The sequence below is a fragment of the Orbicella franksi genome, chromosome 6 (genome assembly GCF_964199315.1).
Source record: "Orbicella franksi chromosome 6, jaOrbFran1.1, whole genome shotgun sequence".
Classification (NCBI taxonomy): Eukaryota; Metazoa; Cnidaria; class Anthozoa; order Scleractinia; family Merulinidae; genus Orbicella; species Orbicella franksi.
The window spans coordinates 33,667,247-33,809,793 of NC_138150.1; positions in this window are offsets into that span (position 1 = coordinate 33,667,247).

Here is a 142,547-nt window from a genome sequence, read left to right on the forward strand (position 1 = left end):
TTAAGACTGAAAGAGTAAACGAAACTGCCGTAGGCTTATCGTAATTTTAAGAAAGTATGGCTAAATTTGCCGAAACTTGGAGGATAGCTTCCAGTCTCGAGGATTCTAAACTATCTCCTGATGAACTCAGTTCTTAGTGAAATGGACACAGGTAAAAGGAGGGCACGCTCGGTGTCGAGCTTCTAGAACCGAAATATAGCCCCACTTCATTTTCGGAGTAAACGAGTAGCCGAGACCGCCTTACGCGCATCGTGATTTTGAGCAACTTTGGCTCGATCTGCCAGAATTTGGGAAATATTTTCCAGTCCCAAGGACTCTAAACTAACTCCTGATGGCCTAAGATGTCAGTGAAATGGACACAGGTAAAATTAGCGCACGCCCGGTCTCGAGCTTCTAGGTCGAAATATAGCCCCCTTTAATTTTAAGACTGAAAGAGTAGCCGAGACCGCCTTACGCGGATCGTGATTTTGGGCCACTTTTTCTGGATTTCCCGGAAGTTGGCGAATAATTTAAAGTCCCGGGGACGCTAAAGTAACTCCCGATGACCTTGGTTTGCAGTTTAATGAACACAGCAAAACATTCTGAACGCTCACCTTCGAGCTTCAGGGCCGAAATATAGCCCTACTTAAATTTAAGACTGAAAGAGTAGCCGAGAGCCCGTTACGCGCATCGTAATTTTCATCACCTTCGGCGCTATTTCCTGGAGCTTGGAGAATATTTTCCAGCCCCGGGGCCTCTAAACTGACTCCTGATGGCCTTGGTTTGCAGTGAAATGGACACAGCAAAACTTTTTGAACGCTCACTTTCGAGCTTGTGGGCCTAAATATAGCCACACTTCACTTTAAGACTGAAACAGTAGCCGAGACCGCGTTACGCGCATCGTGATTTTGATCAACTTCTACTCGCTTTCCTCGAACTTGGGGAATATTTTCCAGTCCCGGGGACTCTAAACTAACTCCTGAAGGCCATGGTTTGCTGTGAAATTCACACAGCACAAGTTTTTGAAGGCACACTTTCGAGCTTCTAGGCCGAAATATAGTCCCACATCACTAACGACTTAAAGAGTAGCCGAGACCGGCGTTCGCGCATCGTGATTTTGACCAACTTCGGGTCGATATTCCGGAACTTGAGGGATATTTTCCAGTCCCAGGGAGTCTAAACTAACTCTTGATGGCCTTGGTTTGCAGTGAAATAGAGACAGCAAAACTTTTTGAACGCTCACCTTCAAGCTTCTGGGCCGAAATATAGCCCACTTTACTTTAATACTGAAAAAGTAGCCGAGACCGTCTTACGCGCATCGTCATTTTGACAACCTTCGGGTGGATTTCCCGGAACTTGGGGGATATTTTCCAGTCCCTTGGACGCTAAACTAGGTGCCGATGGCCTTGTTTTGCAGTGAAATGGACAAAGCAAAGCTTTTTGAACGCTCACTTTCGAGCTTGTGGGCCGAAATATAGCCATACTTCACTTTAAGACTGAAACAGTAGCCGAGACCACGCTTCGCGCATCGTGATTTTGATCAACTTCGGCTCGATTTCCCGGAACTTGCGAAATATTTTCCAGTCACGGGGACTCTAAACTAACTCGTGCTGGTCTTGGTTTGCAGTGAAACGGAAACAGAAAAAGTTTTTGAACGCATACTTTCGAGCTTCTGGACCGAAATAGAACCCTACTTCACTTGAAGACTGAAAGAGTAGCCGAGACCGCCTTACGTGCATCGTGATTTTGAGCAACTTCGGCTCGATTTGCCGGAACTAAGGGGATATATTCCAGTTCTGAAGACTCTAAACTAATTCCTGATGGCCTTAGTTTCCAGTAAAATGGACCCAGCAAAACTTTTTGAACGCTCAATTTCGAGCTTCTGGGCCAAAATATAGCCCCCCATTACTTTAACACTGAAAGACTAGCGGACACCGCCTTACGCGCAACGTGATTTTGAGAAACTTCGGGTTGATTTCCCGGAACTTGGGGGATATTTTCCAGTCCCGGGGACTCTCAACTAACTCCTGCTTGTCTTGGTTTGCAGTGAAATGGCCACAGCGAAAGTTTTTGAACGCTCGCTCTCGAGCTTCTGAGCCGAAATAGAGCCCCATTTTACTTTAAGACTGAAAGAGTAGGCGAGACCGTCTTGAGCGAATCCTGATTTTGACCAATTTCGCGTTTATTTCCCGAAACTTGGGGGATATATTCCAGTCAAAGGGACTCTAAAGTAACTCCTGATGGCCTTGGTTTTCAGTGAAATGGACAGACCACAACTTTGGAGCTCCTGGGCAGAAATATAGCCCGACTTTACTTTAATACTGAAAGAGTAGATGAGAGCGCCTTACGCGCATCGTAATTTTGACGAACTTCAAATGGATTTCCCGGAACTTGGGGGATATTTTGCAGTCCCTTAGACGCTAAACTAAGTCCTGATGGCCTTGTTTTGAAGTAAAATGGACACAACAAAACTTTTTGAACGCTCACTTTCTAGCTTGTGGACCGAAATATAGCCACACTTCACTTTAGGACTGACACAGTAGCCGAGACCACGTTACGCGCATCATGAATTTGATCAACTTCGGCTCGATTTCCCGGGACTTGGGGGATATTCTCCAGTCCCGGGGACTCTAAACTAACTTCTGATGGCCTTGGTTTGCACTGAAAGTGACAGAGCAAAACTTTTGAAACACTCACTTTCGAGCTTCTGGGCCGAAATATTGCCCCACTTCACTTTAAGACTGAAAGAGTAGCCGAGACCACCTTACGCACATCGTGATTTTGACCAACTTCGGCTCGATTTACCGGAACTTGGGGGATATTTTCCAGTCACGAGGACTCTTAAGTAAGCCCTGATGGCCTTGGTTTGCATTGAAATGGATACAGCAAATCCTTTTGAACGCTCACTTTTGAGCTTCTGGGCCGAAATAGAGCCCCACTTCACTTTAGGACTGAAAGAGTAGCCGAGACCGTCTTACAAGCATCGTGATTTTGACCAACGTCTTCTCGATTTTCCGGAACTTGGGAAATACATTCCACTCCCGGGGACTCTAAACTAACTCCTGATAGCCTTGGTTTGCAGTGAAATGGACACAGTAATATTTTTTGAGCTTTGAGCTTGTGGGCCGCAATAGAGCCCCACTTCACTTTAAGACTGAAGGAGTAGCAGACACCGCCTTAAGCGCACCGTGATTTTGACAAACTTCGGCTCGATTTGCCGCAACTTGGGGGATATTTTCCACTCCCGGGGACTCTAAACTAACTGCTGATTGTCTTGGTTTTCAGTGAAATGGACACAGCGAAACTTTTTGAACGCTCACTCTCGAGCTTCTGGACCGAAATATAGCCCCACTTTACTTTAAGACTTAAAGAGTAGCCGAGACCGTCTTGGGCAAATCGTGATTTTGACCAACTTCGGGTCGGTTTCCCGGAACTTGGGACATATATTCCATTTCCGCGAGCTGTAAACTAACTCCTGATTGCCTTGGTTTTCAGTGAAATGGACAAAGGAAAGGTTTTTGAACACTCTCTTTGTAGCTTCTGGGCCGAAATAGAATCCCACTTCACTTTCACACTGAAATAGTAGCCAAGACCGCCTCACGCTTATCGTGAGTTAGACCAAGTTCAGCTCGATTTCACGCAACTTTTGGGATATTTTCCAGTCCGGGGGACTCTAAACTAACTCCGGGTGGCCTTGGTTTGCACTGAAATGCGCACAGCATAACTTTTTGAACGTCCACTTTGGAGCTTGTGGACCGAAATATAGCCCCACTTCACTTTAAGACTGAAACAGTAGCCGAGACCACATTTCGCGTATGGTGATTTTGATCAACTTCGGCTCGCTTTCCCGGAACTTGGAGAATATTTTCCAGTTCCGGGGACCCTAAACTAGCTTTTGATAGCTTTGATTTGCAGGGAAATGCACACAGCAAAATTTTTTGAACGTCCACTTTCGAGCTTCTGGAGAGGAATATAGCCCGACTTTACTTTAAGACTGAAAGAGTAGCCGAAGCCGCCTTAGGTATATCGTAATTTTGACGAACTTCCAATGGATTTCCCGGAACTTGGGGTATATTTTCCAGTCCCTTGGACGCTAATCTAAGTCCTGATGGCCTTATTTTGAAGTGAAATGGACACAGCAAAACTTTTTGAACGCTCGTTTTCTAGCTTGTGGGCCGAAATATAGGCACACGCCTTTAAGACTGAAACTGTAGCCGAGACCACGTTACGCGCATCATGAATTTGATCAACTTCGGCTCCAATTCCCGGGACGTGGGGGATATTTTCCAGTCCCGGGGACTCTAAACTGAGTCCTGATGGCCTTGGTTTGCATTGAAATGGACACAGCAAAATTTTTTGAACGCTCACTTTCGAGCTTCTGGACAGAAATATAGCCTTACTTCACTTAAGACTGAAAGGGTAGCCGAGACCGCTTTGGGAGCATCGTGATTTTGACCAACTTCAGCTCGATTTACCGGAACTTGGGCAATATTTTCCAGTCCCAGGGACGCTAAACTAACTCGTGATGGCCTTGTTTTGCAGTGAAATGAACACAGCAAAACTTTTTGAACGCTCACTTTCGGGCTTCTTGCCCGAAATATAGCCCCACTTCACTTTAAGACAGAAAGAGTAGTCGAGACCACTTTAGGGGCATCGTGATTTTGACCAACCTCGGCTCAATTTCCCGGACCTTGGGGCATATTTTCTTGTCCCGGGGACGCTAAACTAACTCCTGAATGCCTTGGTTTGCAGTGAAATGAACACAGCAAAACTTTTTGAACGCTCACTTTCGGGCTTCTGGCCCGAAATATAGCCCCACTTCACTTTAAGACTGAAAGAGTAGCCGAGACTACCTTACGCGAATCGTTATTTTGACCAACTTCGGCTCAATTTTCCGGAAGTTGGGGGATATTTTCCAGTCCCAGGGACTCTAAACTAGCTCCTGATGGCTTTGGTTTCCAGTGAAATGAAGACAGCAAAACTTTTTGAACGCTCACGTTCAAGCTGCTGGGCAGGAATAAAGCCTCACTTCACTTTAAGACTGAAACAGTAACCGAGACCGCCTAACGCGCACCGTGATTTTCACGAACTTCGGCTAAATTTCCCTGAACTTGGGGGATATTTTCCAGTCCCGAAGACTCTTAAGTAGCCCCTGATGGCCTTCGTTTGCATTGAAATGGATACAGCAAAACTTTTTGAAGCTCACTTTTGAGCTTCTGGGCGGAAATATAGCCCCACTTCACTTTAAGACTGAAAGACTAGCCAAGACCGTCTTGCGCGCATCGTGATTTTGACCAACGTCTTCTCCATTTTCCGGAACTTGGGAAATATATTGCAGTCCCGGGGACTCTAAACTAACTCCTGATGACCTTTGTTTGCAGTGAAATGAATACAGCAAAATTTTTTGCAGCGCTCACTTTGGAGCTTCTGCCCCGAAATAGAGCCCCACTTCACTTTAAGACTGAAAGAGTAGCCGAGGCCGCCTTAGGCGCATCGTGATTTTGGCCAACTTCGGCTTCAGTTGCCAGAACTTAAAAGATATTTTCCAGTCCCGGGCACTCTAAACTAACTCATGATGGCCTTGGTTTTCAGTGAAATTCAGAGAGGAAAACTTTTTGAACGCTCACTTTCGAGCTTCTGGATCGAAATATAGCCCTACTTCACTTTAAGACTGAAAGAGTAGCTTAGACTGCCGTACGCGAATCGTTATTTTGACCAACTTCGCCTCGATTTCGCGGAACTTGGGGGATATTTTCCAGTTCCGGGCACTGTAAACTACTTCCTGAGGGCCTTGCTTTGCAGTGAAATGGGCACATTAAGACTGAAAGAGTAGCTGACACCGTCTTACGCGCATCGTGATTTTGACAAACTTTGGCTCGATTTCCCGGGAAATGGGGAATATTTTCCGGTACCGGGGACTCTAAAGTAACTCCTGATTGCCTTGGTTTGCATTGAAATAAAGAGAGCAAAACTTTTTCAACGCTCCCCTTGGGGCTTCTGAGCCGAAATATAGCCCCACTTCAGTTTAAGACTGAAAGAGTAGCCGACACCATCTTACGCGCATCGTGATTTTGACCAACTTCGGCTCGATTTCCCAAAACTTCGGGTATATATTCAAGTCCCAAGGACTCTAAAGTAACCCTTAATGCCCTTGGTCTGCAGTGAAAGGGGCACAGCAATTTTTTTTAACGCTTACTTTCGAAATTCTAAGCCGAAATATAGCCCCACTTCACTTTAAGACGGAAATAGTAGCCGAGACCGCCTTAGACGCATCGTGAATTTGACACTCTTCGGCTTGAGTTCCCAGAACTTAAAAGATATTTTCCAGTCCCGGGGACTCTAAACTAACTCATGATGGCCTTGGTTTTCAGTGAAATTCAGAGAGGAAAACTTTTTGAACCCTCACTTTCGAGCTTGTGGACCGAAATATAGCCCTACTTTACTTTAAGACTGAAAGAGTAGCCGAGACCACCTTACGCGAATCGTTATTTTGACCAACTTTGTCTCGATTTCGCGGAACTTGAGGGATATTTTCCAGTTCCGGGCACTGTAAACTACTTCCTGAGGGCCTTGCTCTGCAGTGAAATGGGCACAGCATAACTTTTTGAACGCTCACTTTCGAGCTTCTGGGCCGAAATATACAGGCACGTCACTTTAAGACTCAAAGAGTAGCCGAGACTGCTTTACGCGGATCGTGATTTTGACAAACTTCGGCTGGATTTCCCGCAACTTGGGGGATATTTTGATGTCCCGGAGACTGTAAACTATCTCCTGATGTGGCTTGGTTCGCGGTGAAATGGACACAGCAAAACTTTTTGAACTTTCACTTTCGAGCTTCTGGGCCGAAATACAACCGTATTTCACTTTAAGACTGAAATAGTAGCCGAGACCGCCTTACGAGCATCGTGATTTTGGCCAAGTTCAGCTCGATTTCCCGGAACTTGGGGGATATTTTCCAGTCCGGGGGACTTTAAACTAACTCCTGATGGCCTTGGTTTGCAGTTAAATGCAGAAAGCGTAACTTTTTAAAGGGTCACTTTCTAGCTTCTGGGCCGAAATATAGCCCCACTTTACTTTAAGACTGAAAGAGTAGCCGAGACCGTCTTACGCGCATCATGATTTTGACCAACTTCCGTTCGATTTCCCGGAACTTCGGGGAGATATTCCAGTCCCGGCGACTCTAAACTAACCGCTCATGGCCTTGCTTTGCAGTTAAATGCAGAAAGCGTAACTTTTTAAAGGGTCACTTTCGAGCTTCTGGGCCAAAATATAGCCCCACTTTACTTTAAGACTGAAAGAGTAGCCGAGACCGTCTTACGCGCATCGTGATTTTGACCAACTTCCGTTCGATTTCCCGGAACTTCGGGGATATATTCCAGTCCCGGGGACTCTAAACTAACTGCCGATGGCCTTGGTTTGCAGTGAAATGGACACAGCACATTTTTTTGAACGCTCACTTTCGAGCTTCTTGGCCGAAATATAGCCCTACTTCACTTTAAGACTGAAAGAGTAGCCGGGACCGCCATACGCGCATCGTAATTTTGACCAACTTCGGCTCGATTTCCCGGAAGTTGGCGAATATTTTCAATTCCCGGGGAAGCTAAACTAACTTCCGATATCCTTAGTTTGCAGTTAAATGGACACAGCAAAGCTTTTTGAATGCTCACTTTGGAGCTTATGGGTCGAAAAATAGCCCCACTTAACTTTAAGATTGAAAGAGTAGCCGAGACCGCCTTACGCGCATCGTGATTTTGGGATACCTCGGCTGGATTTCCCGCAAATAGGGGGATATTTTCCAGTCCCGGGGACTCTAAACTAACTCCTGATGGTCTTGGTTTCCAGTGAAATGGACGCAGGAACACTTTTTGAACGCGCACTTTCGAGCTTGCTGGCCGAAATATAGCCCTACTTCTTTTTAAGACTGAAAGAGTAGGCAGGAGCGCCTTACGCGCATTGTGTTTTTGAGGATCTTCGGCTCGATCTGGCGAAACTTGGGAGATATTTTCCAGTCTCAGATGTGAGTGAAATAGAGACAAAAATTTTTGAACCCTTACTTTCGAGCTTCTGGAGTTAAATCTAAGCCACTTTACCTTAAGACTGAAAGAGTAGCCGAGACCCCCTTAAGCGCATCGTGATTTTGACTAACTTCGGGTGGATTTCCCGTAACTTGGGGGATATCTCCAGTCCCTTGGACGCTAAACTAAGTCGTGATGGCCTTGTTTTGCAGTGAAATGGACACAGCAAAACTTTTTAAACACTCAGTTTCGAGCTTCTGGGCCGAAATATTGCCCCACTTCACTTTAAGACTGAAAGAGTAGCCGAGACCGCCGTACGCGCGTCGTGATTTTGACCAACTTCGGTTAAATTTCCCGGAACTTGGGGGATATTTTCCAGTCCCGGGGACTCTAAACGGACCCCCGACGTCCTTGGTCTGCAGTAAAATGGACACAGCAAAACATTTTGAACGGTCACTTTTGAGCTTGTGGGCCGAAATATAGCTCCACTTCACTTTCAGAGTGAAAGAGTAGCCGAGACCGCCTTACGCCCATCCTAATTTTGACCAACTTCGGCTCGATTTCTCGGAACTTGGGGGATATTTTCCAGTCCTGCGGACTCTAAAGTAACTCCTGATGGCCTTGCTCTGGAGTAAAATGGACACAGCACAACTTTTTGAACGCTCACTTTCGAGCTTCTGGGCGGAAATATTGCCCCAGTTCACTTTAAGAATGAAAGAGTAACCGGGACCGCCTTACGCGCATCGTGATTTTGACCAACTTTGGCTCGATTTCCCGGGAAATGGGGGATATTTTGCGGTACCGGGGACTCTAAACTAACTCCTGATTGCGTAGGCCGAAATGTAGCCCGAGTTCATTTTAGGACTGAAAGAGTAAACGAAACTGCCGTACCCTTACCGTAATTTTAAGAAAGTATGGCTCAATTTGCCGAAACTTGGAGGATAGCTTCCAGTCTCGAGGATTCTAAACTATCTCCTGATGGACTTAGTTCTTAGTGAAATGGACACAGGTAAAAGGAGAGCACGTTCGGTGTCGAGCTTGTAGAACCGAAATATAGCCCCACTTCATTTTCGGAGTAAACGAGTAGCCGACACTGCCTTACGCGCATCGTGATTTTGAGCATCTTTGGCTCGATTTGCCGGAATTCGGGGAATATTTTCCAGTCCCGAGGACTCTATGCTAACTCCTGATGAACTTAGTTTTCAGTGATATGTACACAGGCAAAAGGAGCGCACGCTCGGTGTTGAGCTTCTCAGCCGAAATATAGCCCCACTTCATTTTAAGACTGAAAGAGTAGCCGAGACCGCCTTACGCGCATCGTGATTTTGAGCAACTTTGGCTCGATCTGCCAGAATTTGGGAAATATTTTCCAGTCCCAAGGACTCTAAACTAACTCCTGATGGCCTAAGATGTCAGTGAAATGGACACAGGTAAAATTAGCGCACGCCCGGTCTCGAGCTTCTAGGTCGAAATATAGCCCCCCTTAATTTTAAGACTGAAAGAGTAGCCGAGACCGCCTTGCGCGCATCGTGATTTTGGGCCACTTTTGCTGGATTTCCCGGAAGTTGGCGAATAATTTAAAGTTGCGGGGACGCTAAAGTAACTCCCGATGACCTTGGTTTGCAGTTTAATGAACACAGCAAAACATTCTGAACGCTCACCTTCGAGCTTCAGGGCCGAAATATAGCCCTACTTAAATTTAAGACTGAAAGAATAGCCGAGAGCCCGTTACGAGCATCGTAATTTTCATCAACGTCGGTGCCATTTCCTGGAACTTGGAGAATATTTTCCAGTCCCGGGGACTCTATACTAACTCCTGATGGCCTTGGTTTGCAGTGAAATGGACAGAGCAAAACTTTTTGAACGCTCACGTTCGAGCTTGCGGGCCTAAATATAGCCACACTTCACTTTAAGACTGAAACAGTAGCCGAGACCGCGTTACGCGCATCGTGATTTTGATCAACTTCTGCTCGCTTTCCTGGAACTTGGGGAATATTTTCCAGTCCCGGGGAGTCTAAACTAACTCCTGATGGCCATGGTTTGCAGTGAAATTCACACAGGACAAGTTTTTGAAGGCACACTTTCGAGCTTCTAGGCCGAAATATAGTCCCACATCACTTACGACTTAAAGAGTAGCGGAGACCCGCGTGCGAGCATCGTGATTTTGACCAACTTCGGGTCGATTTTCCGGAATTTGGGAGATATTTTCCAGTCCCAGGGACTCTAAACTAACTCTTGATGGCCTTGGTTTATAGTGAAATGGAGAGAGCAAAACTGTTTGAACGTTCACCTTCAAGCTTCTGGGCCGAAATATAGCCCACCTTACTTTAAGACTGAAACAGTAGCCGTGACCACGTTTCGCGCATCGTGATTTTGATCAACTTCGGCTCGATATCCCGGAACTTGCGAAATATTTTCCAGTCCCGGGGACTCTAAACTAACTCGTGCTGTCTTGGTTTGCAGTGAAACGGAAACAGAAAAAGTGTTTGAACGCATACTTTCGAGCTTCTGGACCGAAATAGAACCCCACTTCACTTGAAGACTGAAAGAGTAGCCGAGACCGCCTTACGTGCATCGTGATTTTGAGCAACTTCGGCTCGATTTGGCGGAACTAAGGGGATATATTCCAGTTCTGAGGACTCTAAACTAATTCCTGATGGCCTTGGTTCGCAGTAAAATGGACCCAGCAAAACTTTTTGAACGCTCAATTTCGAGCTTCTGCGCCAAAATATAGCCCCCCATTACTTTAACACTGAAAGAGTAGCCGAGACCGCCTTACGCGCATCGTGATTTTGACAAACTTCGGGTTGATTTCCCGGAACTTGGAGGACATTTTCCAGTCCCGGGGACTCTCAACTAACTCCTGCTTGTCTTGGTTTGCAGTGAAATGGACACAGCGAAAGTTTTTGAACGCTCACTCTCGAGCTTGTGGGCCGAAATAGAGCCCCATTTTACTTTAAGACTGAAAGAGTAGGCGAGACCGTCTTGAGCGAATCCTGATTTTGACCAATTTCGCGTTTATTTCCCGAAACTTGGGGGATATATTCCAGTCAAAGGGACTCTAAAGTAACTCCTGATGGCCTTGGTTTTCAGTGAAATGGACAGAGCACAACTTTGGAGCTTCTGGGCAGAAATATAGCCCCACTTTACTTTAAGACTGAAAGAGTAGATGAGACCACCGTACGTTTTGCGCAAATCGTAATTTTGACCAACTTCGGGTCTGTTTCCCGGAACTTGGGGGATATATTCCATTTCTGCGGGCTCTAAACTAACTCCTGATGGCCTTGGTTTTCAGTGAAATGGAGAAAGCAAAGCTTTTTGAACACTCTCTATGTAGCTTCTGGGCCGAAATAGAATCCCACTTCACTTTCAGACTGAAATAGTAGCCGAGACCGCCTCAAGCGCATCGTGAGTTAGACCAAGTTCAGCTCGATTTCACGCAACTTTTGGGATTTTTTCCAGTCCGGGGGACTCTAAACTAACTCCGGATGGCGTTGGTTTGCATTGAAATGCGCACAGCATAACTTTTTGAACGCCTACTTTGAAGCATCTGGGCCGAAGTATAGCCCTACTTCACTTTAAGACTTAAAGAGTAACCAAGATCGCCTTACGGGCATCGTGATTTTGACCATTTTCGGATCGATTTCTCGGAACTTGGGGGATATTTTCCAGTCCCGGGGACTCTAAACTAACTCCTGATCGCCTTCCTTTGCATTGAAATGGACAGAGCAAAACTTTTTGAACGCTCACTTTCGAGCTTGTGGGCCGAAATATAGCCACACTTTACTTTAAGACTGAAACAGTAGCCGAGACCGCATTTCGCGCATCGTGATTTTGATCAACTTCGGCTCGCTTTCCCGGAACTTGGGGAATATTTTCCAGTCCCGGGAACCCTAAACTAACTTTGATTGCTTTGGTTTGCAGTGAAATGCACACAGCAAAACATTTTGAACGCTCACTTTCGAGCTTCTGGACAGAAATATAGCGCGACTTTACTTTAAGACTGAAAGAGTAGCCGAAACCGCCTTACGTATATGGTAATTTTGAGGAACTTCGAATGGATTTCCCGGAACTTGGGGTATATTTTCCAGTCCCTTGGACGCTAAACTAAGTCCTGATGGCCTTGTTTTGAAGTGAAATGGACACAGCAAAACTTTTTGAACGCTCACTTTCTAGCTTGTGGGCCGAAATATAGGCACACTTGACTTTAAGACTGAAACAGTAGCCGAGACCACGTTACGCGCATCATGAATTTGATCATCTTCGGCTCCAATGCCCGGGACTTGGGGGATATTTTCCAGTCCCGGAGACTCTAAACTAACTCCTGATGGCCTTGGGTTGCATTGAAATGGACACAGCACAATTTTTTGAACGCACACTTTCGAGATTCTGGGCCGAAATATAGCCCCACTTCACTTAACACTCAAAGAGTAGCCGAGACCGCCTTGCTCGCATCGTGAATTTGACAAACTCCGGGTCGATACTCCGGAACTTGAGGGATATTTTCCAGTCCCAGGAACTCTAAACTAACTCCTGATGGCCTTGGTTTGCAGTGAAATGGACAGAGCAAAACTTTTTGAACGCTCACCTTCGAGCTTCCTGGCCGAAATAAAGCCCCATTTTACTTTGACTTAAAGAGTAACCGAGACCACCTTACGCGCATTGTGATTTTGACAAACTTCGGGTGGATCTCCCGGAACTTGGGAAATATTTTCCAGTCCCGGGGACCCTAAACTAACTTTTGATAGCTTTGGTTTGCAGTGAAATGGACACAGCAAAACTTTTTGAACGCTCACTTTCGAGCTTCTGGACAGAAATATAGCCCCACTTCACTTTAAGACTGAAAAGGTAGCCGAGACCGCTTTGGGAGCATCGTGATTTTGACCAACTTCAGCTCGATTTACCGGAACTTGGGATATATTTTCCACTCCCAGGGACGCTAAACGAACTCGTGATGGCCTTGTTTTTCAGTCAAAGAACACAGCAAAACTTTTTGAATACTCACTTTTGGGCTTCTGGGCGGAAATTTAGCCCCACTTCACTTTAAGACTGAAACAGTAGCCGATACCGCATTTCGCGCATCGTGATTTTGATCAACTTCGGTTCGATTCCCCGGAACTTGGGCAATATTTTTCAGTCCCGGGGACTCTAAACTAACCCCTGATGGCCTTGGTTTGCAGTGAAATGGACACAGCAAAATTTTTTGCAGCGCTCACTTTGGAGCTTCTGCCCCGAAATAGAGCCCCACTTCACTTTAAGACTAAAAGAGTAGCCGAGGCCGCCTTAGGCGCATCGTGATTTTGGCCAACTTCGGCTTCAGTTGCCAGAACTTAAAAGATATTTTCCAGTCCCGGGCACTCTAAACTAACTCATAATGGCCTTGGTTTTCAGTGAAATTCAGAGAGGAAAACTTTTTGAACGCTCACTTTCGAGCTTCTGGATCGAAATATAGCCCTACTTCACTTTAAGACTGAAAGAGTAGCCGAGACCGCCTTACGCGAATCGTTATTTTGACCAACTTCGTCTCGATTTCGCGGAACTTGGGGGATATTTTCCAGTTCCGGGCACTGTAAACTACTTCCTGAGGGCCTCGCTTTGCAGTGAAATGGGCACAGCATAACTTTTTGAACGCTCACTTTCGAGCTTCTGGGCCGAAATATACAGCCACCCCACTTTAAGACTCAAATAGTAGCCGAGACAGCTTTACGCGCATCGCGATTTTGACAAACTTCGGCTCGATTTCCCGGAACTTGGTGGATATTTCGATGTCCCGGAGACTGTAAACTATCTCCTGATGTGGCTTGGTTCGCACTGAAATGGACACAGCAAAACTTTTTGAACTTTCACTTTCTAGCTTCTGGGCCGAAATATAGCCCGAGTTCACTTTAAAGAATGAAAGAATAGCCTAGACCGCCTTACGCGCATCGTGATTTTGACAAACTTTGGCTCGATTTCCCGGGAAATGGGGAATATTTTCCGGTACCGGGGACTCTAAACTAACTCCTGATTGCCTTAGTTTGCATTGAAATGGAGAGAGCAAAACTTTTTCAACGCTCCCCTTCGGGCTTCTGAGCCGAAATATAGCCCCACTTCAGTTTAAGACTTGAAGAGTAGCCGAGACCGTCTTACGCGCATCGTGATTTTGCCCAACTTCGGCTCGATTTCCCGAAATTTCGGGTATATATTCAAGTCCCAAGGACTCTAAACTAACCCTGATGGCCTTGGTCTGCAGTGAAATGGACGCAGCAATTTTTTTTTTTGAACGCTTACTTTCGAAATTCTGGGCCGAAATATAGCCCCACTTCACTTTAAGACTGAAATAGTAGCCGAGACCGCCTTAGACGCATCGTGATTTTGACCAACTTCGGCTTGAGTTGCCAGAACTTAAGGGATATTTTCCAGTCCCATGGACTCTAAACTAACTCATGATGGCCTTCCTTTTCAGTTAAATTGAGAGAGCAAAACTTTTTGAACGCTCACTTTCGAGCTTCTGGGCCGAAATATACAGCCACGTCACTTTAAGACTAAAAGAGTAGCCGAGACTGCTTTACGCGCATCGTGATTTTGACAAACTTCGGCTCGATTTCCCGGGACTTGGGGGATATTTTGATGTCCCGGACACTGTAAACAATCTGCTGATGTGGCTTGGTTTGCGGTGAAATGGACACAGCAAAACTTTTTGAACTTTCACTTTCTAGCTTCTGGGCCGAAATATAGCCCCAGTTCACTTTAAGAATGAAAGAGTAGCCGAGACCGCCTTACGCGCATCGTGATTTTGACAAAATTCGGCTCGATTTCCCCGAACTTGGGCGATATTCTCCAGTCCCGAGGAGTCTAAACTAACTCCTGATGGCCTTGGTTTGCAGTGAAATGAACACAGCATACCTTTTTGAACTTTCACTTTCTAGCTTCTCGGCCGAAATATAGCCCCAGTTCACTTTAAGAATGAAAGAGTAGCCGAGACCGCCTTACGCGCATCGTGATTTTGACAAAATTCGGCTCGATTTCCCCGAACTTGGGCGATATTTTCCAGTCCCGAGGAGTCTAAACTAACTTCTGATGGCCTTGGTTTGCAGTGAAATGAACACAGTAACACTTTTTGAAGGCTTATTTTCGAGCTTCTGGGATGAAATATAACCCAACTTCACTTTAAGACTGAAAGAGTAGGCGAGACCGCCTTAGGCGCATCGTGATTTTGAGCAACTTCCGCTCGATTTTCTAGAATTTTGGCGATATTTTCAAGTGCCGGGGACTCTAAACTAACTCCTGATGGCCTTGGTTTGCAGTCAAATGGACGCAGGGAAACTTTTTGAACGCTCAGTTTCGAGCTTCTGGGCCGAACTACAACCGTATTTCACTTTAAGACTGAAATAGTAGCCGAGACCGCCTTACGAGCATCGTGATTTTGACCAAGTTCAGCTCGATTTTCCGGAACTTGGGGGATATTTTCCAGTCCGGGGGACTTTAAACTAACTCCTGATGGCCTTGGTTTGCAGTTAAATGCAGAAAGCGTAACTTTTTAAAGGGTCACTTTCGAGCTTCTGGGCCGAAATATAGCCCCAGTTTACTTTAAGACTGAAAGAGTAGCCGAGACCGCCTTACGCGCATCGTGATTTTGACAAACTTCGGGTTGATTTCCCGGAACTTCGGGGATATATTCCAGTCCCAGGGACTCTCAACTAACTCCTGCTTGTCTTGGTTTGCAGTGAGATGGACACAGCGAAAGTTTTTGAACGCTCACTCTCGAGCTTGTGGGCCGAAATAGAGCCCCATTTTACTTTAAGACTGAAAGAGTAGGCGAGACCGTCTTGAGCGAATCCTGATTTTGACCAATTTCGCGTTTATTTCCCGAAACTTGCGGGATATATTCCAGTCAAAGGGACTCTAAAGTAACCCCTGATGGCCTTTGTTTTCAGTGAAATGGACAGAGCACAATTTTGGAGCTTCTGGGCAGAAATATAGCCCCACTTTACTTTAAGACTGAAAGAGTAGATGAGACCGCCTTACGCGCATCGGAATTTTGACGAACTTCGAATGGATTTCCCGGAACTTGGGGGATATTTTGCAGTCCCTTGGACGCTAAACTAAGTCCTGATGGCCTTGTTTTGAAGTAAAATGGACGCAACGAAACTTTTTGAACGCTCACTTTCTAGCTTGTGGGCCGAAATATAGCCACACTTCACTTTAGGACTGACACAGTAGCCGAGATCACGTTACGCGCATCATGAATTTGATCAACTTCGGCTCGATTTCCCGGGACTTGGGGGATATTCTCCAGTCCCAGGGACTCTAAACTAACTTCTGATGGCCTTGGTTTGCACTGAAAGTGACAGAGCAAAACTTTTTAAACACTCACTTTCGAGCTTCTGGGCCGAAATATTGCCCCACTTCACTTTAACACTGAAAGAGTAGCCGAGACCACCTTACGCACATCGTGAGTTTGACCAACTTCGGCTCGATTTACCGGAACTTGGGGGATATCTTCCAGTCCCGAGGACTCTTAAGTAACCCCTGATGGCCTTGGTTTGCATTGAAATGGATACAGCAAGACTTTTTGAACGCTCACTTTTGAGCTTCTGGGCCGAAATATAGCCCCACTTTACTTTAAGACTGAAAGAGTAGCCGAGAAGATCTTACGCGCATCGTGATTTTGACCAACGTCTTCTCGATTTTCCGGAACTTGGGAAATACATTCCACTCCCGGGGACTCTAAACTAACTCCTGATAGCGTTGGTTTGCAGTGAAATAGACACAGTAAATTTTTTCACCTTTGAGCTTGTGGGCCGAAATAGAGCCCCACTTCACTTTAAGACTGAAGGAGTAGCCGACACCGCCTTAAGCGCACCGTGATTTTGACCAACTTCGGCTCGATTTCCCCGAACTTGGGCGATATTTTCCAGTCCCGAGGAGGCTAAACTAACTCCTGATGGCCTTGGTTTGCAGTGAAATGAACACAGCAAAACTTTTTGAACTTTCACTTTCTAGCTTCTAGGCCGAAATATAGCACCAGTTCACTTTAAAAATGAAAGAGTAGCTGAGACCGCCATACGAGCATCGTGATTTTGACCAAGTTCAGCTCGATTTCCCGGAACTTGGGGGATATTTTCCAGTCCGGTGGACCTTGAGCTACCTCCTGATGGCCTTCGTTTGCAGTTAAATGCAGAAAGCGTAACTTTTTAAAGGGTCACTTTCGAGCTTCTGGGCCGAAATATAGCCCCACTTTACTTTAAGACTGACAGAGTAGCCGAGACCGTCTTACGCGCATCGTGATTTTGACCAACTTCCGTTTGATTTCCCGGAACTTCGAGGATATATTCCAGTCCCGGGGACTCTAAACTAACATCAGATGGCCTTGGTTTGCAGTGAAATGGACACAGCACATTTTTTGAACGCTCACTTTCGAGCTTCTCGGCCGAAATATAGCCCTACTTCACTTTAAGACTGAAAGAGTAGCCGAGACCGCCTTACGCGCATCGTAATTTTGACCAACTTCGGCTCGATTTTCCGGAAGTTGGCCAATATTTTCAATTCCCGGGGAAGCTAAACTACCTTCCGATGGCCTTAGTTTGCAGTTAAGTGGACACAGCAAAGCTTTTTGAACGCTCACTTTCGAGCTTATGGGTCGAAATATAGCCCCACTTAACTTTAAGACTCAAAGAGTAGCCGAGACCGCCTTACGTGCATCGTGATTTTGGGATACTTCGGGTCGATTTCCCGCAAATAGGGGGATATTTTCCAGTACCGTTGACTCTAAACTAACTCCTCATGGCCTTGGTTTCCAGTAAAATGGACGCAGGAACACTTTTTGAACGCACACTTTCGAGCTTGCTGGCCGAAATATAGCCCTACTTCTTTTTAAGACTGAAAGAGTAGGCGGGAGCGCCTTACGCGCATTGTGATTTTGAGGATCTTCGGCTCGATCTGGCGAAACTTGGGAGATATTTTCCAGTCCCAAAGTCTCTAAACTCACTCCTGATTGTCTAAGATGTGAGTGAAATAGAGACAAAAATTTTTGAACCCTTACTTTCGAGCTTCTGGAGTTAAATCTAAGCCCACTTTACCTTAAGACTGAAAGAGTAGCCGAGACCCCCTTAAGCGCATCGTGATTTTGACTAACTTCGGGTGGATTTCCCGTAACTTGGGGGATATTTCCAGTCCCTTGGACGCTAAACTAAGTCGTGATGGCCTTGTTTTGCAGTGAAATGGACACAGCAAAACTTTTTAAACACTCAGTTTCGAGCTTCTGGGCCGAAATATTGCCCCACTTCACTTCAAGACTGAAAGAGTAGCCGAGACCGCCGTACGCGCGTCGTGATTTTGACCAACTTCGGTTAAATTTCCCGGAACTTGGGGGATATTTTCCAGTCCCGGGGACTCTAAACTGACCCCCGACGTCCTTGGTCTGCAGTAAAATGGACACAGCAAAACTTTTTGAACGCTCACTTTAAGGGTGAAAGAGTAGCCGAGACCGCCTAACGTCCATCCTAATTTTGACCAACTTCGGCTCGATTTCCCGGAACTTGGGGGATATTTTCCAGTCCCACGGACTCTAAAGTAACTCCTGATGGCCTTGCTCTGGAGTGAAATTGACACCGCACAACTTTTTGAACGCTGACTTTCCAGCTTCTGGACGGAAATATATCCCCAGCTCACTTTAAGAATGAAAGAGTAACCGGGACCGCCTTACGCGAATCGTGATTTTGACCAACTTTGGCTCGACTTCCCGGGAAATGGGGGATATTTTCCGGTACCGGGGACTCTAAAGTAACTCCTGATTCCCTCGGTTTGCAGTGAAATGGACACAGGACAACTTTTTTGAACGCTCACGTTTGAGCTTCTGGGCCGAAGCATAGCCCTACTTCACTTTAAGACTGAGACTAGCCGAGACCGCCTTACGCGCATCGTGATTTTCGGCTACTTCGGCTCGATTTCCCGGAACTTGGGAGATAATTCCCAGTCCCGGGCACTCTAAACTAATTCCTGATGGCCTTGGTTTTCAGTGAAATGGACACAGCCAAACTCTTTGAACGTTCACTTTCGAGCTTCTGGGCCGAAATATAGCCCCACTTCACTTTAAGACTCAAAGAGTAGCCGGGAGCGCCTTACGCGCATGGTAATTTTGTCGAGCTTTGGCTTGATTTCCTGGGACTTGGGGGATATTTTCCAGTCCCGGAAGCTCTAAACTAACTCCTGAATGCCTTGCTTTTTAGTGAAATGGACACAGGTAAAAGGGGCGCACGCTGGGTTTCAAGGTTGTAGGCCGAAATATAGCCCCACTTTATTTTAAGACTGAAAGTGTACACGAAACCGCCTTAAGCGCATCGAAATTTTTAGCCACTATAACTCGATCTGCCAAAACTTGGGGGATATTTTCCAGTCCCGGGGACTCTACCCTAACTTTTGATGGCCTTAGTTTTCAGTAAAATGTTCACAGGTAACAGGAGCGCACGCTCGGTGTCGAGCTTCTAGGACGAAATGTAGCCCCAGTTCATTTTAAGACTGAAAGAGTAAACGAAACTGCCGTAGGCTTATCGTAATTTTAAGAAAGTAAGGCTCAATTCGCCGAAACTTGGATGATAGCTTCGAGTCTCGAGGATTCTAAACTATCTCCTGATGGACTTAGTTCTTAAGAGCAGCTTCGCCTAAATATCAACTAGACTTGGAAATAGCGAAAAAATCGAATTTCTTCAAACTCGCCCAGAATGAAGCCCTACGGGCACTAGTTACAAAAATATCGTTTTAAGTTCGATAAATCAAAAATTATTTTTTTCCGCAATTTTTTCGTTTCGATGCCCCAAATCGGCCAAAATCCATCGAAAATGAGCCGCATATTCAGAGGCTCGTAAACTCAAAACTAAAAATCTTCATTACAAACTGATTGCACGTCGTATTTGTACTTCCCTTTTTGTCTATTTAGAGCTAAATAGATCGTTATTTGATTAGAACTTAAATATTTGACGAATTTTCTAAATTAACGACCCAAGACAGCTTTACAAGAGGTCTACATTTAGCCTATTTTCAAATGCTAAAAAGGCGTTCTGGTACACGGCTTTTCCCAAAACGACTAGTTTGGTGTGAAAGAGCATTCTTTCTTCTTCAAATCAGTGAAATAAAATTTTTGGGTAAATAAAATCGCGAGCGCTGAGATAGCGAACAAAATGCAGCACTTCTTCCTGAAAACGTGACCTTTGACCCGAGCGTAACGAAACCGATTACTGCAAGAAAACCCGGAAGAAAAGCAAACGCTTCGTTATTTTGAAACAATTTCTAGTGATATCTCTCCGAAACCATGATTGCAAGAAACTACTTCCAGATATGAAATCTTACAGGGTCAAAAAAGGAGCTAAAGGGCGCATTTTGACACAATAACTTTGTTTGCTGAGAATTGAAGTCAATGACCGTTAACGAATTCCAGTGAAATTTGCAAACTTGAAGTATGTTAGCCGATACTTACCTGAATATTTATATTCATAGAAGAGTCGTCTTCTTGGATTAACCTTCAAAAGAAGCAGGATCCAGATTTGAAAACCTCTAAAAGAGGAAATGTTTAATGTTCCGTGACCTGCCCGCTGCTATAAATTAGCGCAAATGTCATGCACATGCCGACCGCATGTTTGTCGTAAAACCAACTGAACTCCACTGACAGTTTCCATGGGCAACCCCAAAATAAACAATCCCCAAAAATGTAAAGTGAAATTGGCTGTGTTCGTGAACAGTTAGAAGCTAGAGGCAAGTTCCATTACCTTTAAAAAGAGCTTGAATTTATTTGTTTGCGTCGACTTTGTCAACTACTCTCACGTTCGAATGCCGCGAATCGGTCACGCCAAAACAGTGCAGACCGTGCAGACTGCAGAAAACACCGCGGTCAAACGTCGGGCACGCGCAAATTGGTACATTTTTTGGCAGCCGCGCGCCAATTTCCCGCGCAAAAATTTAAAGGAAAACATGGGAAACAACCGGTGTCACGCAAAATTTAGGAAAAAAATTGAAAAGTCCATAGAAATCTGTAAAAGGAAAAGAAAGCAGGTAAAAGGAAAACTTAAGACTTTTCAGACACAAAGTTTATTAAGTTACCGGTATTCTGTTGATTTACCATTTTGTTTTGAGCTTTACCAAAAAAGTTTATAAGTCTTAAAACCCGTGCCATGCTACGAGCCGACGGCGTAGTATATTTTAATTTGTTTTCATTAATCACACGATTCGTGACGCCGGAAACGGACGACAAACGATGTGTAAAAGAAGGAAAAATGGGAGAAGAAAAAGAAAATTGCAGTGATTCGGCTTCGCTCAGACGAGCTGGAAAAATTTTGGCAAGGACTGAGGGATTCCATCCGGATCCTTGATTTGTCTGAAGCACAGGAACGAGATGAATCGAAACGACAAACGATGTTCATGTCCATCGTCATGGGGGCAAAGCTAGCCAAAATACCGATCCCAAACCGACTGTACCTGGCCTTTGACCAGGCGGGAAAATCTTTTCTAAACTACAAACCTGGAAAAAACTGGTGCACTAAATGCAAAGTCGAGGCGGACAAAAAATTCAAGGAGCACGGAAAATACATACCACGGAAAAGAAAGACCTGCAACAAGCAGAAGGTAGAACAATTTTTAACTCTCAAGTCATTTCTGTTAGCTCTCGTTGTACCGGCTAAAACATAAACAAATATATAAATAACGAGGAAAATGTCATTTATAGGATACCGATGACCCACGAAAAGAACAGTGTCATGAAAATATTTTGGCCGCCTTTTAGTTGCTCCATTGCTCGCACATGCGCAGACGTTTGACCGCTGTGTTACTGCAGACACTTGTTTGGGATTTTCATTGTGACTCCTTTTTTTGGGTCTAGTTACAAAATAGTGTTAAATATATCTGAAAGTCTGTCATTTATCCATAGGCTGCACAAGGGCAGAATTGACTTTTGATTCAATAGACAAACGCGTACAAGACTTTGTATGGGAAACTTACTCAGTCTGCACGGTCTGCAGTGTTTTGGCGTGACCGATACTACGTAGTATTCGAACGTGACAGTAACTACTGAGTGAACAAAGTAGAATCAAGCACTTTTAAAAGGTAATGGAACTTGACTCTAACTTCTAACTGTTCATCAAGACAGCCAATTTCACTTTACATTTTTGGGGATTGTTTATTTTGGGGTTGCCCATGGAAACTGTCAGTGGAGTTCAGTTGGTTTTACGACAAACATGCGGTCGGCATGTGCATGACATTTGCGCTAATTTATAGCAGCGGGCAGGTCACGGAACATTAAACATTTCCTCTTTTAGAGGTTTTCAAATCTGGATCCTGCTTCTTTTGAAGGTTAATCCAAGAAGACGACTCTTCTATGAATATAAATATTCAGGTAAGTATCGGCTAACATACTTCAAGTTTGCAAATTTCACTGGAATTCGTTAACGGTCATTGACTTCAATTCTCAGCAAACAAAGTTATTGTGTCAAAATGCGCCCTTTAGCTCCTTTTTTGACCCTGTAAGATTTCATATCTGGAAGTAGTTTCTTGCAATCATGGTTTCGGAGAGATATCACTAGAAATTGTTTCAAAATAACGAAGCGTTTGCTTTTCTTCCGGGTTTTCTTGCAGTAATCGGTTTCGTTACGCTCGGGTCAAAGGTCACGTTTTCAGGAAGAAGTGCTGCATTTTGTTCGCTATCTCAGCGCTCGCGATTTTATTTACCCAAAAATTTTATTTCACTGATTTGAAGAAGAAAGAATGCTCTTTCACACCAAACTAGTCGTTTTGGGAAAAGCCGTGTACCAGAACGCCTTTTTAGCATTTGAAAATAGGCTAAATGTAGACCTCTTGTAAAGCTGTCTTGGGTCGTTAATTTAGAAAATTCGTCAAATATTTAAGTTCTAATCAAATAACGATCTATTTAGCTCTAAATAGACAAAAAGGGAAGTACAAATACGACGTGCAATCAGTTTGTAATGAAGATTTTTAGTTTTGAGTTTACGAGCCTCTGAATATGCGGCTCATTTTCGATGGATTTTGGCCGATTTGGGGCATCGAAACGAAAAAATTGCGGAAAAAAATAATTTTTGATTTATCGAACTTAAAACGATATTTTTGTAACTAGTGCCCGTAGGGCTTCATTCTGGGCGAGTTTGAAGAAATTCGATTTTTTCGCTATTTCCAAGTCTAGTTGATATTTAGGCAAAGCTGCTCTTAAGGAAATGGACACAGGTAAAAGGAGAGCACGCTCGGTGTCGAGCTTGTAGAACCGAAATATAGCCCCACTTCATTTTCGGAGTAAACGAGTAGCCCAGACCACCTTACGCGCATCGTGATTTTGAGCATCTTTGGCTCGATTTGCCGGAATTCGGGGAATATTTTCCAGTCCCGAGGACTCTATGCTAACTCCTGATGAACTTAGTTTTCAGTGATATGTACACAGGCAAAAGGAGCGCACGCTCGGTGTTGAGCTTGTCGGCCGAAATATAGCCCCACTTCATTTTAAGACTGAAAGAGTAGCCAAGACCGCCTTACGCGCATCGTAATTTTGAGCAACTTTGGCTCGATCTGCCAGAATTTGGGAAATATTTTCCAGTCCCAAGGACTCTAAACTAACTCCTGATGGCCTAAGATGTCAGTGAAATGGACACAGGTAAAATTAGCGCACGCCCGGTCTCGAGCTTCTAGGTCGAAATATAGCCCCCCTTAATTTTAAGACTGAAAGAGTAGCCGAGACCGCCTTACGCGCATCGTGATTTTGGGCCACTTTTGCTGGATTTCCCGGAAGTTGCCCAATAATTTAAAGTCCCGGGGACGCTAAAGTAACTCCCGATGACCTTGGTTTGCAGTTTAATGAACACAGCAAAACATTCTGAACGCTAACCTTCGAGCTTCAGGGCCGAAATATAGCCCTACTTAAATTTAAGACTGAAAGAATAGCCGAGAGCCCGTTACGCGCATCGTAATTTTCATCAACTTCGGCGCCATTTCCTGGAACTTGGAGAATATTTTCCTGTCCCGGGGACTCTATACTAACTCCTGATGGCCTTGGTTTGCAGTGAAATGGACAGAGCAAAACTTTTTGAACGCTCACGTTCGAGCTTGCGGGCCTAAATATAGCCACACTTCACTTTAAGACTGAAACAGTAGCCGAGACCGCGTTACGCGCATCGTGATTTTGATCAACTTCTGCTCGCTTTCCTGGAACTTGGGGAATATTTTCCAGTCCCGGGGACTCTAAACTAACTGCTGATGGCCATGGTTTGCAGTGAAATTCACACAGCACAAGTTTTTGAAGGCACACTTTCGAGCTTCTAGGCCGAAATATAGTCCCACATCACTTACGACTTAAAGAGTAGCCGAGACCCGCGTGCGCGCATCGTGATTTTGACCAACTTCGGGTCGATATTCCGGAACTTGGGAGATATTTTCCAGTCCCAGGGACTCTAAACTAACTCTTGATGGCCTTGGTTTGCAGTGAAATGGAGACAGCAAAACTTTTTGAACGCTCACCTTCAAGCTTCTGGGCCGAAATATAGCCCACTTTACTTTAATACTGAAAAAGTAGCCGAGAGCGCCTTACGCGCATGGTGATTTTGACAAACTTCGGGTGGATTTCCCGGAACTTGGGGGATATTTTCCAGTCGCTTGGACGCTAAACTAGGTGCCGATGGCCTTGTTTTGCAGTGAAATGGACACAGCAAAGCTTTTTGAACGCTCACGTTCGAGCTTGTGGGCCGAAATATAGCCATACTTCACTTTAAGACTGAAAAAGTAGCCGAGACCACGTTTCGCGCATCGTGATTTTGATCAACTTCGGCTCCATTTCCCGGAACTTGCGAAATATTTTCCAGTCCCGGGGACTCTAAACTCACTCGTGCTGGTCTTGGTTTGCAGTGAAACGGAAACAGAAAAAGTTTTTGAACGCATACTTTCGAGCTTCTGGACCGAAATAGAACCCCACTTCACTTGAAGACTGAAAGAGTAGCCGAGACCGCCTTACGTGCATCGTGATTTTGAGCAACTTCGGCTGGATTTCCCGGAACTAAGGGGATATATTCCAGTTCTGAGGACTCTAAACTAATTCCTGGTGCCCTTGGTTTGCAGTAAAATGGACCCAGCAAAACTTTTTGAATGCTCAATTTCGAGCCTCTCGGCCGAAATATAGCCCCAGTTCACTTTAAGAATGAAAGAGTAGCCGAGACCGCCTTACGCGCATCGTGATTTTGACAAAATTCGGCTCGATTTCCCCGAACTTGGGCGATATTTTCAAGTCCCGGGGACTCTAAACTAACTCCTGATGGCTTTGGTTTGCAGTGAAATGGACGCAGGAAAACTTTTTGAACGCTCAGTTTCGAGCTTCTGGGCCGAAATACAACCGTATTTCACTTTAAGACTGAAATAGTAGCCGAGACCGCCTTACGAGCATCGTAATTTTGACCAAGTTCAGCTCGATTTCCCGGAACTTGGGGATATTTTCCAGTCCGGGGGACTTTAAACTAACTCCTGAGGGCCTTGGTTTGCAGTTAAATGCAGAAAGCGTAACTTTTTAAAGGGTCACTTTCGAGCTTCTGGGCCGAAATATAGCCCCACTTTACTTTAAGACTGAAAGAGTAGCCGAGACCGTCTTACGCGCATCGTGATTTTGACCAACTTCCGTTCGATTTCCGGGAACTTCGGGGATATATTCCAGTCCCGGGGACTCTAAAGTAACTGCTCATGGCCTTGGTTTGCAGTGAAATGGACACAGCACATTTTTTTGAACGCTCACTTTCGAGCTTCTCGGCCGAAATATAGCCCTACTTCACTTTAAGACTGAAAGAGTAGCCGAGACCGGCTTACGCGCATCGTAATTTTGACCAAATTCGGCTTGATTTCCCGGAAGTTGGCGAATATTTTCAATTCCCGGGGAAGCTAAACTAACTTCCGATGGCCTTAGTTTGCAGTTAAATGGACACAGCAAAGCTTTTTGAATGCTCACTTTGGAGCTTATGGGTCGAAATATAGCCCCACTTAACTTTAAGATTGAAAGAGTAGCCGAGACCGCCTTACGCGCATCGTGATTTTGGGATACTTCGGCTGGATTTCCCGCAAATAGGGGGATATTTTCCAGTCCCGGGGACTCTAAACTAACTCCTGATGGTCTTGGTTTCCAGTGAAATGGACGCAGGAACACTTTTTGAACGCGCACTTTCGAGCTTGCTGGCCGAAATATAGCCCTACTTCTTTTTAAGACTGAAAGAGTAGGCGGGAGCGCCTTACGCGCTTTGTGTTTTTGAGGATCTTCGGCTCGATCTGGCGAAACTTGGGAGATATTTTCCAGTCCCAAAGTCTCTAAACTCACTCCTGATTGTCTAAGATGTGAGTGAAATACAGACAAAAATTTTTGAACCCTTACTTTCGAGCTTCTGGAGTTAAATCTAAGCCCACTTTACCTTAAAACTGAAAGAGTAGCCGAGACCCCCTTAAGCGCATCGTGATTTTGACTAACTTCGGGTGGATTTCCCGTAACTTGGGGGATATTTCCAGTCCCTTGGACGCTAAACTAAGTCGTGATGGCCTTGTTTTGCAGTGAAATGGACACAGCAAAACTTTTTAAACACTCAGTTTCGAGCTTCTGGGCCGAAATATTGCCCCACTTCACTTTAAGACTGAAAGAGTAGCCGAGACCGCCGTACGCGCGTCGTGATTTTGACCAACTTCGGTTAAATTTCCCGAAACTTGGGGGATATTTTCCAGTCCCAGGGACTCTAAACGGACCCCCGACGTCCTTGGTCTGCAGTAAAATGGACACAGCAAAACTTTTTGAACGCTCACTTTTGAGCTTCTGGGCCGAAATATAGCTCCACTTCACTTTAAGAGTGAAAGAGTAGCCGAGACCGCCTTACGCCCATCCTAATTTTGACTAACTTCGGCTCGATTTCTCGGAACTTGAGGGATATTTTCCAGTCCTGCGGACTCTAAAGTAACTCCTGATGGCCTTGCTCTGGAGTGAAATGGACACAGCACAACTTTTTGAACGCTCACTTTCGAGCTTCTGGGCGGAAATATTGCCCCAGTTCACTTTAAGAATGAAAGAGTAACCGGGACCGCCTTACGCGCATCGTGATTTTGACCAACTTCGGCTCGATTTCCCGGGAAATGGGAGATATTTTCCGGTAGCGGGGACTCTAAAGTAACTCCTGATTGCGTAGGCCGAAATGTAGCCCGAGTTCATTTTAGGACTGAAAGAGTAAACGAAACTGCCGTACCCTTACCGTAATTTTAAGAAAGTATGGCTCAATTTGCCGAAACTTGGAGGATAGTTTCCAGTCTCGAGGATTCTAAACTATCTCCTGATGGACTTAGTTCTTAGTGAAATGGACACAGGTAAAAGGAGAGCACGCTCGGTGTCGAGCTTGTAGAACCGAAATATAGCCCCACTTCATTTTCGGAGTAAACGAGTAGCCGAGACCGCCTTACGCGCATCGTGATTTTGAGCAACTTTGGCTCGATCTGCCAGAATTTGGGAAATATTTTCCCGTCCCAAGGACTCTAAACTAACTCCTGATGGCCTAAGATGTCAGTGAAATGGACACAGGTAAAATTAGCGCGCGCCCGGTCTCGAGCTTCTAGGTCGAAATATAGCCCCCCTTAATTTTAAGACTGAAAGAGTAGCCGAGACCGCCTTACGCGCATCGTGATTTTGGGCCACTTTTGCTGGATTTCCCGGAAGTTGCCCAATAATTTAAAGTCCCGGGGACGCTAAAGTAACTCCCGATTACCTTGGTTTGCAGTTTAATGAACACAGCAAAACATTCTGAACGCTCACCTTCGAGCTTCAGGGCCGAAATATAGCCCTACTTAAATTTAAGACTGAAAGAATAGCCGAGAGCCCGTTACGCGCATCGTAATTTTCATCAACTTCGGTGCCATTTCCTTGAACTTGGAGAATATTTTCCATTCCCGGGGACTCTATACTAACTCCTGATGGCCTTGGTTTGCAGTGAAATGGACAGAGCAAAACTTTTTGAACGCTCACGTTCGAGCTTGCGGGCCTAAATATAGCCACACTTCACTTTAAGACTGAAACAGTAGCCGAGACCGCGTTACGCGCATCGTGATTTTGATCAACTTCTGCTCGCTTTCCTGGAACTTGGGGAATATTTTCCAGTCCCGGGGACTCTAAACTAACTGCTGATGGCCATGGTTTGCAGTGAAATTCACACAGCACAAGTTTTTGAAGGCACACTTTCGAGCTTCTAGGCCGAAATATAGTCCCACATCACTTACGACTTAAAGAGTAGCCGAGACCCGCGTGCGAGCATCGTGATTTTGACCAACTTCGGGTCGATATTCCGGAACTTGGGAGATATTTTCCAGTCCCAGGGACTCTAAACTAACTCTTGATGGCCTTGGTTTGCAGTGAAATGGAGACAGCAAAACTCTTTGAACGCTCACCTTCAAGCTTCTGGGCCGAAATATAGCCATACTTCACTTTAAGACTGAAACAGTAGCCGAGACCACGTTTCGCGCATCGTGATTTTGATCAACTTCGGCTCGATTTCCCGGAACTTACGAAATATTTTCCAGTCCCGGGGACGCTAAACTAACTCGTGCTGGTCTTGGTTTGCAGTGAAACGGAAACAGAAAAAGTTTTTGAACGCATACTTTCGAGCTTCTGGACCGAAATAGAACCCCACTTCACTTGAAGACTTAAAGAGTAGCCGAGACCGCCTTACGTGCATCGTGATTTTGAGCAACTTCGGCTCGATTTGCCGGAACTAAGGGGATATATTCCAGTTCTGAGGACTCTAAGCTAATTCCTGATGGCCTTGGTTCGCAGTAAAATGGACCCAGCAAAACTTTTTGAACGCTCAATTTCGAACTTCTGCGCCAAAATATAGCCCGCCATTACTTTAACACTGAAAGAGTAGCCGAGACCGCCTTACGCATATCGTGATTTTGACAAACTTCGGGTTGATTTCCCGGAACTTGGGGGATATTTTCCAGTCTTGGGGACTCTCAACTAACTCCTGCTTGTCTTGGTTTGCAGTGAAATGGACACAGCGAAAGTTTTTGAACGCTCACTCTCGAGCTTGTGGGCCGAAATAGAGCCCCATTTTACTTTAAGACTGAAAGAGTAGGCGAGACCGTCTTGAGCGAATCCTGATTTTGGCCAATTTCGCGTTTATTTCCCGAAACTTGGGGGATATATTCCAGTCAAAGGGACTCTAAAGTAACTGCTGATGGCCTTGGTTTTCAGTGAAATGGACAGAGCACAACTTTGGAGCTTCTGGGCAGAAATATAGCCCCACTTTACTTTAAGACTGAAAGAGTAGATGAGACCGCCGTACGTTTTGCGCAAATCGTAATTTTGACCAACTTCGGGTCTGTTTCCCGGAACTTGGGGGATATATTCCATTTCCGCGGGCTCTAAACTAACTCCTGATGGCCTTGGTTTTCAGTGAAATGGAGAAAGCAAAGCTTTTTGAACACTCTCTATGTAGCTTCTGGGCCGAAATAGAATCCCACTTCACTTTCAGACTGAAATAGTAGCCGAGACCGCCTCAAGCGCATCGTGAGTTAGACCAAGTTCAGCTCGATTTCACGCAACTTTTGGGATATTTTCCAGTCCCGGGGACTCTAAACTAACTCCGGATAGCCTTGGTTTGCACTGAAATGCGCACAGCATAACTTTTTGAACGCCCACTTTGAAGCATCTGGGCCGAAATATAGCCCTACTTCACTTTAAGACTTAAAGAGTAACCAAGATCGCCTTACGGGCATCGTGATTTTGACCATTTTCGGATCGATTTCTCGGAACTTGGGGGATATTTTCCAGTCCCGGGGACTGTAAACTAACTCCTGATCGCCTTGCTTTGCATTGAAATGGACAGAGCAAAACTTTTTGAACGCTCACTTTCGAGCTTGTGGGCCGAAATATAGCCACACTTTACTTTAAGACTGAAACAGTAGCCGAGACCGCATTTCGCGCATCGTGATTTTGATCAACTTCGGCTCGCTTTCCCGGAACTTGGGGAATATTTTCCAGTCTTGGGAACCCTAAACTAACTTTGATAGCTTTGGTTTGCAGTGAAATGCACACAGCAAAACATTTTGAACGCTCACTTTCGAGCTTCTGGACAGAAATATAGCCCGACTTTACTTTAAGACTGAAAGAGTAGCCGAAACCGCCTTACTATATGGTAATTTTGAGGAACTTCGAATGGATTTACCGGAACTTGGGGGATATTTTCCAGTCCCTTGGACGCTAAACTAAGTCCTGATGGCCTTGTTTTGAAGTGAAATGGACACAGCAAAACTTTTTGAACGCTCACTTTTTAGCTTCTGGGCCGAAATATAGGCACACTTGACTTTAAGACTGAAACAGTAGCCGAGACCACGTTACGCGCATCATGAATTTGATCATCTTCGGCTCCAATGCCCGGGACTTGGGGGATATTTTCCAGGCCCGGGGACTCTAAACTAACTCCTCATGGCCTTGGTTTGCATTGAAATGGACACAGCACAATTTTTTGAACGCACACTTTCGAGATTCTGGGCCGAAATATAGCCCCACTTCACTTAACACTCAAAGAGTAGCCGAGACCGCCTTGCTCGCATCGTGAATTTGACAAACTCCGGGTCGATACTCCGGAACTTGAGGGATATTTTCCAGTCCCAGGAACTCTAAACTAACTCCTGGTGGCCTTGGTTTGCAGTGAAATGGACAGAGCAAAACTTTTTGAACGCTCACCTTCGATCTTCCTGGCCGAAATAAAGCCCCATTTTACTTTAAGACTTAAAGAGGAACCGAGACCACCTTACGCGCATTGTGATTTTGACAAACTTCGGGTGGATCTCCATGAACTTGGGAAATATTTTCCAGTCCCGGGGACCCTAAACTAACTTTTGATAGCTTTGGTTTGCAGTGAAATGGACACAGCAAAACTTTTTGAACGCTCACTTTCGAGCTTCTGGACAGAAATATAGCCCCACTTCACTTTAAGACTGAAAGGGTAGCCGAGACCGCTTTGGGAGCATCGTGATTTTGACCAACTTCAGCTCGAATTACCGGAACTTGGGGAATATTTTCCAGTCCCAGGGACGCTAAACGAACTCGTGATCGCCTTGTTTTTCAGTCAAAGAACACAGCAAAACTTTTTGAATGCTCACTTTCGGGCTTCTGGCCGGAAATATAGCCCCACTTCACTTTAAGACTGAAACAGTAGCCGATACTGCATTTCGCGCATCGTGATTTTGATCAACTTCGGTTCGATTCCCCGGAGCTTGGGCAATATTTTTCAGTCCCGGGGACTCTAAACTAACCCCTGATGGCCTTGGTTTGCAGTGAAATTGACACAGCAAAACTTTTTGAACGCTCACTTTCGGGCTTCTGGCCCGAAATATAGCCCCACTTCACTTTAAGACAGAAAGAGTAGCCGAGACCACTTTAGGGGCATCGTGATTTTGACCAACCTCGGCTCAATTTCCCGGACCTTGGGGCATATTTTCTTGTCCCGGGGACGCTAAACTAACTCCTGATGGCCTTGGTTTGCAGTGAAATGAACACAGCAAAACTTTTTGAACGCTCACTTTCGGGCTTCTGGCCCGAAATATAGCCCCACTTCACTTTAAGACTGAAAGAGTAGCCGAGACTACCTTACGAGACTACCTACCGTTCCGGGAGATCCACCCGAAGTTTGTCAAAATCATAATGCGTGTAAGGTGGTCTCGGTTATTTTTTAAGTCTTAAAGTAAAGTGGGGCTTTATTTCGGCCAGGAAGCTCGAAGGTGAGCGTTCAAAAAGTTTTGCTCTTTCCATTTCACTGCAAACCAAGGCCATCAGGAGTTAGTTTAGAGTTCCTGGGACTGGAAAATATCCCCCAAGTTCCGGAATATCGACCTGAAGTTTGTAGAACTCACGATGCGAGCAAGGCGGTCTCGGCTACTCTTTCAGTCTTAAGTGAAGTGGGGGTATATTTTGGCCCAGAACCTCCAAAGTGTGCGTTCAAAAAATTGTGCTGTGTCCATTTCAATGCAAACCAAGGCCATCAGGAGTTAGTTTAGAGTCCCCGGGACTGGAAAATATCTCCCAAGTCCCGGGAATTGGAGCCGAAGTTGATCAAATTCATGATGCGCGTAACGTGGTCTCGGCTACTGTTTTAGTCTTAAAGTCAAGTGTGCCTATATTTCGGCCCACGAGCTAGAAAGTTAGCCTTCAAAAAGTTTTGCTGTGTCCATTTCACTTCAAAACAAGGCCATCAGGACTTAGTTTAGCGTCCAAGGGACTGGAAAATATCCCCTAAGCTCCAGGAAGTCCATTCGAAGTCCGTCAAAATTACGTTATACGTAAGGCGGTTTCGGCTACTCTTTCAGTCTTAAAGTAAAGTGGGGCTATATTTCTGTTCAGAAGCTCGAAAGTGAGCGTTCAAAAAGGTTTGCTGTGTGCATTTCACTGCAAACCAAAGCTATCAAAGTTACTTTAGGGTCCCCGGGACTGGAAAATATTCCCCAAGTTCCGGGAAAGCGAGCCGAAGTTGATCAAAAACACGATGCGCGAAATGCGGTCTCGGCTACCGTTTCAGTCTTAAAGTAAAGTGTGGCTATATTTCGGCCCACAAGCTCGAAAGTGAGCGTTCAAAAAGTTTTGCTGTGTCCATTTCACTGCAAAACAAGTCAATCAGGACTTAGTTGAGCGTGCAAGGGACTGGAAAATGTTCCCCAAGTTCCGGGAGATCCACCCGAAGTTTTTCAAAATCACAATGCGCGTAAGGTGTCTCGGTTACTCTTTAAGTCTTAAAGTAAAGTGGGGCTTTATTTCGGCCAGGAAGCTCGAAGGTGAGCGTTCAAAAAGTTTTGCTCTGTCCATATCACTGCAAACCAAGGCCATCAGGAGTTAGTTTAGAGTTCCTGGGACTGGAAAACATCCCCCAATTTCCGGAATATCGACACGAAGTTTGTCAAACCCACGATGCGAGCAAGGCGGTCTCGGCTACTCTTTCAGTCTTAAGTGAAGTGGGGGTATATTTTGGCCCAGAATCTCCAAAGTGTGCGTTCAAAAAATTGTGCTGTGTCCATTTCAATGCAAACCAAGACCATCAGGAGTTAGTTTAGAGTCCCCGGGACTGGAAAATATCCCCCAAGTCCCGGGAATTGGAGCCGAAGTTGATCAAATTCATGATGCGCGTAACGTGGTCTCGGCTACTGTTTCAGTCTTAAAGTCAAGTGTGCCTATATTTCGGCCCACAAGCTAGAAAGTGAGCGTTCAAAAAGTTTTGCTGTGTCCATTTCACTTCAAAACAAGGCCATCAGGACTTAGTTTAGCGTCCAAGGGACTGGAAAATATTCCCCAAGTTCCGGGAAATCCATTCGAAGTTCGTGAAAATGACCATATACGTAAGGCGCTTTCGGCTACTCTTTCAGTCTTAAAGTAAAGTCGGGCTATATTTCTGTCCAGAAGCTCGAAAGTGAGCGTTCAAAAAGTTTTGCTGTGTCCATTTCAATGCAAAGCAAGGCGATCAGGAGTAAGTTTAGAGTCCCCGGGACTGGAAAATATCCCCCAAGTCCCGGGAATTGGAGCCGAAGTTGATCAAATTCATGATGCGGGTAACGTGGTCTCGGCTACTGTTTCAGTCTTAAAGTCAAGTGTGCCTATATTTCGGCCCACAAGCTAGAAAGTGAGCGTTCAAAAAGTTTTGCTCTGTCCATTTCAATGCAAAGCAAGGCGATCAGGAGTAAGTTTAGAGTCCCCGGGACTGGAAAATATCCCCCAAGTTCCGAGAAATCGATCTGAAAATGGTCAAAATCACGATGCGCGTAAGGCGATCTCGGCTACTCTTTCAGTCTTAAAGTGAAGTGGGGCTATATTTCGGCCCAGAAGCTCCAAAGTGGGCGTTCAAAAAGTTATGCTGTTCGCATTTCGGTGTAAACCAAGGCCATTTGGAGTTAGTTTAGAGTCCCCCGGGCTGGCAAATATCCAAAAGTTGCGTGAAATCGAGCTGAACTTGGTCTAACTCACGATGCGCGTGAGGCGGTCTCGGCTACTATTTCAGTCTGAAAGTGAAGTGGGATTCTATTTCGGTCCAGAAGCTACAAAGAGAGTGTTCAAAAAGCTTTCCTTTGTCCATTTCACTGAAAACCAAGGCCATCAGGAGTTAGTTTAGAGCCCGCGGAAGTGGAATATATCCCCCAAGTTCCGGGAAACCGACCCGAAGTTGGTCAAAATCACGATTTGCGCAAGACGGTCTCGGCTACTCTTTCAGTCTTAAAGTAAAGTGGGGCTATATTTCGGTGCAGAAGCTCGAGAGTAAGCGTTCAAAAAGTTTCGCTGTGTCCATTTCACTGAAAACCAAGACAATCAGGAGTTAGTGTAGAGTCCCCGGGACTGGAAAATATCCCCCAAGTTCCGGCTAATCGAGCCGAAGTTGGTCAAAATCACGGTGCGCTTAAGGCGGTGTCGGCTACTCCTTCAGTCTTAAGGTGAAGTGGGGCTCTATTTCGGCCCACAAGCTCAAAGCTCAAAAAAAATTACTGTGTCTATTTCACTGCAAACGAAGGCAATCAGCAGTTAGTTTAGAGTCCCCGGGAGTGGAATGTATTTCCCAAATTCCGGAAAACCGAGAAGACGTTGGTCAAAATCACGATGCGCGTAAGACCTTCTCCGATACTCTTTCAGTCTTAAAGTGAAGTGGGGCTATATTTCGGCCAAGAAGCTCAAAACTGAATGTTCAAAGATTTTGCTGTATCCATTTCAATGCAAACCAAGGCCATCAGGGGTTACTTAAGAGTCCTCGGGACTGGAAAATATCCCCCAAGTTCCGGTAAATCGAGCCGAAGTTGGTCAAAATCACGATGTGCGTAAGATGGTCTTGGCTACTCTTTCAGTCTTAAAGTGAAGTGGGGCAATATTTCGGCCAAGAAGCTCGAAAGTGAGTGTTTAAAAAGTTTTGCTCTGTCACTTTCAGTGCAAACCAAGGCCATCAGAAGTTAGTTTAGAGTCCCCGAGACTGAAGAATATCCCCCAAGTCACGGGAAATCGAGCCGAAGTTGATCAAATTCATGATGCACGTAACGTGGTCTCGGCTACTATGTCAGTCCTAAAGTGAAGTGTGCCTATATTTCGGCCCACAAGCTAGAAAGTGAGCGTTCAAAAAGTTTTGTTGTGTCCAATTTACTTCAAAACAAGGCCATCAGGACTTAGTTTAGCGTCCAAGGGACTGCAAAATATCCCCCAAGTTCCGGAAAATCCAGTTGAAGTTCGTCAAAATTACGATGCGCGTAAGGCGGTCTCGTCCACTCTTTCAGTCTTAAAGTAAAGTAGGGCTATATTTCTGCCCAGAAGCTCCAAAGTTGTGCTCTGTCCATTTCACTGAAAACCAAGGCCATCAGGAATTACTTTAGAGTCCCTTTGACTGGAATATATCCCCCAAGTTCCGGGAAATCCACCCGAAGTTTGTCAAAATCACGATGCGAGTAAGGCGGTCTCGGTTACTTTTTCAGTATTAAAGTAAAGTGGGCTATATTTCGGCCCAGAAGGTTGAAGGTGAGCGTTCAAAAAGTTTTGCTGTCTCCATTTCACTGCAAACCAAGGCCATCAAGAGTTAGTTTAGAGTCTCTGGGGCTGGAAAATATCCTCCATGTTCCGGAATATCGACCCGAAGTTGGTCAAAATCACGATGCGCGCACGCCGGTCTCGGCTACTCTTTAAGTCGTAAGTGATGTGGGACTATATTTCGGCCTAGAAGCTCGAAAGTGTGCCTTCAAAAACTTGTGCTGTGTGAATTTCACTACAAACCATGGAAATCAGGAGTTAGTTTAGAGTCCCCGGGACTGGAAAATATTCCCCAAGTTCCAGGAAAGCGAGCAGAAGTTGATCAAAATCACGATGCGCGTAACGCGGTCTCGGCTACTGTTTCAGTCTTAAAGTGAAGTGCGGTTATATTTAGGCCTACAAGCTCGAAAGTGAGCGTTCAACCAGTTTTGCTGTGTCCATTTCACTGCAAACCAGGCCATCAGGAGTTAGTTTAGAGTACCCGGGACTGGAAAATATTCTCCAAGTTCCGGAAATGGCGCCGAAGTTGATGAAAATTACGATGCGCCTAACGGGTTCTCGGCTATTCTTTCAGTCTTACATTTAAGTAGGGCTATTTTTCGGCCGTGAAGCTCGAAGGTGAGCGTTTAGAATGTTTTGCTGTGTTCATTAAACTGCAAACCAAGGTTATCGGGAGTTAGTTTACCGTCCCAGGGACTTTAAATTATTCGCCAACTTCCGGGAAATCGAGCAAAAGTGGCCCAAAATCACGATGCGCGTAAGGCGGTCTCGGCTACTCTTTCAGTCTTAAAATTAAGGGGGGCTATATTTCGACCTTGAAGCTCGAGACTGGGCGTGCGCTAATTTTACCTGTGTCCATTTCACTGACATCTTAGGCCATCAGGAGTTAGTTTAGAGTCCTTGAGACTGGAAAATATTTCCCAAATTCTGGCAGATCCAGCCAAAGTTGTTCAAAATCACGATGCGCGTAAGGCGGTCTCGGCTACTCTTTCAGTCTTAAAATGAAGTGGGGCTATATTTCGGCCGACAAGCTCAACACCGAGCGTGCGCTCCTTTTGCCTGTGTACATATCACTGAAAACTAAGTTCATCAGGAGTTAGCATAGAGTCCTCGGGACTGGAAAATTTTCCCGAATTCCGGCAAATCGAGCCAAAGATGCTCAAAATCACGATGCGCGTAAGGCGGTCTCGGCTACTCGTTTACTCCGAAAATGAAGTGGGGCTATATTTCGGTTCTACAAGCTCGACACAGAGCGTGGTCTCCTTTTACCTGTGTCCATTTCACTAAGAACTAAGTCCATCAGGAGACAGTTTAGAGTCGTCGAGGCTGGAAGCTAGCCTCCAAGTTTCGGCAAATTGAGCCATACTTTCTTAAAATTACCATAAGCGTACGGTAGTTTCGTTTACTCTTTCAGTGTTAAAATGAACTGGGGCTACATTTCGTCCTAGAAGCTCGACACCGACCGTGCGCTCCTGTTACCTGTCACCATTTGACTGAAATCTAAGGCCATCAAGAGTTAGGGTAGAGTCCCCGGGACTGGAAAATATCCCCCAAGTTTTGGCAGATCGAGCCATAGTGGCTAAAAATTTCGATGCGCTTAAGGCGGTTTCGTGTACACTTTCAGTCTTAAAATAAAGTGGGCATATATTTCGGCCTACAACCTGGAAACCTAGCGTGCGCCCCTTTTACCTGTGTCCATTTCACTAAAAACCAAGGCATTCAGGAGTTACTTTAGAGCTTCCGAGACTGGAAAATATCCCCCAAATCCCAGGAAATCAAGCCGAAGTTCCACAAAATTACCATGCGCGTAAGGCGGTCCCGGCTACTCTTTCAGTCTTAAAGTGAAGTGGGGCTATATTTCGGCCCAGAAGCTCCAAAGTGAACGTTCAAAGAGTTTGGCTGTGTCCATTTCACTGAAAACCAAGGCCATCAGGTATTAGTTTAGAGTGGCCGGGACTGGGACTTATCTCCCAAGTTCCGGGAAATCGAGCCGAAGTAGCCCAAAATCACGATGCGCGTAAGGCGGTCTCGGCTACTCTTTCAGTCTTAAAGTGAAGTAGGGCTATGCTTTGGCCCAGAAGCTCAAACGTGGGTGTTCAAAAAGTTGTGCTGTGTCCATTTCACTGCAAACCAAGGCAATCAGGAGTTAGTTTAGAGTCCCCGGTAGCGGAAAATATCCCCCATTTCCCGGGAAATCGAGCCAAAGTTGGTCAAAATCACGATACGCGTAAGGCGGTCCCGGTTATTCGTTCATTCTTAAAGTGACCTGGGTGCAATATTTCGGCCCAGAAGCTCAAAAGTGAGCGTTCAAAAAGTTTTGCTGTGTCCATTTTACTGCAGACCAAGGACGTCGCAGGTCAGTTTAGAGTCCCCGGGACTGGAAAATATCCCCCAAGTTCCGTGAAATTTAACGGAAGTTGGTCAAAATTACGATGGGCGCAAGGCGGTCTCGGCTACTCTTTCACTCTTAAAGTGAAGTGGAGCTATATTTCGGCCCAGAAGCTAAAAAATGAGCGTTCAAAAAGTTTGGTGTGTCCATTTTACCGCAGACCAAGGACGTCGGGGGTCAGTTTAGAGTCCCCGGGACTGGAAAATATCTCCCAAGTTCCGGGAAATTTAACCGAAGTTGGTCAAATTCACGACGCGGGTACGGCGGTCTCGGCTACTCTTTCAGTCTTAAAGTGAAGTGGGGCAATATTTCGGCCCAGAAGCTCGAAACTGAGTGTTTAAAAAGTTTTGCTGTGTCCATTTCACTGCAAAACAAGGCCATCACGACTTAGTTTAGCGTCCGAGGGACTGGAAATATCCCCCAAGTTACGGGAAATTCAGCCGAAGTTAGTCAAAATCACGATGCGCTTAAGGGGGTCTCGGCTACTCTTTCAGTTTTAAGGTAAAGTGGGCTTAGATTTAACTCCAGAAGCTCGAAAGTAAGGATTCAAAAAGTTTTGTCTCTATCTCACTCACATCTTAGACAATCAGGAGTGAGTTTAGAGACTTTGGGACTGGAAAATATCTCCCAAGTTTCGCCAGATCGAGCCGAAGATCCTCAAAATCACAATACGCGTAAGGCGCTCCCGCCTACTCTTTCAGTCTTAAAAAGAAGTAGGGCTATATTTCGGCCAGCAAGCTCGAAAGTGCGCGTTCAAAAAGTGTTCCTGTGTCCATTTCACTGGAAACCAAGGCCATCAGGAGTTAGTTTAGAGTCCCCGGGACTGGAAAATATCCCCCTATTTGCGGGAAATCCAGCCGAAGTATCCCAAAATCACGATGCGCGGTCTCGGCTACTCTTTCAGTCTTAAAGTTAAGTGGGGCTATATTTCGACCCATAAGCTCGAAAGTGAGCGTTCAAAAAGTTTTGCTGTGTCCATTTAACTGCAAACTAAGGCCATCGGAAGGTAGTTTAGCTTCCCCGGGAATTGAAAATATTCGCCAACTTCCGGAAAATCGAGCCGAAGTTGGTCAAAATTACGATGCTCGTAAGGCGCTCTCGGCTACTATTTCAGTCTTAAAGTGAAGTAGGGCTATATTTCGGCCGAGAAGCTCGAAAGTGAGCGTTCAAAAACATGTGCTGTTTCCATTTCACTGCAAACCAAAGCCATCAGCAGTTAGTTTAGAATCCCCGGGACTGGAATATATCCCCAAAGTTCCGGGAAATCGCACGGAAGTTGGTCAAAATCACGATGCGTGTAAGACGGTCTCGGCTACTCTGTCAGTCTTAAAGGAAAGTGGGGCTATATTTCGGCCCAGAAGCTCAAAAGTGAGCTTCGAAAAGTTTTCCTGTATCCATTTCAATGCAAACGAGGGCCATCAGGGGTTACTTAAGAGTCCTCCGGACTGGAAAATATCCCCCAAGTTCAGGGAAATTTAGCCGAAGTTGATAAAAATCAGGGTGCGCGTTAGGCGGTCTCGCTTACTGTTTCAGTCTTAAAGCGAAGTGAGGCTTTATTCCTGCCCAGGAGCTTGAAAGTGAGCGTTCAAAAAGTTTCCCTGTGTTTATTTCACTACAAACCAAAGCCATCAGGACCTACTTTAGAGTCCCCGGGACTGGAAAGTATCCCCGAACTTCCCGGAAATCGAGGCGAAGTTGGTCAAAATCACGATTTGCGTAAGGTAGTCTCGGCTACTCTTTCAGTCTTAAAGTGAAGTGGGGCTATATTTCAGGCCAGAAGCCCGAAAGTGAGCGTTCAAAAAGTTTTGCTGTGTTCATTTCACTGCAAACCAAGGCCATCAGGAGTTAGTTTAGCGTCCCCGGGACAATATAATACGCCCCAAGGTCCGGGAAATTGAGCCGGGGTTGCTCAAAATCACGATGCCGCAAAAGTGGTCTCGGCTACTCTTTCTGTCTTAAAGTGAAGTGGGGCTATATTTCGGGCCAGAAGCCCGAAAGTGAGCGTTCAAAAAGTTTTGCTGTGTCCATTTCACTGCAAACCAAAGCCATCAGGGGTTAGTTTAGAGTCCCCGGGACTGAAAAATATATCCCAAGTTCCGGAGAATCGAACCGAAGTTGATCAAAATCACGATGCGCGAAATGCGGTATCGGCTACTGTATCAGTCTTAAAGTGAAGTGGGGCTCTATTTCGGCCCAGAAGCCCGAAAGTGAGCGTTCAAAAAGTTTTGCTGTGTTCTTTGACTGAAAAACAAGGCCATCAAGAGTTAGTTTAGCGTTCCTGGGACTGGAAAATATTCCCCAAGTTCCGGTAACTCGAGCTGAAGTTGGTCAAAATCACGGTTCTCCCAAAGCGTTCTCGGCTACCCTTTCAGTCTTAAAGTGAAGTGGGGCTATATTTCTGTCCAGAAGCTCGAAAGTGAGCGTTCAAAAAGTTTTGCTGTGTGCATTTCACTGCAAACCAAAGCTATCAAAAGTTAGTTTAGGTTCCCCGGGACTGGAAAATATTCCCCAAGTTCCGGGAAAGGGAGCCGAAGTTGATCAAAAATCACGATGCGCGAAATGCGGTCTCGGCTACTGTTTCAGTCTTAAAGTCAAGTGTGGCTATATTTCGGCCCAGAAGCTGAAAAGTGAGCGTTCAAAAAGTTTTGCTCTGTCCATTTCAATGAAAAGCAAGGCGATCAGGAGTTAGTTTACAGTCCCCGGGACTGGAAAATATCCGCCAAGTTCCGAGAAATCGATCCGAAAATGATCAAAATCACGATGCGCGTAAGGCGATCTCGGCTACTCTTTCAGTCTTAAATTGAAGTGGGGCTATATTTCGGCCCAGGAGCTCCAAAGCGGGCGTTGAAAAAGTTATGCTGTGCGCATTTCAGTGCAAACCAAGGCCATCCGGAGTTAGTTTAGAGTCCCCCGGACTGGAAAATATCCCAAAAGTTGCGTGAAATCGAGCTGAACCTGGTCTAACTGACGATGCACGTGAGGCAGTCTCGGCTACTATTTCAGTCTGAAAGTAAAGTGGGATTCTATTTCGGCCCAGAAGCTACAAAGAGAGTGTTCAAAAAGCTTTCCTTTGTCCATTTCACTGAAAACCAAGGCCATCAGGAGTTAGCTTAGAGCCCGCGGAAATGGAGTATATCCCCCAAGTTCCGGGAAACCGACCCGAAGTTGGTCAAAATCACGATTTGCGCAAGACGGTCTCGGCTACTCTTTCGGTCTTAAGGTAAAGTGGGGCTATATTTCGGTCCAGAAGCTCGAGAGTGAGCGTTCAAAAAGTTTCGCTCTGTCCATTTCACTGAAGACCAAGACAATCAGGAGTTAGTTTAGAGTCCCCGAAACTAGAAAATATCCCCCAAGGTCCGGCAAATCGAGCCGAAGTTTGTCAAAATCACCGTGCGCTTACGGCGGTGTCGGCTACTGTGTCAGTCCTAAAGTGAAGTGTGGCTATATTTCGGCCCACAAGCTAGAAAGTGAGCGTTCAAAAAGTTTTCTTGTGTCCGTGTTACTTCAAAACAAGGCCATCAGGACTTAGTTTAGCGTCCAAGGGACTGTAAAATATCCCCCAAGTTCCGGGAAATCCATTCGAAGTTCGTCAAAATTACGATGCGCGTAAGGCGGTCTCATCTACTCTTTCAGTCTTAAACTAAAGTGGGGCTATATTTCTGCCCAGAAGCTCCAAAGTTGTGCTCTGTCGATTTCAGTGAAAACAAAGGCCATCAGCAGTTACTCTAGAGTCCCTTTGACTGGAATATATCCCCCAAGTTTCGGGAAATAAACGCGAAATTGGTCAAAATCACGATTCGCTCAAGACGGTCTCGCCTACTCTTTCAGTCTTAAAGTAAAATGGGGCTCTATTTCGGCCCTCAAGCTCGAGAGTGAGCGTTCAAAAACTTTCGCTGTGTCCATTTCACTGCGAACCAAGACAAGCAGGAGTTAGGTGAGAGTCCCCGGGACTGGAAAATATCCCCCGAATTCCGGGAAATCAACCCGAAGTTTGTCAAAATCACCATGCGCGTAAGGCGGTCTCGGCTACTCTTTCAGTGTTAAAGTAATGGGGGTCTATATTTTGGCCCAGAAGCTCGAAATTGGGCATTCAAAAAGTTTTGCTGGGTCCATTTTACTGCAAACCAAGGCCATCAGGAATTAGTTTAGAGTCCTCAGAACTGGAATACATCCCCTTAGTTCCGGCAAATCGAGACGAAGTTGCTCAAAATCACGATGCACGTAAGGCGGTCTCGGCTACTCTTTCAGTCTTCAAGTGAAGTGGGGTTCTATTTCGGTCCAGAAGCTCGAAAGTATGCGTCCAAAAACTTTTTCTGTTTCCGTTTCACTGCAAACCAAGACCAGCACGAGTTAGTTTAGAGTCCCCGTCACTGGAAAATATTTCGCAAGTTCCGGGAAATCGAGCCGAAGTTGATCAAAATCACGATGCGCGAAACGTGGTCTCGGCTACTGTTTCAGTCTTAAAGTGAAGTGGGGCTATATTTCTGTCCAGAAGCTCGAAAGTGAGCGTTCAAAAAGCTTTGCTGTGTCCATTTCACTGCAAAACAAGGCCAGCAGCACCTAGTTTAGCGTCCAAGCGACTGGAAAATATCCCCCAAGTTCCGGGAAATCCACCCGAAGTTTGTCAAAATCACGATTCGCGTAAGGTGGTCTCGGCTACTTTTTCAGTATTAAAGTAAAGTTGGCTATATTTCGGCCCAGAAGCTTGAAGGTGAGCGTTCAAAATGTTTTGGTGTCTTCATTTCACTGCAAACCCAGGCCATCAAGAGTTAGTTTAGAGTCCCTGGGACTGGAAAGTATCCCCCAAGTTCTGGAATATCGACCCGAAGTTGGTCAAAATCACGATGCGCGCACGCCGGTCTCGGCTACTCTTTAAGTCGTAAGTCATGTGGGACTATATTTCGGCCTACAAGCTCGAAAGTGTGCGTTCAAAAACTTGTGCTGTGTGAATTTCACTGCAAACCATGGCCATCGGGAGTTAGTTTAGAGTCCCCGGGACTGGAAAATATTCCCCAAGTTCGAGGAAAGCGAGTAGAAGTTGATCAAAATCACGATGCGCGTAACGCGGTCTCGGCTACTGTTTCAGTCTTTAATTTAAGTAGGGCTATATTTCGGCCCTGAAGCTCGAAGGTGAGCGTTCAGAATGTTTTGCTGTGTTCATTAAACTGCAAACCAAGGTCATCGGGAGTTAGTTTAGCGTCCCCGGGACTTTAAATTATTTGCCAACTTCCGGGAAATCGAGCAAAAGTGGCCCAAAATCACGATGCGCGTAAGGCGGTCTCGGCTACTCTTTCAGTCTTAAAATTAAGCGGGGCTATATTTCGACCTAGAAGCTCGAGACCGGGCGTGCGCTAATTTTACCTGTGTCCATTTCACGGACATCTTAGGCCATCAGGAGTTAGTTTAGAGTCCTTGGGACTGGAAAATATTTCCCAAAGTTCTGGCAGATAGAGCCAAAGTTGCTCAAAATCACGATGCGCGTAAGGCGGTCTCGGCTACTCTTTCAGTCTTAAAATGAAGTGGGGCTATATTTCGGCCGACAAGCTCAACACCGAGCGTGCGCTCCTTTTGCCTGTGTACATATCACTGAAAACTAAGTTCATCAGGAGTTAGCATAGAGTCCTCGGGACTGGAAAATATTCCCCGAATTCCGGTAAATCGAGCCAAAGATGCTCAAAATCACGATGCGCGTAAGGCGGTCTCGGCTACTCGTTTACTCCGAAAATGAAGTGGGGCTATATTTCGGTTCTACAAGCTCGACACCGAGCGTGCTCTCCTTTTACCTGTGTCCATTTCACTAAGAACTAAGTCCATCAGGAGATAGTTTAGAATCCTCGAGACTGGAAGCTATCATCCAAGTTTCGGCAAATTGAGCCATACTTTCTTAAAATTACGATAAGCCTACGGCAGTTTCGTTTACTCTTTCAGTGTTAAAATGAACTGGGGCTACATTTCGGCCTACAAGCTCGACACCGAGCGTGCGCTCCTGTTACCTGTGACCATTTTACTGAAATTTAAGGCCATCTAGAGTTAGGGTAGAGTTCCCCGGACTGGAAAATATCCCCCAAGTTTTGGCAGATCGAGCCATAGTGGCCAAAAATTTCGATGCGCTTAAGGCGGTTTCGTGTACACTTTCAGTCTTAAAATAAAGTGGGGCTATATTTCGGCCTACAACCTGAAAACCCAGCGTGCGCCCGTTTACCTGTGTCCATTTCACTAAAAACGAAGGCATTCAGGAGTTAGTTTAGAGCTTCCGGGACTGGAAAATATTCCCCAAGTCCCAGGAAATCAAACCGAAGTTCGACAAAATTACCATGCGCGTAAGGCGGTCCCGGCTACTCTTTCAGTCTTAAAGTGAAGTGAGGCTATATTTCGGCCCAGAAGCTCCAAAGTGAACGTTCAAAAAGTTTGGCTGTGTCCACTTCACTTAAAACCAAGGCCATCAGGAATTAGTTTAGAGTGGCCGGAACTGGGAATTATCTCCCAAGTTCCGGGAAATCGAGCCGAAGTAGCCCAAAATCACGATGCGCGTAAGACGGTCTCGACTAGTCTTACAGTCTTAAAGTGAACTGGGGCAATATATCCGCCCAGAAGCTCGAAACGGAGCGTTCAAAAAGTTGTGCTGTGTCCATTTCACTCCAGAACAAGGCCATCAGGAGTTACTTTAGAGTCCCCTGTAGCGGAAAATATCCCCTATTTCCCGGGAAGTCGAGCCAAAGTTGGTCAAAATCACGATGCGCGTAAGGCGGTCCCGGTTAATTTTTCATTCTTAAAGTGAACTGGGGCAATATTTCTGCCCAGAAGCTCGAAACTGAGCGTTCAAAAAGTGGTGCTGTGTCCATTTCACTCGAGAACAAGGCCATCAGGAGTTACTTTAGAGTCCGCGGGAGTGGAAAATATCGCCCAAGTTCCGGGAAATCGAGCCGAAGTTGGTCAAAATTGCGATGGGCGTAAGGCGGTCTCGACTACTCTTTTACTCTTAAAGTCAAGTGGAGCTATATTTCGGCCCAGAAGCTCAAAAGTGAGCGTTCAAAAAGTTTTGCTGTGTCCATTTTACAGCAGACCAAGGACGTCGGGGGTCAGTTTAGAGTCCCCGTGACTGGAAAATGTCCCCTAAGTTCCGGGAAACTTAACCGAAGTTGGTCAAAATCACGACGCGCGTACGGCGGTCTCGGCTACTCTTTCAGTCTTAAAGTTAAGTGGGGCTATATTTCGACCCATAAGCTCGAAAGTGAGCGTTCAAAAAGTGTTGCTGTGTCCATTTAACTGCAAACTAAGGCCATCGGAAGGTAGTTTAGCTTCCCCGGGAATTGAAAATATTCGCCAACTTCCGGAAAATCGAGCCGAAGTTGGTCAAAATTACGATGCTCGTAAGGCGGTCTCAGCTACTCTTTCATTTTTAAAGTGAACTGGTGCTATATTTCGGCCTAGAAGCTAGAAAGTGAAAGTTGAAAAAGTTTTGCTGTGTTCATTTCACTGCAAACCAAGGCCATCAGGAGTTAGTTTAGACTCCTCGGGACTGGAAAATATCGCCCAAGTTCGGGGAAATCGAGCCGAAGTTGGTCAAAATCACGATGCGTCTAAGGCGGTCTCGGCTACAATTTCAGTCTTAAGGTCTGAAGTGGGGCTATATTTCGGCTCAAAAGCCCGAAGGGGAGCGTTGAAAAAGTTTTGCTCTCTCCATTTCAATGCAAACCAAGGCAATCAGGAGTTACTTTAGAGTCCCCGGTACCGGAAAATATTCCCCATTTCCCGGCAAATCGAGCCGAAGTTGGTCAAAATCACGATGCGCGTAAAGCTCTCTCGGCTACTCTTTGAGTCTTAAAGTGACGTGGCTGTATATTTCGACCCAGAAGCTCGAAAGTGAGCGTTCAAAATGTTATGCTGTGCCCATTTCACTGCAAAGCAAGGCCCTCAGGAAGTAGTTTACAGTGCCCGGAACTGGAAAATATCCCCTAAGTTCCGCGAAATCGAGACGAAGTTGGTCAAAATAACGATTCGCGTAAGGCGGTCTCCGCTACTCTTTCAGTCTTAAAGTGAAGTAGGGCTATATTTCGGTCCAGAAGCTCGAAAGTGGGCGTTCAAAAAGTTTTCCTCTCTCAATTTCACTGGAAACTAAGGCCATCATGAGTTAGTTTAGAGTCCCCGGGACTGGAAAATATCTTTTAAGTTCTGGCAACTCAAGCCAAAGTTGACCAAAATCACGATGCGCCTAAGGCGGCCTCGGCTACTCTTTCAGTCTTAAAGTGAAGTGGGGCTCTATTTCGGACCAGAAGCTCCAAAGTGAGCGCTGCAAAAAAATTTGCTGTGTCCATTTCACTGCAAACCAAGGCCATCAGGAGTTAGTTTAGACTCACCGGGACTGCAATATATTTCCCAAGTTCCGGAAAATGGACAAGACGTTGGTCAAAATCACGATGCGCGTAAGACGGTCTTGGCTAGTCTTTCAGTCTTAAAGTGAAGTGGGGCTATATTTCGGCCCAGAAGCTCAAAAGTCAGCTTCGAAAAGTTTTGCTGTATCCATTTCAATGCAAACAAGGGCCATCAGGGGTTACTTAAGAGTCTTCGGGACTGGAAATATCCCCCAAGTTCAGGGAAATTTAGCCGAAGTTGGTCAAAATCACGGTTCGCGTTAGGCGGTCTCGGTTACTGTTTCAGTCTTAAAGTGAAGTGAGGCTTTATTCCTGCCCAGGAGCTTGAAAGTGAGCGTTCAAAAGGTTTCCCTGTGTTTATTTCACTGCAAACCAAAGCCATCAGGAGCTACTTTAGAGTCCCCGGGACTGGAAAATATCCCCGAACTTCCGGGAAATCGAGCCGAAGTTGGTCAAAATCACGATTTGCGTAAGGTAGTCTCGGCTACTCTTTCAGTCTTAAAGTGAAGTGGGGCTATATTTCGGGCCAGAAGCCCGAAAGTGAGCGTTCAAAAAGTTTTGCTGTGTTCATTTCACTGCAAACCAAGGCCACCAGGAGTTAGTTTAGCGTCCCCGGGACAAGAAAATATGTCCCAAGGTCCAGGAAATTGAGCCGAGGTTGCTCAAAATCACGATGCCCCTAAAGTGGTGTCGGCTACTCTTTCTGTCTTAAAGTGAAGTGGCGCTATATTTCGGGCCAGAAGCCCGAAAGTGAGCGTTCAAAAAGTTTTGCTGTGTCGATTTCACAGAAAACCAAGACAATCAGGAGTTAGTTTAGAGTCCCCGGGACTGGAAAATATCCCCCAAGTTCCGGCAAATAGAGCCGAAGTTGGTCAAAATGACGGTGCGCTTAAGGCGGTGTCGGCTACTCCTTCAGTCTTAAAGTGAAGTGGGGCTCTATTTCGGCCCACAAGCTCAAAGCTGAAAAAAAATTAGTGTGTCTATTTCACTGCAAACCAAGGCTATCAGGAGTTAGTTTACAGTCGCCGGGAGTGGAATGTATTTCCCAATTCCCGGAAAATCGAGAAGACGTTGGTCAAAATCACGATGCGGGTAAGGCACTCTCGGCTACTCTTTCAGTCTTAAAGTGAAGTGGGGCTATATTTCGGCCCAGAAGCTCAAAAGTGAGCGTTCAAATAGTTTTGCTGTATCCATTTCAATGCAAACCAAGGCCATCAGGGGAGACTTAAGAGTCCTCGGGACTGGAAAATATCCCCCAAGTTCCGGTAAATCGAGCCGAAGTTGGTCAAAATCACGATGTGCGTAAGGTGGTCTCGGCTACTCTTTCAGTCTTAAAGTGAAATGGGGCAATATTACGGCCAAGAAGCTCGAAAGTGAGTGTTTAAAAAGTTTTGCTCTGTCACTTTAAGTACAAACCAAGCCATCAGAAGTTAGTTTAGAGTCCCCGGGACTGGAGAATATCCCCCAAGCCCCGGGAAATCGAGCCGAAGTTGATCAAATTCATGATGCACGTAACGTGGTCTCGGCTACTGTGTCAGTCCTAAAGTGAAGTGTGGCTATATTTCGGCCCACAAGCTAGAAAGTGAGCGTTCAAAAAGTTATGCTGTGTCCATTTCAATGGAAACCAAGGCCATCAGGAGTTAGTTTAGAGTCCCCGGGACTGGAAAATATCCCCAAAGTGCCGGGAATTGGAGCCGAAGTTGATCAAATTCATGATGCGCGTAACGTGGTCTCGGCTACTGTTTGAGTCTTAAAGTCAAGTGTGGCTATATTTCGGCCCAAAAGCTAGAAAGTGAGCGTTCAAAAAGTTTTGCTGTGTCCATTTCACTTCAAAACAAGGGCATCAGGACTTAGTTTAGCGTCCAAGGGACTCGAAAATATACCCCAAGTTCCGGGAAATGCATTCGAAGTTCGCCAAAATTACGATATACGTAAGGTGGTTTCGGCTACTCTTTCAGTCTTAAAGTAAAGTCGGGCTATATTTCTGTCCAGAAGCTCGAAAGTGAGCGTTCAAAAAGTTTTGCTCTGTCCATTTCAATGCAAAGCAAGGCGATCAGGAGTTAGTTTAGAGTCCCCGGGACTGGAAAATATCCCCCAAGTTCCGAGAAATCGATCCGAAAATGATCAAAATCACGTTGCGCGTAAGGCGATCTCGGCTACTCTTTCAGTCTTAAAGTGAAGTGGGGCTATATTTCGGCCCAGAAGCTCCAAAGCGGGCGTTCAAAAAGTTATGCTGTGCGCATTTCAGTGCAAACCAAGGCCATCCGGAGTTAGTTTAGAGTCCCCCGGACTGGAAAATATCCCAAAAGTTGCGTGAAATCGAGCTGAACTTGGTCTAACTGACGATGCGCGTGAGGCGGTCTCGGCTACTATTTCAGTCTGAAAGTGAAGTGGGATTCTATTTCGGTCCAGAAGCTACAAAGAGAGTGTTCAAAAAGCTTTCCTTTGTCCATTTCACTGAAAACCAAGGCCATCAGGAGTTAGTTTAGAGCCCGCGGAAATGGAGTATATCCCCCAAGTTCCGGGAAACAGACCCGAAGTTGGTCAAAAGCACGATATGCGCAACACGATCTCGGCTACTCTTTCAGTTTTAAAGTAAAGTGGGGCTATATTTCGGTCCAGAAGCTCGAGAGTGAGCGTTCAAAACGTTTCGCTGTGTCGATTTCACTGAAAACCAAGACAATCAGGAGTTGGTTTAGAGTCCCCGGGACTTGAAAATATCCCCCAAGTTCCGGCAAATAGAGCCGAAGTTTGTCAAAATGACGGTGCGCTTAAGGCGGTGTCGGCTACTCCTTCAGTCTTAAAGTGAAGTGGGGCTCTATTTCGGCCCACAAGCTCAAAGCTGAAAAAAAATTAGTGTGTCTATTTCACTGCAAACCAAGGCTATCAGGAGTTAGTTTACAGTCGCCGGGAGTGGAATGTATTTCCCAATTCCCGGAAAATCGAGAAGACGTTGGTCAAAATCACGATGCGCGTAAGGCACTCTCGGCTACTCTTTCAGTCTTAAAGTGAAGTGGGGCTATATTTCGGCCCAGAAGCTCAAAAGTGAGCGTTCAAATAGTTTTGCTGTATCCATTTCAATGCAAACCAAGGCCATCAGGGGAGACTTAAGAGTCCTCGGGACTGGAAAATATCCCCCAAGTTCCGGTAAATCGAGCCGAAGTTGGTCAAAATCACTATGTGCGTAAGGTGGTCTCGGCTACTCTTTCAGTCTTAAAGTGAAGTGGGGCAATATTTCGGCCAATAAGCTCGAAAGTGAGTGTTTAAAAAGTTTTGCTCTGTCACTTTAAGTACAAACCAAGCCATCAGAAGTTAGTTTAGAGTCCCCGGGACTGGAGAATATCCCCCAAGTCCCGGGAAATCGAGCCGAAGTTGATCAAATTCATGATGCGCGTAACGTGGTCTCGGCTACTGTGTCAGTCCTAAAGTGAAGTGTGGCTATATTTCGGCCCACAAGCTAGAAAGTGAAAGTTCAAAAAGTTTCGTTGTGTCCATTTTACTTCAAAACAAGGCCATCAGGACTTAGTTTAGCGTCCAAGGGACTGCAAAATATCCCCCAAGTTCCGGGAAATCCATTCGAAGTTCGTCAAAATTACGATGCGCGTAAGGCGGTCTCATCTACTCTTTCAGTCTTAAACTAAAGTGGGGCTATATTTCTGCCCAGAAGCTCCAAAGTTGTGCTCTGCCATTTCACTGAAAACAAAGGCCATCAGGGGTTACTTTAGAGTCCCTTTGACTGGAATATATCCCCCAAGTTTCGGGAAATAAACGCGAAATTGGTCAAAATCACGATTCGCTCAAGACGGTCTCGCCTACTCTTTCAGTCTTAAAGTAAAATGGGGCTCTATTTCGGCCCAGAAGCTCGAGAGTGAGCGTTCAAAAACTTTCGCTGTGTCCATCTCACTGCAAACCAAGACAAGCAGGAGTTAGTTGAGAGTCCCCGGGACTGGAATATATCCCCAAAGTTTCGGGAAATCAACCCGAAGTTTGCCAAAATCACGATGCGCGTAAGGCGGTCTCGGCTACTCTTTTAGTCTTAAAGTAAACTGGGGCTATATTTCCGCCCAGAAGCTCGAAAGTGACCCTTTAAAAAGTTACAGTTTCTGCATTTAACTGCAAACCAAGGCCATCAGGAGTTAGTTTAAAGTCCCCCGGACTGGAAAATATCCCCTAACTTCCGGGAAATCGAGCTGAACTTGGTCAAAATCACGGTGCTCGTAAGGCGCTCTCGGCTACTCTTTCAGTCTTAAAGTGAAGTGGGGCTATATTTCGGCCCAGAAGCTCGAAAGTGAACCTTCAAAGAGTTTGGCTGTGTCCATTTCACTGAAAACCAAGGCCATCAGAAATTAGTTTAGAGTGCCCCGGCCTGGGAATTATCTCCCAAGTTCCGGGAAATCGAGCCGAAGTAGCCCAAAATCACGATGCGCGTAAAGCGGTCTCGGCTAGTCTTTCAGTCTTAAAGTGAAGTAGGGCTATGCTTCGGCCCAGAAGCTCAAACGTGAGCGTTCAAAAAGTTGTGCTGTGTCCATTTCACTGCAAACCAAGGCAATCAGGAGTTAGTTTAGAGTCCCCGATACCGGAAAATATCCCCCATTTCCCGGGAAATCGAGCCAAACTTGGTCAAAATCACGATGCGCGTAAGGCGGTCCCGGTTACTCTTTCATTCTTAAAGTGAACTGGGGCAATATTTCTGCCCAGAAGCTCGAAAGTGAGGGTTCAAAAACTTGTGCTGTGTCCATTTCTCTCCAGACTAAGGCCATCAGGAGTTACCTTTAGAGTCCGCGGGACTGGAAAATATCCTCCAAGTTCTGGGAAATCGAGCCGAAGTTGCTCAAAATTAGGATGGGCGTAAGGCGGTCTTGGCTACTCTTTCACTCTTAAAGTGAAGTGGAGCTATATTTCGGCCCAGAAGCTCAAAAGTGAGCGTTCAAAAAGTTTCGCTGTGTCCATTTTACTGCAGACCAAGGATGTCGGGTGTCAGTTTAGAGTCCCCGCGACTGGAAAATATCCCCCAAGTTCCGGGAAATTTAACCGAAGTTGGTCAAAATCACGACGCGCGTACGGCGGTCTCGGCTACTCTTTGAGTCTTAAAGTGAAGTGGGGCAATATTTCGGCCCAGAAGCTCGAAACTGAGTGTTTAAAAAGTTTTGCTGTGTCCATTTCACTGCAAAACAAGGCCATCACGACTTAGTTTAGCGTCCAAGGGACTGGAAATATCCCCCAAGTTACGGGAAATCCACCCGAAGTTAGTCAAAATCACGATGCGCTTAAGGGGGTCTCGGCTACTCTTTCAGTCTTAAGGTAAAGTGGGCTTAGATTTAACTCCAGAAGCTCGAAAGTAAGGGTTCAAAAATTTTTGTCTCTATTTCACTCACATCTTAGACAATCAGGAGTGAGTTTAGAGACTTTGGGACTGGAAAATATCTCCCAAGTTTCGCCAGATCGAGCCGAAGATCCTCAAAAACACAGTGCGCGTAAGGCGCTCCCGCCTACTCTTTCAGTCTTAAAAAGAAGTAGGGCTATATTTCGGCCAGCAAGCTCGAAAGTGCGCGTTCAAAAAGTGTTCCTGTGTCCATTTCACGGGAAACCAACGCCATCAGGAGTTAGTTTAGAGTCCCCGGGACTGAAAAATATCCCCCTATTTGCGGGAAATCGAGCCGAAGTATCCCAAAATCACGATGCGCGTAAGGCGGTCTCAGCTACTCTTTCAGTCTTAAAGTTAAGTGGGGCTATATTTCCACCCAAAAGCTCGAAAGTGAGCGTTCAAAAAGTTTTCCTGTGTCCATTTAACTGCAAACTAAGGCCATCGGAAGTTAGTTTAGCTTCCCCGGGAATTGAAAATATTCGCCAACTTCCGGGAAATCGAGCCGAATTTGGTCAAAATTACGATGCGCGTAAGGCGGTCTCGGCTACTCTTTCAGTCTTAAAGTGAAGTAGGGCTATATTTCGGCCGAGAAGCTCGAAAGTGAGCGTTCAAAAAAATGTGCTGTGTCCATTTCACTGCAAACCAAAGCCATCAGCAGTTAGTTTAGAGTCCCCGGGACTGGAATATATCCCCGAAGTTCCGGGAAATCGAACGGAAGTTGGTCAAGATCACGATGCGCGTAAGACGGTCTCGGCTACTCTTTCAGTCTTAAAGTAATGTGGGGCATATTTCGGCCCAGAAGCTCGAAAGTGACCCTTTAAAAAGTTACGCTTTCTGCATTTAACTGCAAACCAAGGCCATCAGGAGTTAGTTTAAAGTCCCCCGGACTGGAAAATATCCCCCAAGTTCCGGGAAATCGAGCTGAACTTGGTCAAAATCACGATCCTCGTAAGGCGGTCCCAGTTACTATTTCAGTCTTAAAGTGAAATACGGTTGTATTTCGGCCCAGAAGCTCGAAACTGAGCGTTCAAAAAGTTTTCCTGCGTCCATTTCACTGCAAACCAAGGCAATCAGGAGTTAGTCTAGAATCCCCGGGACTTGAAAATATCGCCAAAATTCTAGAAAATCGAGCGGAAGTTGCTCAAAATCACGATGCGCGTAAGGCGGTCTCGGCTACTCTTTCATTCTTAAAGTGAACTGGGGCTATATTTCGGCCCAGAAGCTAGAAAGTGAAAGTTCAAAAAGGTATGCTCTGTTCATTCCACTGCAAAGCAAGGCAATCAGGAGTTAGTTTAGACTCCTCGGGACTGGAAAATATCGCCCAAGTTCGGGCAAATCGAGCCGAATTTTTTCAAAATCACGATGCGCGTAAGGCGGTCTCGGCTACTCTTTCATTCTTAAAGTGAACTGGGGCTATATTTCGGCGCAGAAGCTCGAAAGTGAGCGTTCAAAAAGTTTTGCTCTCTCAATTTAACTGAAAACCATGGCCATCATGAGTTAGTTTAGAGTCCACGGGACTGGAAAAGATCCCTTAAGTTCTCGCAACTCAAGCCGAAGTTGGTCAAAATCACGATGCGTCTAAGGCGGTCTCGCCTACTATTTCAGTCTTAAAGTGAAGTGGGGCTATATTTCGGCCCAGAATTTCGAAAGTAAGCGTTCAAAAAAAAATTGCTGTGTCCATTTCACTGCAATCCAAGGCCATCAGGGTTAGTTTAGAGTCCTTGGGACTTGAATATATACCCGAAGTTTCGGGAAATCGAGCCGAAGTTGGTCAAAATCACGATGCGCGTCAGACGGTGTCGGCTACTCTTTCAGTCTAAAACTGAAGTGGGGCTATATTTCGGCTCAGAAGCCCGAAGGGGAGCGTTGAAAAAGTTTTGCTCTCTCCATTTCAATGCAAACCAAGGCAATCAGGAGTTACTTTAGAGTCCCCGGTACCGGAAAATATTCCCCATTTCCCGTCAAATCGAGCCAAAGTTGGTCAAAATCACGATGCGCGTAAGGCGGTGTCGGCTATTCTTTCATTCTTTAAAGTGAACTCGGGCTATATTTCGGGCCAGAAGCTCGAAAGTGAAAGTTCAAAACGTTTTGCTGTGTCCATTTCAGTGCGAACCAAGCCACATCAGGAGATAGTTTACAGTCTCCGGGACATCAAAATATCCCCCAAGTTCCGGGAAATCGAGCCGAAGTTTGTCAAAATCACGATGCGCGTAAAGCTCTCTCGGCTACTCTTTGAGTCTTAAAGTGACGTGGCTGTATATTTCGACCCAGAAGCTCGAAAGTGAGCGTTCAAAATGTTATGCTGTGCCCATTTCACTGCAAAGCAAGGCCCTCAGGAAGTAGTTTACAGTGCCCGGAACTGGAAAATATCCCCTAAGTTCCGCGAAATCGAGACGAAGTTGGTCAAAATAACGATTCGCGTAAGGCGGTCTCCGCTACTCTTTCAGTCTTAAAGTGAAGTAGGGCTATATTTCGGTCCAGAAGCTCGAAAGTGAGCGTTCAAAAAGTTTTTCTCTCTGAATTTCACTGGAAACTAAGGCCATCATGAGTTAGTTTAGAGTCCCCGGGACTGGAAAATATCTTTTAAGTTCTGGGAACTCAAGCCGAGGTTGGCCAAAATCACGATGCGCCTAGGGCGGCCTCGGCTACTCTTTCAGTCTTAAAGTGAAGTGGGGCTCTATTTCTTCCCAGAAGCTCCAAAGTGAGCGCTGCAAAAAATTTGCTGTGTCCATTTCACTGCAAACCAAGGCCATCAGGAGTTAGTTTAGAGTCCCCGAGACTGCAAAATATTTCCCAAGTTCCGGAAAATGGAAAAGACGTTGGTCAAAATCACGATGCGCGTAAGACGGTCTTGGCTAGTCTTTCAGTCTTAAAGTGAAGTTGGGCTATATTTCGGCCCAGAAGCTCAAAAGTGAGCTTGAAAAAGTTTTGCTGTATTCATTTCAATGCAAACCAAGGCCATCAGGGGCTACTTAAGAGTCTTCGGGACTGGAAAATATCCCCCAAGTTCAGGGAAAGTTAGCCGAAGTTGGTCAAAATCACGGTGCGCGTTAGGCGGTCTCGGTTACTGTTTCAGTCTTAAAGTGAAGTGAGGCTTTATTCCTGCCCAGGAGTTTGAAAGTGAGCGTTCAAAAAGTTTCCCTGTGTTTATTTCACTGCCAACCAAAGCCATCAGGAGCTAGTTTAGAGTCCCCGGGACTGGAAAATATCCCCCAACTTCCGGAAAATCGAGCCGAAGTTGGTCAAAATAACGATTCGCGTAAGGTAGTCTCGCCTACTCTTTCAGTCTTAAAGTGAAGTGGGGCTATATTTCGGGCCAGAAGCCCGAAAGTGAGCGTTCAAAAAGTTTTGCTGTGTTCATTTCACTGCAAACCAAGGCCATCAGGAGTTAGTTTAGCGTCCCCGGGACAAGAAAATATGCCCCAAAGTCCGGGAAATTGAGCAGAGGTTGCTCAAAATCACGATGCCCCTAAAGTGGTGTCGGCTACTCTTTCTGTCTTAAAGTGAAGTGGGGCTATATTTCGGGCCAGAAGCTCGAAAGTGAGCGCTCAAAAAGTTTTGCTGTGTGCATTTCACTGCAAACCAAAGCTAACAAAGTTAGTTTAGGGTCCCCGGGACTGGAAAATATTCCCCAAGTTCCAGGAAAGCGAGCCGAAGTTGATCAGAATCACGATGCGCGAAATGCGGTCTCGGCTACTGTTTCAGTCTTAAAGTAAAGTGTGGCTATATTTCGGCCCACAAGCTCGAAAGTGAGCGTTCAAAAAGTTTTGCTGTGTCCATTTCACTGCAAAACAAGGCCATCAGGACTTAGTTTAGCGTCCAAGAGACTGGAAAATATTCCCCAAGTGCCGGGAGATCCACCCGAAGGTTTTCAAAATCACAATGCGAGTAAGGTGGTCTCGGCTACTCTTTCAGTCTTAAAGTGAAGTGGGGCAATATTTCGGCCAAGAAGCTCGAAAGTGAGTGTTTAAAAAGTTTTGCTCTGTCACTTTCAGTGCAAACCAAGGCCATCAGAAGTTAGTTTAGAGTCCCCGGGACTGAAAAATATCCCCCAAGTCCCGGGAAATCGAGCCGAAGTTGGTCAAAATCACGATGTGCGTAAGGTGGTCTCGGCTACTCTTTCAGTCTTAGAGTGAAGTGGGGCAATATTTCGGCGAAGAAGCTCGAAAGTGAGTGTTTAAAAAGTTTTGCTCTGTCACTTTCAGTGCAAACCAAGGCCATCAGAAGTTAGTTTAGAGTCCCCGAAACTGGAGAATATCCCCCAAGTCCCGGAGAATCGAGCCGAAGTTGATCACATTCATGATGCGCGTAACGTGGTCTCGGTTACTGTGTCAGTCCTAAAGTGAAGTGTGGCTATATTTCGGCCCACAAGCTAGAAAGTGAGCGTTCAAAAAGGTTTGTTGTGTCCATTTTACTTCAAAACAAGGCCATCAGGACTTAGTTTAGCGTCCAAGGGACTGCAAAATATCCCCCAAGTTCCGGGAAATCCATTCGAAGTTCGTCAAAATTACGATGCGCGTAAGGCGCTCTCATCTACTCTTTCAGTCTTAAAGTAAAGTGGGGCTATATTTCTGCCCAGAAGCTCCAAAGTTGTGGTCTCTCCATTTCACTGAAAACCAAGGCCATCAGCAGTTACTTTAGAGTCCCTTTGACTGGAATATATCCCCCAAGTTTCGGGAAATAAACGCGAAATTGGTCAAAATCACGATTCGCTCAAGACGGTCTCGCCTACTCTTTCAGTCTTAAAGTAAAATGGGGCTCTATTTTGGCCCAGAAACTCGAGAGTGAGCGTTCAAAAACTTTCGCTGTGTCCATTTCATTGCGAACCAAGACAAGCAGGAGTTAGTTGAGAGTCCCCGGGACTAGAAAATATCCACCAAGTTCCGGGAAATCAACCCGAAGTTTGTCAAAATCACCATGCGCGTAAGGCGGTCTCGGCTACTCTTTCAGTGTTAAAGTAATGGGGGTCTATATTTTGGCCCAGAAGCTCGAAATTGGGCGTTCAAAAAGTTTTGCTGGGTCCATTTTACTGCAAACCAAGGCCATCAGGAATTAGTTTAGAGTCCTCAGAACTGGAATATATCCCCTTAGTTGCGGCAAATCGAGACGAAGTTGCTCAAAATCACGATGCACGTCAGGCGGTCTCGGCTACTCTTTCAGTCTTCAAGTGAAGTGGGGTTCTATTTCGGTCCAGAAGCTCGAAAGTATGCGTTCAAAAACTTTTTCTGTTTCCGTTTCACTGCAAACCAAGACCAGCACGAGTTAGTTTAGAGTCCCCGTGACTGGAAAATATTTCGCAAGTTCCGGAAAATCGAGCCGAAGTTGATCAAAATCACGATGCGCGAAACGTGGTCTCGGCTACTGTTTCAGTCTTAAAGTGAAGTATGGCTATATTTCGGCCCACAATCTTGAAAGTGAGCGTTCAAAAAGCTTTGCTGTGTCCATTTCACTGCAAAACAAGGCCATCGGCACCTAGTTTAGCGTCCAAGGGACTGGAAAATATCCCGCAAGTTCCGGGAAATCCACCCGAAGTTTGTCAAAATCACGATGCGCGTAAGGCGGTCTCGGCTACTTTTTTAGTATAAAAGTAAAGTGGGCTATATTTCGGCCCAGAAGCTTGAAGGTGAGCGTTCAAACAGTTTTGCTGTCTCCATTTCACTGCAAACAAAGGCCATCAAGAGTTAGTTTAGAGTCCCTCGGACTGGAAAGTATCCCCCAAGTTCTGGAATATCGACCCGAAGTTGGTCAAAATCACGATGCTCGCACGCGGGTCTCGGCTACTCTTTAAGTCGTAAGTGATGTGGGACTATATTTCGGCCTAGAAGCTCGAAAGTGTGCCTTCAAAAACTTGTGCTGTGTGAATTTCACTGCAAACCATGGCCATCGGGAGTTAGTTTAGAGTCCTCGGGACTGGAAAATATTCCCCAAGTTCCAGGAAAGCGAGCAGAAGTTGATCAAAATCACGATGCGCGTAACGCGGTCTCGGCTACTGTTTCAGTCTTAAAGTGAAGTGTGGCTATATTTAGGCCCACAAGCTCGAACGTGAGCGTTCATAAAGTTTTGCTGTGTCCATTTGACTGCAAACCAAGGCCATCAGGAGTTAGTTTAGAGTCCCCGGCACTGGAAAATATTCTCCAAATTCCAGGAAATGGCGCCGAAGTTGATGAAAATTATGGTGCGCGTAACGGGCTCTCGGCTATTCTTTCAGTCTTAAATTTAAGTAGGGCTATATTTCGGCCCTGAAGCTCGAAGGTGAGCGTTCAGAATGTTTTGCTGTGTTCATTAAACTGCAAACCAAGGTCATCGGGAGTTAGTTTAGCGTCCCCGGGACTTTAAATTATTCGCCAACTTCCGGGAAATCCAGCAAAAGTGGCCCAAAATCACGATGCGCGTAAGGCGGTCTCGGCTACTCTTTCAGTCTTAAAATTAAGCGGGGCTATATTTCGACCTAGAAGCTCGAGACCGGGCGTGCGCTAATTTTACCTGTGTCCATTTCACTGACATCTTAGGCCATCAGGAGTTAGTTTAGAGTCCTTGGGACTGGAAAATATTTTCCAAATTCTGGCAAATCGAGCCAAAGTTGCTCAAAATCACGATGCGCGTAAGGCGGTCTCGGCTACTCTTTCAGTCTTAAAATGAAGTGGGGCTATATTTCGGCCGACAAGCTCAACACCGAGCGTGCGCTCCTTTTGCCTGTGTACATATCACTGAAAACTAAGTTCATCAGGAGTTAGCATAGAGTCCTCGAGACTGGAAAATATTCCCCGATTTCCGGCAAATCGAGCCAAAGATGCTCAAAATCACGATGCGCGTAAGGCGGTCTCGGCTACTCGTTTACTCCGAAAATGAAGTGGGGCTATATTTCGGTTCTACAAGCTCGACACCGAGCGTGCTCTCCTTTTACCTGTGTCCATTTTACTAAGAACTAAGTCCATCAGGAGATAGTTTAGAATCCTCGAGACTGGAAGCTATCCTCCAAGTTTCGGCAAATTGAGCCATACTTTCTTAAAATTAGGATAAGTGTACGGCAGTTTCGTTTACTCTTTCAGTCTTAAGAGGAGCTTCGCCTAAATATCAACTAGACTTGGAAATAGCGAAAAAATCGAATTTCTTCAAACTCGCCCAGAATGAAGCCCTACGGGCACTTGTTACGAAAATATCGTTTTAAGTTCGATAAATCAAAAATTAATTTTTTTCCGCAATTTTTTCGTTTCGATGCCCCAAATCGGCCAAAATCCATCGAAAATGAGTGGCATATTCAGAGGCTCGTAAACTTAAAAGCAAAAATCTTCATTACAAACTGATTGCACGTCGTATTTGTACTTCCTTTCTTGTCTATTTAGAGCTAAATAGATCGTGATTTCATCAGAACTTAAATATTTGACGAATTTTTTAAGTTAACGACCCAAGACAGCTTTACAAGAGGTCTACATTTAGCCTATTTTCAAATGCTAAAAGGGCGTTCTGGTACACGGCTTTTCCCAAAACGACTAGTTTGGTCTGAAAGAGCATTGTTTCTTCTTCAAATTAGTGAAATAAAATTTTTGGGTAAATAAAATCGCGAGCGCTGAGATAGCGAACTAAATGCAGCACTTCGTCCTGAAAACGTGACCTTTGACCCGAGGGTAACGAAACCGATTACTGCAAGAAAACCCGGAAGAAACGCAAACGCTTCGTTATTTTGAAACAATTTCTAGTGATATCTCTCCGAAACCATGATTGCAAGAAACTATTTCCAGATATGAAATCTTGCAGGGTCAAAGACAGAGCTAAAGGGCGCATTTTGACACAATAACTTTGTTTGCTGAGAATTGAATTGCAGTCAATTCCAGTGAAATTTGCAAACTTGACGCATGTTAGCCGATACTTACCTGAATATTTATATTAATAGAAGAGTCGTCTTCTTGGATTAACCTTCAAAAGAAGCTGGATCCGGATTTGGAAACCTCTAAAAGAAGAAATGTTTAATGTTCCGTGACCTGCCCGCTGCTATAAATTAGCTTAAATTCCATGCACATGCCGACCGCATGTTTGTCGTAAAACTCACTTAACTCCACTGACAGTTTCCATGGGTAACCCCAAAATAAACAATCCCCAAAAATGTAAAGTGAAATTGGCTGTCTTCATGAACAGTTAAAAGCTAGAGTCAAGTTCCATTACCCTTTAAAAGTGCTTGATTCTACTTTGTTCACTCAGTAGTTACTGTCACGTTCGAATACCGCGTAGTATCGGTCATGCCAAAACACTGCAGACCGTACAGACTAAGTAAGTTTCCCATACAAAGTCTTGTACGCGTTTGTCTATTGAATCAAACGTCAAATGCTGCGCTTGTGCAGCCTGTGGATAAATGACAAACTTTCAGATATATCTAACACTATTTTGTAACTAGACCCAAAAAAAGGAGTCACAATGAAAAGCCCAAACAAGTGTCTGCAGTCTGCACGGTCTGCACCGTTTTGGCGTGACCGATTCGCGGCATTCGAACGTGAGAGTAGTGAACAAAGTCAACGCAAACAAATAAAATCAAGCACTTTTTAAAGGTAATGGAACTTGACTCTAGCTTCTAACTGTTCATCAAGACAGCCAATTTCACTTTACATTTTTGGGGATTGTTTATTTTGGGGTTGCCCATGGAAACTGTCAGTAGAGTTCAGTTGATTTTACGACAAACATGCGGTTGGCATGTGCATGGAATCTATAGCATCGGGTAGGTCACGGAATATTACTCATTTCTTCTTTTAGAGGTTTCCCAATCGGGGTCCAGCTTCTTTTGAAGGTTAATCCTAGAAGCCGGCTCTTCTATAAATATAAATATTCAGGTAAGTATCGGCTAACATACTTCAAGTTTGCAAATTTCACTGGAATTCGTTAACGGTCATTGACTTCAATTCTCAGCAAACAAAGTTATTGTGTCAAAATGCGCCCTTTAGCTCCGTGTTTGACCCTGCAAGATTTCATATCTGGAAATAGTTTCTTGCAGTCATGGTTTCGGAGAGATATCACTAGAAATTGTTTCAAAATAACGAGGCGTTTGCGTTTCTTCCGGGTTTTCTTGCAGTAATCGGTTTCGTTACCCTCGGGTCAAAGGTCACGTTTTCAGGACGAAGTGCTGCATTTAGTTCGCTATCTCAGCGCTCGCGATTTTATTTACCCAAAAATTTTATTTCACTATGCTCTTTCAGACCAAACTAGTCGTTTTGGGAAAAGCCGTGTACCAGAACGCCTTTTTAGCATTTGGAGATAGGCTAAATGTAGACCTCTTGTAAAGCTGTCTTGGGTCGTTAACTTAAAAAATTCGTCAAATATTTAAGTTCTGATCAAATCACGATCTATTTAGCTCTAAATAGACAAGAAAGGAAGTACAAATACGACGTGCAATCAGTTTGTAATGAAGATTTTTAGTTTTGAGTTTACGAGCCTCTGAATATGCCGCTCATTTTCGATGGATTTTGGCCGATTTGGGGCATCGAAACGAAAAAATTGCGGAAAAAATAATTTTTGATTTATCGAACTTAAAACGATATTCTTTTAACTAGTGCCTCTAGGGCTTCATTCTGGGCGAGTTTGAAGAAATTCGATTTTTTCGCTACTTCCAAGTCTACTTGATATTTAGGCGAAGCTGCTCTTAAAATGAACTGGAGCTACATTTCGGCCTACAAGCTCGACACCGAGCGTGCGCTCCTGTTACCTGTGACCATTTTACTGAAAACTAAGGCCATCAAGAGTTAGGGTAGAGTCCCCGGGACTGGAAAATATCCCCCAAGTTTTGGCAGATCGAGCCATAGTGGCTAAAAATTTCGATGCGCTTAAGGCGGTTTCGTGTACACTTTCAATCTTAAAATAAAGTGGGGCTATATTTCGGCCTACAACCTGGAAACCTAGCGTGCGCCCCTTTTACCTGTGTCCATTTCACTAAAAACCAAGGCATTCAGGAGTTAGTTTAGAGCTTCCGGGACTGGAAAATATTCCCCAAGTCCCAGGAAATCAAACCGAAGTTCGACAAAATTACCATGCGCGTAAGGCGGTCCCGGCTACTCTTTCAGTCTTAAAGTGAAGTGGGGCTATATTTCGGCCCAGAAGCTCGAAAGTGAACCTTCAAAGAGTTTGGCTGTGTCCATTTCACTTAAAACCAAGGCCTTCAGGAATTAGTTTAGAGTGCCTGGAACTGGCAATTATCTCCCAAGTTCCGGGAAATCGAGCCGAAGTAGCCCAAAATCACGATGCGCGTAAGGCGGTCTCGGCTAGTCTTTCAGTCTTAAAGTGAAGTAGGGCTATGCTTCGGCCCAGAAGCTCAAACTTGAGCGTTCAAAAAGTTGTGCTGTGTCCATTTCACTGCAAACCAAGGCAATCAGGAGTTAGTTTAGAGTCCCCGGTAGCGGAAAATATCCCCCATTTCCCGGAAAATCGAGCCAAAGTTGGTCAAAATCACGATGCGCGTAAGGCGGTCCCGGTTACTCTTTCATTCTTAAAGTGAACTGCGGCAATATTTCCGCCCAGAAGCTCGAAAGTGAGGGTTCAAAAAGTTGTGCTGTGTCCATTTCACTCCAGAGCAAGGCCATCAGGAGTTACTTTTAGAGTCCGCGGGACTGGAAAATATCCCCCAAGTTCTGGGAAATCGAGCCGAAGTTGGTCAAAATTAGGATGGGCGTAAGGCGGTCTCGGCTACTCTTTCACTCTTAAAGTGAAGTGGAGCTATATTTCGGCCCAGAAGCTCAAACTTGAGCGTTCAAAAAGTTGTGCTGTGTCCATTTCACTGCAAACCAAGGCAATCAGGAGTTAGTTTAGAGTCCCCGGTAGCGGAAAATATCCCCCATTTCCCGGAAAATCGAGCCAAAGTTGGTCAAAATCACGATGCGCGTAAGGCGGTCCCGGTTACTCTTTCATTCTTAAAGTGAACTGCGGCAATATTTCCGCCCAGAAGCTCGAAAGTGAGGGTTCAAAAAGTTGTGCTGTGTCCATTTCACTCCAGAGCAAGGCCATCAGGAGTTACTTTTAGAGTCCGCGGGACTGGAAAATATCCCCCAAGTTCTGGGAAATCGAGCCGAAGTTGGTCAAAATTAGGATGGGCGTAAGGCGGTCTCGGCTACTCTTTCACTCTTAAAGTGAAGTGGAGCTATATTTCGGCCCAGAAGCTCAAAAGTGAGCGTTCAAAAAGTTGTGCTGTGTCCATTTCACTGCAAACCAAGGCAATCAGGAGTTAGTTTAGAGTCCCCGGTAGCGGAAAATATCCCCCATTTCCCGGAAAATCGAGCCAAAGTTGGTCAAAATCACGATGCGCGTAAGGCGGTCCCGGTTACTCTTTCATTCTTAAAGTGAACTGCGGCAATATTTCCGCCCAGAAGCTCGAAAGTGAGGGTTCAAAAAGTTGTGCTGTGTCCATTTCACTCCAGAGCAAGGCCATCAGGAGTTACTTTTAGAGTCCGCGGGACTGGAAAATATCCCCCAAGTTCTGGGAAATCGAGCCGAAGTTGGTCAAAATTAGGATGGGCGTAAGGCGGTCTCGGCTACTCTTTCACTCTTAAAGTGAAGTGGAGCTATATTTCGGCCCACAAGCTAAAAAGTGAGCGTTCAAAAAGTTTTGCTGTGTCCATTTTACTGCAGATCAAGGACGTCGGGGGTCAGTTTAGAGTCCCCGGGACTGGAAAACATCCCCCAAGTTCAGGGAAATTTAACCGAAGTTGGTCAAAATCACGACGCGCGTACGGCGGTCTCGGCTACTCTTTCAGTCTTAAAGTGAAGTGGGGCAATATTTCGGCCCAGAAGCTCGAAACTGAGTGTTTAAAAAGTTTTGCTGTGTCCACTTCACTGCAAAACAAGGCCATCACGACTTAGTTTAGCGTCCAAGGGACTGGAAATATCCCCCAAGTTACGGGAAATCCACCCGAAGTTAGTCAAAGTCACGATGCGCTTAAGGGGGTCTCGGCTACTCTTTCAGTCTTAAGGTAAAGTGGGCTTAGATTTAACTCCAGAAGCTCGAAAATAAGGGTTCAAAAATTTTTGTCTCTATTTCACTCACATCTTAGACAATCAGGAGTGAGTTTAGAGACTTTGGGACTGGAAAATATCTCCCAAGTTTCGCCAGATCGAGCCGAAGATCCTCAAAAACACAATGCGCATAAGGCGCTCCCGCCTACTCTTTCAGTCTTAAAAAGAAGTAGGGCTATATTTCGGCCAGCAAGCTCGAAAGTGCGCGTTCAAAAAGTGTTCCTGTGTCCATTTCACTGGAAACCAAGGCCATCAGGAGTTAGTTTAGAGTCCCCGGGACTGGAAAATATCCCCCTATTTGCGGGAAATCGAGCCGAAGTATCCCAAAATCACGAAACGCGTAAGGCGGTCTCAGCTACTCTTTCAGTCTTAAAGGTAAGCGGGGCTATATTTCGATCCATAAGCTCGAAAGTGAGGGTTCAAAAAGTTTTCCTGTGTCCATTTAACTGCAAAATAAGGCCATCGGAAGTTAGTTTAGCTTCCCCGGGAATTGAAAATATTCGCCAACTTCCGGGAAGTCGAGCCGAAGTTGTTCAAAATTACGATGCGCGTAAGGCGGTCTCGGCTACTCTTTCAGTCTTAAAGTGAACTGGGGCTATATTTCGGCCGAGAAGCTCGAAAGTGAGCGTTCAAAAAAATGTGCTGTGTCCATTTCATTGCAAACCAAGGCCATATGCAGTTTGTTTAGAGTCCCCGGGACTGGAATATATCGCCCAAGTTCGGGGAAATCGAGCCGAATTTTGTCAAAATCACGATGCGCGTAAGGCGGTCTCGGCTACTCTTTCATTCTTAAAGTGAACTGGGGCTATATTTCGGCCCAGAAGCTAAAAAGTGAAAGTTCAAAAAGTTTTGCTGTGTCCATTTCACCGCAAACCAAGCCACATCAGCAGATTGTTTACAGTGTCCGGGACATCAAAATATCCCCCAAGTCCCGGGAAATCGAGCCGAAGTTTGTCAAAATCACGATGCGCGTAAAGCAGTCTCGGCTACTCTTTTAGTCTTAAAGTGACGTGGCTGTATATTTCGGCCCAGAAGCTCGAAAGTGAGCGTTCAAAACGTTTTGCTCTCTCAATTTAACTGGAAACCAAGGCCATCATGACTTAGCTTAGAGTCCACGGGACCGGAAAATATCCCTTAAGTTCTGGCAACTCAAGCCGAAGTTGGTCAAAATCACGATGCGTCTAATGCGTCTCGGCTACTATTTCAGTCTTAAAGTGAGGTGGGGCTATATTTCGGCCCAGAATTTCGAAAGTAAGCGTTCAAAAAAATTTGCTGTGTCCATTTCACTGCAGACCAAGGTCATCAGGGGTTAGTTTAGAGTCCTTTGGACTTGAATATATCCCCAAAGTTTCGGGAAATCGAGCCGAAGGTGGTCAAAATCACGATGCGCGTAAGACGGTGTCGGCTACTCTTTCAGTCTTAAACTGAAGTGGGGCTATATTTCGGCTCAGAAGCCCGAAGGGGAGCGTTGAAAAATTTTTTGCTCTCTCCATTTCGATGCAAACCAAGGCAATCAGGAGTTACTTTAGAGTCCCCGGTACCGGAAAATATTCCCCGTTTCCCGGGAAATCGAGCCAAAGTTGGTCAAAATCACGATGCGCGTAAGGCGGTGTCGGCTATTCTTTCATTCTTAAAGTGAACTCGGGCTATATTTCGGCCCAGAAGCTGGAAAGTGAAAGTTCAAAAAGTTATGCTGTGCCCATTTCACTGCAAAGCAAGGCCCTCAGGAAGTAGTTTACAGTGCCCCGGAACTGGAAAATATCCCCCAAGTTCCGGGAAATCGAGACGAAGTTGTTCAAAATAACGATTCGGGTAAGGCGGTCTCGGCTACTCTTTCAGTCTTAAAGTGAAGTAGGGCTATATTTCGGTCCAGAAGCTCGAAAGTGAGCGTTCAAAAAGTTTCCCTCTCTCAATTTCACTGAAAACCAAGGCCATCACGAGTTAGTTTAGAGTCCCCGGGACTGGAAAATATCTTTTAAGTTCAGGCAGATCAAGGCGAAGTTGGTCAAAATCACGACGCGGCTAAGTCGGCCTCGGCTACTCTTTCAGTCTTAAAGTGAAGTGGGCTCTATTTCGGCCCAGAAGGTCCAAAGTGAGCGCTGCAAAAAAGTTGCTGTGTCCATTTCACTGGAAACCAAGGCCATCAGGAGATAGTTTAGAGTCCCCGGGACTGCAATATATTTCGCAAGTTCCGAAAAATGGAGAAGACGTTGGTCAAAATCACGATGCGCGCAAGACGGTCTTGGCTAGTCTTTCAGTCTAAAAGTGAAGTGGGGCTATATTTCGGCCCAGAAGCTCAAAAGTGAGCGTTCAAAAAGTTTTCCTGCATCCATTTCAATGCAAACGAAGGCCATCAGGAGTTACTTAAGAGTCATCGGGACTGGAAAATATCCCCTAAGTTCAGGGAAACTTAGCCGAAATTGGTGAAAATCACGGTGCGCTTTAGCCGGTCTCGCTTACTGTTTCAGTCTTAAAGTGAAGTGAGGCTTTATTCCTGCCCAGGAGCTTGAAAGTGAGCGTTCAAAAAGTTTCCCTGTGTTTATTTCACTACAAACCAAAGCCATCAGGACCTAGTTTAGAGTCCCCGGGACTGGAAAATATCCCCCAACTTCCGGGAAATCGAGCCAAAGTTGGTCAAAATAACGATTCGCGTAAGGCGTCTCTGCTACTCTTTCAGTCTTAAAGTTAAGTAGGACTATATTTCGGTCCAGAAGCTCGAAAGTGAGCGTTCAAAAAGTTTTCCTCTCTCAATTTCACTGAAAACCAGGGCCATCATGAGTTAGTTTAGAGTCCCCGGGACTGGAAAATATCTTTTAAGTTCTGGCAGATCAAGCCGAAGTTGGTCAAAATCACGATGCGCCTAAGGCGGCCTCGGCTACTCTTTCAGTCCTAAAGTGAAGTGGGGCTCTATTTCGGCCCACAAGCTCCAAAGTGAGCGCTGCAAAAAATTTGCTGTGTCCCTTTCAGTGCAAACCAAGGCTATCAGGAGTTAGTTTAGAGTCCCCGAAACTGCAATATATTTCCCAAGCTCCGGAAAATGGAGAAGACGTTGGTCAAAATCACGATGCGCGCGAGACGGTCTTGGCTAGTCTTTCAGTCTTGAAGTGAAGTGGGGCTATATTTCGGCCCAGAAGCTCAAAAGTGAGCGTTCAAAAAGCTTTGCTGTATCCATTTCAATCCAAACGAAGGCCATCAGGGGTTACTTAAGAGTCTTCGGGACTGGAAAATATCCCCCAAGTTCAGGGAAAGCTAGCCGAAGTTGGTCAAAATCACGGTGCGCGTTAGGCGGTCTCGCTTACTGTTTCAGTCTTAAAGTGTAGTGAGGCTTTATTCCTGCCCAGGAGCTTGAAAAAGAGCGTTCAGAAAGTTTCCCTGTGTTTATTTCACTGGAAACCAAAGCCATCAGGAGCTAGTTTAGAGTCCCCGGGACTGGAAAATATCCCCCAACTTCCGGGAAATCGAGCCGAAGTTGGTCAAAATAACGATTCGCGTAAGGCGTCTCGGCTACTCTTTGAGTCTTTAAGTGAAGTGGGGCTATATTTCAGGCCAGAAGCCCGAAAGTGAGCGTTCAAAAAGTTTTGCTGTGTTCATTTCACTGCAAACCAAGCCCATCAGGAGTTAGTTTAGCGTGTCCGGGACAAGAAAATATGCCGCAAGGTCCAGGAAATTGAGCCGAGGTTGGTCAAAATCACGATGCCCCTAAAGTGGTCTCGGCTACTGTTTCAGTCTTAAAGTAAGGTGGGGCTATATTTCGGGCCAAAAGCTCGAGAGTGACCGTTCAAAAAGTTTCGCTGTGTTCATTTCACTGAAAACCAAGGCCATCAGGGGCTAGTTTAGAGTCCCCGGGACTGGAAAATATCCCCCAAGTTCCGGCTAATCGAGCCGAAGTTGGTCAAAATCACGGTGCGCTTAAGGCGGTGTCGGCTACGCCTTCAGTCTTAAAGTGAAGTGGGGCTCTATTTCGGCCCACAAGCTCAAAGCTGAAAAAAATTAGTGTGTCTATTTCACTGCAAACCAAGGCTATCAGGAGTTAGTTTAGAGTGCCCGGGAGTGGAATGTATTTTCCAAGTTCCGGAAAATCGAGAAGACGTTGGTCAAAATCACGATGCGCGTCAGACCTTCTCGGCTACTCTTTCAGTCTTAAAGTGAAGTGGGGCTATATTTCTGCCCAGAAGCTCAAAACTGAGCGTTCAAAAAGTTTTGCTGTATCTATTTCAATGCAAACCAAGGCCATCAGGGGTTACTTAAGAGTCCTCGGGACTGGAAAATATTCCCCAAGTTCCGGTAAATCGAGCCGAAGTTGGTCAAAATCACGATGTGCGTAAGGTGGTCTCGGCTACTCTTTCAGTCTTAAAGTGAAGTGGGACAATATTTCGGCTGAGAGGCTCGAAAGTGAGTGTTTAAAAAGTTTTGCTCTCTCACTTTCAGTGCAAACCAAGGCCATCAGAAGTTAGTTTAGAGTCCCCGAAACTGGAGAATATCCCCCAAGTCCCGGGAAGTCGAGCCGAAGTTGATCAAATTCATGATGCGCGTAACGTGGTCTCATCTACTGTGTCAGTCCTAAAGTGAAGTGTGGCTATATTTCGGCCCACAAGCTAGAAAGTGAGCGTTCAAAAAGTTTTGTTGTGTCCATTTTACTTCAAAACAAGGCCATCAGGACTTAGTTTAGCATCCAAGGGACTGGAAAATATCCCCCAAGTTCCGGGAAATCCATTCGAAGTTCGTCAAAATTACAATGCGCGTAAGGCGGTCTCATCTACTCTTTCAGTCTTAAAGTAAAGTGGGGCTATATTTCTGCCCAGAAGCTCCAAAATTGTGCTCTGTCCATTTTCTCTGAAAACCAAGGCCATCAGCAGTTACTTTAGAGTCCCTTTGACTGGAATATATCCCCCAAGTTTCGGGAAATAAACGCGAAATTGGTCAAAATCACGATTCGCTCAAGACGGTCTCGCCTACTCTTTCAGTCTTAAAGTAAAATGGGGCTCTATTTCGGCCCAGAAACTCGAGAGTGAGCGTTCAAAAACTTTCGCTGTGTCCATTTCATTGCAAACCAAGACAAGCAGGAGTTAGTTGAGAGTCCCCGGGACTGGAAAATATCCCCCAAGTTCCGGGAAATCAACCCGAAGTTTGTCAAAATCATGATGCGCGTAAGGCGGTCTCGGCTACTCTTTCAGTGTTAAAGAAATGGAGGGCTATAGTTTGGCCCAGAAGCTCGAAATTGAGCGTTCAAAAAGTTTTGCTGGGTCTAAACCCTAACCAAGGCCATCAGGAATTAGTTTAGAGTCCTCACAACTGAAATATATCGCCTTAGTTCCGGCAAATCGAGACGAAGTTGTTCAAAATCACGATGCACGTAAGGCGGTCTCGGCTACTCTTTCAGTCTTCAAGTGAAGTGGGGTTCTATTTCGGTCCAGAAGCTCGAAAGTATGCGTTCAAAAACTTTTTCTGTTTCCGTTTCACTGCAAACCAAGACCAGCACGAGTTAGTTTAGAGTCCCCGTGACTGGAAAATATTTCGCAAGTTCCGGGAAATCGAGCCGAAGTTGATCAAAATCACGATGCGCGAAACGTGGTCTCGGCTACTCTTTCAGTCTTAAAGTGAAGTATGGAGATATTTCGGCCCACAACCTGGAAAGTGAGCGTTCAAAAAGCTTTGCTGTGTCCATTTCACTGCAAAACAAGGCCATCGGCACCTAGTTTAGCGTCCAAGGGACTGGAAAATATCCCCCAAGTTCCGGGAAATCCACCCGAAGTTTGTCAAAATCACGATGCGCGTAAGGCGGTCTCGGCTACTTTTTCAGTATTAAAGTAAAGTGGGCTATATTTCGGCCCAGAAGCTTGAAGGTGAGCGTTCAAAAAGTTTTGCTGTCTCCATTTCACTGCAAACCAAGGCCATCAAGAGTTAGTTTAGAGTCCCTGGGACTGGAAAGTATCCCTCAAGTTCCGGAATATCGACCCGAAGTTGGTCAAAATTGAGATGCGCGCAGGCCGGTCTCGGTTACTCTTTAAGTCGTAAGTGATGTGGGACTATATTTCGGCCTAGAAGCTCGAAAGTGTGCCTTCAAAAACTTGTGCTGTGTGAATTTCACTGCAAACCATAGCAATCAGGAGTTAGTTTAGAGTCCCTGGGACTGGAAAATATTCCCCAAGTTTCAGGAAAGCGAGCAGAAGTTGATAAAAATCACGATACGCGTAACGCGGTCTCGGCTACTGTTTCAGTCTTAAAGTGAAGTGTGGCTATATTTAGGCCCACAAGCTCGAAAGTGAGCGCTCAAAAAGTTTTGCTGTGTCCATTTCACTGCAAACCAAGGCCATCGAGAGCTAGTTTAGAGTCCCCGGGACTGGAAAATATTCTCCAAGTTCCAGGAAATGGCGCCGAAGTTGATGAAAATTACTATGCGCGTAACGGGCTCTCGGCTATTCTTTCAGTCTTAAATTTAAGTAGGGCTATATTTCGGCCCTGAAGCTCGAAGGTGAGCGTTCAGAATGTTTTGCTGTGTTCATTAAACTGCAAACCAAGGTCATCGGGAGTTACTTTAGCGTCCCCGGGACTTTAAATTATTCGCCAACTTCCGGGAAATCCAGCAAAAGTGGCCCAAAATCACGATGCGCGTAAGGCGGTCTCGGCTACTCTTTCAGTCTTAAAATTAAGCGGGGCTATATTTCGACCTAGAAGCTCGAGACCGGGCGTGCGCTAATTTTACCTGTGTCCATTTCACTGACATCTTAGGCCATCAGGAGTTAGTTTAGAGTCCTTGGGACTGGAAAATATTTCCCAAATTCTGGCAGATCGAGCCAAAGTTGCTTAAAATCACGATGCGCGTAAGGCGGTCTCGGCTACTCTTTCAGTCTTAAAATGAAGTGGGGCTATATTTCGGCCGACAAGCTCAACACCGAGCGTGCGCTCCTTTTGCCTGTGTACATATCACTGAAAACTAAGTTCATCAGGAGTTAGCATAGAGTCCTCGGGACTGGAAAATATTCCCCGATTTCCGGCAAATCGAGCCAAAGATGCTCAAAATCACGATGCGCGTAAGGCGGTCTCGGCTACTCGTTTACTCCGAAAATGAAGTGGGGCTATATTTCGGTTCTACAAGCTCGACACCGAGCGTGCTCTCCTTTTACCTGTGTGCATTTCACTAAGAACTAAGTCCATCAGGAGATAGTTTAGAATCCTCGAGACCGGAAGCTATCCTCCAAGTTTCGGCAAATTGAGCCATACTTTCTTAGAATTACGATAAGCGTACGGCAGTTTCGTTTACTCTTTCAGTCTTAAAATGAACTCGTGCTACATTTTGGCCTAGGCAATCAGGAGTCAGTTTAGAGTCCCCGGTACCGGAAAATATCCCCCATTTCCGGGGAAATCGAGCCAAAGTTGGTCAAAATCACGATGCGCGTAAGGCGGTCCCGGTTACTCTTTTATTCTTAAAGTGAACTGGGGCAATATTTCCGCCCAGAAGCTCGAAAGTGAGCGTTCAAAAACTTGTGCTGTGTCCATTTCACTCGAGAGCAAGGCCATCAGGAGTTACCCTAGAGTCGCGGGACTGGAAAATATCCCCCAAGTTCCGGTAAATCGAACCGAAGTTGGTCAAAATTACGATGGGCGTAAGGCGGTCTCGGCTACCCTTTCACTCTTAAAGTGAAGTGGAGCTATATTTCGGCCCAGAAGCTCAAAAGTGAGCGTTCAAAAAGTTGTGCTGTGTCCATTTCACTGCAAACCAAGGCAATCAGGAGTCAGTTTAGAGTCCCCGGTACCGGAAAATATCCCCCATTTCCCGGGAAATCGAGCCAAAGTTGGTCAAAATCACGATGCGCATAAGGCGGTCCCGGTTACTCTTTCATTCTTAAAGTGAACTGGGGAAATATCTCCGCCAGAAGCTCGAAAGTGAGCGTTCAAAAACTTGTGCTGTGTCCATTTCACTCCAGAGCAAGGCCATCAGGAGTTACTTTAGAGTCCGCGGGACTCGAAAATATCCCCCAAGTTCCGGGAAATCGAACCGAAGTTGGTCAAAATTACGATGGGCGTAAGGCGGTCTCGGCTACCCTTTCACTCTTAAAGTGAATGGGAGCTATATTTCGGCCCAGAAGCTCAAAAGTGAGCGTTCAAAAAGTTGTGCTGTGTCCATTTCACTGCAAACCAAGGCAATCAGGAGTTAGTTTAGAGTCCCCGGTACCGGAAAATATCCCCCATTTCCCGGGAAATTTAGCCAAAGTTGGTCAAAATCACGATGCGCGTAAGGCGGTCCCGGTTACTCTTTCATTCTTAAAGTGAACTGGGGAAATATTTCCGCCCAGAAGCTCGAAAGTGAGCGTTCAAAAACTTGTGCTGTGTCCATTTCACTCCAGAGCAAGGCCATCAGGAGTTACCTTAGAGTCCGCGGGACTTGAAAATATCCCCCAAGTGCCGGGAAATCGAGCCGAAGTTGGTCAAAATTGCGATGGGCGTAAGGCGGTCTCGGCTACTCTTTCACTCTTAAAGTAAAGTGGAGCTGTATTTCGGCCCAGAAGCTAAAAAGTGAGCGTTCAAAAAGTTTCGCTGTGTCCATTTTACTGCAGACCAAGGACGTCGGGGGTCAGTTTAGAGTCCCCGGGACTAGAAAATATCCCCCAAGTTCCGGGAAATTTAACCGAAGTTGGTCAAAATCACGACGCGCGTACGGCGGTCTCGGCTAGTCTTTGAGTCTTAAAGTGAAGTGGGGCAATATTTCGGCCCAGAAGCTCGAAACTGAGTGTTTAAAAAGTTTTGCTGTGTCCACTTCACTGCAAAACAAGGCCATCACGACTTAGCTTAGCGTCCAAGGGACTGGAAATATACCCCAAGTTACGGGAAATCCACCCGAAGTTAGTCAAAGTCACGATGCGCTTAAGGGGGTCTCGGCTACTCTTTCAGTCTTAAGGTAAAGTGGGCTTACATTTAACTCCAGAAGCTCGAAAGTAAGGGTTCAAAAATGTTTGTCTCTATTTCACTCACATCTTAGATAATCAGGAGTGAGTTTAGAGACTTTGGGACTGGAAAATATCTCCCAAGTTTCGCCAGATCGAGCCGCAGATCTTCAAAAACACAGTGCGCGTAAGGCGCTCCCGCCTACTCTTTCAGTCTTAAAAAGAAGTAGGGCTATATTTCGGCCAGCAAGCTCGAAAGTGCGCGTTCAAAAAGTGTTCCTGTGTCCATTTCACTGGAAACCAAGGCCATCAGGAGTTAGTTTAGAGTCCCCGGGACTGGAAAATATCCCCCTATTTGCGAGAAATCGAGCCGAAGGATCCCAAAATCACGAAACGCGTAAGGCGGTCTCGGCTACTCTTTCAGTCTTAAATGTAAGTGGGGCTATATTTCGACCCAGAAGCTCGAAAGTGAGCGTTCAAAAAGTGTTGCTGTGTCCATTTCACTGGAAACCAAGGCCATCAGGAGTTAGTTTAGAGTCCCCGGGACTGGAAAATATCTCCCAAGTTTCGCCAGATCGAGCCGAAGATCTTAAAAAACACAGTGCGCGTAAGGCGCTCCCGCCTACTCTTTCAGTCTTAAAAAGAAGTAGGGCTATATTTCGGCCAGCAAGCTCGAAAGTGCGCGTTCAAAAAGTGTTCCTGTGTCCATTTCACTGGAAACCAAGGCCATCAGGAGTTAGTTTAGAGTCCCCGGGACTGGAAAATATCCCCCTATTTGCGAGAAATCGAGCCGAAGTATCCCAAAATCACGAAACGCGTAAGGCGGTCTCGGCTACTCTTTCAGTCTTAAAGGTAAGTGGGGCTATATTTCGACCCAGAAGCTCGAAAGTGAGCGTTCAAAAAGTGTTGCTGTGTCCATTTAACTGCAAACCAAGGCCATCAGCAGTTAGTTTAGGGTCCCCGGGACTGGAATATATCCCCGAAGTTCCGGAAAATAGAACGGAAGTTGTTCAAAATCACGATGCGCGTAAGACGGTCTCGGCTACTCTTTCAGTCTTAAAGTAAAGTGGGGCTATATTTCGGCGCAGAAGCTCGAAAGTGACCCATTAAAAAGTTACGCTTTCTGCATTTAACTGCAAACCAAGGCCATCAGGAGTCCCCCGGACTGGAAAATATCTCCCAAGTTCCGGGAAATCGAGCTGAACTTGGTCAAAATCACGATGCTCGTAAGGCGGTGTCGGCTACTCTTTCAGTCTTAAAGTGAAGTGGGGCTATATTTTATCCGAGAAGCTCGAAAATAAGCCTTCAAAAAGTGTTACTGTGTTCGTTTTACTGGAAACCAAGGCCATCAGGAGTTAGTTTAGACTCCTCGGGACTGGAAAATATCGCCCAAGTTCGGGGAAATCGAGCCGAATTTTGTCAAAATCACAATGCGCGTGAGGCGGTCTCGGCTACTCTTTCAGTCTTAAAGTGAAGTGGGGCTATATTTCATCCGAGAAGCTCGAAAATAAGCCTTCAAAAAGTGTTACTGTGTTCGTTTCACAGGAAACCAAGGCCATCAGGAGTTAGTTTAGACTCCTCGGGACTGGAAAATATCGCCCAAGTTCGGGGAAATCGAGTCGAAGTTTGTAAAAATCACGATGCGCGTAAAGCAGTCTCGGCTACTCTTTTAGTCTTAAAGTGACGTGGCTGTATATTTCGGCCCAGAAGCTCAAAAGTGAGCGTTCAAAAAGTTTTGCTCTCTCAATTTAACTGAAAACCAAGGCCATCATGAGTTAGTTTAGAGTCCACGGGACTGGAAAAGACCCCTTAAGTTCTGGCAACTCAAGCCGAAGTTGGTCAAAATCACGATGCGTCTAAGGCGGTCTCGGCTACTATTTCAGTCTTAAAGTGAAGTGGGGCTATATTTCGGCCCAGAATTTCGAAAGTAAGCGTTCAAAAAAACATTGCTGTGTCCATTTCACTGCAGACCAAGGCCATCAGGGGTTAGTTTAGAGTCCTTTGGACTTGAATATTGCCCCGAAGTTTCGGGAAATCGAGCCGAAGTTGGTCAAAATCACGATGCGCGTAAGGCGGTGTCGGCTACTCTTTCAGTCTTAAACTGAAGTGGGGCTATATTTCGGCTCAGAAGCCCGAAGGGGAGCGTTGAAAAAGTTTTGCTCTCACCATTTCAATGCAAACCAAGGCAATCAGGAGTTACTTTAGAGTCCCCGGTACCGGAAAATATTCCCCATTTCCAGGGAAATCGAGCCAAAGTTGGTCAAAATCACGATGCGCGTAAGGCGGTGTCGGGTATTCTTTCATTCTTAAAGTGAACTCAGGCTATATTTCGGCCCAGAAGTGAGCGTTCAAAAAGTTTGGCTGTGTCCATTTCAATGCACACCAAGACGATCAGGAGATAGTTTACAGTCTCCGGGACATCAAAATATCCCCCAAGTTGCGGGAAATCGAGCCGAAGTTTGTCAAAATCACGATGCGCGTAAGGCGGTCTCGGCTACTTTTTCAGTATTAAAGTAAAGTGGGCTATATTTCGGCCCAGAAGCTTGAAGGTGAGCGTTCAAAACGTTTTGCTGTCTCCATTTCACTGCAAACCAAGGCCATCACGACTTAGTTTAGCGTCCAAGGGACTGGAAAATATTCCCCAAGTTCCGGGAAATCCATTCGAAGTTCGTCAAAATTACCATATACGTAAGGCGGTTTCGGCTACTCTTTCAGTCTTAAAGTAAAGTCGGGCTATATTTCTGTCCAGAAGCTCGAAAGTGAGCGTTCAAAAAGTTTTGCTGCGTGCATTTCACTGCAAACCAAAGCTATCAAAAGTGAGTTTAGGGTCCCCGGGACTGGAAAATATTCCCCAAGCTCCGGGAAAGCGAGCCGAAGTTGATCAAAATCACGATGCGCGAAATGCGGTCTCGGCTACTGTTTCAGTCTTAAAGTCAAGTGTGCCTATATTTCGGCCCACAAGCTCGAAAGTGAGCGTTTAAAGAGTTTTGCTCTGTCCATTTCAATGCAAAGCAAGGCGATCAGGAGTTAGTTTAGAGTCCCCGGGACTGGAAAATATCCCCCAAGTTCCGAGAAATCGATCCGAAAATGGTCAAAATCACGATGCGCGTAAGGCGATCTCGGCTACTCTTTCAGTCTTAAAGTGAAGTGGGGCTATATTTCGGCCCACAAGCTCCAAAGTGGGCGTTCAAAAAGTGATGCTGTGCGCATTTCAGTGCAAACCAAGGCCACCCGGAGTTAGTTGAGAGTCCCCCGGACTGGAAAATATCCCAAAAGTTGCGTGGAATCGAGCTGAACTTGGTCTAACTCACGATGCGCGTGAGGCGGTCTCGGCTACTATTTCAGTCTGAAAGTGAAGTGGGATTCTATTTCGGCCCAGAAGCTACAAAGAGAGTGTTCAAAAAGCTTTCCTTTGTCCATTTCACTGAAAACCAAGGCAATCAGGAGTTAGTTTAGAGCCCGCGGAAATGGAATATATTCCCCAAATTCCGAGAAACCGACCCGAAGTTGGTCAAAATCACGATTTGCGCAAGACGGTCTCGGCTACTCTTTCAGCCTTAAAGTAAAGTGGGGCTATATTTCGGTCCAGAAGCTCCAGCGTGAGCGTTCAAAAAGTTTGGCTGTGTCCATTTCACTGAAAACCAAGACAATCAGGAGTTAGTTTAGAGTGCCCGGGACTGGAAAATATCCCCCAAGTTCCGGCAAATCGAGCCGAAGTTGGTCAAAATCACGGTGCGCTTAAGGCGGTGTCGGCTACTCCTTCAGTCTTAAAGTGAAGTGGGGCTCTATTTCGGCCCACAAGCTCAAAGCTCAAAAAAAATTACTGTGTCTATTTCACTGCAAACCAAAGCTATCAGGAGTTAGTTTAGAGTCCCCGGGAGTGGAATGTATTTCCCAAGTTCCGGAAAATCGAGAAGACGTTGGTCAAAATCACGATGCGCGTAAGACGGTCTCGGCTACCCTTTCAGTCTTAAAGTGAAGTGGGGCTATATTTCGGCCTAGAAGCTCAAAAGTGAGCGTTCAAAAAGTTTTGCTGTATCCATTTCAATGCAAACCAAGGCCATCAGGGGTTACTTAAGGGTCCTCGGGACTGGAAAATATCCCCCAAGTTCCGGTAAATCGAGCCGAAGTTGGTCAAAATCACGATGTGCGTAAGGTGGTCTCGGCTACTGTGTCAGTCCTAAAGTGAAGTGTGGCTATATTTCGGCCCACAAGCTAGAAAGTGAGCGTTCAAAAAGTTTTGTTGTGTCCATTTTACTTCAAAACAAGGCCATCTGGACTTAGTTTAACGTCCAAGGGACTGGAAAATATCCCCCAAGTTCCGGGAAATCCATTCGAAGTTCGTCAAAATTACGATGCGCGTAAGGCGCTCTCATCTACTCTTTCAGTCTTAAAGTAAAGTGGGGCTATATTTCTGGCCAGAAGCTCCAAAGTTGTGCTCATTCCTTTTCACTGAAAACCAAGGCCATCAGCAGTTACTTTAGAGTCCCTTTGACTGGAATATATCCTCCAAGTTTCGGGAAATAAACGCGAAATTGGTCAAAATCACGATTCGCTCAAGACGGTCTCGCCTACTCTTTCAGTCTTAAAGTAAAATGGGGCTCTATTTCGGCCCAGAAGCTCGAGAGTGAGCGTTCAAAAACTTTCGCTGTGTCCATTTCACTGCAAACCAAGACAAGGAGTTAGTTGAGAGTCCCCGAGACTGGAAAATATCCCCCAAATTCCGGGAAATCGAGGCGGAGTTGGTCAAAATCACGATGCGCGTAAGGCGGTCTCGACTACTGTTTCAGTCTTAAAGTGAACTGGGGCTATATTTCGGCCCACAAGCTCGAAAGTGAGCGTTCAAAGAGCTTTCCTGTGTCCATTTCACTGCAAACCAAGGCAATCAGGAGTTAGTTTAGAGTCCCCGGTACCGGAAAATATCCCCCATTTCCCGAGAAATCGAGCCAAAGTTGGTCAAAATCACGATGCGCGTAAGGCGGTCCCAGTTACTCTTTCATTCTTAAAGTGAACTGGGGAAATATTTCGGCCCAGAAGCTGGAAAGTGAGCGTTGAAAAAGTTGTGCTGTGTCCATTTCACTCCAGAGCAAGGCCATCAGGAGTTACTTTAGAGTCCGCGGGACTGGAAAATATCCCCCAAGTTCCGGGAAATCGAGCCGAAGTTGGTCAAAATTACGATGGGCGTAAGGCGGTCTCGGCTACTCTTTCACTCTCAAAGTGAAGTGGAGCTATATTTCGGCCCAGAAGCTCAAAAGTGAGCGTTCAAAAACTTTTTCTGTGTCCATTTTACTGGAGACCAAGGACGTCGGGTGTCAGTTTAGAGTCCCCGGGACTGGAAAATATCCCCCAAGTTACGGGATATTTAACCGAAGTTGGTCAAAATCACGACGCACGTACGGCGGTCTCGGCTACTCTTTCAGTCTTAAGGTAAACTGGGCTTACATTTAACTCCAGAAGCTCGAAAGTAAGGGTTCAAAAATTTTTGTCTCTATTTCACTCACATCTTAGACAATCAGGAGTGAGTTTAGAGATTTTGGGACTGGAAAATATCTCCCAAGTTTCGCCAGATCGAGCCGAAGATCCTCAAAAACACAGTGCGCGTAAGGCGCTCCCGCCTACTCTTTCAGTCTTAAAAAGAAGTAGGGCTATATTTCGGCCAGCAAGCTCGAAAGTGCGCGTTCAAAAAGTGTTCCTGTGTCCATTTCACGGGAAACCAACGCCATCAGGAGTTAGTTTAGAGTCCCCGGGACTGAAAAATATCCCCCTATTTGCGGGAAATCGAGCCGAAGTATCCCAAAATCACGATGCGCGTAAGGCGGTCTCGGCTACTCTTTCAGTCTTAAAGTTAAGTGGGGCTATATTTCGACCCATAAGCTCGAAAGTGAGCGTTCAAAAAGTTTTGCTGTGTCCATTTAACTGCAAACTAAGGCCATCGGAAGTTAGTTTAGCTTCCCCGGGAATTGAAAATATTCGCCAACTTCCGGGAAATCGAGCCGAAGTTGGTCAAAATTACGATGCCGTAAGGCGGTCTCGGCTACTCTTTCAGTCTTAAAGTGAAGTAGGGCTATATTTCGGCCGAGAAGCTCGAAAGTGAGCCTTCAAAAAAATGTGCTGTGTCCATTTCACTGCAAGCCAAGGCCATCAGCAGTTAGTTTAGAGTCCCCGGGACTGGAATATATCCCCGAAGTTCCGGGAAATCGAACGGAAGTTGGTCAAAATCACGATGCGCGTAAGACAGTCTCGGCTACTCTTTCAGTCTTAAAGTAGAGTGGGGCTATATTTCGGCCCAGAAGCTCGAAAGTGACCCTTTAAAAAGTTACGCTTTCTGCATTTAACTGCAAACCAAGGCCATCAGGAGTTAGTTTAAAGTCCCTCGGACTGGAAAATATCCCCCAAGTTCCGGGAAATCGAGCTGAACTTGGTCAAAATCACAATGCTCGTAAGGCGGTCTCGGCTACTATTTCAGTCTTAAAGCTCGAAACTGAGAGTTTAAAAAGTTTTCCTGCGTCCATTTCACTGCAAACCAAGGCCATCAGGAGTTGGTTGAGAGTTCCCGGGAGTTGAAAATATCGCTCAAGTTCGGGCAAATCGAGCCGAATTTTGTCAAAATCACGATGCGCGTAAGGCGGTCTCGGCTACTCTTTCATTCTTAAAGTCAACTGGGGCTATATTCCGGCCGAAAAGCTAGAAAGTGAAAGTTCAAAAAGTTTTGCTGTGTTCATTTCACTGCAAACCAAGGCAATCAGGAGTTAGTTTAGACTCCTCGGGACTGGAAAATATCGCCCAACTTCGGGCAAATCGAGCCGAATTTTGTCAAAATCACGATGCGCGTGAGGCGGTCTCGGCTCCTCTTTCATTCTTAAAGTGAACTGGGGCTATATTTCGGCCCAGAAGCTAGAAAGTGAAAGTTCAAAAAGTTTTGCTGTGTCCATTTCACCGCAAACCAAGCCACATCAGCAGATTGTTTACAGTGTCCGGGACATCAAAATATTTCCCAAGTCCCGGGAAATCGAGCCGAAGTTTGTCAAAATCACGATGCGCGTAAAGCAGTCTCTGCTACTCTTTTAGTCTTAAAGTGACGTGGCTGTATATTTCGGCCCAGAAGCTCGAAAGTGAGCGTTCAAAAAGTTTTGCTCTCTCAATTTAACTGAAAACCAAGGCCATCATGAGTTAGTTTAGAGTCCACGGGACTGGAAAATATCCCTTAAGTTCTGGCAACTCAAGCCGAAGTTGGTCAAAATCACGATGCGTCTAAGGCGGTCTCGGCTACTCTTTCAGTCTTAAAGTGAAGTGGGACTATAGTTCGGCCCAGAATTTCGAAAGTAACCATTCAAAAAAAATTTGCTGTGTCCATTTCACTGCAGACCAAGGCCATCAGGGGTTAGCTTATAGTCGTTGGGACTTGAATATATCCCCGAAGTTTCGGGTAATCGAGCCGAAGTTGGTCAAAATCACGATGCGCGTAAGACGGTGTCGGCTACTCTTTCAGTCTTAAACTGAATTGGGGTTATATTTCGGCTCAGAAGCCCGAAGGGGAGCGTTGAAAAAGTTTTCCTCTCTCCATTTCAATGCAAACCAAGGCAATCAGGAGTTACTTTAGAGTCCCCGGTAACGGAAAATATTCCCCATTTCCCGGGAAATCGAGCCAAAGTTGGTCAAAATCACGATGCGCGCAAGGCGGTCTCGGCTATTCTTTCATTCTTTAAAGTGAACTCGGGCTATATTTCGGCCCAGAAGCTAGAAAGTGAAAGTTCAAAAAGTTTTGCTGTGTCCATTTCACCGCGAACCAAGCCACATCAGGAGATAGTTTACAGTCTCCGGGACATCAAAATAACCCCTAACTTGCGGGAAATCGAGCCGAAGTTTGTCAAAATCACGATGCGCGTAAAGCAGTCTCGGCTACTCTTTGAGTGTTAAAGTGACGTGGCTGTATATTTCGGCCCAGAAGCTCGAAAGTGAACGGTCAAAAAGTTATGCTGTGCCCATTTCACTGCAAAGCAAGGCCCTCAGGAAGTAGTTTACAGTGCCCGGAACTGGAAAATATGCCCCAAGTTCCGCGAAATCAAGACGAAGTTGGTCAAAATAACGAATCGCGTAAGGCGGTCTCGCCTACTCTTTCAGTCTTAAAGTGAGATACGGCTATATTTCGGTCCAGAAGCTCCAAAGTGAGCGCTGCAAAAAATTTGCTGTGTCCATTTCACTGCAAACCAAAGCCATCAGGAGTTAGTTTAGAGTCCCCGGGACTGCAATATATTTCCCAAGTTCCGGAAAATGGAGAAGACGTTGGTCAAAATCACGATGCGCGCAAGACGGTCTTGGCTGGTCTTTTGTCGTGTGAAGTGGGGCTATATTTCGGCCCAGAAGTTCAAAAGTGAGCTTCAAAAAGTATTGGTGTATCCATTTCAATGCAAACGAAGGCCATCAGGGGTTACTTAAGCGTCTTCGGGACTGGAAAATATCCCCCAAGTTCAGGGAAATTTAGCCGAAATTGGTGAAACTCACAGTGCGCGTTAGGCGGTCTCGCTTACTGTTTCAGTCTTAAAGTGAAGTGAGGCTTTATTCCTGCCCAGGAGCTTGAAAGTGAGCGTTCAAAAAGTTTCCCTGTGTTTATTTCACTGCAAACCAAATTCATCAGGAGCTAGTTTAGAGTCCCCGGGACTGGAAAATATCCCCCAACTTCCGGGAAATCGAGGCGAAGTTGGTCAAAATCACGATTTGCGTAAGGTAGTCTCGGCTACTCTTTCAGTCTTAAAGTGAGTGGGGCTATATTTCGGGCCAGAAGCCCGAAAGTGAGCGTTCGAAAAGTTTTGCTGTGTTCATGTCACTAGAAACCAAGGCCATCAGGGATTAGTTTAAAGTCCCCGAGACTGAAAAATATTGCCCAAGTTCCGGGGAATCGAACCGAAGTTGATCAAAATCACGATGCGCGAAATGCGGTATTGGCTACTGTTTCAGTCTTAAAGTGAAGTGGGGCTATATTTCGGCCCAGAAGCCCGAAAGTGAGCGTTCAAAAAGTTTTGCTGTGTTCTTTGACTGAAAAACAAGGCCATCACGAGTTAGTTCAGAGTCCCCGGGACTGAAAAATATCCCCCAAGTTCCGGGAAATCGAGCTGAAGTTGGTCAAAATCACGATGCTCCCAAAGCGGTCTCTGCTACCCTTTCAGTCTTAAAGTGAAGTGGGGCTATATTTCTGTCCAGAAGCTCGAAAGTGAGCGTTCAAAAAGTTTTGCTGTGTCCATTTCACTGCAAAGCAAGGCCATCAGGAGTTAGTTTAGAGTCCCCGGGACTGGAAAATATCCCCCAAGTCCCGGAAATTGGAGCCGAAGTTGATCAAATTCATGATGCGCGTAACGTGGTCTTGGCTACTGTTTCAGTCTTAAAGTCAAGTGTGGGTATATTTCGGCCCACAAGCTAGAAAGTGAGGGTTAAAAAAGTTTTGCTGTGTCCATTTCACTTCAAAACAAGGCCATCAGGACTTAGTTTAGCGTCCAAGGGACTGGAAAATATACCCCAAGTTCCGGGAAATCCATTCGAAGTTCGTCAAAATTACCATATACGTAAGGCGGTTTCGGCTACTCTTTCAGTCTTAAAGTAAAGTCGGGCTATAATTCTCTCCAGAAGCTCGAAAGTGAGCGTTCAAAAAGTTTTGCTGTGTGCATTTCACTGCAAACCAAAGCTATCAAAAGTGAGTTTAGGGTCCCCGGGACTGGAAAATATTCCCCAAGCTCCGGGAAACCGAGCCGAAGTTGATCAAAATCACGATGCGCGAAATGCGGTCTCGGCTACTGTTTCAGTCTTAAAGTAAAGTGTGGCTATATTTCGGCCCACAAGCTCGAAAGTGAGCGTTCAAAATGTTTTGCTCTGTCCATTTCAATGCAAAGCAAGGCGATCAGGAGTTAGTTTAGAGTCCCCGGGACTGGAAAATATCCCCCAAGTTCCGAGAAATCGATCCGAAAATGGTCAAAATCACGATGCGCGTAAGGCGATCTCGGCTACTCTTTCAGTCTTAAAGTGAAGTGGGGCTATATTTCGACCCACAAGCTCCAAAGTGGACGTTCAAAAAGTTATGCTGTGCGCATTTCAGTGCAAACCAAGGCCACCCGGAGTTAGTTTAGAGTCCCCTGGACTGGAAAATATCCCAAAAGTTGCGTGAAAGCGAGCTGAACTTGGTCTAACTCACGGTGCGTGTGAGGCGGTCTCGGCTACTATTTCAGTCTGAAAGTGAAGTGGGATTCTATTTCGGCCCAGAAGCTACAAAGAGAGTGTTCAGAAAGCTTTCCTTTGTCCATTTCACTGAAAACCAAGGCAATCAGGAGTTAGTTTAGAGCCCGCGGAAATGGAATATGTTCCCCAAGTTCCGGGAAACCGACCCGAAGTTGGTCAAAATCACGATTTGCGCAAAACGCTCTCGGCTACTCTTTCAGTCTTAAAGTAAAGTGGGGCTATATTTCGGTCCAGAAGCTCGAGAGTGAGCGTTCAAAAAGTTTCGTTGTGTCCATTTCACTGAAAACCAAGACAATCGGAAGTTAGTTTAGAGTCCCCGGGACTGGAAAATATCCCCCAAGTTCCGGCAAATCGAGCCGAAGTTGGTCAAAATCACGGTGCGCTTAAGGCGGTGTCGGCTACTCCTTCAGTCTTAAAGTGAAGTGGGGCTCTATTTCGGCCCACAAGCTCAAAGCTCAAAAAAAAATTACTGTGTCTATTTCACTGCAAACGAAGGCCATCAGGGGTTAGTTTAGAGTCCCCGGGAGTGGAATGTATTTCCCAAGTTCCGGAAAATCGAGAAGACGTTGGTCAAAATCACGATGCGCGTAAGACGGTCTCGGCTACCCTTTCAGTCTTAAAGTGAAGTGGGGCTATATTTCGGCCTAGAAGCTCAAAAGTGAGCAATCAAAAAGTTTTGCTGTATCCATTCCAATGCAAACCAAGGCCATCAGGGGTTACTTAGCAGTCCTCGGCACTGGAAAATATCCCCCAAGTTCCGGTAAATCGAGCCGAAGTTGGTCAAAATCACGATGTGCGTAAGGTGGTCTCGGCTACTCTTTCAGTCTTAAAGTGAAGTGGGGCAATATTTCGGCCCAGAAGCTTGAAAGTGAGTGTTTCAAAAGTTTTGCTCTGTCACTTTCAGTGCAAACCAAGGCCATCACCAGTTAGTTTAGAGTCCCCGGGACTGGAGAATATCCCCAAAGTCCCGGGAAGTCGAGCCGAAGTTGATCACATTCATGATGCGCGTAACGTGGTCTCGGCTACTGTGTCAGTCCTAAAGTGAAGTGTGGCTATATTTCGGCCCACAAGCTAGAAAGTGAGCGTTCAAAAAGTTTTGCTCTGTCCATTTCAATGCAAAGCAAGGCGATCAGGAGTTAGTTTAGAGTCCCCGGGACTGGAAAATATCCCCCAAGTTCCGAGAAATCGATCCGAAAATGGTCAAAATCACGATGCGCGTAAGGCGATCTCGGCTACTCTTTCAGTCTTAAAGTGAAGTGGGGCTATATTTCGACCCACAAGCTCCAAAGTGGACGTTCAAAAAGTTATGCTGTGCGCATTTCAGTGCAAACCAAGGCCACCCGGAGTTAGTTTAGAGTCCCCTGGACTGGAAAATATCCCAAAAGTTGCGTGAAAGCGAGCTGAACTTGGTCTAACTCACGGTGCGTGTGAGGCGGTCTCGGCTACTATTTCAGTCTGAAAGTGAAGTGGGATTCTATTTCGGCCCAGAAGCTACAAAGAGAGTGTTCAGAAAGCTTTCCTTTGTCCATTTCACTGAAAACCAAGGCAATCAGGAGTTAGTTTAGAGCCCGCGGAAATGGAATATGTTCCCCAAGTTCCGGGAAACCGACCCGAAGTTGGTCAAAATCACGATTTGCGCAAAACGCTCTCGGCTACTCTTTCAGTCTTAAAGTAAAGTGGGGCTATATTTCGGTCCAGAAGCTCGAGAGTGAGCGTTCAAAAAGTTTCGTTGTGTCCATTTCACTGAAAACCAAGACAATCGGAAGTTAGTTTAGAGTCCCCGGGACTGGAAAATATCCCCCAAGTTCCGGCAAATCGAGCCGAAGTTGGTCAAAATCACGGTGCGCTTAAGGCGGTGTCGGCTACTCCTTCAGTCTTAAAGTGAAGTGGGGCTCTATTTCGGCCCACAAGCTCAAAGCTCAAAAAAAATTACTGTGTCTATTTCACTGCAAACGAAGGCCATCAGGGGTTAGTTTAGAGTCCCCGGGAGTGGAATGTATTTCCCAAGTTCCGGAAAATCGAGAAGACGTTGGTCAAAATCACGATGCGCGTAAGACGGTCTCGGCTACCCTTTCAGTCTTAAAGTGAAGTGGGGCTATATTTCGGCCTAGAAGCTCAAAAGTGAGCAATCAAAAAGTTTTGCTGTATCCATTCCAATGCAAACCAAGGCCATCAGGGGTTACTTAGCAGTCCTCGGCACTGGAAAATATCCCCCAAGTTCCGGTAAATCGAGCCGAAGTTGGTCAAAATCACGATGTGCGTAAGGTGGTCTCGGCTACTCTTTCAGTCTTAAAGTGAAGTGGGGCAATATTTCGGCCCAGAAGCTTGAAAGTGAGTGTTTCAAAAGTTTTGCTCTGTCACTTTCAGTGCAAACCAAGGCCATCACCAGTTAGTTTAGAGTCCCCGGGACTGGAGAATATCCCCAAAGTCCCGGGAAGTCGAGCCGAAGTTGATCACATTCATGATGCGCGTAACGTGGTCTCGGCTACTGTGTCAGTCCTAAAGTGAAGTGTGGCTATATTTCGGCCCACAAGCTAGAAAGTGAGCGTTCAAAAAGTTTTGCTCTGTCCATTTCAATGCAAAGCAAGGCGATCAGGAGTTAGTTTAGAGTCCCCGGGACTGGAAAATATCCCCCAAGTTCCGAGAAATCGATCCGAAAATGGTCAAAATCACGATGCGCGTAAGGCGATCTCGGCTACTCTTTCAGTCTTAAAGTGAAGTGGGGCTATATTTCGACCCACAAGCTCCAAAGTGGACGTTCAAAAAGTTATGCTGTGCGCATTTCAGTGCAAACCAAGGCCACCCGGAGTTAGTTTAGAGTCCCCTGGACTGGAAAATATCCCAAAAGTTGCGTGAAAGCGAGCTGAACTTGGTCTAACTCACGGTGCGTGTGAGGCGGTCTCGGCTACTATTTCAGTCTGAAAGTGAAGTGGGATTCTATTTCGGCCCAGAAGCTACAAAGAGAGTGTTCAGAAAGCTTTCCTTTGTCCATTTCACTGAAAACCAAGGCAATCAGGAGTTAGTTTAGAGCCCGCGGAAATGGAATATGTTCCCCAAGTTCCGGGAAACCGACCCGAAGTTGGTCAAAATCACGATTTGCGCAAAACGCTCTCGGCTACTCTTTCAGTCTTAAAGTAAAGTGGGGCTATATTTCGGTCCAGAAGCTCGAGAGTGAGCGTTCAAAAAGTTTCGTTGTGTCCATTTCACTGAAAACCAAGACAATCGGAAGTTAGTTTAGAGTCCCCGGGACTGGAAAATATCCCCCAAGTTCCGGCAAATCGAGCCGAAGTTGGTCAAAATCACGGTGCGCTTAAGGCGGTGTCGGCTACTCCTTCAGTCTTAAAGTGAAGTGGGGCTCTATTTCGGCCCACAAGCTCAAAGCTCAAAAAAAATTACTGTGTCTATTTCACTGCAAACGAAGGCCATCAGGGGTTAGTTTAGAGTCCCCGGGAGTGGAATGTATTTCCCAAGTTCCGGAAAATCGAGAAGACGTTGGTCAAAATCACGATGCGCGTAAGACGGTCTCGGCTATCCTTTCAGTCTTAAAGTGAAGTGGGGCTATATTTCGGCCTAGAAGCTCAAAAGTGAGCAATCAAAAAGTTTTGCTGTATCCATTCCAATGCAAACCAAGGCCATCAGGGGTTACTTAGCAGTCCTCGGCACTGGAAAATATCCCCCAAGTTCCGGTAAATCGAGCCGAAGTTGGTCAAAATCACGATGTGCGTAAGGTGGTCTCGGCTACTCTTTCAGTCTTAAAGTGAAGTGGGGCAATATTTCGGCCCAGAAGCTTGAAAGTGAGTGTTTCAAAAGTTTTGCTCTGTCACTTTCAGTGCAAACCAAGGCCATCACCAGTTAGTTTAGAGTCCCCGGGACTGGAGAATATCCCCAAAGTCCCGGGAAGTCGAGCCGAAGTTGATCACATTCATGATGCGCGTAACGTGGTCTCGGCTACTGTGTCAGTCCTAAAGTGAAGTGTGGCTATATTTCGGCCCACAAGCTAGAAAGTGAGCGTTCAAAAAGTTTTCTTGTGTCCATTTTACCTCAAAACAAGGCCATCAGGACTTAGTTTAGCGTCCAAGGGACTGCAAAATATCCCCCAAGTTCCGGGAAATCCATTCGAAGTTCGTCAAAATTACGATGCGCGTAAGGCGCTCTCATCTACTCTTTCAGTCTTAAAGTAAAGTGGGGCTATGTTTCTGCCCAGAAGCTCCAAAGTTGTGGTCTGTCCATTTCACTGAAAACCAAGGCCATCAGGAGTTACTTTAGAGTCCCTTTGACTGGAATATATCCCCCAAGTTTCGGGAAATAAACGCGAAATTGGTCAAAATCACGATTCGCTCAAGACGGTCTCGGCTACTCTTTCAGTCTTAAAGTGAGTGGGGCTATATTTCGGGCCAGAAGCCCGAAAGTGAGCGTTCGAAAAGTTTTGCTGTGTTCATTTCACTAGAAACCAAGGCCATCAGGGGATAGTTTAAAGTCCCCGAGACTGAAAAATATTGCCTAAGTTCCGGGGAATCGAACCGAAGTTGATCAAAATCACGATGCGCGAAATGCGGTATTGGCTACTGTTTCAGTCTTAAAGTGAAGTGGGGCTATATTTCGGCCCAGAAGCCCGAAAGTGAGCGTTCAAAAAGTTTTGCTGTGTTCTTTGACTGAAAAACAAGGCCATCACGAGTTAGTTCAGAGTCCCCGGGACTGAAAAATATCCCCCAAGTTCCGGGAAATCGAGCTGAAGTTGGTCAAAATCACGATGCTCCCAAAGCGGTCTCTGCTACCCTTTCAGTCTTAAAGTGAAGTGGGGCTATATTTCTGTCCAGAAGCTCGAAAGTGAGCGTTCAAAAAGTTTTGCTGTGTCCATTTCACTGCAAAGCAAGGCCATCAGGAGTTAGTTTAGAGTCCCCGGGACTGGAAAATATCCCCCAAGTCCCGGAAATTGGAGCCGAAGTTGATCAAATTCATGATGCGCGTAACGTGGTCTTGGCTACTGTTTCAGTCTTAAAGTCAAGTGTGGGTATATTTCGGCCCACAAGCTAGAAAGTGAGGGTTAAAAAAGTTTTGCTGTGTCCATTTCACTTCAAAACAAGGCCATCAGGACTTAGTTTAGCGTCCAAGGGACTGGAAAATATACCCCAAGTTCCGGGAAATCCATTCGAAGTTCGTCAAAATTACCATATACGTAAGGCGGTTTCGGCTACTCTTTCAGTCTTAAAGTAAAGTCGGGCTATAATTCTCTCCAGAAGCTCGAAAGTGAGCGTTCAAAAAGTTTTGCTGTGTGCATTTCACTGCAAACCAAAGCTATCAAAAGTGAGTTTAGGGTCCCCGGGACTGGAAAATATTCCCCAAGCTCCGGGAAACCGAGCCGAAGTTGATCAAAATCACGATGCGCGAAATGCGGTCTCGGCTACTGTTTCAGTCTTAAAGTAAAGTGTGGCTATATTTCGGCCCACAAGCTCGAAAGTGAGCGTTCAAAATGTTTTGCTCTGTCCATTTCAATGCAAAGCAAGGCGATCAGGAGTTAGTTTAGAGTCCCCGGGACTGGAAAATATCCCCCAAGTTCCGAGAAATCGATCCGAAAATGGTCAAAATCACGATGCGCGTAAGGCGATCTCGGCTACTCTTTCAGTCTTAAAGTGAAGTGGGGCTATATTTCGACCCACAAGCTCCAAAGTGGACGTTCAAAAAGTTATGCTGTGCGCATTTCAGTGCAAACCAAGGCCACCCGGAGTTAGTTTAGAGTCCCCTGGACTGGAAAATATCCCAAAAGTTGCGTGAAAGCGAGCTGAACTTGGTCTAACTCACGGTGCGTGTGAGGCGGTCTCGGCTACTATTTCAGTCTGAAAGTGAAGTGGGATTCTATTTCGGCCCAGAAGCTACAAAGAGAGTGTTCAGAAAGCTTTCCTTTGTCCATTTCACTGAAAACCAAGGCAATCAGGAGTTAGTTTAGAGCCCGCGGAAATGGAATATGTTCCCCAAGTTCCGGGAAACCGACCCGAAGTTGGTCAAAATCACGATTTGCGCAAAACGCTCTCGGCTACTCTTTCAGTCTTAAAGTAAAGTGGGGCTATATTTCGGTCCAGAAGCTCGAGAGTGAGCGTTCAAAAAGTTTCGTTGTGTCCATTTCACTGAAAACCAAGACAATCGGAAGTTAGTTTAGAGTCCCCGGGACTGGAAAATATCCCCCAAGTTCCGGCAAATCGAGCCGAAGTTGGTCAAAATCACGGTGCGCTTAAGGCGGTGTCGGCTACTCCTTCAGTCTTAAAGTGAAGTGGGGCTCTATTTCGGCCCACAAGCTCAAAGCTCAAAAAAAATTACTGTGTCTATTTCACTGCAAACGAAGGCCATCAGGGGTTAGTTTAGAGTCCCCGGGAGTGGAATGTATTTCCCAAGTTCCGGAAAATCGAGAAGACGTTGGTCAAAATCACGATGCGCGTAAGACGGTCTCGGCTACCCTTTCAGTCTTAAAGTGAAGTGGGGCTATATTTCGGCCTAGAAGCTCAAAAGTGAGCAATCAAAAAGTTTTGCTGTATCCATTCCAATGCAAACCAAGGCCATCAGGGGTTACTTAGCAGTCCTCGGCACTGGAAAATATCCCCCAAGTTCCGGTAAATCGAGCCGAAGTTGGTCAAAATCACGATGTGCGTAAGGTGGTCTCGGCTACTCTTTCAGTCTTAAAGTGAAGTGGGGCAATATTTCGGCCCAGAAGCTTGAAAGTGAGTGTTTCAAAAGTTTTGCTCTGTCACTTTCAGTGCAAACCAAGGCCATCACCAGTTAGTTTAGAGTCCCCGGGACTGGAGAATATCCCCAAAGTCCCGGGAAGTCGAGCCGAAGTTGATCACATTCATGATGCGCGTAACGTGGTCTCGGCTACTGTGTCAGTCCTAAAGTGAAGTGTGGCTATATTTCGGCCCACAAGCTAGAAAGTGAGCGTTCAAAAAGTTTTCTTGTGTCCATTTTACCTCAAAACAAGGCCATCAGGACTTAGTTTAGCGTCCAAGGGACTGCAAAATATCCCCCAAGTTCCGGGAAATCCATTCGAAGTTCGTCAAAATTACGATGCGCGTAAGGCGCTCTCATCTACTCTTTCAGTCTTAAAGTAAAGTGGGGCTATGTTTCTGCCCAGAAGCTCCAAAGTTGTGGTCTGTCCATTTCACTGAAAACCAAGGCCATCAGGAGTTACTTTAGAGTCCCTTTGACTGGAATATATCCCCCAAGTTTCGGGAAATAAACGCGAAATTGGTCAAAATCACGATTCGCTCAAGACGGTCTCGGCTACTCTTTCAGTCTTAAAGTGAGTGGGGCTATATTTCGGGCCAGAAGCCCGAAAGTGAGCGTTCGAAAAGTTTTGCTGTGTTCATTTCACTAGAAACCAAGGCCATCAGGGGATAGTTTAAAGTCCCCGAGACTGAAAAATATTGCCTAAGTTCCGGGGAATCGAACCGAAGTTGATCAAAATCACGATGCGCGAAATGCGGTATTGGCTACTGTTTCAGTCTTAAAGTGAAGTGGGGCTATATTTCGGCCCAGAAGCCCGAAAGTGAGCGTTCAAAAAGTTTTGCTGTGTTCTTTGACTGAAAAACAAGGCCATCACGAGTTAGTTCAGAGTCCCCGGGACTGAAAAATATCCCCCAAGTTCCGGGAAATCGAGCTGAAGTTGGTCAAAATCACGATGCTCCCAAAGCGGTCTCTGCTACCCTTTCAGTCTTAAAGTGAAGTGGGGCTATATTTCTGTCCAGAAGCTCGAAAGTGAGCGTTCAAAAAGTTTTGCTGTGTCCATTTCACTGCAAAGCAAGGCCATCAGGAGTTAGTTTAGAGTCCCCGGGACTGGAAAATATCCCCCAAGTCCCGGAAATTGGAGCCGAAGTTGATCAAATTCATGATGCGCGTAACGTGGTCTTGGCTACTGTTTCAGTCTTAAAGTCAAGTGTGGGTATATTTCGGCCCACAAGCTAGAAAGTGAGGGTTAAAAAAGTTTTGCTGTGTCCATTTCACTTCAAAACAAGGCCATCAGGACTTAGTTTAGCGTCCAAGGGACTGGAAAATATACCCCAAGTTCCGGGAAATCCATTCGAAGTTCGTCAAAATTACCATATACGTAAGGCGGTTTCGGCTACTCTTTCAGTCTTAAAGTAAAGTCGGGCTATAATTCTCTCCAGAAGCTCGAAAGTGAGCGTTCAAAAAGTTTTGCTGTGTGCATTTCACTGCAAACCAAAGCTATCAAAAGTGAGTTTAGGGTCCCCGGGACTGGAAAATATTCCCCAAGCTCCGGGAAACCGAGCCGAAGTTGATCAAAATCACGATGCGCGAAATGCGGTCTCGGCTACTGTTTCAGTCTTAAAGTAAAGTGTGGCTATATTTCGGCCCACAAGCTCGAAAGTGAGCGTTCAAAATGTTTTGCTCTGTCCATTTCAATGCAAAGCAAGGCGATCAGGAGTTAGTTTAGAGTCCCCGGGACTGGAAAATATCCCCCAAGTTCCGAGAAATCGATCCGAAAATGGTCAAAATCACGATGCGCGTAAGGCGATCTCGGCTACTCTTTCAGTCTTAAAGTGAAGTGGGGCTATATTTCGACCCACAAGCTCCAAAGTGGACGTTCAAAAAGTTATGCTGTGCGCATTTCAGTGCAAACCAAGGCCACCCGGAGTTAGTTTAGAGTCCCCTGGACTGGAAAATATCCCAAAAGTTGCGTGAAAGCGAGCTGAACTTGGTCTAACTCACGGTGCGTGTGAGGCGGTCTCGGCTACTATTTCAGTCTGAAAGTGAAGTGGGATTCTATTTCGGCCCAGAAGCTACAAAGAGAGTGTTCAGAAAGCTTTCCTTTGTCCATTTCACTGAAAACCAAGGCAATCAGGAGTTAGTTTAGAGCCCGCGGAAATGGAATATGTTCCCCAAGTTCCGGGAAACCGACCCGAAGTTGGTCAAAATCACGATTTGCGCAAAACGCTCTCGGCTACTCTTTCAGTCTTAAAGTAAAGTGGGGCTATATTTCGGTCCAGAAGCTCGAGAGTGAGCGTTCAAAAAGTTTCGTTGTGTCCATTTCACTGAAAACCAAGACAATCGGAAGTTAGTTTAGAGTCCCCGGGACTGGAAAATATCCCCCAAGTTCCGGCAAATCGAGCCGAAGTTGGTCAAAATCACGGTGCGCTTAAGGCGGTGTCGGCTACTCCTTCAGTCTTAAAGTGAAGTGGGGCTCTATTTCGGCCCACAAGCTCAAAGCTCAAAAAAAATTACTGTGTCTATTTCACTGCAAACGAAGGCCATCAGGGGTTAGTTTAGAGTCCCCGGGAGTGGAATGTATTTCCCAAGTTCCGGAAAATCGAGAAGACGTTGGTCAAAATCACGATGCGCGTAAGACGGTCTCGGCTACCCTTTCAGTCTTAAAGTGAAGTGGGGCTATATTTCGGCCTAGAAGCTCAAAAGTGAGCAATCAAAAAGTTTTGCTGTATCCATTCCAATGCAAACCAAGGCCATCAGGGGTTACTTAGCAGTCCTCGGCACTGGAAAATATCCCCCAAGTTCCGGTAAATCGAGCCGAAGTTGGTCAAAATCACGATGTGCGTAAGGTGGTCTCGGCTACTCTTTCAGTCTTAAAGTGAAGTGGGGCAATATTTCGGCCCAGAAGCTTGAAAGTGAGTGTTTCAAAAGTTTTGCTCTGTCACTTTCAGTGCAAACCAAGGCCATCACCAGTTAGTTTAGAGTCCCCGGGACTGGAGAATATCCCCAAAGTCCCGGGAAGTCGAGCCGAAGTTGATCACATTCATGATGCGCGTAACGTGGTCTCGGCTACTGTGTCAGTCCTAAAGTGAAGTGTGGCTATATTTCGGCCCACAAGCTAGAAAGTGAGCGTTCAAAAAGTTTTCTTGTGTCCATTTTACCTCAAAACAAGGCCATCAGGACTTAGTTTAGCGTCCAAGGGACTGCAAAATATCCCCCAAGTTCCGGGAAATCCATTCGAAGTTCGTCAAAATTACGATGCGCGTAAGGCGCTCTCATCTACTCTTTCAGTCTTAAAGTAAAGTGGGGCTATGTTTCTGCCCAGAAGCTCCAAAGTTGTGGTCTGTCCATTTCACTGAAAACCAAGGCCATCAGGAGTTACTTTAGAGTCCCTTTGACTGGAATATATCCCCCAAGTTTCGGGAAATAAACGCGAAATTGGTCAAAATCACGATTCGCTCAAGACGGTCTCGGCTACTCTTTCAGTCTTAAAGTGAGTGGGGCTATATTTCGGGCCAGAAGCCCGAAAGTGAGCGTTCGAAAAGTTTTGCTGTGTTCATTTCACTAGAAACCAAGGCCATCAGGGGATAGTTTAAAGTCCCCGAGACTGAAAAATATTGCCTAAGTTCCGGGGAATCGAACCGAAGTTGATCAAAATCACGATGCGCGAAATGCGGTATTGGCTACTGTTTCAGTCTTAAAGTGAAGTGGGGCTATATTTCGGCCCAGAAGCCCGAAAGTGAGCGTTCAAAAAGTTTTGCTGTGTTCTTTGACTGAAAAACAAGGCCATCACGAGTTAGTTCAGAGTCCCCGGGACTGAAAAATATCCCCCAAGTTCCGGGAAATCGAGCTGAAGTTGGTCAAAATCACGATGCTCCCAAAGCGGTCTCTGCTACCCTTTCAGTCTTAAAGTGAAGTGGGGCTATATTTCTGTCCAGAAGCTCGAAAGTGAGCGTTCAAAAAGTTTTGCTGTGTCCATTTCACTGCAAAGCAAGGCCATCAGGAGTTAGTTTAGAGTCCCCGGGACTGGAAAATATCCCCCAAGTCCCGGAAATTGGAGCCGAAGTTGATCAAATTCATGATGCGCGTAACGTGGTCTTGGCTACTGTTTCAGTCTTAAAGTCAAGTGTGGGTATATTTCGGCCCACAAGCTAGAAAGTGAGGGTTAAAAAAGTTTTGCTGTGTCCATTTCACTTCAAAACAAGGCCATCAGGACTTAGTTTAGCGTCCAAGGGACTGGAAAATATACCCCAAGTTCCGGGAAATCCATTCGAAGTTCGTCAAAATTACCATATACGTAAGGCGGTTTCGGCTACTCTTTCAGTCTTAAAGTAAAGTCGGGCTATAATTCTCTCCAGAAGCTCGAAAGTGAGCGTTCAAAAAGTTTTGCTGTGTGCATTTCACTGCAAACCAAAGCTATCAAAAGTGAGTTTAGGGTCCCCGGGACTGGAAAATATTCCCCAAGCTCCGGGAAACCGAGCCGAAGTTGATCAAAATCACGATGCGCGAAATGCGGTCTCGGCTACTGTTTCAGTCTTAAAGTAAAGTGTGGCTATATTTCGGCCCACAAGCTCGAAAGTGAGCGTTCAAAATGTTTTGCTCTGTCCATTTCAATGCAAAGCAAGGCGATCAGGAGTTAGTTTAGAGTCCCCGGGACTGGAAAATATCCCCCAAGTTCCGAGAAATCGATCCGAAAATGGTCAAAATCACGATGCGCGTAAGGCGATCTCGGCTACTCTTTCAGTCTTAAAGTGAAGTGGGGCTATATTTCGACCCACAAGCTCCAAAGTGGACGTTCAAAAAGTTATGCTGTGCGCATTTCAGTGCAAACCAAGGCCACCCGGAGTTAGTTTAGAGTCCCCTGGACTGGAAAATATCCCAAAAGTTGCGTGAAAGCGAGCTGAACTTGGTCTAACTCACGGTGCGTGTGAGGCGGTCTCGGCTACTATTTCAGTCTGAAAGTGAAGTGGGATTCTATTTCGGCCCAGAAGCTACAAAGAGAGTGTTCAGAAAGCTTTCCTTTGTCCATTTCACTGAAAACCAAGGCAATCAGGAGTTAGTTTAGAGCCCGCGGAAATGGAATATGTTCCCCAAGTTCCGGGAAACCGACCCGAAGTTGGTCAAAATCACGATTTGCGCAAAACGCTCTCGGCTACTCTTTCAGTCTTAAAGTAAAGTGGGGCTATATTTCGGTCCAGAAGCTCGAGAGTGAGCGTTCAAAAAGTTTCGTTGTGTCCATTTCACTGAAAACCAAGACAATCGGGAGTTAGTTTAGAGTCCCCGGGACTGGAAAATATCCCCCAAGTTCCGGCAAATCGAGCCGAAGTTGGTCAAAATCACGGTGCGCTTAAGGCGGTGTCGGCTACTCCTTCAGTCTTAAAGTGAAGTGGGGCTCTATTTCGGCCCACAAGCTCAAAGCTCAAAAAAAAATTACTGTGTCTATTTCACTGCAAACGAAGGCCATCAGGGGTTAGTTTAGAGTCCCCGGGAGTGGAATGTATTTCCCAAGTTCCGGAAAATCGAGAAGACGTTGGTCAAAATCACGATGCGCGTAAGACGGTCTCGGCTACCCTTTCAGTCTTAAAGTGAAGTGGGGCTATATTTCGGCCTAGAAGCTCAAAAGTGAGCAATCAAAAAGTTTTGCTGTATCCATTCCAATGCAAACCAAGGCCATCAGGGGTTACTTAGCAGTCCTCGGCACTGGAAAATATCCCCCAAGTTCCGGTAAATCGAGCCGAAGTTGGTCAAAATCACGATGTGCGTAAGGTGGTCTCGGCTACTCTTTCAGTCTTAAAGTGAAGTGGGGCAATATTTCGGCCCAGAAGCTTGAAAGTGAGTGTTTCAAAAGTTTTGCTCTGTAACTTTCAGTGCAAACCAAGGCCATCACCAGTTAGTTTAGAGTCCCCTGGACTGGAGAATATCCCCCAAGTCCCGGGAAGTCGAGCCGAAGTTGATCACATTCATGATGCGCGTAACGTGGTCTCGGCTACTGTGTCAGTCCTAAAGTGAAGTGTGGCTATATTTCGGCCCACAAGCTAGAAAGTGAGCGTTCAAAAAGTTTTCTTGTGTCCATTTTACCTCAAAACAAGGCCATCAGGACTTAGTTTAGCGTCCAAGGGACTGCAAAATATCCCCCAAGTTCCGGGAAATCCATTCGAAGTTCGTCAAAATTACGATGCGCGTAAGGCGCTCTCATCTACTCTTTCAGTCTTAAAGTAAAGTGGGGCTATGTTTCTGCCCAGAAGCTCCAAAGTTGTGGTCTGTCCATTTCACTGAAAACCAAGGCCATCAGGAGTTACTTTAGAGTCCCTTTGACTGGAATATATCCCCCAAGTTTCGGGAAATAAACGCGAAATTGGTCAAAATCACGATTCGCTCAAGACGGTCTCGCCTACTCTTTCAGTCTTAAAGTAAAATGGGGCTCTATTTCGGCCCAGAAGCTCGAGAGTGAGCGTTCAAAAACTTTCGCTGTGTCCATTTCACTGCAAACCAAGACAAGCAGGAGTTAGTTGACAGTCCCCGGGACTGGAAAATATCCACCAAGTTCCGGGAAATCAACCCGATGTTTGTCAAAATCACCATGCGCGTAAGGCGGTCTCGGCTACTCTTTCAGTGTTAAAGTAATGGGGGGCTATATGTTGGCCCAGAAGCTCGAAATTGAGCGTTCAAAAAGCTTTGCTGGGTCCATTTTACTGCAAACCAAGGCCATCAGGAATTAGTTTAGAGTCCTCAGAACTGGAATATATCCCCTTAGTTCCGCAAATCGAGCCGAAGTTGCTCACAATCACGATGCACGTAAGGCGGTCTCGGCTACTCTTTCAGTCTTCAAGTGAAGTCCGGTTCTATTTCGGTCCAGAAGCTCGAAAGTATGCGTTCAAAAACTTTTTTCTGTTTCCGTTTCACTGCAAACCAAGACCAGCACGAGTTAGTGTAGAGTCCCCGTGACTGGAAAATATTTCGCAAGTTCCGGGAAATCGAGCCGAAGTTGATCAAAATCACGATGCGCGAAACGCGGACTCGGCTACTGTTTCAGTCTTAAAGTGAAGTATGGCTATATTTCGGCTCACAACGTCGAAAGTGAGCGTTCAAAAAGCTTTGCTGTGTCCATTTCACTGCAAAACAAGGCCATCGGCACCTAGTTTAGCGTCCAAGGGACTGGAAAATATCCCCCAAGTTCCGGGAAATCCACCCGAAGTTTGTCAAAATCACGATGCGCGTAAGGCGCTCTCGGCTACTTTTTCAGTAATAAAGTAAAGTGGGCTATATTTCGGCCCAGAAGCTTCAAGGTGAGCGTTCAAAAAGTTTTCCTGTCTCCATTTCACTGCAAACCAAGGCCATCAAGAGTTAGTTTAGAGTCCCTGGGAGTGGAAAATATCCCCCAAGTTCCGGAATATCGACCCGAAGTTGGTCAAATTAACGCTCCGCGCACGCTGGTCTCGGCTACTCTTTAAGTCGTAAGTGATGTGGGACTATATTTCGGCCTAGAAGCTCGAAAGTGTGCCTTCAAAAACTTGTGCTGTGTGAATTTCACTGCAAACCATGGCCATCAGCAGTTAGTTTAGAGTCCCCGGGACTGGAAAATATTCCCCAAGTTCCAGGAAAGCGAGCAGAAGTTGATGAAAATCACGATGCGCGTAACGCGGTCTCGGCTACTGTTTCAGTGAAGTGTGGCTATATTTAGGCCCACAAGCTCGAAAGTGAGCGTTCAAAAAGTTTTGCTGTGTCAATTTCACTGCAAACCAAGGCCATCAGGAGTTATTATAAAGTCCCCGGGACTGGAAAATATTCTCCAAGTTCCAGGAAATGGCGCCGAAGTTGATGAAAATTACGATGCGCGTAACGGGCTTTCGGCTATTCTTTCAGTCTTACATTTAAGTTGGGCTATATTTCGGCCCTGAACCTCGAAGGTGAACGTTCAGAATGTTTTGCTGTGTTCATTAAACTGCAAACCAAGGTCATCGGGAGTTAGTTTAGCGTCCCCGGGACTTTAAATTATTCGCCAACTTCCGGGAAATCCAGCAAAAGTGGCCCAAAATCACGATGCGCGTAAGGCGGTCTCGGCTACTCTTTCAGTCTTAAAATTAAAGGGGGCTATATTTCGATCTAGAAGCTCGAGACCGGGCGTGCGCTAATTTTACCTGTGTCCATTTCACTGACATCTTAGGCCATCAGGAGTTAGTTTAGAGTCCCTGGGACTGGAAAATATTTCCCAAATTCTGGCAGATCGAGCCAAAGTTGCTCAAAATCATGATGCGCGTAAGGCGGTCTCGGCTACTCTTTCAGTCTTAAAATGAAGTGGGGCTATATTTCGGCACCCAAGCTCAACACCGAGCGTGCGCTCTTTTTGCCTGTGTACATATCACTGAAAACTAAGTTCATCAGGAGTTAGCATAGAGTCCTCGGGGCTGGAAAATATTCCCCGCATTCCGGCAAATCGAGCCAAAGATGCTCAAAATCACGATGCGCGCAAGGCGGTCTCGGCTACTCGTTTACTCCGAAAATGAAGTGGGGCTAGATTTCGGTTCGAGAAGCTTGACACCGAGCGTGCTCTCCTTTTACCTGTGTCCATTTCACTAAGAACTAAGTCCATCAGGAGATAGTTTAGAATCCTCGAGACTGGAAGCTATCATCCAAGTTTCGGCAAATTGAGCCATACTTTCTTAAAACTACGATAAGCGTACGGAAGTTTCGTTTACTCTTTCAGTCTTAAAATGAACTGGGGCTACATTTCGGCCTACAAGCTCGACACCGAGCGTGCGCTCCTGTTACCTGTGACCATTTGACTGAAAACTAAGGCCATCAAGAGTTAGGGTAGAGTCCCCGGGACTGGAAAATATCCCCCAAGTTTTGGCAGATCGAGCCATAGTGGCTAAAAACTTCGATGCGCTTAAGACGGTTTCGTGTACACTTTCAGTCTTAAAATAAAGTGGGGCTAGATTTCGGCCTACAACCTGGAAACCTAGCGTGCGCCCCTTTTACCTGTGTCCATTTCACGAAAAACAAAGGCATTCAGGAGTTAGTTTAGAGATTCCGGGACTGGAAAATATCCCCCAAGTCCCAGGAAATCAAGCCGAAGTTCGACAAAATTACCATGCGCGTAAGGCGGTCCCGGCTACTCTTTCAGTCTTAAAGTGAAGTGGGGCTATGTTTCGGCCCAAAATCTCCAAAGTGAACTTTCAAAGAGTTTGGCTGTGTCCATTTCACTTAAAACCAAGGCCATCACGAATTAGTTTAGAGTGCCCGGGACTGGGAATTATCGCTCAAGTTCCGGGAAATCGAGCCGAGGTAGCGCAAAATCACGATGCGCGTAAGGCGGTCTCGGCTAGTCTTTCAGTCTTAAAGTGAAGTAGGGCTATGCTTCGGCCCAGAAGCTCAAACTTGAGCGTTCAAAAAGTTGTGCTGTGTCAATCAGGAGTTAGTTTAGAGTCTCCGGTAGCGGAAAACATCCCCTATTTCCCGGGAAATCGAGCCAAAGTTGGTCAAAATCACGATGCGCGTAAGGCGGTCCCGGTTACTCTTTTATTCTTAAAGTAAACTGGGGCAATATTTCCGCCCAGAAGCTGGAAAGTGAGCGTTGAAAAAGTTGTGCTGTGTCCATTTCACCCCAGAGCAAGGCCATCAGGAGTTACTTTAGAGTCCGCGGGACTGGAAAATATCCCCGAAGCTCCGGGAAATCGAGCCGAAGTTGGTCAAAATTAGGATGGGCGTATGGCGGTCTCGGCTACTTTTTCACTCTTAAAGTGAAGTGGAGCTATATTTCGGCCCACAAGCTCAAAAGTGAGCGTTCAAAAAGTTTTGCCGTGTCCATTTTACTGCAGACCAAGGACGTCGGGGGTCAGTTTAGAGTCCCCGGGACTGGAAAATATCCCCCAAGTTCCGGGAAATTTAACCGAAGTTGGTCAAAATCACGACGCGCGTACGGCGGTCTCGGCTACTCTTTCAGTCTTAAAGTGAAGTGGGGCAATATTTCGGCCCAGAAGCTCGAAACTGAGTGTTTAAAAAGTTTTGCTGTGTCCATTTCACTGCAAAACAAGGCTATCACGACTTAGTTTAGCGTCCAAGGGACTGGAAATATCCCCCAAGTTACGGGAAATCCACCCGAAGTTAGTCAAAATCACGATGCGCTTAAGGGGGTCTCGGCTACTCTTTCAGTCTTAAGAGTCTTAAGGTAAAGTGGGCTTAGATTTAACTCCTGAAGCTCGAAAGTAAGGGTTCAAAAATTTTTGTCTCTATTTCACTCACATCTTAGACAATCAGGAGTGAGTTTAGAGACTTTGGGACTGGAAAATATCTCCCAAGTTTCGCCAGATCAAGCCGAAGATCCTCAAAATCACAATGCGCGTAAGGCGCTCCCGCCTACTCTTTCAGTCTTAAAACGAAGTAGGGCTATATTTCGGCCAGCAAGCTCGAAAGTGCGCGTTCAAAAAGTGTTCCTGTGTCCATTTCACTGGAAACCAAGGCCATCAGGAGTTAGTTTAGAGTCCCCGGGACTGGAAAATATCCCCCTATTTGCGGAAAATCGAGCCGAAGTAACCCAAAGTCACGATGCGCGTAAGGCGGTCTCGGCTACTCTTTCAGTCTTAAAGTTAAGTGGGGCTATATTTCCACCCATAAGCTCGAAAGTGAGCGTTCAAAAAGTTTTGCTGTGTCCATTTAACTGCAAACTAAGGCCATCGGAAGTTAGTTTAGCTTCCCCGGGAATTGAAAATATTCGCCAACTTCCGGGAAATCGAGCCGAAGTTGTTCAAAATTACGATGCGCGTAAGGCGGTGTCGGGTACTCTTTCAGTCTTAAAGTGAAGTAGGGCTATATTTCGGCCGAGAAGCTCGAAAGTGAGCGTTCAAAAAAATGTGCTGTGTCCATTTCACTGCAAACCAAGGCCATCAGCAGTTAGTTTAGAGTCCCCGGGACTGGGATATATCCCCGAAGTTCCGGCAAATCGAACGGAAGTTGGTCAAAATCACGATGCGCGTAAGACGGTCTCGGCTACTCTTTCAGTCTTAAAGTAAAGAGGGGCTATATTTCGGCCAAGAAGCTCGAAAGTGACCCTGTAAAAAGTTACGATTTCTGCATTTAACTGCGAACCAAGGCCATCAGGAGTTAGTTTAAAGTCCCCCGGACTGGAAAATATCCCCCAACTTCCGGGAAATCGAGCTGAACTTGGTCAAAATCACGATGCTCGTAAGGCGGCCTCGGCTACTATCTCAGTCTTAAAGTGAAATACGGTTGTATTTCGGGTCCAGAAGCTCGAAACTGAGCGTTCAAAAAGTTTTCCTGCGTCCATTTCACTGCAAACCAAGGCCATCAGGAGTTAGTTTAGAATCCTCGGGACTTGAAAAAATCGCCAAAATTCTAGAAAATCGAGCGGAAGTTGCTCAAAATGACGATGCGCGTAAGGCGGTCTCGCCTACTCTTTCAGGCTTAAAGTGAAGTGGGGCTATATTTCATCCCAGAAGCTCGAAAATAAGCCTTCAAAAAGTGTTACTGTTTTCATTTCACTGCAAACCAAGGCCATCAGGAGTTAGTTTAGACTCCGCGGGACTGGAAAATATCGCCCAAGTTCGGGGAAATCGAGCCGAATTTTGTCAAAATCACGATGCGCGTAAGGCGGTCGCGGCTACACTTTCATTCTTAAAGTGAACTGGGGCTATATTTGGGCCGAGAAGCTAGAAAGTGAAAGTTCAAAAAGTTTTGCTTGCTCATTTCACTGTAAACCAAGGCCATCAGCAGTTAGTTTAGACTCCTTGGGGCTGGAAAATATCGCCCAAGTTCAGGGAAATCGAGGCGAATTTTGTCAAAATCACGATGCGCGTAAGGCGGTCTCGGCTACTCTTTCATTTTTAAAGTGAACTGGGGCTATATTTCGGCCCAGAAGCTAGAAAGTGAAAGTTCAAAAAGTTTTGCTTTGTCCATTTTACCGCAAACCAAGCCACATCAGCAGATTGTTTACAGTGTCCGGGAAGCTAGAAGCTAGAAAGTCGGTTATTAAGCTATTAAGCTATTAAGCCGGTTTTAAAGCAGCTACACTGGCTTCCAATAAGCCAGCGCATTAACTATACGATTTTACTTTTAACCTATAAAGCGCTCAACGGCCAGGCCCCTAATTACATTACTGAACTGCTAGAGCCTTATGTACCAAGCAGAAATCTTCGATCCTCCTCCAAAAACCTCTTGAAAGCACCACCTGTCAAGTTAATAGGCTATGGTCATAGGTGTTTCTCTTTTGTAGCACCTAGCCTATGGAACTCTCTTCCGAACAATATTAGAGGGAGCGGCTCGCTATCAGATTTTAAGACTTGTATAAAGACATATCTTTTTAACAAATTTTATAACTAGACTTTTGGTTACTTAGTTAATTAGTAGATTAGATAGTTTAGCTAGTTAGTTAGTCAGCCACTTACTTAAGTTAGTCAGTTTTTATTTAAAGGTTTTAATGATTCCTAGTTTTACTTTCATTTTTACAGCTTAGCTATTTTATTTGTTAGTAACTTTTTATCACTGATGTAAATTTTTAATGTAAATTTTATTTTTAATAACATTTTTTATTGTAAAGCGCCATGAGCCATGGATATGGCGCTATACAAATCTATTATTATTATCATTATTATTATTACATCAAAATATCCCCCAAGTCCCGGGAAATCGAGCCGAAGTTTCTCAAAATCACGATGCGCGTAAAGCAGTCTCGGCTATTCTTTTAGTCTTAAAGTGACGTGGCTGTATATTTCGGCCCAGAAGCTCGAAAGTGAGCGTTCAAAACGTTTTGCTCTCTCAATTTAACTGAAAACCAAGGCCATCATCAGTTAGTTTAGAGTCCACGGGACTGGAAAAGACCCCTTCAGTTCTGGCAACTCAAGCCGAAGTTGGTCAAAATCACGATCCGTCTAAGGCGGTCTCGGCTACTATTTCAGTCTTAAAGTGAAGTGGGGCTATATTTCGGCCCAGAATTTCGAAAGTAAGCGTTCAAAAAAATTTGCTGTGTCTATTTCACTGCAGACCAAGGCCATCAGGGGTTAGTTTAGAGTCCTTGGGACTTGAATATATACCCGAAGTTTCGGGAAATCGAGCCGAAGTTGGTCAAAATCACGATGCGCGTAAGACGGTGTCGGCTACAATTTCAGTCTTAAACTGAAGTGGGGCTATATTTCGGCTCAGAAGCCCGAAGAGGAGCATTGAAAAAGTTTTGCTCTCTCCATTTCAATGCAAACCAAGGCAATCAGGAGTTACTTTAGAGTCCCCGGTAACGGAAAATATTCCCCATTTCCCGGCAAATCGAGCCAAAGTTGGTCAAAATCACGATGCGCGTAAGGCGGTCTCGGCTATTCTTTCGTTCTTTAAAGTCAACTCGGGCTATATTTCGGCCCAGAAGCTCGAAAGTGAAAGTTCAAAAAGTTTTGCTGTGTCCATTTCACCGCGAACCAAGCCACATCAGGAGATAGTTTACAGTCTCCGGGACATCAAAATATCCGCCAAGTTGCGGGAAATCGAGCCAAAGTTTGTCAAAATCACGATGCGCGTAAAGAAGTCTCGGCTACTCTTTGAGTCTTAAAGTGACGTGGTTGTATATTTCGGCCCAGAAGCTCGAAAGTGAGCGTTCAAAAAGTTATGCTGTGCCCATTTCACTGCAAAGCAAGGCCCTCAGGAAGTAATTTACAGTGCCCGGAACTGGAAAATATCCCCCAAGTTCCGCGAAATCGAGACGAAGTTGGTCAAAATAACGATTCGCGTAAGGCGGTCTTGGCTACTCTTTCAGTCTTAAAGTGAAGTAGCGCTATATTTCGGTCCAGAAGCTCGAAAGGGAGTGTTCAAAAAGTTTTCCTCTGTCCATTTCAATGCAAAGCAAGGCAATCAGGAGTTAGTTTAGAGTCCCCGTGACTGGAAAATATCCCCCAAGTTCCGAGAAATCGATCCGAAAATGGTCAAAATCACGATGCGCGTAAGGCGATCGCGGCTACTCTTTCAGTCTTAAATTGAAGTGGGGCTATATTTCGGCCTACAAGCTCCAAAGTGGGCGTTCAAAAAGTTATGCTGTGCGCATTTCAGTGAAAACCAAGGCCACCCGGAGTTAGTTTAGAGTCCCCCGGACTGGAAAATATCCCAAAAGTTGCGTGAAAGCGAGCTGAACTTGGTCTAACTGACGATGCGCGTGAGGCGGTCTCGGCTACTATTTCAGTCTGAAAGTGTAGTGGGATTCTATTTCGGCCCAGAAGCTACAAAGAGACTGTTCAAAAAGCTTTCGTTTGTCCATTTCACTCAAAACGAAGGCCACCGGGAGTTAGTTTAGAGCCCGCGGAAATGGAATATATCCCCCAAGTTCCGGGAAACCGACCCGAAGTTGGTCAAAATCACGATTTGCGCAAGACGGTCTCGGCTACTCTTTCAGTCTTCAAGTAAAGTGGGGCTATATTTCGGTCCAGAAGCTCGAGAGTGAGCGTTCAAAAAGTTTCGGTGTGTCGATTTCACTGAAAACCAAGACAATCAGGAGTTATTTTAGAGTCCCCGGGACTGGAAAATATCCCCCAAGTTCAGGCAAATCGAGCCGAAGTTGGTCAAAATCACGGTGCGCTTAAGGCGGTGTCGGCTACTCCTTGAGTCTTAAGGTGAAGTGGGGTTCTATTGCGGCCCACAAGCTCAAAGCTCAAAACAAATTACTGTGTCTATTTCACTGCAAACCAAGGCTATCAGGAGTTAGTTAAGAGTCCCCGGGAGTGGAATGTATTTCCCAAGTTCCGGAAAATCGAGAAGACGTTGGTCAAAATCACGGTGCGCTTAAGGCGGTCTCGGCTACTCTTTCAGTGTAAAAGTGAAGTGGGGCTATATTTCGGCCCAGAAGCTCAAAAGTGAGCGTTCAAAAAGTTTTGCTGTATCCATTTCAATGCAAACCAAGGCCATCAGGGGTTACTTAAGAGTCCTCGGGACTGGAAAATATCCCCCAAGTTCCGGTAAATCGAGCCGAAGTTGGTCAAAATCACGATGTGCGTAAGGTGGTCTAGGCTACTCTTTCAGTCTTAAAGTGAAGTGGGGCAATATTTCGGCCCAGAAGCTCGAAAGTGAGTGTTTCAAAAGTTTTGCTCTGTCACTTTCAGTGCAAACCAAGGGCATCAGAAGTTAGTTTAGAGTCCCGGAGACTGGAGAATATCCCGCAAGTCCCGGGAAATCAAGCCGCAGTTGATCAAATTCATGATGCGCGTAACGTGGTCTCGGCTACTGTGTCAGTCCTAAAGTGAAGTGTGGCTATATTTCGGCCCACAAGCTAGAAAGTGAGCGCTCAAAAAGTTTAGTTGTGTCCATTTTACTTCAAAACAAGACCATCAGGACTTAGTTTAGCGTCCAAGGGACTGCAAATATCCCCCAAGTTCCGGGAAATCCATTCGAAGTTCGTCAAAATTACGATGCGCGTAAGGCGCTCTCATCTACTCTTTCAGTCTTAAAGTAAAGTGGGGCTATATTTCTGCCCAGAAACTCCAAAGTTGTGGTCTGTCCATTTCACTGAAAACCAAGGCCATCAGGAGTTACTTTAGAGTCCCTTTGACTGGAATATATCCACCAAGTTTCGGGGAGTAAACGCGAAATTGGTCAAAATCACGATTCGCTCAAGACGGTCTCGCCTACTCTTTCAGTCTTAAAGTAAAATGGGGCTCTATTTCGGCCCACAAGCTCGAGAGTGAGCGTTCAAAAACTTTCGCTGTGTCCATTTCACTGCAAACCAAGACAAGCAGGAGTTACTTGAGAGTCCCCGAGACTGGAAAATATCCCCGAAGTTCCGGGAAATCCACCCGAAGTTTGTCAAAATCACGATGCGCGGAAGTCGGTCTCGGCTACTCTTTCAGTGTTAAAGTAATCGGGGGCTATATTTTGGCCCAGAAGCTCGAAATTGAGCATTCAAAAAGTTTTGCTGGGTCCATTTTACTGCAAACCAAGGCCCTCAGGAATTACTTTAGAGTCCTCAGAACTGGAATATATCCTCTTAGTTTCGGCAAATCGAGCCGAAGTTGCTCAAAATCACGATGCACGTAAGGCGGTCTCGGCTACTCTTTCAGTCTTCAAGTGAAGTGGGGTTCTATTTCGGTCCAGAAGCTCGAAAGTATGCGTTCAAAAACTTTTTCTGTTTCTGTTTCACTGCAAACCAAGACCAGCACGAGTTAGTTTAGAGTACCCGGGACCGGAAAATATTTCGCAAGTTCCGGTAAATCGAGCGGAAGTTGATCAAAATCACGATGCGCGAAACCTGGTGTCGGCTACTGTTTCAGTCTTAAAGTGAGGTATGGCTATATTTCGGCCCACAAGCTCGAAAGATAGCGTTCAAAAAGCTTTGCTGTGTCCATTTCACTGCAAAACAAGGCCATCGGCACCTAGTTTAGCGTCCAAGGGACTGGAAAATATCCCCCAAGTTCCGGGAAATCCACCCGAAGTTTGTCAAAATCACGATGCGCGTAAGGCGGTCTCGGCTACTTTTTCAGTATTAAAGTAAAGTGGGCTATATTTCGGCCCAGAAGTTTCAAGGTGAACGTTCAAAAAGTTTTCCTGTCTCCATTTCACTGCAAACCAAGGCCATCAAGAGTTAGTTTAGAGTCCCTGGGACTGGAAAATATCCCCCAAGTTCCGGAATATCGACCCGAAGTTGGTCAAAATCACGATGCGCGCACGCCGGTCTCGGCTACTCTTTAAGTCGTAAGTGATGTGGGACTATATTTCGGCCTCGAAGCTCGAAAGTGTGCCTTCAAAAACTTGTGCTGTGTGAATTTCACTGCAAACCATGGCCATCAGGAGTTAGTTTAGAGTCTCCGGGACTGGAAAATATTCCCCAAGTTCCAGGAAAGCGAGCAGAAGTTGATCAAAATCACGATGCGCGTAACGCGGTCTCGGCTACTGTTTCAGTCTTAAAGTGAAGTGTGGCTATATTTAGGCCCACAAGCTCGAAAGTGAGCGTTCAAAAAGTTTTGCTGTGTACATTTCACTGCAAACCAAGGCCATCAGGAGTTAGTATAGAGTCCCCGGGACTGGAAAATATTCTCCAAATTCCAGGAAATGGCGCCGAAGTTGATGAAAATTACGATGCGCGTTACGAACTCTCGGCTATTCTTTCAGTCTTAAATTTAAGTAGGGCTATATTTCGGCCCTGAAGCTCGAAGGTGAGCGTTCAGAATGTTTTGCTGTGTTCATTAAACTGCAAACCAAGGTCATCGGGAGTTACTTTAGCGTCCCCGGGACTTTAAATTATTCGCCAACTTCCGGGAAATCCAGCAAAAGTGGCCCAAAATCACGATGCGCGTAAGGCGGTCTCGGCTACTCTTTCAGTCTTAAAATTAAGGGGGGCTATATTTCGACCTAGAAGCTCGAGACCGGGCGTGCGCTAATTTTACCTGTGTCCATTTCACTGACATCTTAGACCATCAGGAGTTAGTTTAGAGTCCTTGGGACTGGAAAATATTTCCCAAATTCTTGCAGATCGAGCCAAAGTTGCTGAAAATCACGATGCGCGTAAGGCGGTCTCGGCTACTCTTTCATTCTTAAAATGAAGTGGGGCTATATTTCGGCCGACAAGCTCAACACCGAGCGTGCGCTCCTTTTGCCTGTGTACATATCACTGAAAACTAAGTTCATCAGGAGTTAGCATAGAGTCCTCGGGACTGGAAAATATTCCCCGAATTCCGGCAAATCGAGCCAAAGATGCTCAAAATCACGATGCGCGTAAGGCGGTCTCGGCTACTCGTTTACTCCGAAAATGAAGTGGGGCTATATTTCGGTTCTACAAGCTCGACACCGAGCGTGCTCTCCTTTTACCTGTGTCCATTTCACTAAGAACTAAGTCCATCAGGAGATAGTTTAGAATCCTCGAGACTGGAAGCTATCCTCCAAGTTTCGGCAAATTGAGCCATACTTTCTTAAAATTACGATAAGCCTACGGCAGTTTCGTTTACTCTTTCAGTCTTAAAATGAACTGGGGCTACATTTCGGCCTACAAGCTCAACACCGAGCGTGCGCTCCTGTTACCTGTGACCATTTGACTGAAAACTAGGGCCATCAAGATTTAGGGTAGAGTCCCCGGGACTGGAAAATATCCCCCAAGTTTTTGCTGATCGAGCCATAGTGGCTAAAAATTTCGATGCGCTTAAGGCGCTCTCGTGCACACTTTCAGTCTTAAAATAAAGTGGGGCTATATTTCGGCCTACAACCTGGAAACCTAGCGTGCGCCCCTTTTACCTGTGTCCATTTCACTAAAAACCAAGGCATTCAGGAGTTAGTTTAGAGATTCCGGGACTGGAAAATATCCCCCAAGTCCCAGGAAATCAAGGCGAAGCTCGACAAAATTACCATGCGCGTAAGGCGGTCCCGGCTACTCTTTCAGTCTTAAAGTGAAGTGGGGCTATATTTCGGCCCAGAAGCTCCAAAGTGAACCTTCAAAGAGTTTGGCTGTGTCCATTTCACTGAAAACCAAGGCCATCACGAATTTTAGTTTAGAGTGGCCGGGACTGGGAATTATCTCCCAAGTTCTGGGAAATCGAGCCGAAGTAGCCCAAAATCACGATGCGCGTAAGGCGGTCTCGGCTAGTCTTTCAGTCTTAAAGTGAAGTAGGGCTATGCTTCGGCCAGTAAGCTCAAACGTAAGCGTTCAAAAAGTTGTGCTGTGTCCATTCCACTGCAAACCAAGGCAGTCAGGAGTTAGTTTAGAGTCCCCGGTAGCGCAAAATATCCCCCATTTCCCGGGAAATCGAGCCAAACTTGGTCAAAATCACGATGCGCGTAAGGCGGTCCCGGTTACTCTTTCATTCTTAAAGTGAACTGGGGAAATATTTCCGCCCAGAAGCTGGAAAGTGAGCGTTCAAAAAGTTTTTCTCTCTGAATTTCACTGAAAACCAAGGGCATCATGAGTTAGTTTAGAGTCCCCGGGACTGGAAAATATCTTTTAAGTTCTGGCAACTCAAGCCGAAGTTGGTCAAAATCACGATGCGCCTAAGGCGGCCTCCGCTACTCTTTCAGTCTTAAATTGAAGTGGGGCTCTATTTCTTCCCAGAAGCTCCAAAGTGAGCGCTCCAAAAAATTTGTTGTGTCCATTTCACTGAAAACCAAGGCCATCAGGAGTTAGTTTAGAGTCCCCGAAACTGCAATATATTTCCCAAGTTCCGGAATATCGAGAACACGTTGGTCAAAATCACGATGCGCGCAAGACGGTCTTGTCTAGTCTTTCAGTCTCAAAGTGAAGTGGGGCTATATTTCGGCCCAGAAGCTCAAAACTGAGCGTTCAAAAAGTTTTCCTGTACCCATTTCAATACAAACGAAGGCCATCAGGGGTTACTTAAGAGTCTTCGGGACTGGAAATATCCCCTAAGTTCAGGGAAATTTAGCCGAAGTTGGTCAAAATCAGGGTGCACGTTAGGCGGTCTCGCTTACTGTTTCAGTCTTGAAGTGAAGTGAGGCTTTATTCCTGCCCAGGAGCTTGAAAGTGAGCGTTCAAAAAGTTTCCCTGTGTTTATTTCACTGCAAACCAAAGCCATCAGGAGCTAGTTTGGAGTCCCCGGGACTGGAAAATATCTGCCAACTTCCGGGAAATCGAGCCGAAGTTGGTCAAAATCACGATTTGCGTAAGGTAGTCTCGGCTACTCTTTCAGTCTTAAAGTGAAGTGGGGCTATATTTCGGGCCAGAAGCCCGAAAGTGAGCGTTCAAAAAGTTTTGCTGTGTTCATTTCACTGCAAACCAAGGCCATCAGGAGTTAGTTTAGCATCCCCGAGAGAAGAAAATATGCCCCAATGTCCGGGAAGTTGAGCCGAGGTTGGTCAAAATCACGATGCCCCTAAAGTGGTCTCGGCTACTCTTTCTGTCTTAAAGTGAAGTGGGGCTATATATCGGGCCAGAAGCCTGAGGGTGAGCGTTCAAAAAGTTTTGCTGTGTCCATTTCACTGCAAACCAAGGCCATCAGGGGTTAGTTTAGAGTCCCCGGGACTGAAAAATATTGCCCAAGTTCCGGGGAATCGAACCGAAGTTGATCAAAATCACGATGCGCGAAATGCGGTATCGGCTACTGTTTCAGTCTTAAAGTGAAGTGGGGCTATATTTCGGCCCAGAAGGCCGAAAGTGAGCGTTCAAAAAGTTTTGCTGTGTTCTTTGACTGAAAAACAAGGCCATCACGAGTTAGTTTAGCGTCCCTGGGACTGGAAAATATTCCCCAAGTTCCGGTAAATCGAGCTGAGGTTGGTCAAAATCACGATGCTCCCAAAGCGGTCTCGGCTACCCTTTCAGTCTTAAAGTGAAGTGGGGCTATATCTCTTTCCATAAGCTCGAAAGTGAGCGTTCAAAAAGTTTTGCTGTGTGCATTTCACTGCAAACCAAAGCAATAAAAAGTTAATTTAGAGTCCCCCGGACTGGAAAATATTCCCCAAGTTCCGGGAGATCTACCCGAAGTTTGTCAAAATCACAATGCGCGTAAGGTGGTCTCGGTTACTCTTTAAGTCTTAAAGTAAAGTGGGGCTTTATTTCGGCCAGGAAGCTCGAAGGTGAGCGTTCAAAAAGTTTTGCTCTGTCCATTTCACTGCAAACCAACGCCATCAGGAGTTAGTTTAGAGTTCCTGGGACTGGAAAATATCCCCCAAGTTCCGGAATATCGACCCGGAGTTTGTGAAACTCACGATGCGACCAAGGCGGTCTCGGCTACTCTTTCAGTCTTAAGTGAACTGGGGCTATATTTCAGCCCAGAATCTCGAAGGTGTGCGTTCAAAAAATTGTGCTGTGTCCATTTCAATGCAAACCAAGGCCATCAGGAGTTAGTTTAGAGTCCCCGGGACTGGAAAATATACCCCAAGTCCCGGAAATTGGAGCCGAAGTTGATCAAATTCATGATGCGCGTAACGTGGTCTCGGCTACTGTTTCAGTCTTAAAGTCAAGTGTGCCTATATTTCGGCCCAAAAGCTAGAAAGTGAGGGTTCAAAAAGTTTTGCTGTGTCCATTTCACTTCAAAACAAGGCCATCAGGACTTAGTTTAGCGTCCAAGGGACTGGAAAATATCCCCCAAGTTCCGGGAAATCCATTCGAAGTTCGTCAAAATTACCATATACGTAAGGCGGTTTCGGCTACTCTTTCAGTCTTAAAGTAAAGTCGGGCTATATTTCTGTCCAGAAGCTCGAAAGTGAGCGTTCAAAAAGTTTTGCTGTGTGCATTTCACTGCAAACCAAAGCTATCAAAGTTAGTTTAGGGACCCCGGGACTAGAAAATATTCCCCAAGCTCCGGGAAAGCGATCCGAAGTTGATCTAAATCACGATGCGCGAAATGCGGTCTCGGCTACTGTTTCAGTCTTAAAGTAAAGTGTGGCTATATTTCGGACCACAAGCTCGAAAGTGAGCGTTCAAAAAGTTTTGCTCTGTCCATTTCAATGTAAAGCAAGGCGATCAGGAGTTACTTTAGAGTCCCCGGGACTGGAAAATATCCCCCAAGTTCCGAGAAATCGATCCGAAAATGGTCTAAATCACGATGCGCGTAAGGCGATCTCGGCTACTCTTTCAGTCTTAAAGTGAAGTGTGGCTATATTTAGGCCCACAAGCTCGAAAGTGAGCGTTCAAAAAGTTATGCTGTGTACATTTCACTGCAAACCAAGGCCATCAGGATTTAGTTTAGAGTCCCTGGGATTGGAAAATATTCTCCTAATTCCAGGAAATGGCGCCGAAGTTGATGAAAATTACGGTGCGCGTAACGGGCTCTCGGCTATTCTTTCAGTCTTAAATTTAAGTAGGGCTATATTTCGGCCCTGAAGCTCGAAGGTGAGCGTTCAGAATGTTTTGCTGTGTTCATTAAACTGCAAACCAAGGTCATCGGGAGTTACTTTAGCGTCCCCGGGACTTTAAATTATTGGGCAACTTCCGGGAAATCCAGCAAAAGTGGCCCAAAATCACGATGCGCGTAAGGCGGTCTCGGCTACTCTTTCAGTCTTTAAATTAAAGGGGGCTATATTTCGACCTAGAAGCTCGAGACCGGGCGTGCGCTAATTTTACCTGTGTCCATTTCACTGACATCTTAGACCATCAGGAGTTAGTTTAGAGTCCTTGGGACTGGAAAATATTTCCCAAATTCTTGCAGATCGAGCCAAAGTTGCTGAAAATCACGATGCGCGTAAGGCGGTCTCGGCTACTCTTTCATTCTTAAAATGAAGTGGGGCTATATTTCGGCCGACAAGCTCAACACCGAGCGTGCGCTCCTTTTGCCTGTGTACATATCACTGAAAACTAAGTTCATCAGGAGTTAGCATAGAGTCCTCGGGACTGGAAAATATTCCCCGAATTCCGGCAAATCGAGCCAAAGATGCTCAAAATCACGATGCGCGTAAGGCGGTCTCGGCTACTCGTTTACTCCGAAAATGAAGTGGGGCTATATTTCGGTTCTACAAGCTCGACACCGAGCGTGCTCTCCTTTTACCTGTGTCCATTTCACTAAGAACTAAGTCCATCAGGAGATAGTTTAGAATCCTCGAGACTGGAAGCTATCCTCCAAGTTTCGGCAAATTGAGCCATACTTTCTTAAAATTACGATAAGCCTACGGCAGTTTCGTTTACTCTTTCAGTCTTAAAATGAACTGGGGCTACATTTCGGCCTACAAGCTCGACACCGAGCGTGCGCTCCTGTTACCTGTGACCATTTGACTGAAAACTAGGGCCATCAAGATTTAGGGTAGAGTCCCCGGGACTGGAAAATATCCCCCAAGTTTTTGCTGATCGAGCCATAGTGGCTAAAAATTTCGATGCGCTTAAGGCGCTCTCGTGCACACTTTCAGTCTTAAAATAAAGTGGGGCTATATTTCGGCCTACAACCTGGAAACCTAGCGTGCGCCCCTTTTACCTGTGTCCATTTCACTAAAAACCAAGGCATTCAGGAGTTAGTTTAGAGATTCCGGGACTGGAAAATATCCCCCAAGTCCCAGGAAATCAAGGCGAAGCTCGACAAAATTACCATGCGCGTAAGGCGGTCCCGGCTACTCTTTCAGTCTTAAAGTGAAGTGGGGCTATATTTCGGCCCAGAAGCTCCAAAGTGAACCTTCAAAGAGTTTGGCTGTGTCCATTTCACTGAAAACCAAGGCCATCACGAATTTTAGTTTAGAGTGGCCGGGACTGGGAATTATCTCCCAAGTTCTGGGAAATCGAGCCGAAGTAGCCCAAAATCACGATGCGCGTAAGGCGGTCTCGGCTAGTCTTTCAGTCTTAAAGTGAAGTAGGGCTATGCTTCGGCCAGTAAGCTCAAACGTAAGCGTTCAAAAAGTTGTGCTGTGTCCATTCCACTGCAAACCAAGGCAGTCAGGAGTTAGTTTAGAGTCCCCGGTAGCGCAAAATATCCCCCATTTCCCGGGAAATCGAGCCAAACTTGGTCAAAATCACGATGCGCGTAAGGCGGTCCCGGTTACTCTTTCATTCTTAAAGTGAACTGGGGAAATATTTCCGCCCAGAAGCTGGAAAGTGAGCGTTCAAAAAGTTTTTCTCTCTGAATTTCACTGAAAACCAAGGGCATCATGAGTTAGTTTAGAGTCCCCGGGACTGGAAAATATCTTTTAAGTTCTGGCAACTCAAGCCGAAGTTGGTCAAAATCACGATGCGCCTAAGGCGGCCTCCGCTACTCTTTCAGTCTTAAATTGAAGTGGGGCTCTATTTCTTCCCAGAAGCTCCAAAGTGAGCGCTCCAAAAAATTTGTTGTGTCCATTTCACTGAAAACCAAGGCCATCAGGAGTTAGTTTAGAGTCCCCGAAACTGCAATATATTTCCCAAGTTCCGGAAAATCGAGAACACGTTGGTCAAAATCACGATGCGCGCAAGACGGTCTTGTCTAGTCTTTCAGTCTCAAAGTGAAGTGGGGCTATATTTCGGCCCAGAAGCTCAAAACTGAGCGTTCAAAAAGTTTTCCTGTACCCATTTCAATACAAACGAAGGCCATCAGGGGTTACTTAAGAGTCTTCGGGACTGGAAATATCCCCTAAGTTCAGGGAAATTTAGCCGAAGTTGGTCAAAATCAGGGTGCACGTTAGGCGGTCTCGCTTACTGTTTCAGTCTTGAAGTGAAGTGAGGCTTTATTCCTGCCCAGGAGCTTGAAAGTGAGCGTTCAAAAAGTTTCCCTGTGTTTATTTCACTGCAAACCAAAGCCATCAGGAGCTAGTTTGGAGTCCCCGGGACTGGAAAATATCTGCCAACTTCCGGGAAATCGAGCCGAAGTTGGTCAAAATCACGATTTGCGTAAGGTAGTCTCGGCTACTCTTTCAGTCTTAAAGTGAAGTGGGGCTATATTTCGGGCCAGAAGCCCGAAAGTGAGCGTTCAAAAAGTTTTGCTGTGTTCATTTCACTGCAAACCAAGGCCATCAGGAGTTAGTTTAGCATCCCCGAGAGAAGAAAATATGCCCCAATGTCCGGGAAGTTGAGCCGAGGTTGGTCAAAATCACGATGCCCCTAAAGTGGTCTCGGCTACTCTTTCTGTCTTAAAGTGAAGTGGGGCTATATATCGGGCCAGAAGCCTGAGGGTGAGCGTTCAAAAAGTTTTGCTGTGTCCATTTCACTGCAAACCAAGGCCATCAGGGGTTAGTTTAGAGTCCCCGGGACTGAAAAATATTGCCCAAGTTCCGGGGAATCGAACCGAAGTTGATCAAAATCACGATGCGCGAAATGCGGTATCGGCTACTGTTTCAGTCTTAAAGTGAAGTGGGGCTATATTTCGGCCCAGAAGGCCGAAAGTGAGCGTTCAAAAAGTTTTGCTGTGTTCTTTGACTGAAAAACAAGGCCATCACGAGTTAGTTTAGCGTCCCTGGGACTGGAAAATATTCCCCAAGTTCCGGTAAATCGAGCTGAGGTTGGTCAAAATCACGATGCTCCCAAAGCGGTCTCGGCTACCCTTTCAGTCTTAAAGTGAAGTGGGGCTATATCTCTTTCCATAAGCTCGAAAGTGAGCGTTCAAAAAGTTTTGCTGTGTGCATTTCACTGCAAACCAAAGCAATAAAAAGTTAATTTAGAGTCCCCCGGACTGGAAAATATTCCCCAAGTTCCGGGAGATCTACCCGAAGTTTGTCAAAATCACAATGCGCGTAAGGTGGTCTCGGTTACTCTTTAAGTCTTAAAGTAAAGTGGGGCTTTATTTCGGCCAGGAAGCTCGAAGGTGAGCGTTCAAAAAGTTTTGCTCTGTCCATTTCACTGCAAACCAACGCCATCAGGAGTTAGTTTAGAGTTCCTGGGACTGGAAAATATCCCCCAAGTTCCGGAATATCGACCCGGAGTTTGTGAAACTCACGATGCGACCAAGGCGGTCTCGGCTACTCTTTCAGTCTTAAGTGAACTGGGGCTATATTTCAGCCCAGAATCTCGAAGGTGTGCGTTCAAAAAATTGTGCTGTGTCCATTTCAATGCAAACCAAGGCCATCAGGAGTTAGTTTAGAGTCCCCGGGACTGGAAAATATCCCCCAAGTCGCGGGAATTGGAGCCGAAGTTGATCAAATTCATGATGCGCGTAACGTGGTCTCGGCTACTGTTTCAGTCTTAAAGTCAAGTGTGCCTATATTTCGGTCCAAAAGCTAGAAAGTGAGGGTTCAAAAAGTTTTGCTGTGTCCATTTCACTTCAAAACAAGGCCATCAGGACTTAGTTTAGCGTCCAAGGGACTGGAAAATATACCCCAAGTTCCGAGAAATCCATTCGAAGTTCGTCAAAATGACGATATACGTAAGGCGGTTTCGGCTACTCTTTCAGTCTTAAAGTAAAGTCGGGCTATATTTCTGTCCAGAAGCTCCAAAGTGAGCGTTCGAAAAGTTTTCCTGTATCCATTTCAATGCAAACCAAGGCCATCGGGGGTTACTTAAGAGTCCCCGGGACTGGAAAATATCCCCAAAGTTCCGGTAAAGCGAGCCGAAGTTGGTCAAAATGACGATGCGCGTAAGGCGGTCTCGGCTACTCTTTCACTCTTAAAGTGAAGTAGGGCTATATTTCGGCCGAGAAGCTCGAAAGTGAGCGTTCAAAAAAATGTGCTGTGTCCATTTCACTGCAAACCAAGGCCATCAGCAGTTAGTTTAGAGTCCCCAGGACTGGAATATATCCCCGAAGTTCCGGGAAATCGAACGGAAGTTGGTCAAAATAGCGATGCGCGTAAGACGATCTCGGCTACTCTTTCAGTCTTAAAGTAGAGTGGGGCTATATTTCGGCCCAGAAGCTCGAAAGTCACCCTTTAAAAACTTACGCTTTCTGAATTTAACTGCAAACCAAGGCCATCAGGACTTAGTTTAAAGTCCCTTGGACTGGAAAATATCCCCCAAATTCCGGGAAATCGAGCTGAACTTGCTTAAAATCACGATGCGCGTAAGGCGGTCTCGCCTACTCTTTCAGTCTTAAAGTGAAGTGGGGCTATATTTCATCCCAGACGCTCGAAAATAAGCGTTCAAAAAGTGTTACTGTTTTCATTTCACTGCAAACCAAGGCCATCAGAAGTTAGTTTAGACTCCTCAGGACTGGAAAATATCGCCCAAGTTCGGGTAAATCCAGCCGAATTTTGTCAAAATCACGGTGCGCGTAAGGCGGTCTCGGCTACTCTTTCATTCTTAAAGTGAACTGGGGCTATATTTCGGCCGAGAAACTAGAAAGTGAAAGTTCAAAAAGGTATGCTGTGTTCATTTCACTGCAAACCAAGGCCATCAGAAGTTAGTTTAGACTCCTCGGGACTGGAAAATATCGCCCAAGTTCGGGCAAATCGAGCCGAATTTTGTCAAAATCACGATGCGCGTAAAGCAGTCTCGGCTACTCTTTTAGTCTTAAAGTGACGTGGCTGTATATTTCGGCCCAGAAGCTCGAAAGTGAGCGTTCAAAAAGTTTTGCTCTCTCAATTTAACTGAAAACCAAGGCCATCATGAGTTAGTTTAGAGTCCACGGGACTGGAAAAGACCCCTTCAGTTCTGGCAACTCAAGCCGAAGTTGGTCAAAATCACGATGCGTCTAAGGCAGTCTCGGCTACTATTTCAGTCTTAAAGTGAAGTGGGGCTATATTTCGGCCTAGAATTTAGAAAGTAAGTGTTCAAAAAAATTTGCTCTGTCCATTTCACTGCAGACCAAGGCCATCAGGGGTTAGTTTAGATTGCTTGGGACATGAATATATCCCCGAAGTTTCGGGAAATCGAGCCGAAGTTGGTCAAATCACGAGTCGCGTAAGACGGTGTCGGCTACTCTTTCAGTCTTAAACTGAAGTGGGGCTATATTTCGGCTCAGAAGCCCGAAGGGGAGCGTTGAAAAAGTTTTGCTCTCTCCATTTCAATGCAAACCAAGGCAATCAGGAGTTACTTTAGAGTCCCCTATACCGGAAAATATTCCCCATTTCCCGGGAAATCGAGCCAAAGTTGGTCAAAATCACGATGCACGTAAGGCGGTGTCGGCTATTCTTTCATTCTTAAAGTGAACTCGGGCTATATTTCGGCCCAGAAGCTCGAAAGTGAAAGTTCAAAAAGTTTTGCTGTGTCCATTTCACCGCGAACCAAGCCACATCAGGAGATAGTTTACAGTGTCCGGTACATCAAAATATCCCCCAAGTTGCGGGAAATCGAGCCGAAGTTTGTCAAAATCACGATGCGCGTAAAGCAGTCTCGGCTACTCTTTGAGTCTTAAAGTGACGTGGCTGTATATTTCGGCCCAGAAGCTCGAAAGTGAGCCTTCAAAAAGTTATGCTGTGCCCATTTCACTGCAAAGCAAGGCCCTCATGAAGTAGTTTACAGTGCCCGGAACTGGAAAATATCCCTCAAGTCCCGCGAAATCGAGACGAAGTTGGTCAAAATAACGAATCGCGTAAGGCGGTCTCGGCTACTCTTTCAGTCTTAAAGTGAAGTAGGGCTATATTTCGGTCCAGAAGCTCGAAAGTGAGCGATCAAAAAGTTTTCCTCTCTCAATTTCACTGCAAACGAAGGCCATCATGAGTTAGTTTAGAGTCCCCGGGACTGGAAAATATCTTTTAAGTTCTGGCAGATCAAGGCGAAGTTGGTCAAAATCACGATGCGCCTAAGGCGGCCTCGGCTACTCTTTCAGTCTTAAAGTGAAGTGGGGCTCTATTTCGGCCCAGAAGCTCCAAAGTGAGCGCTGCAAAAAATTTGCTGTGTCCATTTCACTGCAAACCAAGGCCATCAGGAGTTAGTTTAGAGTCCCCGGGACTGCAATATATATCCCAAGTTCCGGAAAATGGAGAAGCCGTTGGTCAAAATCACGATGCGCGCAAGACGGTCTTGGCTAGTCTTTCAGTCTTAAAGCGAAGTGGGGCTATATTTCGGCCCAGAAGGTCAAAAGTGAGTGTTCAAAAAGTTTTTCCGTATCCATTTCAATGGAAACCAAGGCCATCAGGGGTTACTTAAGAGTCTTCGGGACTGGAAAATATCCCCCAAGTTCAGGGAAATTTAGCCGAAGTTGGTGAAAATCACGGTGCGCGTTAGGCGGTCTCGCTTACTGTTTCAGTCTTAAAGTGAAGTGAGGCTTTATTCCTGCCCAGGAGCTTGAAAGTGAGCGTTCAAAAAGTTCCGCTGTGTTTATTTCACTGCAAACCAAAGCCATCAGGAGCTAGTTTAGAGTCCCCGGGACTGGAAAATATCCCCCAAGTCCCGGGAGTTGGAGCCGAAGTTGATCAAATTCATGATGCGCGTAACGTGGTCTCGGCTACTGTTTTAGTCTTAAAGTCAAATGCGCCTATATTTCGGCCCACAAGCTAGAAAGTGAGCGTTCAAAAAGTTTGCTGTGTCCATTTCACTTCAAAACAAGGCCATCAGGACTTAGTTTAGCGTCCAGGGGACTGGAAAATATACCCCAAGTTCCGGGAAATCCATTCGAAGTTCGTCAAAATTACCATATACGTAAGGCGGTTTCGGCTACTCTTTCAGTCTTAAAGTAAAGTCTGGCTATATTTCTGTCCAGAAGCTCGAAAGTGAGCGTTCAAAAAGTTTTGCTGTGTGCATTTCACTGCAAACCAAAGCTATCAAAAGTGAGTTTAGGGTCCCCGGGACTGGCAAATATTCCCCAAGCTCCGGGAAAGCGAGCCCAAGTTGATCAAAATCACGATGCGCGAAATGCGGTCTCGGCTACTGTTTCAGTCTTAAAGTAAAGTGTGGCTATATTTCGGCCCAGAAGCTCGAAAGTGAGCGTTCAAAAAGTTTTGCTCTGTCCATTTCAATGCAAAGCAAGGCGATCAGGAGTTAGTTTACAGTCCCCGGGACTGGAAAATATCCCCCAAGTTCCGAGAAATCGATCCGAAAATGGTCAAAATCACGATGCGCGTAAGGCGATCTCGGCTACTCTTTCAGTCTTAAAGTGAAGTGGGGCTATATTTCGGCCAACAAGCTCCATAGTGGGCGTTCAAAACGTTATGCTGTGCCCATTTCAGTGCAAACCAAGGCCACCCGGAGTTAGTTTAGAGTCCCGCGGACTGGAAAATATCCCAAAAGTTGCGTGAAATCGAGCTGAACTTGGTCTAACTCACGATGCGCGTGAGGCGGTCTCGGCTACTATTTCAGTGTGAAAGTGAAGTGGGATTCTCTTTCGGCCCAGAAGCTACAAAGAGAGTGTTCAAAAAGCTTTCCTTTGTCCATTTCACTGAATACCAAGCCCATCAGGAGTTAGTTTAGAGCCCGCGGAAATGGAATATATCCCCCAAGTTCCGGGAAACCGACCCGAAGTTGGTCAAAATCACGATTTGCGCAAGACGGTCTTGGCTACTCTTTCAGTCTTAAAGTAAAGTGGGGCTATATTTCGGTCCAGAAGCTCGAGAGTGAGCGTCCAAAAACTTTCGCTGTGTCCATTTCACTGCAAACCAAGACAAGCAGGAGTTAGTTTAGAGTCCTCGGGACTGGAAAATATCCCCCAAGTTCCAAGAAATCGAGCCGAAGTTTGTCAAAATCACGATGCGCGTAAGGCGGTCTCGGCTACTCTTTCAGTGTTAAAGTAATGGGGGGCTATATTTTGGCCCAGAAGCGCGAAATTGAGCGTTCAAAAACTTTTGCTGGGTCCATTTTACTGCAAACCAAGGCCATCAGGAATTTGTTTACAGTCCTCAGAACTGGAATATATCCCCTTAGTTCAGGCAAATCGAGCCGAAGTTGCTCAAAATCACGATGCACGTAAGGCGGTCTCGGCTACTCTTTCAGTCTTCAAGTGAAGTGGGGTTCTATTTCTGTCCAGAAGCTCGAAAGTATGCGTTCAAAAACTTTTTCTGTTTCCGTTTCACTGCAAACCAAGACCAGCACGAGTTAGTTTAGAGTACCCGGGACTGGAAAATATTTCGCAAGTTCCGGGAAATCGAGCCGAAGTTGATCAAAATCACGATGCGCGAAACGTGGTGTCGGCTACTGTTTCAGTCTTAAAGTGAAGTATGGCTATATTTCGGCTCACAAGCTCGAAAGATAGCGTTCAAAAAGCTTTGCTGTGTCCATTTCACGGCAAAACAAGGCCATCGGCACCTAGTTTAGCGTCCAAGGGACTGGAAAATATCCCCCAAGTTCCGGGAAATCCACCCGAAGTTTGTCAAAATCACGATGCGCGTAACGCGCTCTTGGCCACTTTTTCAGTAGTAAAGTAAAGTGGGCTATATTTCGGCCCAGAAGCTTGAAGGTGAGCGTTCAAAAAGTTTTGCTGTCTCCATTTCACTGCAAACCAAGGCCATCAAGAGTTACTTTAGAGTCTATGGGAGTGGAAAGTATCCCCCAAGTTCCGGAATATCGACTCGAAGTTGGTCAAAATCACGATGCGCGCACGCCGGTCTCGGCTACTCTTTAAGTCGTAAGTGATGTGGGACTATATTTCGGCCTAGAAGCTCGAAAGTGTGCCTTCAAAAACTTGTGCTGTGTGAATTTCACTGCAAACCATGGCCATCAGGAGTCAGTTTAGAGTCCCCAGGACTGGAAAATATTCCCCAAGTTCCAGGAAAGCGAGCAGAAGTTGATCAAAATCACGATGCGCGTAACGCGGTCTCGGCTACTGTTTCAGTCTTAAAGTGAAGTGCGGCTATATTTAGGCCCACAGGCTCGAAAGTGAGCGTTCAAAAAGTTTTGCTCTGTCCATTTCACTGCAAACCAAGACCATCAGGAGTTAGTGTAGAGTCCCCGGGACTGGAAAATATTCTCCAAGTTCCAGGAAATGGCGCCGAAGTTGATGAAAATTACGATGCGCGTAACGGGCTCTCGGCTATTCTTTCAGTCTTAAATCTAAGTAGGGCTATATTTCAGCCCTGAAGCTCGAAGGTGAGCGTTCAGAATTTCTTGCTGTGTTCATTAAACTGCAAACCAAGGTCATCGGGAGTTAGTTTAGCGTCCCCGGGACTTTAAATTATTGGGCAACTTCCGGGAAATCGAGCAAAAGTGGCCCAAAATCACGATGCGCGTAAGGCGGTCTCGGCTACTCTTTCAGTCTTAAAATTAAAGGGGGCTATGTTTCGACCTAGAAGCTCGAGACCGGGCGTGCGCTAATTTTACCTGTGTCCATTCACTGACATCTTAGGCCATCAGGAGTTAGTTTAGAGTCTTTGGGACTGGAAAATATTTCCCAAATTCTTGCAGATCGAGCCAAAGTTGCTGAAAATCACGATGCGCGTAAGGCGGTCTCGGCTACTCTTTCAGTCTTAAAATGAAGTGGGGCTATATTTCGGCCGACAAGCTCAACACCGAGCGTGCGCTCCTTTTGCCTGTGTACATATCACTGAAAACTAAGTTCATCAGGGGTTAGCATAGAGTCCTCGGGACTGGAAAATGTTCCCCGAATTCCGGCAAATCGAGCCAAAGATGCTCAAAATCACGATGCGCGTAAGGCGGTCTGGGCTACTCGTTTACTCCGAAAATGAAGTGGGGCTATATTTCGGTTCTACAGGCTCGACACCGAGCGTGCTCTCCTTTTACCTGTGTCCATTTCACTAAGAACTAAGTCCATCAGGAGATAGTTTAGAATCCTCGAGACTGGAAGCTATCCTCCAAGTTTCGACAAATTGAGCCATACTTTCTTAAAATTACGATAAGCGTACGGCAGTTTCGTTTACTCTTTCAGTCTTAAAATGAACTGGGGCTACATTTCGGCCTACAAGCTCGACACCGAGCGTGCGCTCCTGTTACCTGTGACTATTTGACTGAAAACTAAGGCCATCAAGAGTTAGGGTAGTGTCCCCGGGACTGGAAAATATCCCCCAAGTTTTGGCAGATCGAGCCATAGTGGCTAAAAATTTCGATGCGCTTAAGGCGCTTTCGTGCACACTTTCAGTCTTAAAATAAAGTGGGGCTATATTTCGGCCTACAACCTGGAAACCTAGCGTGCGCCCCTTTTACCTGTGTCCATTTCACTAAAAACCAAGGCATTCAGGAGTTAGTTTAGAGCTTCCGGGACTGGAAAATATCCCCCAAGTCCAAGGAAATCAAGCCGAAGCTCGACAAAATTACCATGCGCGTAAGGCGGTCCCGGCTACTCTTTCAGTCTTAAAGTGAAGTGGGGCTATATTTCGGCCCAGAAGCTCGAAAGTGAACCTTCAAAGAGTTTGGCTGTGTCCATTTCACTTAAAACCAAGGCCATCAGGAATTAGTTTAGAGTGGCCGGGACTGGGAATTATCTCCCAAGTTCTGGGAAATCGAGCCGAAGTAGCCCGAAATCACGATGCGCGTAAGGCGATCTCGGCTAGTCTTTCAGTCTTAAAGTGAAGTAGGGCTATGCTTCGGCCCAGAAGCTCAAACTTGAGCGTTCAAAAAGTTGTGCTGTGTCCATTCCACTGCAAACCAAGGCAATCAGGAGTTAGTTTAGAGTCCCCGGTACCGGAAAATATCCCCCATTTCCCGGGAAATCGAGCCAAAGTTGGTCAAAATTACGATGTGCGTAAGGCGGTCCCGGTTACTCTTTCATTCTTAAAGTGAACTGGGGCAATATTTCCGCCCAGAAGCTGGAAAGTGAGCGTTCAAAAAGTTGTGCTGTGTCCATTTCACTCCAGAGCAAGGCCATCAGGAGTTACTTTAGAGTCCGCGGGACTGGAAAATATCCCCCAAGTTCCGGGAAATCGAGCCAAAATTGGTCAAAATTACCATGGTCGTAAGGCGATCTCGGCTACTCTTTCACTCTTAAAGTGAAGTGGAGCTATATTTCGGCCCACAAGCTCAAAAGTGAGCGTTCAAAAAGTTTTGCTGTGTCCATTTTACCGCAGAGCAAGGCCCTCAGGAAGTAGTTTACAGTGCCCGGAACTGGAAAATGTCTCCCAAGTTCCGCGAAATCGAGACGAAGTTGGTCAAAATAACGATTCGCGTAAGGCGGTCTCGGCTACTCTTTCAGTCTTAAAGTTAAGTAGGGCTATATTTGGGTCCACACGCTCGAAAGTGAGGGTTCAAAAAGTTTTCCTCTCTGAATTTCACTGAAAACCAAGGCCATCACGAGTTAGTTTAGAGTCCCCGGGACTGGAAAATATCTTTTAAGTTCTGGCAACTGAAGCCGAAGTTGGTCAAAATCACGATGCGCCTAAGGCGGCCTCGGCTACTCTTTCAGTCTTAAAGTAAAGTGGGGCTCTATTTCGGCCCAGAAGCTCCACAGTGAGCGCTGCAAAAAATTTTCTGTGTCCCTTTCACTGCAAACCGAGGCCATCAGGAGTTAGTTTAGAGTCCCCGGGACTGCAATATATTTCCCAAGGTCGGAAAATCGAGAAGACGTTGATCAAAATCACGATGCGCGCAAGACGGTCTTGGCTAGTCTTTCAGTCTTAAAGTGAAGTGGGGCTATATTTCTGCCCAGAAGCTCAAAAGTGAGCTTCAAAAAGTTTTGCTGTATCCATTTCAATGCAAACCAAGGCCATCAGGGGTTACTTAAGAGTCTTCGGGACTGGAAAATATCCCCCAAGTTCAGGGAAATTTAGCCGAAGTTGGTCAAAATCACGGTGCCCGTTAGGCGGTCTCGCTTACTGTTTCAGTCTTAAGGTGAAGTGAGGCTTTATTCCTGCCCAGGAGGTTGAAAGTGAGCGTTCAAAAAGTTTCCCTGTGTTTATTTCACTGCAAACCAAAGCCATAAGGAGCTAATTTAGAGTCCCCGGGACTGGAAAATATCCCCCAACTTCCGGGAAATCGAGCCCAAGTTGGTCAAAATCACGATTTGCGTCAGGTAGTTTCGGCTACTCTTTCAGTCTTAAAGTGAAGTGGGGCTATATTTCGGGCCAGAAGCCCGAAAGTGAGCGTTCAAAAAGTTTTGCTGTGTTCATTTCACTGCAAACCAAGGCCATCAGGAGTTATTTTAGCCTGCCCGGGAAAAGAAAATATGCCCCAATGTCCGGGAAATTGAGCCGAGGTTGGTGAAAATCAAGATGCCCCTAAAGTGGTCTCGGCTACTCTTTCTGTCTTAAAGTGAAGTGCGGCTATATTTCGGGCCAGAAGCCCGAAAGTGAGCGTTCAAAAAGTTTTGCTGTGTCAATTTCACTGCAAACCAAGGCCATCAGGGGTTAGTTTAGAGTCCCCGGGACTGAAAAATATTACCCAAGTTCCGGGGAATCGAACCGAAGTTGATCAAAATCACGATGCGCGAAATGCGGTATCGGCTACTGTTTCAGTCTTAAAGTGAAGTGGGGCTATATTACGGCCCAGAAGCCCGAAAGTGAGCGTTCAAAAAGTTTTCCTCTCTGAATTTCACTGAAAACCAAGGCCATCACGAGTTAGTTTAGCATCCCTGGGACTGGAAAATATTCCCCAAGTTCCGGTAAATCGAGCTCAAGTTGGTCAAAATCGCAATGCTCCCAAAGCGGTCTCGGCTACCCTTTCAGTCTTAAAGTGAAGTGGGGCTATATTTCTGTTCAGAAGCTCGAAAGTGAGCGTTCAAAAAGTTTTGCTGTCTCCATTTCACTGCAAACCAAAGCTATCAAAAGTTAGTTTAGGGTCCCCGGGACTGGAAAATATTCCGCAAGTTCCGGGAAAGCGAGCCGAAGTTGATCAAAATCACGATGCGCGAAATGCGGTCTCGGCTACTGTTTCAGTCTTAAAGTAAAGTGTGGCTATATTACGGCCCACAAGCTCGAAAGTGAGCGTTCAAAAAGTTTTGCTCTGTCCATTTCAATGCAAAGCAAGGCGATCAGGAGTTAGTTTAGAGTCCCCGGGACTGGAAAATATTCCCCAAGTTCCGGGAAAGCGAGCCGAAGTTGATCAAAATCACGATGCGCGAAATGCGGTCTCGGCTACTGTTTCAGTCTTAAAGTAAAGTGTGGCTATATTACGGCCCACAAGCTCGAAAGTGAGCGTTCAAAAAGTTTTGCTCTGTCCATTTCAATGCAAAGCAAGGCGATCAGGAGTTAGTTTAGAGTCCCCGGGACTGGAAAATATTCCCCAAGTTCCGGGAAAGCGAGCCGAAGTTGATCAAAATCACGATGCGCGAAATGCGGTCTCGGCTACTGTTTCAGTCTTAAAGTAAAGTGTGGCTATATTACGGCCCACAAGCTCGAAAGTGAGCGTTCAAAAAGTTTTGCTCTGTCCATTTCAATGCAAAGCAAGGCGATCAGGAGTTAGTTTAGAGTCCCCGGGACTGGAAAATATTCCCCAAGTTCCGGGAAAGCGAGCCGAAGTTGATCAAAATCACGATGCGCGAAATGCGGTCTCGGCTACTGTTTCAGTCTTAAAGTAAAGTGTGGCTATATTACGGCCCACAAGCTCGAAAGTGAGCGTTCAAAAAGTTTTGCTCTGTCCATTTCAATGCAAAGCAAGGCGATCAGGAGTTAGTTTAGAGTCCCCGGGACTGGAAAATATCCCCCAAGTTCCGAGAAATCGATCCGAAAATGGTCAAAAGCACGATGCGCGAAAGGCGATCTCGGCTACTCTTTCAGCCTTAAGTGAAGTGGGGCTATATTTCGGCCGACAAGCTCCAAAGCGGGCGTTAAAAAAGTTATGCCTTGCCCATTTCAGTGCAAACCAAGGCCATCCGGAGTTAGTTTAGAGTCCCCCGGACTGGAATATATCCCAAAAGTTGCGTGAAATCGGGCTGAACTTGGTCTAACTCACGATGCGCGTAAGGTGGTCTCGGCTACTATTTCAGTCTGAAACTTAAGTGGGATTCTATTTCGGCCCAGAAGCTACAAAAAGAGTGTTCAAAAAGCTTTCCTTTGTCCATTTCACTGAAAACCAAGGCAATCAGGAGTTAGTTTAGAGCCCGCGGAAATGGAATATATCCCCCAAGTTCCGGGAAACCGACCCGAAGTTGGTCAAAATCACGATTTGCGCAAGACGGTCTCGGCTACTCTTTCAGTCTTAAAGTAAAGTGGGGTTATCTTTCGGCCCAGAAGCTCAAAAGTGAGCGTTCAAAAAGTTTTGCTGTATCCATTTCAATGCAAACCAAGGCCATCAGGGGTTACTTAAGAGTCCTCGGGACTGGAAAATATCCCCCAAGTTCCCCTAAATCGAGGGGCAGTTGGTCAAAATCACGATGTGCGTAAGGTTGTCTCGGTTACTCTTTCAGTCTTAAAGTGAAGTGGGGCAATATTTCGGCCCAGAAGCTCCAAAGTAGGTGTTTCAAAAGTTTTGCTCTGTCACTTTCAGTGCAAACCAAGGCCATCAGAAGTTAGTTTAGAGTCCCTGGCACTGGAGAATATCCCCCAAGTCCCGGGAAATGGAGCCAAAGTTGATCAAATTCATGATGCGCGTAACGTGGTCTCGGCTACTGTGTCAGTCCTAAAGTGAAGTGTGGCTATATTTCGGCCCACAAGCTGGAAAGTGAGCGTTCAAAAAGTTTTGTTGTGTCCATTTTACTTCAAAACAAGGCCATCAGGACTTAGTTTAGCGTCCGAGGGACTGCAAAATATCCCCCAAGTTCCGGGAAATCCATTCGAAGTTCGTCAAAATTACGATGCGTGTAAGGCGGTCTCATCTACTCTTTCAGTCTTAAAGTAAAGTCGGGCTATATTTCTGCCCATCAGCTCCAAAGTTGTGCTCTGTCCATTTCACTGAAAACCACGGCCTTCAGGAGTTACTTTAGAGTCCCTTTGACTGGAATATATCCCCCAAGTTTCGGGAAATAAACGCGAAATTGGTCAAAATCACGATTCGCTCAAGACGGTCTCGGCTACTCTTTCAGTCTTCGCTGTGTCCATTTCACTGCAAACCAAGACAAGCAGGAGTTAGTTGAGAGTCCCCGGGACTGGAAACTATCCCCCAAGTTCCGGGAAATCAACCCGAAGTTTGTCAAAATCACGATGCGCGTAAGTCGGTCTCGGCTACTCTTTCAGTGTTAAAGTAATGGGTGGCTATATTTTGGCCCAGAAGCTCGAAATTGAGGGTTCAAAAAGTTTTGCTGGGTCCATTTTACTGCAAACCAAGGCCCTCTGGAATTAGTTTAGAGTCCTAAGAACTGGAATATATCCCCTTAGTTCCGGCAAATTTAATCAAAATCACGATGCGCGTAAGGCGGTCTCGACTACTCTTTCAGTCTTCAAGTGAAATGGGGTTCTATTTCGGTCCAGAAGCTCGAAAGTATGCGTTCAAACACTTTTTCTGTTTCCGTTTCACTGCAAACCAAGACCAGCACGAGTTAGTTTAGAGTCCGCGGGACTGGAAAATATTTCGCAAGTTCCGAGAAATCGAGCCGAAGTTGATCAAAATCACGATGCCCGAAACGTGGTCTCGGCTACTGTTTCAGTCTTAAAGTGAAGTATGGCTATATTTCGGCCACAATCTCGAAAGTGAGCGTTCAAAAAGCTTTGCCGTGTCCATTTCACTGCAAAGGCCATCGGCACCTAGTTTAGCGTCCAAGGGACTGGAAAATATCCCCCAAGTTCCGGGAAATCCACCCGAAGTTTGTCAAAATCACGATGCGCGTAACGCGCTCTCGGCTACTTTTTCAGTATTAAAGTAAAGTGGGCTATATTTCGGCCCAGAAGATTGAAGGTGAGCGTTCAAAAAGTTTTGCTGTCTCAATTTCACTGCAAACAAAGGCCATCAAGAGTTACTTTAGAGTCCCCGGGACTGGAAAATATCCCCCAAGTTCCGGAATATCGACCCGAAGTTGGTCAAAATCACGATGCGCGCACGCCGGTGTCGGCTACTCTTTAAGTCGTAAGTGATGTGGGACTATATTTCGGCCTAGAAGCTCGAAAGTGTGCCTTCAAAAACTTGTGCTGTGTGAATTTCACTGCAAACCATGGCCATCAGGAGTTAGTTTAGAGTCCCCGGGACTGGAAAATATTCCCCAAGTTCCAGGAAAGCGAGCAGAAGTTGATCAAAATCACGATGCGCGTAACGCGGTCTCGGCTACTGTTTCAGTCTTAAAGTGAAGTGCGGCTATATTTAGGCCCACAAGCTCGAAAGTGAGCGTTCAAAAAGTTTTGCTCTGTCCATTTCACTCCAAACCAAGGCCTTCAGGAGTTAGTTTAGAGTCCCCGGGACTGGAAAATATTCTCCAGGTTCCAGGAAATGGCGCCGAAGTTGATGAAAATTACGATGCGCGTAACGGGCTCTCGGCTATTCTTTCAGTCTTAAATCTAAGTAGGGCTATATTTCAGCCCTGAAGCTCGAAGGTGAGCGTTCAGAATTTCTTGCTGTGTTCATTAAACTGCAAACCAAGGTCATCGGGAGTTAGTTTAGCGTCCCCGGGACTTTAAATTATTGGGCAACTTCCGGGAAATCGAGACAAAGTGGCCCAAAATCACGATGCGCGTAAGGCGGTCTCGGCTACTCTTTCAGTCTTAAAATTAAAGGGGGCTTTATTTCGACCTAGAAGCTCGAGACCGGGCGTGCGCTAATTTTACCTGTGTCCATTTCACTGACATCTTAGGCCATCAGGAGTTAGTTTAGAGTCCTTGGGACTGGAAAATATTTCCCAAATTCTGGCAGATCGAGCCAAAGTTGCTCAAAATCACGATGCGCGTAAGGCGGTCTCGGCTACTCTTTCAGCATTAAAATGAAGTGGGGCTATATTTCGGCCAGCAAGCTCGAAAGTGCGCGTTCAAAAAGTGTTCCTGTGTCCATTTCACTGGAAACCAAGGCGATCAGGAGTTAGTTTAGAGTCCCCGGGACTGGAAAATATCCCCAAAGTTCCGGTAAAGCGAGCCGAAGTTGGTCAAAATCACGATGCGCGTAAGGCGGTCTCGGCTACTGTTTCAGTCTTAAAGTTAAGTGGGGCTATATTTCGACTGATAAGCTCGAAAGTGAGCATTCAAAAAGCTTTGCTGTGTCCATTTAACTGCAAACTAAGGCCATCGGAAGTTAGTTTAGCTTCCCCGGGAATTGAAAATATTTGCCAACTTCCGGGAAATCGAGCCGAAGTTGGTCAAAATTACGATGCGCGTAAGGCGGTCTCGGCTACTCTTTCAGTCTTAAAGTGAAGAAGGGCTATATTTCGACCGAGAAGCTCGAAAGTGAGCTTTCAAAAAAATGTGCTGTGTCCATTTCACTGCAAACCAAGGCCATCAGCAGTTAGTTTAGAGTCCCCGGGACTGGAATATATCCCCGAAGTTCCGGCAAATCGAACGGAAGTTGGTCAAAATCACGATGCGCGTAAGACGGTCTCGGCTACTCTTTCAGTCTTAAAGTAAAGTGGGGGTATACTTCGGCCCAGAAGCTCGAAAGTGACCCTTTAAAAAGTTACGCTTTCTGGATTTAACTGCAAACCAAGGCCATCAGGAGTTAGTTTAAAGTCCCCCGGACTGGAAAATATCCCCCAAGTTCCGGGAAATCGAGCTGAACTTGGTCAAAATCACGATGCTCGTAAGGCGGTCTCGGCTACTATTTCAGTCTTAAAGTGAAATACGGTTGTATTTCGGCCCAGAAGCTCGAAACTGAGCGTTCAAAAAGTTTTCCTGCGTCCATTTCACTGCAAACCAAGGCCATCAGGAGTTAGTCTAGAGTCCCTGGGACTTGAAAATATCGCCAAAATTCTAGAAAATCGAGCGGAAGTTGCTCAAAATCACGATGCGCCTAAGGCGGTCTAGCCTACTCTTTCAGTCTTAAAGTGAAGTGGGGCTATATTTCATCCCAGACGCTCGAAAATAAGCCTTCAAAAAGTGTTACTGTGTTCATTTCACTGCAAACCAAGGCCATCAGGAGTTAGTTTAGACTCCTCGGGACTGGAAAATATCGCCCAACATCGGGGAAATCGAGCCGAATTTTGTCAAAATCACGATGCGCGTAAGGCGGTCTCGGCTATTCTTTCATTCTTAAAGTGAACTGGGGCTATATTTCGGCCGAGAAGCTAGAAAGTGAAAGTTCAGAAAGTTTTGCTGTGCTCATTTCACTGCAAACGAAGGCCATCAGCAGTTAGTTTAGACTCCTCGGGACTGGAGAATATCGCCCAAGTTCGGGGAAATCGAGCCGAATTTTGTCAAAATCGCGATGCGCGTAAGGCGGTCTCGGCTACTCTTTCATTCTTAAAGTGAACTGGGGCTATATTTCGGCCCAGAAGCTAGAAAGTGAAAGTTCAAAAGGTTTTGCTGTGTCCATTTCACCGCAAACCAAGCCACATCAGCAGATTGTTTACAGTGTCCGGGACATCAAAATATCCCCCCAGTCCCGGGAAATCGAGCCGAAGTTTGTCAAAATCACGATGCGCGTAAAGCAGTCTCGGCTACTCTTTTAGTCTTAAAGTGACGTGGCTGTATATTTCGGCCCAGAAGCTCGAAAGTGAGCGTTCAGAAAGTTTTGCTCTCTCAATTAAACTGAAAACCAAGGCCATCATGAGTTAGTTTAGAGTCCACGGGACTGGAAAATATCCCCTAAGTTCTGGCAACTCAAGCCGAAGTTGGTCAAATTCACGATGCGTCTAAGGCAGTCTCGGCTACTATTTCAGTCTTAAAGTGAAGTGGGGCTATATTTCGGCCTAGAATTTCGAAAGTAAGCGTTCAAAAAAATTTGCTGTGTCCATTTCACTGCAGACCAAGGCCATCAGGGGTTAGTTTAGAGTCCTTGTGACTTGAATATATACCTGAAGTTTCGGGAAATCGAGCCGAAGTTGGTCAAAATCACGATGCGCGTAAGACGGTGTCGGCTACTCTTTAAGTCTTAAACTGAAGTGGGGCTATATTTCGGCTCAGAAGCCCGAAGGGGAGCGTTGAAAAAGTTTTGCTCTCTCCATTTCAATGCAAACCAAGGCAATCAGGAGTTAGTTTAGAGTCCCCGCTACCGGGAAATATTCCCCATTTCCCGGGAAATCGAGCAAAAGTTGGTCAAAATCACGATGCGCGCAAGACGGTCTCGGCTATTCTTTCATTCTTTAAAGTAAACTCGGGCTATATTTCCGCCCAGAAGCTCGAAAGTGAAAGTTGAAAAAGTTGTGCTGTGTCCATTTCACCGCGAACCAAGCCACATTAGGAGATAGTTTACAGTCTCCGGGACATCAAAATATCCCCCAAGTTCCGGGAAATCGAGCCGAAGTTTGTCAAAATCACGATGCGCGTAAAGCAGTCTCGTCTACTCTTTTAGTCTTAAAGTGACGTGGCTGTATATTTCGGCCCAGAAGCTCGAAAGTGAGCGTTCAAAAAGTTATGCTGTGCCCATTTCACTGCAAAGCAAGGCCCTCAGTAAGTAGTTGACAGTGCCCGGAGCTGGAAAATATCCCCCAGGTTCCGCGAAATCGAGACGAAGTTGGTCAAAATAACGATTCGCGTAAGGCGGTCTCGGCTACTCTTTCAGTCTTAAAGTGAAGTAGGGCTATATTTCGGTCCAGAAGCTCGAACGTGAGCGTTCAAAAAGTTTTCCTCTCTGAATTTCACTGAAAACCAAGGCCATCATGAGTTAGTCTAGAGTCCCCGGGACTGGGAAATATCTTTTAACTTCTGGCAACTCAAGCCGAAGTTGGTCAAAATCACGATGCGCCTAAGGCGGCCCAGGCTACTCTTTCAGTTTTAAAGTGAAGTGGGGCTCTATTTCGGCCCAGAAACTCCACAGTGAGCAATGCAAAAAATTTGCTGTGTCCATTTCACTGCAAACCGAGGCCATCAGGAGTTAGTTTAGAGTCCCCGGGACTGCAATATATTTCCCAAGTTCCGGAAAATCCAGAAGACGTTGGTCAAAATCACGATGCGCGCAAGACGGTCTTGGCTAGTCTTTCAGTCTTAAAGTGAAGTGGGGCTATATTTCGGCCCAGAAGCTCAAAAGTGAGCGTTCAAAAAGTTCCGCTGTGTTTATTTCACTGCAAACCAAAGCCATCAGGAGCTAGTTTAGAGTCCCCGGGACTGGAAAATATCCCCCAAGTCCCGGGAGTTGGAGCCGAAGTTCATCAAATTCATGATGCGCGTAACGTGGTCTCGGCTACTGTTTTAGTCTTAAAGTCAAATGCGCCTATATTTCGGCCCACAAGCTAGAAAGTGAGCGTTCAAAAAGTTTGCTGTGTCCATTTCACTTCAAAACAAGGCCATCAGGACTTAGTTTAGCGTCCAGGGGACTGGAAAATATACCCCAAGTTCCGGGAAATCCATTCGAAGTTCGTCAAAATTACCATATACGTAAGGCGGTTTCGGCTACTCTTTCAGTCTTAAAGTAAAGTCTGGCTATATTTCTGTCCAGAAGCTCGAAAGTGAGCGTTCAAAAAGTTTTGCTGTGTGCATTTCACTGCAAACCAAAGCTATCAAAAGTGAGTTTAGGGTCCCCGGGACTGGCAAATATTCCCCAAGCTCCGGGAAAGCGAGCCCAAGTTGATCAAAATCACGATGCGCGAAATGCGGTCTCGGCTACTGTTTCAGTCTTAAAGTAAAGTGTGGCTATATTTCGGCCCAGAAGCTCGAAAGTGAGCGTTCAAAAAGTTTTGCTCTGTCCATTTCAATGCAAAGCAAGGCGATCAGGAGTTAGTTTACAGTCCCCGGGACTGGAAAATATCCCCCAAGTTCCGAGAAATCGATCCGAAAATGGTCAAAATCACGATGCGCGTAAGGCGATCTCGGCTACTCTTTCAGTCTTAAAGTGAAGTGGGGCTATATTTCGGCCAACAAGCTCCATAGTGGGCGTTCAAAACGTTATGCTGTGCCCATTTCAGTGCAAACCAAGGCCACCCGGAGTTAGTTTAGAGTCCCGCGGACTGGAAAATATCCCAAAAGTTGCGTGAAATCGAGCTGAACTTGGTCTAACTCACGATGCGCGTGAGGCGGTCTCGGCTACTATTTCAGTGTGAAAGTGAAGTGGGATTCTCTTTCGGCCCAGAAGCTACAAAGAGAGTGTTCAAAAAGCTTTCCTTTGTCCATTTCACTGAATACCAAGCCCATCAGGAGTTAGTTTAGAGCCCGCGGAAATGGAATATATCCCCCAAGTTCCGGGAAACCGACCCGAAGTTGGTCAAAATCACGATTTGCGCAAGACGGTCTTGGCTACTCTTTCAGTCTTAAAGTAAAGTGGGGCTATATTTCGGTCCAGAAGCTCGAGAGTGAGCGTCCAAAAACTTTCGCTGTGTCCATTTCACTGCAAACCAAGACAAGCAGGAGTTAGTTTAGAGTCCTCGGGACTGGAAAATATCCCCCAAGTTCCAAGAAATCGAGCCGAAGTTTGTCAAAATCACGATGCGCGTAAGGCGGTCTCGGCTACTCTTTCAGTGTTAAAGTAATGGGGGGCTATATTTTGGCCCAGAAGCGCGAAATTGAGCGTTCAAAAACTTTTGCTGGGTCCATTTTACTGCAAACCAAGGCCATCAGGAATTTGTTTACAGTCCTCAGAACTGGAATATATCCCCTTAGTTCAGGCAAATCGAGCCGAAGTTGCTCAAAATCACGATGCACGTAAGGCGGTCTCGGCTACTCTTTCAGTCTTCAAGTGAAGTGGGGTTCTATTTCTGTCCAGAAGCTCGAAAGTATGCGTTCAAAAACTTTTTCTGTTTCCGTTTCACTGCAAACCAAGACCAGCACGAGTTAGTTTAGAGTACCCGGGACTGGAAAATATTTCGCAAGTTCCGGGAAATCGAGCCGAAGTTGATCAAAATCACGATGCGCGAAACGTGGTGTCGGCTACTGTTTCAGTCTTAAAGTGAAGTATGGCTATATTTCGGCTCACAAGCTCGAAAGATAGCGTTCAAAAAGCTTTGCTGTGTCCATTTCACGGCAAAACAAGGCCATCGGCACCTAGTTTAGCGTCCAAGGGACTGGAAAATATCCCCCAAGTTCCGGGAAATCCACCCGAAGTTTGTCAAAATCACGATGCGCGTAACGCGCTCTTGGCCACTTTTTCAGTAGTAAAGTAAAGTGGGCTATATTTCGGCCCAAAAGCTTGAAGGTGAGCGTTCAAAAAGTTTTGCTGTCTCCATTTCACTGCAAACCAAGGCCATCAAGAGTTACTTTAGAGTCCCTGGGAGTGGAAAGTATCCCCCAAGTTCCGGAATATCGACTCGAAGTTGGTCAAAATCACGATGCGCGCACGCCGGTCTCGGCTACTCTTTAAGTCGTAAGTGATGTGGGACTATATTTCGGCCTAGAAGCTCGAAAGTGTGCCTTCAAAAACTTGTGCTGTGTGAATTTCACTGCAAACCATGGCCATCAGGAGTCAGTTTAGAGTCCCCAGGACTGGAAAATATTCCCCAAGTTCCAGGAAAGCGAGCAGAAGTTGATCAAAATCACGATGCGCGTAACGCGGTCTCGGCTACTGTTTCAGTCTTAAAGTGAAGTGCGGCTATATTTAGGCCCACAGGCTCGAAAGTGAGCGTTCAAAAAGTTTTGCTCTGTCCATTTCACTGCAAACCAAGACCATCAGGAGTTAGTGTAGAGTCCCCGGGACTGGAAAATATTCTCCAAGTTCCAGGAAATGGCGCCGAAGTTGATGAAAATTACGATGCGCGTAACGGGCTCTCGGCTATTCTTTCAGTCTTAAATCTAAGTAGGGCTATATTTCAGCCCTGAAGCTCGAAGGTGAGCGTTCAGAATTTCTTGCTGTGTTCATTAAACTGCAAACCAAGGTCATCGGGAGTTAGTTTAGCGTCCCCGGGACTTTAAATTATTGGGCAACTTCCGGGAAATCGAGCAAAAGTGGCCCAAAATCACGATGCGCGTAAGGCGGTCTCGGCTACTCTTTCAGTCTTAAAATTAAAGGGGGCTATGTTTCGACCTAGAAGCTCGAGACCGGGCGTGCGCTAATTTTACCTGTGTCCATTCACTGACATCTTAGGCCATCAGGAGTTAGTTTAGAGTCCTTGGGACTGGAAAATATTTCCCAAATTCTTGCAGATCGAGCCAAAGTTGCTGAAAATCACGATGCGCGTAAGGCGGTCTCGGCTACTCTTTCAGTCTTAAAATGAAGTGGGGCTATATTTCGGCCGACAAGCTCAACACCGAGCGTGCGCTCCTTTTGCCTGTGTACATATCACTGAAAACTAAGTTCATCAGGGGTTAGCATAGAGTCCTCGGGACTGGAAAATGTTCCCCGAATTCCGGCAAATCGAGCCAAAGATGCTCAAAATCACGATGCGCGTAAGGCGGTCTGGGCTACTCGTTTACTCCGAAAATGAAGTGGGGCTATATTTCGGTTCTACAGGCTCGACACCGAGCGTGCTCTCCTTTTACCTGTGTCCATTTCACTAAGAACTAAGTCCATCAGGAGATAGTTTAGAATCCTCGAGACTGGAAGCTATCCTCCAAGTTTCGACAAATTGAGCCATACTTTCTTAAAATTACGATAAGCGTACGGCAGTTTCGTTTACTCTTTCAGTCTTAAAATGAACTGGGGCTACATTTCGGCCTACAAGCTCGACACCGAGCGTGCGCTCCTGTTACCTGTGACTATTTGACTGAAAACTAAGGCCATCAAGAGTTAGGGTAGTGTCCCCGGGACTGGAAAATATCCCCCAAGTTTTGGCAGATCGAGCCATAGTGGCTAAAAATTTCGATGCGCTTAAGGCGCTTTCGTGCACACTTTCAGTCTTAAAATAAAGTGGGGCTATATTTCGGCCTACAACCTGGAAACCTAGCGTGCGCCCCTTTTACCTGTGTCCATTTCACTAAAAACAAAGGCATTCAGGAGTTAGTTTAGAGCTTCCGGGACTGGAAAATATCCCCCAAGTCCAAGGAAATCAAGCCGAAGCTCGACAAAATTACCATGCGCGTAAGGCGGTCCCGGCTACTCTTTCAGTCTTAAAGTGAAGTGGGGCTATATTTCGGCCCAGAAGCTCGAAAGTGAACCTTCAAAGAGTTTGGCTGTGTCCATTTCACTTAAAACCAAGGCCATCAGGAATTAGTTTAGAGTGGCCGGGACTGGGAATTATCTCCCAAGTTCCGGGAAATCGAGCCGAAGTAGCCCGAAATCACGATGCGCGTAAGGCGATCTCGGCTAGTCTTTCAGTCTTAAAGTGAAGTAGGGCTATGCTTCGGCCCAGAAGCTCAAACTTGAGCGTTCAAAAAGTTGTGCTGTGTCCATTCCACTGCAAACCAAGGCAATCAGGAGTTAGTTTAGAGTCCCCGGTACCGGAAAATATCCCCCATTTCCCGGGAAATCGAGCCAAAGTTGGTCAAAATTACGATGTGCGTAAGGCGGTCCCGGTTACTCTTTCATTCTTAAAGTGAACTGGGGCAATATTTCCGCCCAGAAGCTGGAAAGTGAGCGTTCAAAAAGTTGTGCTGTGTCCATTTCACTCCAGAGCAAGGCCATCAGGAGTTACTTTAGAGTCCGCGGGACTGGAAAATATCCCCCAAGTTCCGGGAAATCGAGCCAAAATTGGTCAAAATTACCATGGTCGTAAGGCGATCTCGGCTACTCTTTCACTCTTAAAGTGAAGTGGAGCTATATTTCGGCCCACAAGCTCAAAAGTGAGCGTTCAAAAAGTTTTGCTGTGTCCATTTTACCGCAGAGCAAGGCCCTCAGGAAGTAGTTTACAGTGCCCGGAACTGGAAAATGTCTCCCAAGTTCCGCGAAATCGAGACGAAGTTGGTCAAAATAACGATTCGCGTAAGGCGGTCTCGGCTACTCTTTCAGTCTTAAAGTTAAGTAGGGCTATATTTGGGTCCACACGCTCGAAAGTGAGGGTTCAAAAAGTTTTCCTCTCTGAATTTCACTGAAAACCAAGGCCATCACGAGTTAGTTTAGAGTCCCCGGGACTGGAAAATATCTTTTAAGTTCTGGCAACTGAAGCCGAAGTTGGTCAAAATCACGATGCGCCTAAGGCGGCCTCGGCTACTCTTTCAGTCTTAAAGTAAAGTGGGGCTCTATTTCGGCCCAGAAGCTCCACAGTGAGCGCTGCAAAAAATTTTCTGTGTCCCTTTCACTGCAAACCGAGGCCATCAGGAGTTAGTTTAGAGTCCCCGGGACTGCAATATATTTCCCAAGGTCGGAAAATCGAGAAGACGTTGATCAAAATCACGATGCGCGCAAGACGGTCTTGGCTAGTCTTTCAGTCTTAAAGTGAAGTGGGGCTATATTTCTGCCCAGAAGCTCAAAAGTGAGCTTCAAAAAGTTTTGCTGTATCCATTTCAATGCAAACCAAGGCCATCAGGGGTTACTTAAGAGTCTTCGGGACTGGAAAATATCCCCCAAGTTCAGGGAAATTTAGCCGAAGTTGGTCAAAATCACGGTGCCCGTTAGGCGGTCTCGCTTACTGTTTCAGTCTTAAGGTGAAGTGAGGCTTTATTCCTGCCCAGGAGGTTGAAAGTGAGCGTTCAAAAAGTTTCCCTGTGTTTATTTCACTGCAAACCAAAGCCATAAGGAGCTAATTTAGAGTCCCCGGGACTGGAAAATATCCCCCAACTTCCGGGAAATCGAGCCCAAGTTGGTCAAAATCACGATTTGCGTCAGGTAGTTTCGGCTACTCTTTCAGTCTTAAAGTGAAGTGGGGCTATATTTCGGGCCAGAAGCCCGAAAGTGAGCGTTCAAAAAGTTTTGCTGTGTTCATTTCACTGCAAACCAAGGCCATCAGGAGTTATTTTAGCCTGCCCGGGAAAAGAAAATATGCCCCAATGTCCGGGAAATTGAGCCGAGGTTGGTGAAAATCAAGATGCCCCTAAAGTGGTCTCGGCTACTCTTTCTGTCTTAAAGTGAAGTGCGGCTATATTTCGGGCCAGAAGCCCGAAAGTGAGCGTTCAAAAAGTTTTGCTGTGTCAATTTCACTGCAAACCAAGGCCATCAGGGGTTAGTTTAGAGTCCCCGGGACTGAAAAATATTACCCAAGTTCCGGGGAATCGAACCGAAGTTGATCAAAATCACGATGCGCGAAATGCGGTATCGGCTACTGTTTCAGTCTTAAAGTGAAGTGGGGCTATATTACGGCCCAGAAGCCCGAAAGTGAGCGTTCAAAAAGTTTTCCTCTCTGAATTTCACTGAAAACCAAGGCCATCACGAGTTAGTTTAGCATCCCTGGGACTGGAAAATATTCCCCAAGTTCCGGTAAATCGAGCTCAAGTTGGTCAAAATCGCAATGCTCCCAAAGCGGTCTCGGCTACCCTTTCAGTCTTAAAGTGAAGTGGGGCTATATTTCTGTTCAGAAGCTCGAAAGTGAGCGTTCAAAAAGTTTTGCTGTCTCCATTTCACTGCAAACCAAAGCTATCAAAAGTTAGTTTAGGGTCCCCGGGACTGGAAAATATTCCGCAAGTTCCGGGAAAGCGAGCCGAAGTTGATCAAAATCACGATGCGCGAAATGCGGTCTCGGCTACTGTTTCAGTCTTAAAGTAAAGTGTGGCTATATTACGGCCCACAAGCTCGAAAGTGAGCGTTCAAAAAGTTTTGCTCTGTCCATTTCAATGCAAAGCAAGGCGATCAGGAGTTAGTTTAGAGTCCCCGGGACTGGAAAATATTCCCCAAGTTCCGGGAAAGCGAGCCGAAGTTGATCAAAATCACGATGCGCGAAATGCGGTCTCGGCTACTGTTTCAGTCTTAAAGTAAAGTGTGGCTATATTACGGCCCACAAGCTCGAAAGTGAGCGTTCAAAAAGTTTTGCTCTGTCCATTTCAATGCAAAGCAAGGCGATCAGGAGTTAGTTTAGAGTCCCCGGGACTGGAAAATATTCCCCAAGTTCCGGGAAAGCGAGCCGAAGTTGATCAAAATCACGATGCGCGAAATGCGGTCTCGGCTACTGTTTCAGTCTTAAAGTAAAGTGTGGCTATATTACGGCCCACAAGCTCGAAAGTGAGCGTTCAAAAAGTTTTGCTCTGTCCATTTCAATGCAAAGCAAGGCGATCAGGAGTTAGTTTAGAGTCCCCGGGACTGGAAAATATTCCCCAAGTTCCGGGAAAGCGAGCCGAAGTTGATCAAAATCACGATGCGCGAAATGCGGTCTCGGCTACTGTTTCAGTCTTAAAGTAAAGTGTGGCTATATTACGGCCCACAAGCTCGAAAGTGAGCGTTCAAAAAGTTTTGCTCTGTCCATTTCAATGCAAAGCAAGGCGATCAGGAGTTAGTTTAGAGTCCCCGGGACTGGAAAATATTCCCCAAGTTCCGGGAAAGCGAGCCGAAGTTGATCAAAATCACGATGCGCGAAATGCGGTCTCGGCTACTGTTTCAGTCTTAAAGTAAAGTGTGGCTATATTACGGCCCACAAGCTCGAAAGTGAGCGTTCAAAAAGTTTTGCTCTGTCCATTTCAATGCAAAGCAAGGCGATCAGGAGTTAGTTTAGAGTCCCCGGGACTGGAAAATATCCCCCAAGTTCCGAGAAATCGATCCGAAAATGGTCAAAAGCACGATGCGCGAAAGGCGATCTCGGCTACTCTTTCAGCCTTAAGTGAAGTGGGGCTATATTTCGGCCGACAAGCTCCAAAGCGGGCGTTAAAAAAGTTATGCCTTGCCCATTTCAGTGCAAACCAAGGCCATCCGGAGTTAGTTTAGAGTCCCCCGGACTGGAATATATCCCAAAAGTTGCGTGAAATCGGGCTGAACTTGGTCTAACTCACGATGCGCGTAAGGTGGTCTCGGCTACTATTTCAGTCTGAAACTTAAGTGGGATTCTATTTCGGCCCAGAAGCTACAAAAAGAGTGTTCAAAAAGCTTTCCTTTGTCCATTTCACTGAAAACCAAGGCAATCAGGAGTTAGTTTAGAGCCCGCGGAAATGGAATATATCCCCCAAGTTCCGGGAAACCGACCCGAAGTTGGTCAAAATCACGATTTGCGCAAGACGGTCTCGGCTACTCTTTCAGTCTTAAAGTAAAGTGGGGTTATCTTTCGGCCCAGAAGCTCAAAAGTGAGCGTTCAAAAAGTTTTGCTGTATCCATTTCAATGCAAACCAAGGCCATCAGGGGTTACTTAAGAGTCCTCGGGACTGGAAAATATCCCCCAAGTTCCCCTAAATCGAGGGGCAGTTGGTCAAAATCACGATGTGCGTAAGGTTGTCTCGGTTACTCTTTCAGTCTTAAAGTGAAGTGGGGCAATATTTCGGCCCAGAAGCTCCAAAGTAGGTGTTTCAAAAGTTTTGCTCTGTCACTTTCAGTGCAAACCAAGGCCATCAGAAGTTAGTTTAGAGTCCCTGGCACTGGAGAATATCCCCCAAGTCCCGGGAAATGGAGCCAAAGTTGATCAAATTCATGATGCGCGTAACGTGGTCTCGGCTACTGTGTCAGTCCTAAAGTGAAGTGTGGCTATATTTCGGCCCACAAGCTGGAAAGTGAGCGTTCAAAAAGTTTTGTTGTGTCCATTTTACTTCAAAACAAGGCCATCAGGACTTAGTTTAGCGTCCGAGGGACTGCAAAATATCCCCCAAGTTCCGGGAAATCCATTCGAAGTTCGTCAAAATTACGATGCGTGTAAGGCGGTCTCATCTACTCTTTCAGTCTTAAAGTAAAGTCGGGCTATATTTCTGCCCATCAGCTCCAAAGTTGTGCTCTGTCCATTTCACTGAAAACCACGGCCTTCAGGAGTTACTTTAGAGTCCCTTTGACTGGAATATATCCCCCAAGTTTCGGGAAATAAACGCGAAATTGGTCAAAATCACGATTCGCTCAAGACGGTCTCGGCTACTCTTTCAGTCTTCGCTGTGTCCATTTCACTGCAAACCAAGACAAGCAGGAGTTAGTTGAGAGTCCCCGGGACTGGAAACTATCCCCCAAGTTCCGGGAAATCAACCCGAAGTTTGTCAAAATCACGATGCGCGTAAGTCGGTCTCGGCTACTCTTTCAGTGTTAAAGTAATGGGTGGCTATATTTTGGCCCAGAAGCTCGAAATTGAGGGTTCAAAAAGTTTTGCTGGGTCCATTTTACTGCAAACCAAGGCCCTCTGGAATTAGTTTAGAGTCCTAAGAACTGGAATATATCCCCTTAGTTCCGGCAAATTTAATCAAAATCACGATGCGCGTAAGGCGGTCTCGACTACTCTTTCAGTCTTCAAGTGAAATGGGGTTCTATTTCGGTCCAGAAGCTCGAAAGTATGCGTTCAAACACTTTTTCTGTTTCCGTTTCACTGCAAACCAAGACCAGCACGAGTTAGTTTAGAGTCCGCGGGACTGGAAAATATTTCGCAAGTTCCGAGAAATCGAGCCGAAGTTGATCAAAATCACGATGCCCGAAACGTGGTCTCGGCTACTGTTTCAGTCTTAAAGTGAAGTATGGCTATATTTCGGCCACAATCTCGAAAGTGAGCGTTCAAAAAGCTTTGCCGTGTCCATTTCACTGCAAAGGCCATCGGCACCTAGTTTAGCGTCCAAGGGACTGGAAAATATCCCCCAAGTTCCGGGAAATCCACCCGAAGTTTGTCAAAATCACGATGCGCGTAACGCGCTCTCGGCTACTTTTTCAGTATTAAAGTAAAGTGGGCTATATTTCGGCCCAGAAGATTGAAGGTGAGCGTTCAAAAAGTTTTGCTGTCTCAATTTCACTGCAAACAAAGGCCATCAAGAGTTACTTTTGAGTCCCCGGGACTGGAAAATATCCCCCAAGTTCCGGAATATCGACCCGAAGTTGGTCAAAATCACGATGCGCGCACGCCGGTGTCGGCTACTCTTTAAGTCGTAAGTGATGTGGGACTATATTTCGGCCTAGAAGCTCGAAAGTGTGCCTTCAAAAACTTGTGCTGTGTGAATTTCACTGCAAACCATGGCCATCAGGAGTTAGTTTAGAGTCCCCGGGACTGGAAAATATTCCCCAAGTTCCAGGAAAGCGAGCAGAAGTTGATCAAAATCACGATGCGCGTAACGCGGTCTCGGCTACTGTTTCAGTCTTAAAGTGAAGTGCGGCTATATTTAGGCCCACAAGCTCGAAAGTGAGCGTTCAAAAAGTTTTGCTCTGTCCATTTCACTCCAAACCAAGGCCTTCAGGAGTTAGTTTAGAGTCCCCGGGACTGGAAAATATTCTCCAGGTTCCAGGAAATGGCGCCGAAGTTGATGAAAATTACGATGCGCGTAACGGGCTCTCGGCTATTCTTTCAGTCTTAAATCTAAGTAGGGCTATATTTCAGCCCTGAAGCTCGAAGGTGAGCGTTCAGAATTTCTTGCTGTGTTCATTAAACTGCAAACCAAGGTCATCGGGAGTTAGTTTAGCGTCCCCGGGACTTTAAATTATTGGGCAACTTCCGGGAAATCGAGACAAAGTGGCCCAAAATCACGATGCGCGTAAGGCGGTCTCGGCTACTCTTTCAGTCTTAAAATTAAAGGGGGCTTTATTTCGACCTAGAAGCTCGAGACCGGGCGTGCGCTAATTTTACCTGTGTCCATTTCACTGACATCTTAGGCCATCAGGAGTTAGTTTAGAGTCCTTGGGACTGGAAAATATTTCCCAAATTCTGGCAGATCGAGCCAAAGTTGCTCAAAATCACGATGCGCGTAAGGCGGTCTCGGCTACTCTTTCAGCATTAAAATGAAGTGGGGCTATATTTCGGCCAGCAAGCTCGAAAGTGCGCGTTCAAAAAGTGTTCCTGTGTCCATTTCACTGGAAACCAAGGCGATCAGGAGTTAGTTTAGAGTCCCCGGGACTGGAAAATATCCCCAAAGTTCCGGTAAAGCGAGCCGAAGTTGGTCAAAATCACGATGCGCGTAAGGCGGTCTCGGCTACTGTTTCAGTCTTAAAGTTAAGTGGGGCTATATTTCGACTGATAAGCTCGAAAGTGAGCATTCAAAAAGCTTTGCTGTGTCCATTTAACTGCAAACTAAGGCCATCGGAAGTTAGTTTAGCTTCCCCGGGAATTGAAAATATTTGCCAACTTCCGGGAAATCGAGCCGAAGTTGGTCAAAATTACGATGCGCGTAAGGCGGTCTCGGCTACTCTTTCAGTCTTAAAGTGAAGAAGGGCTATATTTCGACCGAGAAGCTCGAAAGTGAGCTTTCAAAAAAATGTGCTGTGTCCATTTCACTGCAAACCAAGGCCATCAGCA